Source organism: Mesoplodon bidens (genome assembly GCF_964165515.1).
Source record: "Mesoplodon bidens genome assembly, chromosome: 2".
NCBI classification, from domain to species: domain Eukaryota; kingdom Metazoa; phylum Chordata; class Mammalia; order Artiodactyla; family Ziphiidae; genus Mesoplodon; species Mesoplodon bidens.
In genome coordinates, this window is record NC_138177.1 from 141,452,489 (window position 1) to 141,596,667 (window position 144,179).

Consider the following 144,179-nt stretch of genomic DNA (forward strand, 5'->3'; position numbering starts at 1 on the left):
TTTTATTCATTTTGCTAGGTGTGAAACTGGCATTAAGCTTATCTAAGAAAAGGCTCATATTTTTCAGAGGTGCATTTAGAAGTATGTAGGGTAAAATAACATGGTATTTGGGATTTGCTTTAAAATAGTTGAACATATTTTTTAAAGGAAAAAGTGTTCGTTGAAGTAAATATAACAAATTGTTGGATCCAGGTTATGGATATATGGGGCTTCATTGTACTAGTCTTTCTACTTTAATGTATGCTTGAAATTCTTCATAACAGACAAATAACAATAAATAATACTATGGAGGATATCTCAGTGCATAAATCTTTGCCTACCCCTCAGATGATTTTTTTTTTTTTTGGCCGTGCTGCGGCATGCGGGATCTTAGTTCCCCAACCAGGAATCGAACCCATGCCCCCTGCAATGGAAGCACAGAGCCTTAACCACTGAACCACCAGGGAAGTCCCTCCAATGATTTTTTTAGAAGAGATTCCCAGAAGGGAATTAGACAAAGTTAGGAACAGTTTTAAGGCTTTTGATACTTTCTGATAATTTGCTTAACAAGATTTGTTGCACAAATTTACTTACTCTCAGAAAGGTAAGTTTTAAATAAATGGAGGAGAGTAGAAAAGTTACTTCAAGAGTAACGTTGGTGCCATCAAAGATATGAAGGTGAGTACTCTCATAAAACGTATTTAGGGAGTGATGAATACATACGTCTGACTAGGGCAAAGGAGAAGACTAAAACCAGACACTGCAGCCAGATCAGAAAGACTAATGCTTTCAGATATTTTCCCGTAACGCTGGAGCCATTTAAGGTTTTTGAAAAGGAAGGCGACTTAGAGCAATTGTATTCATGTTCAATAAAATCAAACACTGAGGATTTTCCTTTCGCCCTTCCTAAACTGGAATGTCAGTAATTCTTTGTTTAAGAAACACTGTGTTAATTTGTATGGAAACACAAAAGACCACGAATAGCCAAAGCAATCTTGAGAAAGGAAAACGGTGCTGGAGGAATCAGGCTCCTGGACTTCAGACTATACTACAAAGCTACAGTAATCAAGACAGTATGGTACTTGCACAAAAACAGAAGTATAGATCAATAGAAGAGGATAGAAAGCCCAGAGATAAATCCACGCACATATGGTCACCTTATCTTTGATAAAGGAGGCAAGAATATACAGTGGAGAAAGGACAGCCTCTTCAATAAGTGGTGCTGGGAAAACTGGACAGCTACAGATAAAAGAATGAAATTAGAGCAATCCCTAACACCATACACAAAAATAAACTCAAAATGGATTAAAGACCTAAATGTAAGGCCAGACACTATAAAACTCTTAGAGGAAAACATAGGCAGAACACTCTGTGACATAAATCACAGCAAGATCCTTTTTGACCCAGCTCCTAGAGAAATGGAAATAACAAAAAATAAACAAATAGGACCTAATGAAACTTAAAAGCTTTTGCACAGCAAAGGAAAACATAAATAAGACAAAAAGACAACGCTCAGAATGGGAGAAAATACTTGCAAATGAAGCAACTGATAAAGAATTAATCTCCAAAATTTACAAGCACCTCATGAAGCTCAATATCAAAAAAACGAACAACCCAATCCAAAAATGGGTGGAAGACCTAAATAGACATTTCTCCAAAGAAGATATCCAGATTGCCAACAAACACATGAAAGAATGCTCAACATCACTAATCATTAGAGAAATGCAGATCAAAACTATAGTGAGGCATCACCTCACACCAGTCAGAATGTCCATATCAAAAAATGTACAAATAATAAATGATGGAGAGGGTGTGGAGAAAAGGGAACCCTCTTGCACTGTTGGTGGGAATGTAAATTGATACAGCCACTGTGGAGAACAGTATGGAGGTTTCTTAAAAAACTAAACATAGAACTACCATATGACCCAGCAATCCCACTACTAGGCATATACCCTGAGAAAACCATAATTCAGAAAGAGTCGTGTACATGTACATGTACCTGTACACAATGTTCATTGCAGCTCTATTTACAATAGCCAGGACATAGAAGCAATCTAAGTGTCCATCGACAGATGAATGGATAAAGAAGATGTGGCACATATATACAATGGAATATTAGCCGTAAAAAACAAAATTGAGTGATTTGTAGTGAAGTGGATGGACCTAGAGCCTGTCATACAGAGTGAAGTAAGTGAAGTCAGAAAGAGAAAAACAAATACCGTATACTAACACATACATATGGAATCTAAAAAAAAAAAAATGGTTATGAAGAACCTAGGGGCAGGACAGGAATAAAGATGCAGACATAGAGAGTGGACTTGAGGACACGGGGAGGGGGAAGGGTAAGCTGGGACGAAGTAAGAGAGTGGCATGGACTTATATATACTTCCAAATGTAAAATAGATAACTAGTGGGAAGCAACCGCACAGCACAGGGAGATCAGCTCAGTGCTCTGTGACCACCTAGAGTGGTGAGATAGGGAGGAGATATGGGGAATATAGATAGATAGATAGATAGATAGATAGATGTGTGTGTGTGTGTATAGCTGATTCAGTTTGTTATAAAGCAGAAACTAACACACCACTGTAAAGCAATTATACTCCAATAAAGATGTTAAAAAATAGATAACAACAAAAAAAAGAAACACTGTGTTAAACTGTGTTAGGCTTAAAGATTGCTGGAAGGGATTTCCAGAGGTTATCTGATTGATCTCTTTGGCACAAGCCTAGTAAATTATCTTTAAGTCTTTTTCTCTGTCTCTCTCTTCTGTGAATGCAGAGAAGAAGTTCTCAGTGCAGTGCTTGTAATACCACATTATGATATTTGAAAACAGCATCCTTTCACCTTCATTTTCCTAGGCTTTAAAAACTCATTTTCACTTGATAAAACCACTCTAAGTCTCAAGCAATAGATACAATAATATGTGGCTTTACCTTTTGTTTTTCACTGCTGAACCCATCATCTTTTTAAAGTCTCATTTGTCCCCAGTTGGCTGGCTTCTATCCCCCTCATTTGGCCTTGTCTCCACCTTCCCACCAACTCCTGACTGCCATTCAGACCTTTGTGTTTTGCAGGGGTTTTTTTATTATTTTTTTTGGCTGAGTCAGGTCTTAGTTGTGGCATGCGGGATCATTGTTGCGGCGCGCGGGCTTCTCTCTAGTTTTGACATGTGGGTTTTCTCTCTCTAGTTGTGGCGCACAGGCTCCAGAGCTAGTGGGCTCTGTAGTTTGAGGCGTGGGGCTCTCTGGCTGAGGCGCGCAAGCTCAGTAGTTGTGGCGCACGGGCTTAGTTGCCCCACAGCATGTGGGATCTTAGTTCCCTGACCAGGGATCGAACCTGCTTCCCCTGCATTGGAAGGCGGATTCTTTACCACTGGACCATCAGGGAACTCCTGATTCAGGCCTTTGAATTTGCTGTTTCCTCTGCCTGGAAAGCTCTTTCCTTAGGTATCTATACAGTTAGCTTCCTCATTTATTTCAGATCCTTACTCAAAATCTTCTCAGTGAGGCCTTCCTCACAAATTACGGAGCCTCCCTACCCTCACCACCAGACTCCCACCCCCAACCCTGCCCCCCTGCCCATGGGTTTAGGCAGCTGAGGTAGCCAGCCTGTGTCCTGTGCTTCAAGGGTTCTTGTACCTTATTCCTCTTTCTCACTACCTCTAAAATTCAACTTAGATTCTTTTTCCTTTAATGATATCCCAAGCATACTATGAAAAAGGGCAGTGCAGCCTCCTTTCAAGTGTGAATATCTTGGGTCGGGGGCTCAACTGAATGAATTGCCCTTGGCTTCCATACCCTTTTAGAGACAGCCCTGCTCGTCACTATCTATTTTGTCTTACTTATCCTGTATATCATGTTTATTGTCTCTCTACTTCACTAAAATGTAAGTTCCACAGGGCAGGGAGTTTTGTTGCTTTTGATCATGACTGTATCCTCAGGATGTAGAAAAGTGCCTGGCACATAGCAGATTTTCAATAAATATTTGTTGACTAAATGAACATTGTTCATTTGTTTGCATGTCTATATCTCTCTCTTTTTTTTTTTTTTTTTGCGGTACGCGGGCCTCTCACTGCTGTGGCCTCTCCCATTGCGGAGCACAGGCTCCGGATGCGCAGGCTCAGCAGCCATGGCCCACGGGCCCAGCCGCTCTGCGGCACGTGGGATCCTCCCGGACCAGGGCACGAACCCGTGTCCCCTGCATTGGCAGGTGGACTCTCAACCACTGCGCCACCAGGGAAGCCCTCTATATCTCTTTATACTTTAAAATCCTTGAGGAGTTTTTAATAAGCTAGCTAATAATATATACATGTTTGGATCACTTACTGTGGGCCAGTGCCTGTCACAATGCCTTGCATAAAGTTAAACAACCAATCAGTATTTATTTAAAGGATTGGATAAAAAAGTAAAAATCTAATAACTTTTTAACCATGTACTCAAGCAAGGCAAAGAAATATTATATAGATGAAAATTGTGTTTATCACTTACTTATACACACTTTAAAAAAGCACTGTGCTGTGAGTTATATCTCAGGAATGCCTCTCTGTGTGAGGCATCTTTTGGGACCTTCCCCTTCTAGGTGATGTTCCAACAGTCCTTTGTAGCTTGACCCTGGTAACAAGCCTTCTAAAAACTAATATGTGGCAGAGTGCATCAAAGTTTTAAACGTGTATAGTCTTTGACACAAATTCCATTTCTAGGAATCTATTCTAATAAAATAATCAGATAAGTGACAAATGGACAAAGATGTCTAGCAATGCTGTTTATAAAATGGGAATCTGGAAACGACTCTGCATCCATACATTAGTAAGTATGATATGTACAGACATCATATATCATACTTTATAATGGGATATAAATCATATATAAATATAGAATGGTTACTTCTGGTTAAAGATGGTAGAGTAAAGGGATTTTTACTCCACTCTCTTCCTCAAAAGTCATTCACAACAAAAAAAGATTATAAAGAGGAAGAAAAAAGTTTTCTTTTCAAGGAAGTAGTTACAACCTCTAACTGGGAAGCATACTCGCTAAGTACTGTGAAATCAGGATTCAGTGAAGGAGGAAGATGAGACTTGACATGCTCTCCCAGAGCTAGACACTTTCTTAAACGTGTCACAATTCTGAAAGGTTTATCCAACAATCCTTTGATTAGATTGAAGTGATCTTGGTCTGTAGGCAGCTTCAGGAGGATGGAGAATGTCCCCACAGGGCTCAGGTTAATCATTCAAAATGGCGGAGGAGGGCTTCCCTGGTGGCGCAGTGGTTGGGAGTCCGCCTGCCGATGCAGGAGACACGGGTTCGTGTCCCGGTCCGGGAAGATCCCACATGGGGCGGAGCGGCTGGGCCCGTGAGCCATGGTCGCTGAGCCTGCGCGTCCGGAGCCTGTGCTCCGCAACGGGAGAAGCCCGCGTACCGCAAAAAAAAAAAAAAAAAAGGCGGAGGAGGTGGAGCTGAAGGAGGAGCCAGGCAAGATACACCAGCGGAGGCTGCTGGAGGTACCGCATGGTGAAAGAAGGCGTCTTAGATAGCTCGTGCTGCCGTAAAAAATACCATAGACTGAGCAGCTTAACACACCTTTATTTTCTCACAGTTCTGGAGTCTGAAAGTCTAAGATCAGGGTGTCAGCATGGTGGATTTCTCGTGAGATGTCTCTTCCTGGCTTGTAGACGGCCACTATCTTGCCGTGTGCTCATATGACCTCTTCTTGGAGCAAATGCAGAGGGAGGGAGGGAGGGAAGGAGGGAGGGAGAGAGAGGGAAAGAGCACTTTCTGGTATCATTTTTTTTTGCATTATGCGGGCCTCTCACTGTTGTGGCCTCTCCCGTTGCGGAGCACGGGCTCCGGACGCACAGGCTCAGCGGCCATGGCTCACGGGCCCAGCCGCTCCGCGGCATGTGGGATCTTCCCAGACCAGGGCACGAACCCGTGTCCCCCGCATCGGCAGGCGGACTCGCAACCCCTGCGCCACCAGGGAAGCCCTCTGGTATCATTTTTAATGTTTATTTTATATTTGGCTGCATCTAGTCTCAGTTGCGGCACGTGGGATCTTTAATTGTGGCATGCGGGCTTCTCTCCTGTTGTGGCGCAGGCTCAGTAGTTGCGGTGCACAGCCTCTCTAGGTGTGACGTGCAGGCTCCAGAGCACGTGGGCTCTGTAGTTTTGGTGCCCAGGCTCCAGAGCATGTGGGCTCCGTAGTTGCAGCACGTGGGTTCTCCAGTTGTGACCCACGTGCTCAGTGGTTGCGGCATGTGGGATCTTAGTTCCCAGACCAGGAATCAAACCTGCGTCCCCTGCATTGGAAGGTGGATTCTCAACTACTAGACCACCAGGGAAGTCCCTCTGGTGTCTCTTCTTATAATGACTAATCCTATCATATCAGCCTCCCCCCACCACCCCATGAACTCATTTAACCTTGAATGAGTCCTGTCTCCAAATACAGTCACATTGGGGCTTAGGGCTTCAACGTATGAATGGGGGTCGGGGGAGGGCACAATTAAGTCCAGAGCAGGTGGTGAGAAGGCAGCTCACCTTGGCTCTATGAGCCCCATTGCAAAGGAAATAACGAGAGTTTTCAAGACAACCAATCTAAATCAAAGTTGCAGATTGCCCTAGCTTACATTTACTCTTTCTATATTATGTTTCAGCAAATAACAAGCCCTATTAAAAAAGAGCAATCAGAAAAGATCCAGAAGAGGATTGGTTTAGCTCAGGGTCTGTAGAAACAGAGCTTTAGAGAGGAATGGTTGTAAGAGTGATTTACTGAGGGAGTGCTCTCCAGAAGCAGAATAGGTCAGGGAAGAAAGTTAATCAAAGATGGCTTCAGCTGAAGTCTGGCCTCAGCCTGATGCCATAGGGAGCTCTGGAACATGAATGACACCAGAGAGGTATGCTCTCCAACTTGGAGGCAAGGGACCAGGCCTTTGTGCTCTCAAATCCATCAGTCATTGGCCATGGGCCACCCTCAGGGGAACATAGCCTCTCAGGCATTGTAGCTCCTGTCACTTAGAGCAATTCTCAGGAGAAAAGACACTTGTGAACCATTAGCGGCCAACACTCACAGCAGCTGGCAGATGGATGCACTGATGTGGAAAAGGGATCTGGGCAGAACACCAACAGCATCAATAGTAACAATAGTTCTCAAAGTGTGGTCCCTGGAACAGCAACCTCCTCCTCATCTGAGAACTTGTTAGAAATGCAAATTCCCTAGCCCAACGCCAGATCTATTGAATCAGAAACTCTAGGGGGGCGTGGGGGGAAACCCATGAATCCGTTTTAACAATCCCTCCAGGTGATTTTGGTGCATGTCAAAGTTTGAGAACCATTGTGCTATAGGGACCTATGACTAGAAACTATAAAACAAAAAGATGGGAGGGGGGCCCAGAAAAATAAGGCAGTTACAGGACACTTGTTGCAACAGAAATTACACAAAGAACACATCAAGAATGGAGACCCAATAGTTATCTCTCAAAAAGTCAAAAAGAGGGACGTCCCTGGTGGTCCAGTGTTAAGAATCCACCTTCCAGTTCAGGGGATGAGAGTTCAATCCCTGGTCAGGGAACTAAGATCCCACATGCTGCAGGGCAACTAAGCCCACGTGCTGCAAGTACTGAACCTGCCCGCTCTGGAGCCCATTCACCACAACTAGAGAGCCTACGTGCCACAACTACTGAGCCCGCATTCTCTAGAGCCCACGTGCCACAACTAGAGAGAAGCCTGCCCGCCACAACAAACAGCCGTGAGCCGCAACGAAAGATCCCGCATGATGCAACTAAGACCCAACACAGCCAAATAAATAAAGTAATTTTTTAAAAAAGACAGAGAGCTCAAAGAGGTGTGAAGATTTAAAGAAAAAGAAGACACAGAAGATGAAAATGGAGCTGGCAGAGCTGAGAAAAGAAATGAAAGAGAAAAATAAACTGTTTCAGAGGTGAAAGCCACATAAGAAGCAAAGGGATGATGATAATTGTAGCAGTCAGCATTGAGTTAGGAAAACTGAAATCAATCTAGATATATAGCTAAAGCTGGGAAGGAAATAATGCAGGCAATTTGTTGCAAAGTGTTGAAAAGGCTGGAAAAACAAACAGAAGATGAGAATGTAACCCAGAGCTGGAGCCCATGGGCCACACTCACTGTTGATCAGTGGAAGCACCATTACTGCCTCTGAACAGAAGCCACTCCACCACCATGGCTGGTGATCCCAAAGCAGCTACCATGCACAGTCTCCTGCAATCCCTACAGCCAGAGGTGGAGAAAATGACTTCTGCCTTCTGCCCACCTTTAATCTCCACCAGTGCTTCCCATTGGCAGAACCTAACCAGAATGCAGTGTTCAGGCTTCTACCTCCTGAAACCCAGAGGAGAGTGTGGAAGAGTAGGCAAGAGTGAGAACCAACAAGCCGTATCTGGAACAATAACAAACCCAACTTAAGAAGAATCGGATCAGAGGAAAAATTTTGAGAAAAATCACAACATGGAATTGAAAAGAACAAAGATTTTAAAAGTTATGGAGAAGATAATAGTTATGGAAGAAGAAAGGATACAACATACCCATAATTATAGTCCATGAGTAAGATAATAGGACAAAAGCAACAGAGGTGTTCAAGGCAACAAAAAATGTCCTTGAAATTAAAAAAAAAAAAGAAATCTTAAGATCAAAAGAGAATATTGTATTTACCTGAGTCCTTTAGGTCTACTATAACAAAAATAACATAGACTGGGTGGCCTATAGATGACAGAAACATTTCCTACAGTTCTGGCAGCTGGAAATCTGAGATCAGGGTGTCAGCAAGGTCAGGTGAGGGCCCTTTTACAGGGTTACAGACTTCTTGTATCCTCAGATGGTGGAAGAGGGCAAGCCAGCTCTAATCCCATTCCTGAAGACTCCAGCCTCATGACCTAATCACCTCCCAAAGGCCCCACCCCCTGACACTATCACATTGGGCTTTAAGATTTAGCATATGAATTCGGAGGGGACACAAACATTCAGACCACAGCAGTAAATTTTCACATAGAACAACCAACACTAGACTACGTCTTGGTGAAGTTACTGAACTTCAAATATGAAGAAAGAATCTGACAAGTTTCCAGGCAGAATAAAAGCAAGTAAGTGCCAGGGGATATAAATTAGGCTGGCCTCAGACTTTTCCTCTCATGACAGCTAAACAACAGTGGAACAATGTCCACAAATCTCTGAGGTAGAGACTGAAACATAAGAATCTGAAACCCAGCCAGATATCCTTCAGGCTTAAGGACAACAGCTGGTCGTTAGAAGCATGTAATACTTCAGGGAATACAGGATCCATGTGCCCTTCTTCAAAAAACTGCATACTTGAGACTTTCAATGATGTAATCTATATGGCCAATTGGATATCCTGGAATCGAACATCTAACAATGCTGGATAAAATATTTTAATACACCTTTTGAAGTTAATGGCTGAACTTAGCAGAAATAAAGTTTTCTGTGGCCAGGAACCAATTGAGAGCCTGACTCTGGGGAGTTGAACAAGCATTAAAGTCACTGGGTCACTCCGAGGGCATCTGCCAATTTCTGAGAGTCAGAGCCTGAGTTTCCTGGGCCTCCTGCCAGACACATAAGGCAATGTCTTGCATCAGCTAGAATGGGGTGTAGGCTCAGAGTCCCACATAAAGCCAGGTACCACAAAGGTCATCACCCTTAGAGAACAAGTGAACTAAAAAGGTAAACGCTCCCACTGAAAGCAGACCGGTATGGTATTTTGAAGAAGATTCTTCAAATCAGTTGAAGTTCTGAATGCAAACTGTACTCAGAGTGGGACAAGACATTTTAACAAGCTTCTTTTACTTCCTCTGGATAACAAGATCATTCTTGTTATCCAGACCCAGAGAGGTCACCTTCAAATAGAAAAGCCCTTTCTTGATCATGGATGAGAACTGAATTCAAACCTCTTGCAGTCTCCTGGGCAGGTTTTTTTCCCACCTTTGCCCATGTTGTTTAGCCCACTTGAATGCTCTTCTCCCTTCCCATACTCTTCAGGCTCCCATCCCAGATTATAGAAGTCCTAGGGATCCTTGAAGGCCAAGCCCAGAGGCTCCCACCCCCAAAAAGCTTTCCTAGACGCACCCAGCTCAGAGGGGTTGCTCTCTCCTCTGTGCTCTCTGAGCTTTAGTCTTCACTCTAACCCATCATAGTCCACCTTGAATTATGGTTATTGCAATGCATGTCCACTCCCATCCCCCCTGCCCTAGGAGGTTAAGCTGCTGGAGGACCAAAGCTGGACTTTGTCATCTTTGCATCATCACTCAGCACCCAGAAAAGAATCCGTGCTCAATTAATGTCTGAAGCATTACATTGAAGAGAATTGAATTGGAATGTTTGGGATCTATTTTAGCTTTCTGAAAACTTCTCAGTTCCAGCTACTATTATTTGTTTAAAACTGGGATATTTCTATGCACTTATAGACATGTATTGAAGGGGGCCCAAGGAGGCAGTTGTGGAACAATAATGATGGTGTTTTCTCCAAGTCAGGCACAGTTCTGAGTGCTTTACTTATGAATCCTCTGTGGGGTAGGCCCTATTGATACCCTGTTTTGTAACAGTTCAAGATACAAAAGCAGCTTAACCAAAGTCACACAGCCAGCAGGGAGCACAGCTAGGACTCTGGTTTGAAGTTAGAGATGGGGTTTGAATCTCAGCTTGTTACTTACTGGTTCTGAGACCTTCCACAAGTTACTTAACTCTGAGCCTTGGTTTCCTTATCTGTAAAACGGGGCTAATAATCTCCTCTTTGCAATATATAGAGATTAAATAAGACTACATATCTGAAAGTGCCTGTGCCTGATAGATGATTAACAACTATTTTTTAAGAAGTAAAATAATGACATTAATAATAACATGTAGCAACTAAGGCAGAGCCAAGGAGAATGTGTTTTCATGTTAGAAAAAATGCTTCCCAAGTCCATTCTATTATGTCATGTTGTGAACGTAATGTGACTCCAATATGGACATTCTCTGGCAAGGAGTTCACAAGACAAAACCATGTTAGACAGGTAACACATAGAGACTGAGTGTTCTTCCCTCCAAAGGAGGGCCTTCCAACATATGTTATTTTTGCTGATCAGATTACATTGGTCTATAATAAAAGCTAGAACAAGCTGACACACATTAGGAAAGACAGTGTAAAGATCACACTGAAGCCATCTAAAATAGCCTGATATTTTTTAATCATTCTGTATTAGCCTGCTGCATCTTAAAACATTTTCTTTCAAATCAAGTCACAGCTGTGTGTACTTTAGGCTGTGGCCATCATAAACAAATATGAGAAGAGGCAGAGTTAAAACAGATCAATATCAATGGTTCTCCATTAGTCTGATGTAATCGAACACAAATGACCATTAGGAGACTTGTGAAGAAATCAGAGAAGCAGAATTTCAGATACGAGCTTCTGCATAACTGAATGACAGCTCTGTAGTGCCTATGGTCTAGTTTGGTCAAGGTTATAATGTTTTCAGGAAGTCAGTCCTCCCCACAAGGGGCTCTTGGTAAGTGAAGATAGTAGAAGATTCCCGGGTATGGAGAGCCAGACTTCTATGAAATATATTCAAAGATGGTAAAGTGAGTACCCGCCTCTGCTACAGTAGAATTAAAGACATATTACCAGGGAAACTCACCTCTCATCACCCCCACCACTTTCTGGTTTAAATCTTTTGGCAAGGGAAGGGTTACCTTTTTTACTGTCTGCTCCCATTCCTACTCCTTTCTCTTTAAATTCCTCATCTCTCTCTAAACACCTGGAGTTATCCCCATGCTTAGTTCTAAAAACCAATTTAGTTATTAAATTACCAATTCCATAAATGGCAAATTTGGTAAAATGAAGTTACTTCATTTAAGGAATGCCATAGTGGAGTGGCTGGATGTTCAGAAGGAAGCCCAGGGAGCGCGCCTGCTCTCACGCTGAGACGTTGTGCAATGAACAAGGTCTCCACGGTGGGGGCAGTGTGGAGTTGTACCTTCTTTAACACTCAGCTCGCTTGCAGCTTCATTTTCTCATTGTAACCGTTGTTTGCTTGGATAAGAAAAATCTGGGCTAGTGATTCAGTTGGGGACACAGGTCAAGAGGTAAATGTCAGCTGGGATGGGGGGCAAGCCAAGCCTTGAGAAGACCTCTTGTTGAGCACCTAGAACTGGGGGATCTGTCCAGATTAACTGTGGAGCTTTTCCAGAACAGCACGAACTTCTTCTGGATGGTAGTTCCAAGGGCCAGGTTTACCCTGCAAGAAAAATGAGTCAGCATTTTCAGATTTCCACCTTGCAGGAATATGTAGGTCTGGAGCTTAACTGAGAAATCTGGGCCGGTGATATACATGTGGGAGTCGTCAGGATGGTGTAGTCAAGGCAGGCACCCATGAGGTGGTTGAGATCACCCATGTGGAGTGGCACCAACACTTAGTGGGAAGACTGGACAGAGAAGCAGGAGGAAAACCAGAGCAGGTAAAGTGAATAGTTTTAAAAGGAGAAAGGGGTCAATACAAATAAGCTTCTCTTCCACAGTCAGACCTTCAGACCAGCCTTATCTTCTTCTCCACCTCTCACATCAAGTTCTGCCCACTCTACATCAAACTACCTCTGCCTCTCCAGTCCCACAGCCCCAGTTCAGCCCTCTTCATCTTCTGTTTGGGCAGCTGCCACACCTCCCCCCACCCCCAGTCCTCAGCCCCTGCTCTCTCCAGTCCATTCTTCACCCAATAGGCCATGACCTTTCTAAAGTACGGATCTGATTGTGCCTCTCCCCTGCTCAAAACTCTTCAGTGGCTCTCTTTTGCCCTAAGATGTAGGCCAAACTCCTTGGTCCAGAATGAACCCTTTGTAACAGAAGTGCCCCCGATTCTCCATTCACACCCTTCCCTAACGTGTCTCAGTGCCTCTCCCCACCCTCTCCCCTATATTTGCAATGGTTTTCACTCACCATGTTCACGTGGCTGGCTTCAGTTGTCATCTCCTCTGAAAGGCCTACCTTTCCCCGACATTCAGAAAATTCATAGTCTGAGAGCCAAATCTGTCCTGATGTCTCACACCCTTTCATTTACATATTGTCTGTGCTGATTTTGTGCTATAACAGCAGAACTGAATCATTTCGACAGGGATTATTTGGCCCACAAAGTTGAAAATATTTACTATCTGATCCTTTACAGAAAAGCTTTGCTGATCCCTGTTCTGGAGTCTCACAGCGCTCGGGCCAAGTTAACGTTCTATTTGTGTCTTCCTTATCACCTCAACTGTGAGCAACTTGAAGTAAGATGTGGGCTATTTTAAATTTGTGTTAGTGTTTCCAGCGCTTTCCAGGGTAGGGACTTGGTACCTAGCTTGCCTCAATCGTGCCACTTTACTACCATGTCACAGGAGAGAGGAAAGGAAGGACCTGAATCCTCGTGCTGTGACCCTTAGCACCCTGAGGATTCATCTGCAGGTTGTTGCTTGTTTCACCTGTGTGAGTAGGGCCTGCCTGACCACGTGAACATGGTGAGTGAAAACAGTTGCACTGCGGCACGTTAGCGAAGCATGTGAATGGAGAATCGGGGGCGCTTCCATGACAAAGGGCAGAGGAGCATCCACATGGCTGGGCTTCATGTGCTTGCCAAGGCTTGAATCCCTTCAGCAGCTATAAAACTTAATTTCCATCCTCTCAGGGGAGGCTACCAGTGCCCACAGGGTTGGAGGCTGTGCTTACTCCGCTCACCCTCGCCAGGCTGGAAACATTGAAGGGTGGTGACACGATCACCAGAAAAGAAGCCTGGACGTAATGCCTGTCTAATTCCTGCTTCAGCATTTCCAGCTCCGAACTGCAGAGCTGGTTCTCTTCTGGCCTCTACACCCCCTTCCATATTCAGGCCTGTCTCAGGGATTAGCAGCTTCAAACCCCGCCACTCCTATCCCATCCCAGAGGATTTGGAATTGAAATCAGAGCCTGGGCAGTGTGGCCTTGGGCAAGGCAGTTTCCTTCTCTGAGCCCTGTCTTTGTCCTCGCCCTCCCTGGCGCCCTGCCCCAGGTCACCACCTTGTACAGGACCCTGCCGTCCTGGAGCACGTACAGCCTCTCAGGCAGCGCTGCGTAGAGCTGACTGCTCTGGTTTTTCATTGTGTCCACCACCACGGGGCACTGGGGGCTCCTGTCCAGCAGCAGGCGGGCTGCCCGCAGGCGGTCCTGGAGATGCTGGTGATTCTTGATGTCCACGTTGTTCTTAAAAGCCCAGCCATCTGTAAGAGAAAGGCCGGATAGCAGCCCCACAGGCATGGCAACTACTTCCTGCCGGCCAAATACACCCCCGCCACACACACTTTTAACTGAGGGTTGCAGATGGAGGACTTCTCGACTTTGGCACTATTGACAACTTGGGCTAGATAATTCTTTGATACGGGGGCTGTCCTGTGTGTTGTAAGGCATTGAGCATCATCTCTGGCCTCTACTCACTAGATGTCAGTAGCGTCCCCCTGCCTTCAATTGGTGACAACCAAAAATGTCTCATACATTACCAAATATCCCCTGCGGGATAAATATTACCCTCAGTTGAGAACCACTGCTGTAACACCACCTCCTCCAGGAAGCCTTCCCTGACACACCCAGCTGTGTGATATTGGGCAAGCTCTTTAAATTCTCAGTTTTCCCATCTGTTAATGGGATTAACAGAACCTACATTGCAGATGGCTGTGAGGCTTACATGAGAGAACAGTAAAGAATTCCCAGTACTCTGCCTGGTTCATAGTAGATGCTTGAAAGATATTGGTTTGTTTTGCCTGACTGCCCCCAAATAGCAGACAGGTGGGAAAGAAGCCAGTTTTCTTTTCTTTTCTTTTCTTTTTTTTTTTGCAGTTTTCATTCTATACTGCAGGTATTCTACTACTTTGCTCTGGAGATGCCCCATCCCCACCCCAAAACCAAACCCATTTAAGCTGCTTCACTTTAAATGGAAGGGGATTTTCAATTGGCCTAGTTTGCCGAGGTGCCCATCTGCCTACTTAAAGAGATGGTACTCATTAGCTAATGGGCCCACAGGTTGAAAAAATAACCATAAACTGCTACTGGCCTTGCCCTTCTACTTGGGTAGAAGGTTCTTTCAGAAGCCACGTGGCTTGCATTTATACTAATAGTTGCCTCCCAGGGTAATATAGGTTGCTGAAGTCCATCAGCAGAACTGGGCCCACCTGCTCCATGCTTCAGAGTCCTCTCTGCTCAGTACCCTTCCCCTAGGAAGCCCAGCTTTCAGGAGAAATTTCTCAGTGGCTTGAGGTAGACAGCCCTGGGTCCAGGAAAGGGTTAAACCTCCTCAGTCTGATTCCAGGACAATGGGGGAGGAGACAGATATCAGGACCAGAAACAATTTCTGGGAGAATCCAACCCCTTTTGTTGCAGTGGGCAATGTGTACTTTTAGAGATCAAAGCGGGATCCTCTACCATCTTATTACTCCAAGTGTGGTCCCTGGGCTAGCAGCCTCAGCACCACCTGGGGAGCTGAGTAAAAATGTCAAGTCTCAGGCCCCTCCGCAGCCCCACTGAGCCAGAATCTGCATCTTTATAAGATCACCAGGTGACTTAAGTGCACTTTAAAGACTGAGCAGTTCTGAGCCCACAGGTAAATCAGCTTTGGCAGCGCTTTGGCTATCAGCTATGAGAACATCAAGGCATCTCCTCTTCTCAACTGTGGAGACCACAGACACCTGTAGGTGCCCAAGTTCTCTTTCTTTAATTGATGGCAGCTGCTCTCCCAAAGGGTATTTAACAAAGAGACACATTGTGCTTGCCTTTGCTCTCCTGATACCTATGCTGTTTGTTTCGAATTTTATTTTGGAAATGTTCCAATATACATAAAAGTAGAGAGAACAGTTTAATGAACCTCCATGTACCTGTTACCCTATGCTAATATTTTAAGTTGCCCCAAAGCCTTACATGAGGATAGAAACGGCCAGCTAAATGAACACAGTATTAGGTTGAAAGCAGTTCTCCAACCTCTGGGTGCATATGAATTAAGATGCAGTGGGCCTAGGGTGGGGCCCTGCAATATGCATTTTCAACAAGCAACCCAGATGGATCAGACATGAGGGATGTAAGGACCACACAGGGGAAAGGGCTGCTGGACCAGCTTTGCTGAAAACTAATCAATAGCAATCTCTACACTTACAACACATGGATAAGCCAGCAAGGCTAATACTGGCCTAAATGCTCACTTATTCACCAACTTTTACTGAGCACTGACTCTGTGACTTTTACTGTGCCAGGTGCTGGGTGACAGATGATCAAAACAGCCTCTGATCTGGTGGGGAGATGGGTGAGTAAATGACTCGTCCCACTCAGCCACATGAGCCTTCTTGCCTTCTCCCATCTCTGGGTTTGAGACTTGGGCCAAACTCATGTGTTCAGTCCCCATGAAAATCAGGGAGACAGGGATGTGTCTGACCATCTTATAAAGTTCAAGGGGCTTAGACCAAGCTGTAGAAGTTTCAGGAAGGGACATGTCTGCCCATTGTAAGGAAGGACTTTCTCACAAACAGAGCTGTGCAGCAAAGGAACAAGATTTCCCATGAGGTAATGAAGATGAGTCATCACCTATTAGGGGCTGAAGAAAGGATCCCAGCCCCAGGTAAAAGCTGGCCCAGAGCAGTGGTTCTCAAAGTGAGGTCCCCAATCCACAGCTTCAGTGTCACCCGGAGCTGGTTAGAAATGGAAATTCCCAGGCCCCACCCCAGATCTAACTCAAACTCTGGGGTGGGGTCCAGAAGTCTGCTTTAACAAGCCCTCCAGGTGCTTCTGGTGCTCACTAACACTTGGGAACCACTGTCTGAGATAAACCACAAAGTCTCTTTGAGCTTGGAGAGTCTTGGAATGGATTTCACAGATTGCTATAGAGCCGCCATTTCACTTGTGACATTTCAGGTCTAAATTCCTTGTGATTGTGCTCATAGTAGCTCCTCTCCCTTGATTTCCCTATCTATCCATTCAGAATGTTAGATGCTCTCCCAGCTAGACCTGTCACTCCAGGTTTTCTGCTCTGCGTGCCTAGTTGAGAGCACAGACTGTGGAGTTAGCGAGTGGTGCGTAAACCTAGCAGGGACTGGGAGATGGTAGGTCCTCAACAAATAGCGGCTCTTTCTCTCTCTCCTCCTCTTCTCCCTACCCCCAACCTTGAGCAAAGGGGGGAGAGACAGAGGAAAGAGGTAGAGGCAGGAAATCTTTTTTTTACCTGATGCATGTGCTTCTTCAATGTAAATGATGAGAAAATCTGCTATGGAACTAAAATCTTCAATAAGTCTCTTGAATTGGTCAAACTTGAAAATAAATGAAGGTCAGGTGCAACTTCCAAAATTCAGCACCAATGGCCTGTTGCCTGAAACAAATAGAACCATGATCAACCAATAATCGACACAGCATTTCTTTTGCAAGCACCATCTTCACTCCTGCTTTCATTCTATTCCCTTTATTTCCCCTCTAAGATGGAGCCAGGGCACAGTGCAGGATGGAAGCCTAGGGTGCGTGATTTAGCAGAGGCTGGAGCCAGTTTCCTCCTCTCCAAAATGAGGGGATTCTATCAGGTGGTCTCAGCAGACCACCTGCACTCACTGGGTGGTAATTAAAATAATGACAAGGACAGTCCCCTTCATGCAGTTTATAAGGCAGGCACACATCTATTCTCTCATTGATGTAATTAGTGTACTACAAGGTGGGTGATTTTTTCCCCCTGGTTTGTAGGCTGGCTCCATGTCACACAGCAGGTCAATGATGGAGTTAAAATTAACATTGTGGCTTCTAGATTCTCAATTTGGCGCTCTTTCCATTCAAAGCACCTCAGTTTCCTCACCCACAAATGGATATAATACCAATACTTAACCTTATAGGATTGTTCTAAGGATTAAATAAGTTAAAACAGAAAAGGGCTTAAAATGATGCCTGCCCATAGTAGGTGCTCAATAAATGTAAGCTCTTATGTTCTTAGCTCTCATCTCCTCCCTGTGAAGTGGGGAGCAGTGGAGGAGACTCCACAAAGGGGAGTGAAGCGTGGGGACTGGCCACATTAATTGGCTGGGCCAGGGCAAAATGAAAATGCAGAGTCCCTTATTCAAAAAGTGGGAGAAAGTGCCATTAAATACATTAAAATATAAAGTTTTCTTGTGCAGTATCTTTCTTGCCCTGGCATGCTGCTTTTTAGTTGCTGTTTAATGTCATGCTCCCCTGGACACAGGGATATTCATAGGGCGAATGCAGACTCTCACAGTCACCCAGGTGCCCCCAAACTCTGTGCACATGTGTATGTGTGCTTGTGGCTGCTGGCTACCAGCTTTCCTTTCTCTCCGGCCACCAGACCAATACACCATGCCCCAGCCAGGAGCACAGAAACTGAGCCAGACATATCATCTTCCTACCTGCCATCACCCCAACCCACAGACTATTGCAGCCTCCATGCAGGGACATGCTAGGTACCTTGATGAGGGGAGAGGGGGCAAAAAGCTTCTCCCACCAAGTCACCCCCAGTCACTTGCCAAGTTGCTTCATGGCACTGTCAGCCCAGGCTGGGGATGACCACCTCCACGCCCTAGTATGAGATGTGGTGGGATGCCCACACCTGACCCTAACCTTTCCCATACCTTGGCCCAGGCCCTCTCTGGGGCCAGAAGGTGGTAGCAGTCACTGGGTGGGAGCAGGAATGAGGCCGGATAGGCTGGGGCACTGGGAGTGGAGGAGTGGGCCTTAGAGAACATGTTGGGGGCAGGGAGGCTGTGGGAAGCAGGAACCTGTGTGAGCCAAGGCTCCAAGTCCCCAGGGCGTGTTCCACTGCGGAAAAGTCTTCTCTTACAAAATGCAAATTAAAGATAAAGCTATTGGACTTCCCTGGTGGCGCAGTCGTTAAGAATCCGCCTGCCAATGCAGGGGACACGGGTTTGAGCCCTGGTCCGGGAAGATCCCACATGCTGCGGAGCAACTAAGCCCGTGCGCCACAACTACTGAGCCCGTGGGCCACAACTACTGAGCCCATGAGCCACAACTACTGAAGCCTGCGCACCTAGATCCCCTGCTCCGCAACGAGAGAAGCCACCGCAATGAGAAGCCTGTGTACCGCAACGAAGAGCAGCCCCCACTCGCCGCAACTAGAGAAAGCCCGCACACAGCAACAAAGACCCCACACAGCCAAAAATAAATGAATAATAAATACATACATACATACATACATACATACATTAAAAAAAAAAAAAGAAAAGATAAAGCTATTAAGAATTTCGAGCCAGCTACCGCAGAGCATTCAGCCCAAGCTCAGGGCCCTTCTGAACATGGCACCTTGTATGATTCACTGGTCCCGCGCCCATGACGTCAGCCCTGGCGGGAGTCTTCTGTAACTCCCCCAGCCTAGACTGGGGGTGACTCTAGGGAGCTGGTAGCACCCTGTGGCTCCTTACGGCCAGAGCTGACATCGCTGAGCCCTTACCGTGCACCTGTTAGATAGAGCATGGCAGGGCCCGCACTGTGACACGGCCGGTTTGTGTCTGTGTCCCCCAGGCTACTCACTGCACCTGAGGGTAGGGCCTGTTCCTCATCTTCCTCCTATCCCCAACATCAAGCACACTCTCGTTCCATTACAAGCATTTATTCAGGGCCCATAATGTGCAAGGTTCTCTGCCACACACCGGGGATTCAGCAGAGAGCAAGAGCAGCAGGTCTCTGCCTGCATGCAGCTGGAGTTCTGTTTAATGGGGAGACAGGCAGGAAGCAAGCAAATGCGTCAATGAAGTAATTTCAAGTTGTGACAAGTGTCACAAAACAGACTATAAAGGAGTGACCTCCTTGAAGACAGGTGGGTCGGGGGAGGCCTCTGAGGAGATGCCATTTATCCTGAGAAACAGGAAAGAGCCAGCTACACATGGGCAAAGGGAGGAGAAGAGCATTCCAGGCAAAGGGGCTCCACGTCCAAAGGCCCAAAGAGGGACAGAGCTTGGTGTGTTCAAGGGCCTGCGAGGCCACTGTGACTGGAACCAGGCCAGGGGCGATGAGAGACAAGACTGGAGAGGTAGGTATGGGCCAAAGCAGGCAGGCTCTCCTATGCCTTGTATAGAATCTGGATTTTCTTCCAGGTACAAGGGGACATCATGGAGATAAAGCAAGGATGGTGGATATTTGTTGCAATTTTGGCTGCTCAGTCTCTAGCCCTCCTTCCTCCTTGGAATTCCCTATTTTGTGTACTATTGTTGGGGGAGTGTGCCCAGCCTTGCTCTGTAGAAGGCAGGGGGGCCAGGTCCATTCTCGCTCCCAGCAGTCACGGCACAGGCAGTGACCCAGGCTGATTGGACTCTCTCACATAGCTCTTTGATTCTGGAGTTATTGAGGTGGTAGAATTCATCCACGGCCCAGTGGTAGTGCCCTGTCAGGGATGGCGCAGTCCTATAGTGGTGACGAATTCCCATGGCAATCACAGTGACAGCAGGTTCCAGGCCCGACTGTTGATGCTAAAGGATGGTCCAGGCCCAGTGCTCCAGCTGTGGTTGATTCTGGGGAGCCTGCAACGTCTTTCTAATACACTTTGTACGTGTGTAAACGTGTATGGCTAAGAAAATCAGAGTGAGCTTCTGTTGCTTGCAAGGCAGAACTCTGACTGCTACAGTAGGCTGTGAGATGAAAAATGATCAGCTTACACTTGAAGATCACTCTGGTTGCTCAGTGGCAAAAGGACTGAGGGTGAGAATGGAGGCAGTTAAGGGGAGTTGGTGGAATCCACATGAGAAATAATGGGAGTCTGGGCTAGTTTGTGTGCAGTGGGGAAGGGGAAAAGGTAGAAGTGACAGGACTTGTTGATGGATGGGGAGTAGAGGGCATCTTAACTTACTTGTGGTTTATTGGGTTAGTTATTCCCTCACCTCGTTCTGCAAAGGATTTGAAGCAGCTTATACATATAATAAATAAAATTAGTTATTTATACATATGATAATAAAATATCAAATAAAAATTTTAAAAAACCATGGCCCCCTGGGAGGCACAGAACAGGTCTCATGCATTCATTATAACTGAGCTAATATTTGACTCTGAGTTTCCAGGTGGCCAAGGAAAAGGAGAAACATGATTGCTTATATATTCCTCATTTTTCAGTACCTGAGGAGGAAGCAGGCCAGTTTCTCTGGAGATACAAAGTTCTCCTTGTCCTTGTCTCACAGATTTCCTCATAGGAGGCCCTAGGAGGCATTGAGAGGGCCTCAGTTGGTTGCATCCTCACCCATGTGAAGGGTTTGCCCAGGTCACAGCAGGAGAGGCTCAGAGGCCAGTCATGGCCAAGTGGCTGGCCACTGGCCTCCAGTGACCCCAGGGAGTCACCCTTCAGATAAGAACAGAGGAGATTTAAGGTCAGGACCAGTGCAAAATATGAGCTGTCTGGAATTTTGTTCTTAATTGGATAAAAAAATTTCAACATCCACTGGTTAGGACACTGGAAGAAACAGAGCCATTTGTTTAATTATTTATAGTGTGTCTGGGTGCAGTGACCAGTATTGAGGGCAAAGTTTAAACTTAGTTCCCTGCTTTCCTGGTAGCAGAGAGAGGAAGGATGGGCACAAGTGGGTGGCTGTACAGGGGGCTGGCACCCTGCCCATGTCCACAGGCCACAGTGCAGAGGACACCAGTTCAAGAACATCAGGCAAGACTGTCAAGTCCAGCTTGTTTGTATAAGTGGGACAACAGCTCTGTGGTAGCACTAGACTCGAACCCACCATTGGTTAACTTACTGGTTGACCCCCAAACCAGTAAATCAACTCTCTACGCCAGGCTCTCTCAGCAGAGAAAGCTAGTTTATAGTTGACCCCTCATAAGTATACCTGGAGAGATTTTAGAAGATTTTAAATGGGGGCTGAAATAAGTCCTGTCTTGGAACTGCTAGGTTCCAAGAAAAGGAATCATCCGGACTTGCCTTCTACCCCAACATGCCAGTTAATCAATGTTTTGCGGTACATGTGTGTCTGAGAGTGTGTGTATATCTTGTGTGTGCACGTACATGCAGAGGATAAGAGGTGGCTGGGAGTTTCTCTGAGCCTCTGTTGGTTTATCCAACCACAGAACGTACACTAGCTGAGAGTCATAAGGTTCAAGTCTGGTTCTCACTCTACAAGAACTCTCTGTGTGACTCTGAGCAAGTCCTTTACCTTCCTGGGCCTTTGCATCTGAAAAATGTAAAGGTTGCTTTAGATTATCTGTAAAGAGTTTTCCAGACTTTCCAGTCTGTGGCTCTAAAATGAGTTCATATTCATACCTAAAGCATACAACAGAGCTTTTTAGTGAACTGGTGGGTTTCCAAAACACTTACAGAATGTCTTTCTAATAAGCAGAACTGATCATGTTAACTTCCTGCTTGAAAATCTTTCTAGAACTCACCAATACAGGATAAAGGATACCCTCTCTGCTAAGACACATGAGGTCCCACAAGCTCTGATCCCTGATGATGTCTCCAGCTTCATTCTTCACCCCTTCATACCTCACACACCCCACTTCTGCCAAACTGACTGAAGCCCCTCCACATGTCAGACCTCTGCTGCTCCTCCCCTCTGTGCTGCTCTGGTCACCACTCTCCTCTTCCTCACCCACCTCAAGGCTTCGGTCCCTAGACCATCAGCTCACCATCCTCTTCTCCAGGAAAACTTCCCCTGGCCACCTTCCTACCCCACCCGACTCCTCCCAGAACTGCTGGGTTCCCTCTCCCACTCCATCATCTCCCTCTGTGAGTTATGAGATCTTCCAGTTGTGTTGATTTCTGTGTCGTCAGTATCTATTATTTCAGGGGACTCTGGGCCAATGTGCTGAAAGCCAACTCTATTTTATAAATAGAGTTTTCTTTTGTCTCTCAGACTCCTTCTCTCTCCATCTTCAGTTTCATGTGTAGCAGCAGGGAGCAGAGACAAATAGAACAGTCTTTAAAACGTACACTGGCTCACTGGAAAGTAAACAGTTAAAATAAGCAAGTGACTGCTGTGAATTGGCCGTGAGGCAAGTTGGCTTTCAAGGAACTGACCACTAGACCATCAAAAGTCAGCAAATCGGCCTGGTTCTATCACAGTGCTTGGCACGAGGTAGACGCACAGTAAAGATTAGCTATGATTCTCATTGCTCTTATTATCAGCGGTCACTTAGTGGATGTTTATTGAATAAATAGAGGTCATTTCAGCACAATGGTTTAAAGTCATGAGCAAAAAACTCTTCCCCTTCCGTCTGATGGAAACACTCTTTTCAAGCTATAAAAATCGTACTCATTCTTCAAGGCCTAACTCCAAAGCCACTTCCTCCAGGAAATCTTCCAAGCCCTGTAGGCAAAGATCATACCTTTGTCTGCCCGCCTCATGGAACTGTACGGATTTGTTTATTACATCTGTCTGTTCCATGGAACTATACATTCCTCAAGCAAATCAGCAAGCTCTTTCCTAGCTCTGAGTCCCTGGCATCTAGCTAAGGGTCTGGCTCATAGGGAGTACTCACAAATGTCTGTTGAGGTGTATTGAAAAAACAGGGTGAAGAAGCCCTGATTCTGGGTCTGACTTGGTCTCTCACTGGCCCTGCTTTGCTCTCAGTTTCCTCCATTTCCGTTTTAAAATGAAAACATTGGATCAGATCAGCATTTCCCAGAGGTTGTTCTCTGGAACCAATAGGATGATGATAAGATTTTCCTCTGGTGGAGAGTGGGGAGTTGTATGTGTATGTTAGGAAATTTAGTCAGTGCTGTGTTAAAGTTTTTTCAAGTTTTGTTTGTTTTTAAGCTTCAGGGTGCCTTGGAGCCTTTTATATGTTCATGTGCACGATGAACTTCCAGGAGGAGAGTATAGTATGCATTGTTTCCCAAACTGTTTTGACCAGGGAACTCTATGTAGTAAAGCACATGTGTGGGATTTGGGTTCCAAAACACACGCTTTGAAAATCACTAGATTAGCCAGCTGCCTCAGGGACCTTCTCTACTCTGCTGTGTCTATACCCTGGGAATTCAGAGATGAATCAGACACAGCCCTGTCCCAAGCCTCCCCACTGGGCAGAAGGATGACACTTGAGCTTCGGTAGCCAGGTGCTGGGTAGGAAGGATCGATGTCCAGGAGAGGTGCAGGCAGAGATCCATGAGTTCAGAAGGGAGGGAGAGCGGGCCTCAGTGTAGGGATCTGAGCTGGCTTCACAGAGGGAGGCACGAGAGCAGGACCCTGATGATGAGGAATGTTGGTGACAGAGGGGAAGGGCCAACAACATCAGCAAAGGCAAAGAGAAGGGAAACACGAGGGATGTACAAGAACCAGCAGTTCATCTGGAGGCAGTGGGCCTGAGGGGAAGCCTGCAGGTGAAGTTGGGAAGAAAAACTGGAGTCAGATCAGGGAGGACCTTCAGCACAGGGCTGAGCCTGGGTTTCATCCCAAATGCAGATTGGGTTGGTGAGCTGGGGTACCAGTCATCCAGGGATGCGCTTGTGGAAGGGGAATCTGGCAGCCATCCACATGTTCGGCGGGAAGAGAGGGCAAGACGGGGAGGAGGAAGGACAAAAAGAGAAAACTGACCAGAGAGGCCTTTAAGAACCCAAATAGAGCTGGTTTGCCTGGAAGAGAGAGAGAGAGAGAGAGAGAGAGAGAGAGAGAATCTTCAACAAATATTTACTGAGCGACTACCATGAGCCAGCAGCAGCCAGGGGGACCCAATAGTGAGTGAGAGGCATGATCTCCACCTGCACAGAGCTTGCAGGCTAGTGAAGGGGACAGACATTAATCAGATACCCACACATAATTACAAACCACAATGAGTGTGATAAAGAAAAGTTTAGAATGTTAAACATAGAAGAGGGAGTAACCTAGTCCAGGGGACCGGGGTTTGGCTTGTCTCAGGAAGTGTCACTGAGCAAGAGTAGGAAGGATGAACAGGAGTGGACCAGGTGTGGGGGTGGGGGTAGGGTGGGGCGGCAGTGAAGAGCATCCCAGGCAGAGTGACTGTGCAGTAAGAGAGGTGCTGAAGGAGCTGACAGCCAGTGTGGCTGGTTTGCGGTTTGATTGCCTGGGAAGGGGACGATGCCACTTAGAAGAACAGAACCCAGGAGAGGTGCTAGTTTCAGGAAGTGGGAAGAGGACAAGAAGCCAAAAAAGGAGCAGCTGGATTAGTAGCATTCAGACTTTCCAACCCACCTGCCCACCCCCATCAAGCACCCCCATCCAAGCACCTCTCAAGCTTGGACCAGCCTCCTGACCTTGCATGAAGTCCCAGATGTTGCACCTCTGTCCTGACAGGCGGACCACGGGGCAGTTTGGGGCTAGACCCCCTTGCTCTGTCATGTCCTCCAGTCGCTGCCAACGGACCTTCAGGATGAACCAGAAATACTGGGCACTGAAGAAAGTGGGGATCCAGTTTTCATAGGAGAAGTGGGGATTCTTGGCCATGCCAGTCTTCTCACTCATGGCCAGGATGTTCTGCTTGACTCTCCCGGGAAACAGTGTCAGCAGCACTTTGCCCATGGCCACGTGCAGGCCCACCTGAAAGAGCACCCAGAGCCTCTTCAGCCACAGCCCTGGCGGGGGCAGCCCCATTATGGCAGAGCCAGAGCCGGCTCTGAGGCCGGTGGGCAGAGTGGAAACCGCCGGGCCACAAGGGGTGGAGCTGAACAAAGGTGCAGGGTAGCAGCAGCCAACCCGGACATGAAGAAGGTGCCAGGACAGAAGGTGTTTGCCTTCCTGTCAGTGGAATGGAAAATTCCTAGCCAGGTGCTAAAGGTCTGTTCTAATGATCATTTCTGATTCTTTGCCTTAGGCTTTGAGAGATACTTGGACTGGGAAACTTCAGATCTTAAATTCTCCCTCTGATAAATTTTAAAAACAAAAACTTTAAAAGGTCACACTTAGAGGGACTTTGTGTTTCTTTAGAAAACTCTGCTGTAAGTAAGTTCTAATGTTAAGTAGTCTTTTAATAACGTAAATTGTTCTTTCCTACTGAAGGATGCTTTTCCCACTCACAGCTTCTAGCTGGTGGTTGAGTGTTTCTGGAGGCATAGGCCTTCCCAGAGGATCTGGGTCTGGAAGCTCTCCAGGTGGACAGAACTGGGAAATCTGGAACTGCGCCTCCACTTAGCACTGGGGGTAGAGTAATAAATACAACACTCTGTTCTCGGCAGGGTGCAGTATAGAGCAGGGAAGGGTCAAGTAGACAGAAAATTACCATTTAGTGTATTAAGTACAGAGAGGGAGGTTGAGTGGGGGCTATGGGAGCATGGGGAAGGGGCAGCTTATTCTGTTTAGAGAGGTCAAGAGGAATTCCCCAAGGAAGTGATGTCTATGCTGAAACCAGAAAGACAGAAGAGCAAGCAGTAAACCAGGCAAGTGGGGTCAGTGGTCCTGGTGGAAGGAGCCACACGTCCAAAGAACTACAAGCTAGAGAGAGCCTGGCTCATTGGAGAAACTGAGAGAAGAATCACAGAAGCTCAGAGAGGGAAAGTGTCTTAGAAAACATCGAAAACCACTTCCTTTTTTAAGCAGGGAAACTGAGGCCCAGAGAGGGGAAGTGGCCTCAGGCCAGTTCTGCCATTAATAATTTCTAAGGAGTTAATTCACAAAGCTTAAGTTTACCCCTCCTGAGACATTTACATACCTGTGTGTTAGGGCAGAAGGAAGAATGACAGGAAAGTGGCTGTCACCTCTAAAAAGTGTCAACCTTGGCCTCTAGCACACAAACTTTATTTAGAGAAAGAAAAACCAGCTCCAAAAGATGTTCTCTTTCTGAGCATATCAATGCAAATGCCACATGCTGTGCCCACAAAGCGCAGGTACCTGCCTCTTCAAGCCATAATAACCCTTATGTGTATGTAGCATTTTGCCAGGTACAAAGCAATCTTATATCCCTGGTGTCACTTGTTTTTTCCTGTTTTTGTTTGTTTTTAAATAGGCTATTTTTTGAGCAGTTTTAGATTCACAGCAAATTAAACAGAAAGTTCAGTGAGTTCCCATATACCTCGTGCCCCCGCACATGCACAGCCTCCCGCACTATCCATATCCCACCAGAGTATTACATCTGCTACAACTGATGAACCTACGTTAACAAATCATTATCATCCAAAGTCCATAGCTTACATTAGAGTTCACTCTTGGTGGTGTACAACCTATGGGTTTTGGCAAATATGTGATATATACGTATCCACCATTACGGTATCATAAAAAATAGTTTTGCTGCCCTGAAATCCTCTATGCTCCACCTGTTCATCCCTCCCTCTCCCCTGGCAACCATTCATCTTTTCAGTGTTCCCATAGTTTTACCTTTTCTGGAATGTCATATTGTTGGAATCATACAGTATGTAGCCTTTTCAGACTGGTTTCTTACACTTAGTAATATGCATTTAAGAAACCTCCATGTTTTTTCATGACTTGACAGCTCATTTCTTTTTATCATTGAATAATATTCCATTGTCTGGATGTACCACAGTTCATCTATTCACCTAATAAAGGACATCTTGGTTGTTTCCAAATTTGGGCAATTATGAATAAAGCTGCTGCTATAGCCTGAATGTTTGTATCTCCCCAAAATTCATATGTTGAAACCTAATCCCTAAAGATGGTATTTGGAGGTGGGGTCTTTGTGAGGTGACTAGGTAATTAGAGTAGAGCCCTAGTGAATGGCATTAGTGCCCTTATAAGAGAGACCCCAGAGAGCTCCCTTGCCCCTTCACCATGTGAGGATGCAACAAGAAGGTGGCTGTCTAGGAACCAGGAAGTGGACACTCACTAGATACCAAATCTACTGATCCCTTGATTTTGGACTTCCCAGCCTCCAAAGCTGTGAGAAATAAATTTCTGTTGTTTATAATCTAAGCTGGACTAAGACAGCTGCCATAAATATCTGTGTGAGGTTTTTTCGTGGACATAAGTTTTCAACTCATGTGGGTAAATAGCAAGGAACGCAACTGCTGGATCTTATGGTAAGAGTATGGTTAGTTTTGTAAGAAATTGCCAAACTGTCTTCTGAAGTGGATGCACCATTCTATATTCCCACCATCAATGAATGAGAGTTCCTGTTGTTCCACATCCTCACCAGCATTTGATGGTGTCTGTGTTCTGAAATTTGGCCATTCTAAGAGGTACGTAATGGTATCTCACTTGTTTTAATTTGCAATTCCCTAATGGCATATGATGTTAAGCATCTTTTTATTTATTTATTTGCCATCTGTATATCTTCTTTGGTGAAGTGTCTGTTCCAATCTTTTGCTCATTTTTAAATCAGATTGTTCTTTTTTTAATCATTGAGGTTTTTTTTGTTTTGTTTTGTTTGTTTTTTTCTTTGCAGTATGCGGCCCTGTCACTGTTGTGGCCTCTCCCGTTGCAGAGCACAGGCTCCGGACGCGCAGGCTCAGCGGCCACGGCTCACGGGCCTAGGCGCTCCGCGGCATGTGGGATCTTCGCAGATCGGGGCACGAACCTGTGTCCCCTGCATCGGCAGGCAGACTCTCAACCACTGTGCCACCAGGGAAGCCCAATCTTTGAGTTTTAAGAGTTCTTCGTTTACTTTAGATAACAGTCCTTTATCAGCTATGTCTTTTGCAAATATTTTCTCTCAGTCTGTAGCTTGTCTTCTCAGTCTCTTGACAGTGTCTTTTTCAGAGCAGATGTTTTTAATTTTAATGAAGTCCAACTTATCAATTCTTTTTGCATGAATTGTGACTTTGGTGTTGTATCTAAAAGTCATCACGAAACTCAAGGTCATCTAGTTTTTCTCCTATGTTATCTGCAAATTTTATGGTTTTGTGTTTTATCTTTAGGTCTAAGATCCATTTCAAGTTAATATTTGTGAAAGGTGTAAGGTCTGTGCCTAGATTCATTTTTCTTGCATGTGGCTGTCTGGTTGTTCCAGAACCATTTGTCAAAGAGACTTTCTTTCTCCTTTGTATTGCCTTTGTTCCTTTGTCAAAGATTACATGGCTATATTTGTGTGGGTCTGTTTCTGGACTCTCTCTTCTTTCCATTGATCTATTTGTCTATTCTTTTGCCAATATCATACTCTCTTGATTACTATACCTTTAAATTAAGTCTTGAAGTCAAGTAGTGTCAGTCTTTCAGCTTTGTTCTTCTCCTTCAATGTTGTGCTAGCTATTCTGGGTCTTTTGTCTCTTTGTATAAACTTTGAAATCAGTTTGTCAATATCCACAAAATAACTTGCTCGGATTTCGGTCGGTATTGTGTTGACTCTATAGATTAAGTTAGGAAGAACTGGCACCTTGACAATATTGAGTCTTCCTATTCATGAACATGGAATACCTCTCCATTTATTTAGCTCTTCCTAGATTTCTTTTATCAGAGTTTTATAGGTGTCCTTGTATAGATCTTCTACATATTTTGTTAGATTTATACCTAAGTATTTCATTTTGGGGGGTGCTAATGTAAATGGTATTATGATTTTTAATTTCGGTTTCCAATTGTTCATTGCTGGTATATAGGAAAGCAATTGACTTTTGTGCATTAGCCTTGTATCATGCAAACTTGCTATAATCACTTATTAGTTCCAGTAGTTTTTTGGTCAATTCATTCAGATTTTCTTTTTTCTTTTTCTAAAATTTATTTATTTTATTTATTTATTTTTGGCTGTGTTGGGTCTTCGTTGCTGCGCGTGGGCTTTCTCTAATTGTGGCGAGTGGGGGCTACTCTTCGTTGCGGTGCGCAGGCTTTTCATTGTGGTGGTTTCTCTTGTTGCAGAGCACGGGTTCTAGGCACGCCGGCTTCAGTAGTTGCAGCATGCAGGCACAGTAGTTGTGGCTCGCCAGTTCTAGAGCACAGGCTCAGTAGTTGTGGCGCAGGGGGTTAGTTGCTCCGCGGCATGTGGGATCTTCCTGGACCAGGGCTCAAACTTGTGTCCCCTGCATTGGCAGGTGGATTCTCAACCACTGCGCCACCAGGGAAACCCCATTCAGATTTTCTACATAAACAATTGTGTAATCTATGAGCAAAGAAAGCTTTATTTATTTCTTCCTGATCTGTATACACTTATTTCCTTTTCTTTTATTGCATTAGCTAGGACTTCCAGTATGATGTTGAGAGAGTGGTGAGAGAAGACATTGGAAGAGATTACTGAGAGGACATGACCACTGGTTAACCTGTAAGCTGGACTTGGGCAATCAGAAGCTCCTCACCTCCTCCCCTGTCTTTGGAATGTATGTTCTGCTTGCCTTCCCCATGCTAGAAGCTACCCAAGTATGCAGCCTGAGATAGTAATGTGATGTTGAGACCATCTGGATGGTTTATATGACTGAACCCAGTTAAGTCCTCTGTATAAACTTTTAAGATAATGGTGGGTGTGTTCAGAGATCTACTTGTCTTGTGGCTGCCGAAGACAAGCCTCGTAAGTCCCCTTGCTTATTTAAAATGCCATCCTGCCACCTACCAATCTGGAGTGATCTGCCTCTTTCTTTGGTCTCTCCCTGCCTTCCATGTAAGGGGGCCAGTTTCCAAACCATCAGGGTATATTCTTGCCTTATTCCTGATCTTAGCAGGAGAGCTTCTAGTTGTAACATCATTAAGTATGATGTTAGCTGTAGGTTTTTTGTAGACGTTCTTTATCAACTTGAGGAAGTTCCCCCTTTATTCCTAGTTTGCTGAGAATTTTTATAATTAAGGGGTGTTGAATTTTGTCAAATGCTTTTTCTGCATGTATTGATATGATCATGTGATTCTTATTCTTTAGGCTTTTTATGTAATGGATTACAGTAATTGATTTTTTAATGTTGAACCAGCTTTATATATCTGGAATAAATCTCACTTGGTCATGATGTATAATTTTTTTATCATTGTTGGATTCAATTTGCTAATATTTTGTTGAGGATGTTTGCATCTATATTCATGAAAGTTATTGGCCTCTAATTTTCTTTTCTTGTAATGTCTTTGTCTGGTTTTGGTATTAGGGTAATGCTGGCTTCATAGAATGAGTTAGGAAGTATTCCCTCTCCTTCTAATTTCTGGATGAGATTGTAGAAAATTGGTATAATTTCTTCCTTAATTGTTTGGTAGAATTCACCAGTGAACCTATCTGAGCCTGTACTTTTTCTGTTTTGGAAGGTTATTAATTATTTATTCAAATTCTTTAATAAGATACAGGCTTATTCAGATTGTTTATTTCTTCTGGTGTAAGTTTACACAGATTGTGTCTTTCAAAGAATTGGTCCATTTTACTATGTTATCACATGTGTGGGTATAGAATTATTAGTATCCCTTTATTATCCTTTTAATATCCATGGGATCGGTAGTGATGTCCCTTCTTTCATTTCTGACACTAGAAACTTGCATCTTCTTTCTTTTTTTCTTACTTAGCCTGGTTTATCAATTTTATTGATCTTTTCAAAGAACCAGCTTTTGGTTCATGGATCTTCCCTATTGATTTCCTGTTTTCAGTTTCATTGATTTCTGCTCTAATTTTAATTTATTTTCTTCTGACTACTTTGAATTTAATTTTCTCTTCTTTTTCCAAATTGCTAAGGTGGAAGCTTAGATTATTGATTTTAGATTTCTCTCCCTTTCTTCTTTTTCTTTTTTTTTTTTTTTTTTTTTTGGTCCCACTGCACTGTTCGTGGGATCTCAGTTCCCCGAACAGGGATTGAACCCAGGCCTTTCTTTTCTAATATATGCTTTCAATGCTATTAATTTCCTTGTAGGTACTACTTCTGCTGCATCTCACAAATGTTGTTAAGTTGTATTTTCATTTTCACTTAGTTCAAAATATTTCTTAATTTCTCTTGAGGTTTCTTATTTGGCCCTGTGTTATTTAGAAGTGTTTTGTTTAATCTACAAGTATTCTGGAGTTTTCCAAGTATTTTTCTGTTATTGATTTCTAGTTTGATTCCACTGTGGTCTGACAGCATATATTGTATGATTTCTGTTTTTTGTTTGTTTTGTTAAGGTATGTTTTATGGCTTCAAATGTTGTCTATCTTGGTGAATGTTCCATGTAAGCTCGAGAAGAATGTGTATTCCACTGTTGTTGGGTGAAGTGGTCTATAGATGTTAATTACATCCAGTTGACCAATGGTGCTGTTGAATTCTCCTATGTCCTTTCTGATTTTCTGCCTGCTAGATCCATCCATTTCTGACAGAGGGGTATTAAAGTCTCCAACTATAAGAGTGGATTTGTCTATTTCTCCTTTCAGTTCTATCACTTTTTGCCTCATGTATTTTGATGCTCTGTTGTTAGGCACATACACATTAAAGCTTATGCCTTCTTGGAGAATTGACCCCTTTATCATTATAAAATGTCTTTATCCCTGATAATTTTCCTTGCTCTGAAGTTTGCTCTGACTGAAAGTAATATAGTCATTCCAGCTCTCTTTTGATTAGTGTTATCATAGTGTATCTTTTTCTATTCCCTTACCTTTTTTTTTGGAAAGAGTTGTTATGTAAAGTTATTAGAACTATATGATCTACATCTACAATCACTGGCCCTATTACTTTTTTATTTTTGTTTTTTTTATTGTGATAAAATACACATAACATAAAATTTACCATTATAACCATTTTTAAGTGTATAGTTCAGTGGCATTAAGAGCATCCACATTGTTGTTCAGCCATCACCATAACTCTTTTCATCTTGTAAAACTGAAATGATACTCATTAAACAATAATCCTCCATTCCCTCCTCCTGCTAGCTCCTAGAAACCACCATTACATTTTCTGTCTTTATGATTTTTGACTATTGTAAATACTTAATATAAGTGGAATTATACAGTACTTGTCTGTTTATGACTGTCTTATTTCACTTAGCATAGTCCTCAAGTTTCTTCCATGTGGTAGCATACTGTGAAATTTCCTTCTTTCTTAAGGATGAATAATATTCCATTGTATGTATATAAAACATTTTGCTATCCCTTCATCTGTTGATGGACATTTGGGTTCCTTTCACATTTTAGCTACTGTGAAAACCTGCTTTCCTTCTGGGAATTTGGAATTTAGGTACATGCTAGATAGAGGATGACTATGTGACTAGCCCCCAGTAGAAACCTTGGGCATTGTCCTCTGATGAGATTCCCTGGTAGACGATATTTCACCTATGTTGTCACAGCTTGTTGCTGGAAGAGTTAAGTGTATCCTATGTGACTCCATTGGGAGAGAACTCTTGGAAGCTTATGCCAGGTTTTCCCTGGACTTTGGCCCCATGTGCCTTTTCCCTTTGCTGATTTTCTCTTGTATCCTTTCACTGTTAAAGCATAGCTATGAGTATGACTATATGATAAGTTCTCTAAGACCTCCTACAAATCATTGGACCTTGGGGTGGACCTCTGATACACCATGTTACATAGGCTGCCCATAAATATTTCAAAACTCCAGTAATTCTGTTATTTGCAGCAGTACATCAACCAGCACTTTGGAAACTGACAATTGTTTAGAATACAAAGTAGTTATAAATATGTATAACTGAAATCTAAAAAGTGGTTAAATATGTTTTGCCCTTCCTTTCCAATTGCAGATATGTGTTGGGAGTTGGGATTCTTGGTGCTATAACATCAAAACCAAAAGACAGAATCATTGTATTATTCTAGAAACTAATCCTTATTTTAAATGAAGAGGCAATGAGTTTAATATACATATCTTCATTACTGATTGATCATAAGTTATTCCTTTATTTTCACTGAAAAACTTTTCAGGTATATATTTGTATAAATCAATTCATTATTACTTTTATATCTTATTGTTTATTTTCTTAATTTTTAATAACTTTGATTTTCATTTTATTTATTATTATGGTTACATTCTATTACTGGCAAGAGATCATGGTTTTCCATTTCATGGAGTCAATAGAAGTTTCTCTTCAAAACAAATGTGTTTAAGTTTTAAAAGTGACCTCACAAAACCATAAAAAGAAAGAAGGAAAAGGGGAGTCAATAGCAAAATTGCAATAAGTAAATATAGATGATGGTATACGGGATTTCATTATATTGTTCGTTACTTTTTTGTGCATGTTTGGAATTCTGAGTAACAGAAAGATTAGTTGAGAATTTCATTTCTGGCAGTACGTCAAACTTTTGCTCACGAAACAGTTAGCTTTTTCATGAAATAACTATTTAATGTACTACTTTCATAAGAGTTAAGGGAATACCTCCAAGCATTCACACATATGTATATACATAAACATAAATAATATCATTGGGTAAAACCAAAATAGGGAACTGGGCAAAATAGTCCTGGGCAAATAGAAGAGTTAGAGCAGCCCTGAGAAGCGCCAATATCAGCTCTGTGGTTGTGAAACTAAGCCCTGAATCAGCTGTAGAATAGGAGAGCTGACTCTGAGATTCCTGTATTAAGATGGAAACTCCTCAAAGGATATGGAAGTGGTCCCCTATCAGCAGTGACTCCTGGCTTCTGGAAGATGCAATAGCAACTCCTCTCTGAAGAGGTATCGCCTGTATCTTGGTGTCAAAAATGACCATGTACTTTTGATAAAAGAGCCAAATAGGACTTTTTAGAAAAGACAAAATATTTAGATATTGAGGATTCACATAGATTAGGATGAAACTAATATGAACTCACAAAGATTATCAACACACAAAGAAACAAACCACCACGAGTGAGAATCAGCAGAAACAACAACATTTAGATCCTCAAGAATTTCAGACATTGGAATTATCAATAAGACTATTTAAATAGCTATAACTATGTATTAAAGGTTTAAAGCACTCATAGGCGCCAGGGCACCCTGACAGCAAAGATCAGCTTCCACCAGTAAGCTATTAAATCATTTGCCTTCCTGGATTAAAAAAAAAAAAGCATTAATAGGCTACCCAAAATGATTTTTAAAAGAGTCAAATAGAAGTTTTAGGAAACAAATACACAATTGTTGAATTAAGGACTGGGGGGAGCGCGTCCCTGGTGGCACAGTGGTTAAGAATCCGCCTGCCAATGCAGGGGACACAGGTTCGAGTCCTGGTCCGGGAAGATCCCACATGCCACCGGGCAGCTGAGCCCATGTGCCACAACTACTGAGCCTGCGCTCTAGAGCCTGCAAGCCACAACTACTGAGCCTGCGTGCCACAACTACTGAAACCTGCATGCCTAGAGCCTGTGCTCCACAACAAGAGGAGCCACAGCAATGAGAAGCCCGCACACCACAATGAAAAGTAGCTCACTGCAACTAGAGAAAGCCCGCGTGCAGCAACGAAGACCCAACGCAGCCAAAAATAAATTTTAAAAATTAAAAAAAAATAAAATAGGGGCTTCCCTGGTGGCGCAGTGGTTGAGCGTCTGTTTGCTGATGCAGAGGACACAGGTTCGCGCCCCGGTCCGGGAAGATCCCACATGCTGCGGAATGGCTGGGCTCCTGAGCTATGGCCGCTGAGCCTGCGTGTCCGGCGCCTGTGCTCCGCAACAAGAGAGGCCACAGCAGTGAGAGGCCCGCATACCGCAAAAAAATAAAAAATAAAAAAAATAAATAAAATAAAATAAAATAAAATAAAATAAATAAAGACTGGGGGAATGTGTTAAATAACAGATTAGGAGCCACTTGTTCAATAGAGTAATTTTTTTTTTTTTTTTTTTTGCGGTACACGGGCCTCTCACCGTTGTGGCCTCTCCCGTTGCGGAGCACAGGCTCCGGACGCGCAGGCTCAGCGGCCATGGCTCACGGGCCCAGCTGCTCTGCAGCATGTGGGATCTTCCCGGACCGGGGCACGAACCCGTGTCCCCTGCATCGGCAGGCGGACTCTCAACGACTGCGCCATCAGGGAAGCCCCAATAGGGTATTTTATATATATATATATATATATGCTTAAAAAGCAGACAGGAAAAAATAAATAAAATGAGTTAAAAGCAACAACCAAAATAAAATAAAATGGATGTATAACTTTGAGCTAGCAAGAAAAAAATAGATAGTGAAAGAAGGGAAAGAACATGAAAAGATGCTCAACATCACTAATCATTAGAGAAATGCAAATCAAAACCACAATGAGATATCACCTCACACCAGTCAGAATGGCCATCATCCAAAAATCTAGAAACAATAAATGCTGGAGAGGGTGTGGAGAAAAGGGAATCCTCTTGCACTGTTGGTGGGAATGTAAATTGATACAGCCACTATGGAGAACAGTATGGAGGTTCCTTAAAAAACTAAAAATAGAACTACCATATGACCCAGCAATCCCACTACTGGGCATATACCCTGAGAAAACCATAATTCAAAAAGATACATGTACCACAATGTTCATTGCAGCACTATTTACAATAGCCAGGACATGGAAGCAACCTAAATGTCCATTGACAGATGAATGGATAAAGAAGATGTGGCACATATATACAATGGAATATTACTCAGCCATAAAAAGAAACAAAATTGAGTTATTTGTAGTGAGGTAGATGGACCTACAGTCTGTCATACAGAGTGAAGTAAGTCAGAAAGAAAAACAAATACCATATGCTAACACATATATATGGATTCTAAAAAAGTAGTACTGGTGAACCTAGTGGCGGCGCAGGAATAAAGACGCAGACGTAGAGAATGGACTTGAGGATGGGTGTGGGGGGAGAAGGGAAGCTGGGACGAAGTGAGAGAGTAGCACTGATATATATACGCTTCCAAGTGTAAAATGGATGGCTAGTGGGAAGCTGCTGCATAGCACAAGGAGATCAGCTCAGTGCTTTGTGACAACCTAGAGGGGTGGGATAAAGGAGGCTCAAGAGGGAGGGGATATGGGGATATATGTATACATATAGTTGATTCACTTTGTTGTACAGCAGAAACTAACACAACAATGTAAAGCAATTATACTCCAATAAAGATACACAAAAAAGGTAAAGAAGATATAAAGAAGTAATAGAAGTAATTAATGTGAAAAAGATGACTGAAATATCTACATATAAAAATAAATGCATTTAATGTAAATGAATTAGCAGCACTTCTGGAATGGAAGAATAAGAATCTCTGAAAACCCACTCCTTCATAAAAGCATGAGAACACTGGCAAAAATTGTCAAAATCGACTTCTTTCAGTATTCTGTAAATTAATCAGAGAAAGCTTTGTGATCATCAGAGAAGTGTCTATTCAGTAAAAACAGCTGAATCTTAGTAAGAACAGTGAGCTTTGTGGTGTTTTAACTTGCTCTAGCCCCATTCCCCTCTCCCCGCTCCAAGGTAGCCTTGAAAAACAACAGCTTCACAACCATGTTTGTTGCGAAAATTAGCAATTTAGTAACCACTGGAAGGGGAAGAATAGGTTTGGAGCTCTTCAAAAAGTCCCATCCACAGACAATTGTCATTATGTAACTTGTCTGACATCTCCTTTGGAAAGCTCCATTCTCAGGTCTTGGTTTTATTTGACCTGACTCAGAGCTCACGCTATAAAAACAGGGCATTTGCCAAAATAATCAGTGGTAGTTCTCTAACATTGCACCCGAGACGATGATGCAAAGGCCAGCAGCCTTCTCCCTGGGATGGGTAACACTCAGCAGGTGTTGGAGACACTTTCTGGAGCATGGCTCAGCTGTGGGGTCACCAGCTTTCCCCTGCGGAAAGCCAGGGGGCTCTGTCAGGATCACATGCAGCATCTAACAAGGCTCATACTTTTCAGACCGTCCCCTCCACCCCCATCCCTGTCCATCAAAGTAAGGCTTGCTCCTCTGCTTCTCTTCCTCCCGCATTCTTCCCCCCATTCTGTCTAGGTGAGGGTGGGGTGGGTTCTCTCTCACTGGTTCATTTCCCTCGGAGAGCAGTTAGAGCTCTAATTAGTATCATCAGCTGGGCTCACCTTCCTTACCATAGTTGGACAGATGAGTTAAAGAAATATGAACATTTTGAGCTCAGAGTTTTTCAACCTTGACACCATCGACATTTTGAACTAGATAATTCTTTGTTGAGAAGGGCTATCCTGTGCATTGTAGGACGTTTAGAAGCACCCTGGCCAGTAGCACCTCACAAGTCATGACAATCAAAAATGCCTTCATAAGTCAGGCAGAGGAAGACAAATATCATGATCACTCATCTGTGGACTCTAAAAAAATGGTATAAACAAACTTATTTACAAAACAGAAACAGACTCACAGATTTTGAAAACAACCTTATGGTTACCAAAGGGGAAATGTGCAGGGGAGGGATAAATTAGGAGCTTGGGATTAACATACACACACTACTATATATAAAATAGATAACCAACAAGGACCTACTGTATAGCACAGGGAACTCTACTCAATGTTCTGTAATAACCTATATGGGAAAAGAATCTGAAAAAGATGAATATATATATATATATATATATATATATATATATATATATATATGTAGCTGAATCACTTTGCTGTACACCTGAAACTAACACAACATTGTAAATCAACTATACGCCAATAAAATTATTTTTTTAGAGTGAATGATGGTTTTTATTTTTTAATTTTTTTTGCTGCTTTGGGTCTTCACTGATGCGCGCGGGCCTTCTCTAGTTGCCTCGAGCGGGGGCTACTCGTCGCTGCAGTGCGTGGGCTTCTCATCCTGCAGAGCGTGGGCCCTAGAGGGTACAGGCATCAGCAGTTGCGGCGTGTGGGCTCTAGAGCGCAGGCTCAGTAGTTGTGGCGTACGGGCTTAGTTGCTCCACAGTATGTGGGATCTTCCCCGACCAGGGATCGAACCCGTGTCCCCTGCATTGGCAGGCGGATTCCTAACCACTGCGCCACCAGAGAAATCCCAATAAAATTCTTTAAAAAAAAAAAAAAATGTCTTCACATATTGCCAAATATCCCTGGGAGCAAAAGAGTCCCCAGTTGAGAATTGCTGTTCTAGTTAAACTGGTATAGTGATCTTTGATTCTTGTCTTGTTTGGGGCCAAAACTTACATATCATTATAATTAATATATCAATAAAACTTTTACTTCTGTTTCCAAGAGAAGAAATATGTAGTCTAGGTGTTATCACTGCCCCCCCGCCCGACACACACACACTTATCACTAGCAATGGGGTTGTTGTTGCCATCTGACTGGTGAGCAGTCCAGTTCCAAAATTCCATCCTGAGGGCTGCTTTCTGGGGCCACTCTTGGTACCAACATGCCTTAGCGTGGGTTCCTCATCTCATGTGAGTACTTTATTGGCAAGTGTGAGTCCAAGGATCAGGAGTGAAGGACAGGAGTTGTAAAACAGAGGAGAAAGGAGAGCCATTGCAAGGGTGAATTGCAATGCAATGGCGGAGGGGAGGAAGGAGAGCCAGTGCAAGGGTGGAATTCTTTGTTGAGGGTGCTCTACAAAGAATTATCTAGTCAAATTGGCCACTTCCAAAGGCATCTGATTGTTTGATCCTGCAAGACAGTTTGAAAGCTGTATGAAATATCTGAAGAGAGTCTGAGGGGAAAAAGAGAGAAGCATGTATTCATCAGTTACTGACTCCATCGGTCAAAGATTTGTCCCATAAGGCACTGACCACTCCCCACTCCCCCACTTCTGGCTTGCACCTGTCCCAGTGCTGAACGGTTCAAGCAGTCCCATAATCCCAAGGTATCAAGACACAAGCCCTGATGCAGAAAGCGAGAAGCCTGAGTTATGGACTTGAGGTGAAGCTCACTTAGGTTATAGCTGCTGAAGCTGGAATAAGATCAGTGGTGGTGAAATAAGCAGTTGATGAAGCCAAGAGGATCTGCCTTGGGGCATGAGAAGTGTTTGATACATTTGCACACCGAATTTGTGCATTGCAATTCATTCTTGGTACACAATCAACCAAAGTACCCTGCACATACATACGCTAACCTCAGCTTTCTTTTTATAAAATGAGGATAATCACCTCAAGCTTGCTGGATTGTTCTGAGAATTACGGATCTGCATGTATAAACTGATCACAATGTCAGTTCAATAAATACGCTCCATATGTGTGTAACTATTTTATTAGTCAGATGTAATAAGCCATTCCCATTGACCATAAGGGCCCAGTGTAGTGAGGCCAAAGTCAAAGGTTCCACCTTGTGTAGGCAGTGAATTTGGCTTATGCTGCTCAGACAGCCAGAACTTGATCGCTCTACAATTAACCTTCAGTGAACAACTATCGTGTCCCTGGTTCTGGGCTGCCTTGAGGACCTGGAGGCCAGAGTCATTCCTGATCCTTCCCCCCAAAGCACTCCCACGCCGGCAAAGATGGGCAAACAATAACAACTGCCACGGTTTAAGCAAGCACAGGGGACTATGGGCGCAAAAGAAGTCCTGGGAGGCGAAGGCAGGCTTTCCCTAGGAGGAGGAAAGGGTACCGACATCTGGAGGGATGTGTAGGTGATAACCAAGCAAAGACTGGCGGCGGGGCAAAATGTTTCTCACCGGCTCACTCAGTGCAACTTCACCGTCGTTTACTGGGCCCCTGCTGTAGTCAAGGTGGTGGTCAGATGCTGAGGCGGGGACAGAGCGGGGAGTGAGGCCAATCTCCAGTCACCCCTCACTGCCCCAAGAACATAAGGTAGACCGTCGCAGGAGCGAAGGAACAAATTACCACACTTACGGGGGTGTCCCTAGGAACAGACATCATCCTTCCCTAGATCACTGATTCAACACTCAAAAACTAATTGACTCGTTCTCCTTCACTGGTTAATTAAATTTTTATGGCCAAAAAAGAATGGGGGGATTGATGACATTTTTTCCTTTTCACAATCGTCTTCCGTTACGCTACTTTATATTTCAATAAGAAAAGAGGTATAACCAAACATAAAGTAAACCCCACTCTCCAGAGAATTCTCTGCGCCCCTCGTCCCCGGAGCGAGGTGAGCCGAGGCGGACGCTCTCCACGTCCCCACCGGTCCGCCCGACGCCACCTGCCTCTTTAAGAGCCGAAGCCTCGCCCTTCGAGGGGCCGCGGAGGGAGCGAGCTTTGGTGCAGTTGCCCGCTGAGGTCTCGGGAAGCGGCGTCTCCGGGAGCTGCTGTCTTTTTAAGGAGGCGGGGCTCTGCCCGGAGGAGGTGGAGAAGGTCTGCCCCCCGGATCTCCGGTTTCCGGCAACTCGGCGGGACCAGAGCCTGCGCGCAGAATCTGAGGCCCGAGGATTCCTGGCACCAGCTGGACGCCGAGCCCCGCGAGGTGAGGTGGCGGGGTCTGTGGGACCGGCCCGGGACTGAGGGAGCTCGGGATCTCCTGCTCACCCGGGCCGCTGCGGCCCAGCTTCTCCTCCTAAAACACTGTCAGTGCTTCTTGGGCAGCGCTTTCCCAGACCGTCCTGGACTCACGGTGCCCCAGGCTGTAGGGTCCCCATCACTCCAGCGCCTACTAATTGCTTCGCTGTGCACTAAGCGCCTTACACTTACTTGCCTCAGTTAATGGCACCCAACAATGTGTGAGTAGGTACAATTATGAACCCATTTTACAGATGAGGAAATTGAGGCCCCCAGGAGCCCACAGTCTTACGGCCAGAAGCAGCAGAATCGGGAATCAAACCCAGGTCTGTGACTCCAGAGCCTGTGCCCTTAACCACTGGCTAGGCTGACTTCCTTTGCTCTCCACTGCCCTCATAGCCACCTCTCTCAAACCCCAGCCTCCCCTTCCTCATCCTTCCATCTCCAGACTGCACCTGGCCCTTAAAAACCCACACAGTGAGATTGCATGGAACCAATGGAGCCCCCCACCATTAGTTTTTTTATAACCGTTTTAATAGTATCTGATGCTAAATGGTTATCTTTATATAAACCTATCGGATCCCACTAAAAAAGGACGCAAGGAAAAGCAATACCATTTCTAATGCTGAAATAAGATTCGTTTGTAGATTTTTTTTTATGTTATCGTATGAAATTTATTTATTTTTCCTTTTTAGACCTCTGTAAATTATCTTCCTAATAATTGGGAGAAGACCCTTGGCTGAATGGCAGCTGTAGATGACTTGCAGTTTGAAGGTACATCCGTTGGGTGCCCACCTTTTATGATCAGTATTTCTGCAGTCACAGCAGAATTTCCGTTGCTATGCTGGTGCATATATTAAAGAAGATTACTTCAGATATCTTGGTAAAAGAATGTTTGCCACACTCAGGTTATTCTGTTTGTTCACACCAGCTGTTCTTTTTTGCCAAACGGCCCTTCAGATTGGTAATATAAATTTAGTGCAGTGATTACAGAAAATGGTTATAGAGTTCTTGCTTTAGTTCAACACGCATTTATTGAGCACCTATTTTGTGCTTAGAATTCTACTAGATACAGGAGATCAAAAGATAAAGGAGAAGTTTTTTTACACTGGTAGAGTAGATAAAAGTGTAAAAAGATAATTATAATGAAATGTGATCAGGTCATTCCTTCACTGACTCAGTAAATCTCTCATGAGTGTGACCATGAACCAGGCAATTGTTCTAGTTACCAGGGTAGAAGAGTGAACAGTTTCTTCCCTTATGAAGCTCTCAGTCTAGTGAGGGAGACATTTATTTGTTAAATGATCATTTAAATATATATCTATAAACTATGAAAGTGCTGGAGGAAAAGTTCATAACTCATAACCCAGAGCCTGACTTAAGCTGGGGATTGACGAATGCTCATTTGCCTTGTAAACACTTGTATAGTATTTCCTAAATGGCAGGCAGTGTTCTAAGTGCTTTACAAGTATTTACTCATTTACTCCTTATGTCAACTTTATGAAATAGCTTTTATGTTTTTTGTTTTTTGGGTTTTTTTTTGCGGTATGTGGGCCTCTCACTGTTGTGGCCTCTCCCGTTGCGGAGCACAGGCTCCGGACGCGCAGGCTCAGCGGCCATGGCTCACGGGCCCAGCTGCTCCGCAGCATGTGGGATCTTCCCGGACCGGGGCTCGAACCTGTGTCCCCTGTATTGGCAGGCGGACTCTCAATCACTGCGCCACCAGGGAAGCCCTGAAATAGTTATTTTATTCTCCCTATTTTACCAATGAGGAAACTGAAACACAGGAAAATTAAGTCATTTGCTTAAAGGTTATAGTAAGTGGTAAAGCAGGGTTTGAACCCAGGCATCACCACCTACGCTATCTTACTACTATCTAAGGAAGCGATACGATGTTTAAAGAGATATCCACTTCATCAGCCAATTCTATCAGTTTCATCTGCAAAATACAACCAATATCTGACCACTTCTCGCCACCTCGTCCACTATCCCACCGTGCTCAAGGTCACCATCACCTCATGTCTGGATTATAGCCCTTACCTTCCTTCAGGTCTTCCTGCATCCTCCCTTACCCCCTACAGTCTGTATTTTGCAGCCAGAGTAGACCTTTAAAACCAAGTCAGATTATGTCATTCCTTCTGAACCTTCCAGTGGCTCCCATCTCACTAGGAGTGGAAGACAGAGCCCTTTCTGTGCTTAGGAGGCCCTACATGATCCAGGCCTCCGCTGCCTCTGATTTCATCTCCTGCTACTCTAGCCCTTTCTGTCTGCCTACCCACATGGGCCTCATCACTGTCCCTCCTAGACGCCAGGTACACTAACAGCTTAGGGCTTTTGAGCCATCCTTCTGTTTGGGACATTTTTAGTCCAGATAGCCACATGGCTTGTTCCCTTGCTCTGCTCAAATCTCACTTCATTCCAGAGGCCTTCCTTGGTCATCCTATCTGGGAGTACAGTGCAAGAAAGTTCAAGGGTAAAGAACAGCACGTGCGGAGTACTTGAGAAGGGAGGAAGTCTGTTTCATTTTCTTTCCCAAGGAATTAAAAGAAGGCCAGTGTACCAGAGCACAGATGGTGGGGGAGGCCTGTCACAAGGTGAGGTTTGAGAGGAAGCAGGAGCCAAGTCACACAGGACTTTATACACCATGTTAAAGACTTGGCTCTTTAGAAAAGAAGAACACAGGATGCTGTGGGGGTCATGGAAAGCTTCTCCGAGGAAAAATGGTAGTGTTAAATGAAAAAGTGAAGGTCAGGGCCCTGCAGGTGGGAGACATTATGTCAGGAAAGGAATAGAGGCAAAACATAGCATAGGATGTAGAAGCAGATAATGTTGGTGGCAGAAATAAGAAGCATACCAATCTTGCCCTCAAGGCACTGAGATGGACAAGAATAACTAATACAGAGCAGAACATGTGAATAGTCATCATGTGTGAGGTACACACATCCTACATCAAAATCAGACTTTCCATCTGCTGTTCTTCACACACGGAACACATTTTCTGTCTTCTGGGTCTTGCTCATCCCATACCCTTTGCCTGAGATGCCATCCCTACTGCTTCTGGCCATCCTTCTCATACGGCAGCTTCTTCAAGTAGCCTTTCCTAATCCCATCAACTAGATGAGTTATCATCTCTTGAACCTCTTTGGACTTGGTACGTCTAAAGTGACACTCTCTGTTCCTCCTTCTGGCATGTCCTTTCCCCTGGTAAACTACTGTTTTAAAAATATGAAACTTAAATATGTCTTCCTTGGACTGATTCCTTCAGGCAAAGTTATAACCATCTTTTTAAATGTCAGTGCCTTGTCCAGTCAGTAAATGATAGCGATAACAGTATTTATTATTATCTCATATCATCCTCAGAATCTCTCTGCGAGATAAGTATTTTCTACTTTTTAGAGAAACAGAGACTCAGAGGTATGGGGTGATTTGCCCAAGGTCATGGAGTGCTAGAGTCTTATCTTAAACAGAGGACCCTCTCATTCCAGAGCCTCATGCTGCCAAAACATGGGAGACTGAAGCTTGAGTAGTTGTTACGGATCAGCCACCTTATTAATTTCAGTCACTTTAATTATCTCCATAAAACTATTTGCGTAGCTGAAAGGCAGTAAGATTGGGCTCGATTATCCAAGAGCCCCATCCTACTGCCATGATTGTAGTGTCACAGTGGTGCCCTGCTGGCATCCTTGCTGAGTCCTGCCAAATTCCACAGCTGCCCTAAATTTTATCTAAGAGTGGCTAAATAAAGTTTGTTAGGATGCCCAGAGACAGGAAGTCACAATCATTGCTGGTGGACATGAATAGGTGAGGTTCTTTTGGAGAACAGTTTAGCAGTATGGCTCAAGAGCCTTAAAAATGGTCTGTGCCCTTTGACCTGGTGATCGCACTGATAGTGCTCATACTAAGGCAATAACCCCAAGAGCTTTCTCCTCAAAGATGCTCCCTGCAGTGTTATCTGTACTAATGAAAAACGAGAAGCACCCAAACATCCAATAACAGTGGAATAATTGTGTTAACTTGTGGTGTCTCTCTCCCACTGTTCCCACCTCCAGCTGATGAACTGTTATGTAGCCACGTAACTGATCTTTTTTTTTTTTTTTTTTTGCGGTACGCGGGCCTCTCTCACTGTTGTGGCCTCTCCGTTGCGGAGCACAGGCTCCGGACGCGCAGGCTCAGCGGCCATGGCTCACGGGCCCAGCCGCTCCGCGGCATGTGGGATCTTCCCGGACCGGGGCACGAACCCGTGTCCCCTGCATCGGCAGGTGGACTCTCAACCACTGTGCCACCGGGGAAGCCCAACTGATCATTTTAAAGACTGATATAATATGAAACAAATAATTTCTTCTATAATCCCTGGCCGATGGAGCAGGGTACAGCATTGTTTACATAGTACCGTCACACCCTAATTCAGCACTTGGTACACTGTAGGCACGCAGGAAATATTTGTTGAGTGAATGGTCATCCCTAGCATGAATCTACTCTATAGAGAAAAGGAAAGATACCAGAAGTTAATAGTGTTTGCTTTTATGTGGATGGGACTAAGAGTGATTTTTATTCTGTTGTTTCTACTTTCATTTTTGTCCTCGTGTGTTCTGTAGTGATTACATAGGACTTATTGGAAAAAATAACTTCCATTAAGTTGTTTTGAACTTGAATCAAAGAAGAGAGGGTTAGATTGGTTACTTGCTACGGGCCAGGCACTCTGCTAAGGGCTTTACTTAAGTAATATTCCTAACTTTCCCAAAATTCCTGAAAACAAATATTATTCTCCCCATTGTATAGATGAGAACACTGAAGCTTATAGAGGTTAAGTTACTTACTCAGGCTTGAATACTTAGTAAGTAACTGAGCCAGGACTAAAATTCTGGTCTGACTTCAAATTCTGTTGTTTTCATAATCATTTTTCTTTGTCAGCTTGATTTCTAGATGAGATTTTTTTCAGAGCCTTTTGCCACTTGTCTCAGATAGGGTCTGTAGCAAAGCTGAGGTTGTAACAGCTTGTCTTTAAATTAAAAGTATGGCATTTCCAGTGTGGGTAAGGTCACTGATACCCTTGTACTCTAATGGATTTCAGAATTTGGTGATGCAGCCACTCCTCTAGCAGCAAACCCAGATGCCACCACAATAAGCATTGAGGATCCTGGTGAAACCCCAAAACACCAGCCAGGAGCCCCAGGAGGCTCAGGGAGAGAAGAGGATGATGAGTTACTAGGAAATGATGACTCTGACAAAACTGAGGTTTGAACTTGTCTTTTAAATTGTTTTTTCTTTTAATTTTTTTAACATCTTTATTGGAGTATAATTGCTTTACAATGGTGTGTTCATTTCTGCTTTATAACAAAGTGAATCAGCTCTACACATACATATATCCCCATATCTCCTCCCTCTTGCGTCTCCCTCCCACCCGCCCTATCCCATCCCTCTAGGCAGTCACAAAGCACCGAGCTGATCTCCCTGTGCTATGCAGCTGCTTCCCACTAGCTATCGATTTTACCTTTGGTAGTGTATATAAGTCTATGCCACTATCTCACTTTGTCCCAGCTTACTCTTTTAACTTTTAAAAACCTCACTCATGCATTTATCTGTCTCCTGTGTGCCAGGTAGAATGCCAAGCAGTGGCGACACGAAGGTAAATCATGTAAATCAAGGTAAATCTGCCTTGGGGGAGAAACAGACAAGCAAACAGACCATTGTTACCCATGGGAAACACGCTGGGGTTGTGGGAGCAGACAGAAGGGGGTTACAGAAGGCTTCCTGGAGGCAGTGACACTTAAACTGAATCTTGTTGAAAGAATAGGCGAACCCGGGAAGAAGGTGTGGAAGGGTGATCTGGGCAAAGGGAACAGTTTTGGTGAAGTCACAGAGGCATGAAAGAACATGGTACAGAAAGCACATCTTCCATCTTCATGTACGTTGGGAGCAAAATATAAGTGAAGACAGGAGATGAGGCTCACAGATAGGCAAGGACTCAACCCTCTGAGTATGAATTGTATTCTGAAAACCATTGGGAGCCATTGAAAGATTTTAAACAATATGACCAGATACGTTTAAAGATATTTAAGATACAGGGCCCTGTGGAGTATGAATTGGTGGGAGACGGACCAGAGGCCAGAAAACCGGGTAGGAGACTGGTGAAGTGGCCTGAGCTAGAACTGGATACAGATGTTTAGCAGATGGGCTCACTAGGACTTGGTGGAAAAGGGGTGAGGAAGAGAGGGAGGATTCTATTGAGAGTTCTAGGTTTCTGCATCTGGTTGAATTTTGAATATCAGAGCTGTTTTTGATCACAAAAATTTACTTCCATGTACACTGTTGGTGCATTCCAGAAAAACAGTATTTCTAGTAATATTTTATAAATAGATCATGATTGTGATTCACTAGAGGAGTACTCAGTTTATAGCAGTGTGTTCACAGGCTCATGAAATAGTGGAGGGGCAAGTGCTCTTCGTGGAACTCCATGAAATATCAAAATAAGTACCAAAGTGTATGTCAAATTAAATAGCATTGTATACTAGATATTGTGGCAAGAGCTCAGACTTAGGAGCCTGAGTTTGAATCCAGGTCTGGCCAGTAGTAGTAGCTCTGTGGTCTTGGATAAGGTACTTTAATTTCCCTAAACCTGGATTTCCTCATTGGAAATATAAGAAAATAGTATACTGACTATTGTCATCATTATCATCACAACAGCTAATATTTACTCAGTTTTTAATAGCTGCCAGGTACCGTTTAAAGTTCCTTACTTGGATCATCTCATTTAATCCTTAAAACAACCCTATATGCAAGGAACTATTCTTAGCTTCATTTTGTAAATGAGAAACCTGAGGCACAGATTTTAAGTGACTTGCCCCAGGACACACAGCTGGCAGGTGCAGATGGAACTTTAAACCAAGGTACTCTGAGTCCCTCTGTATTAGAGTAGTGTATGTTAAGTGCTTATCAAAGTTGTTGGCACCCTCAGGATATAGGAATGATTTTTAGTATAACTGAGTGTATTAATTAGTTACGGTTCTCCAGAGAAATAGATCAATAGGATATGTATATGTAGAGAAAGAGATTTACTTTTTTTTGAATTGGTTCACATGATTGTGGATGCTTGGTGAGTCCAAAATCTGATGGAGGATGCTGGCAGGCTGGAGACTCAGGAAAGAGAATTTGAATCCAAAGGCATTGTGCTGGAGAAGTAGGAAGAGCTGATATTGCAGATGAAGTCTGAGGGCATCTGCTGGAGGAGTCCCTCTTGCTCAGGGGGTCAGCCGTTGGTTCTATTCAGGCCTTCACCTGATTGGCTGTGGTTCACCCACATTATGGAGGGCAATCTGCTTTATTCAAAAAGTCCACCAATTTAAATGTAAAGCTCATCCAAAAACACCCTTACAGAAACATCCAGAACAATGTTTGATCAACTATCTGGGCATCATGGCCCAGCCAAGTTGACACATAAAATTTACCATCACACTGAACAACAGCAGCCATCAAAAGTTTAAGAAGCATTGTATAGGGGAAAAAAATCTTAAAACTGAAAACATTTTATTCGTTATCTTAATTTCGTCAGGGAATCGGGGAGAGGTTACCAATATTCTATGATAGTGACAGAATTTCTTGACCTAGCTTATGGAACATGGGTCTCTGGTGTTCAGTATCTTGCAATATTAGAGTTGGAAAGAATCTACAGTTTCCTCTACAGTAAGTCCCCTACATATGAACCTTCAAGTTGCGAACTTTCAAAGATTCGAACGTGTGTCCGCATGTCCAGTCATGTAAGTTCATGTGTCTGGCGTACATTGTCACATGCGTGCATCCTCTACAAGTGTTTGTGCTTTTGTGAACTTTACTGTACAGTACTGTATAGAGTACAGTATCTTTATTTCAAGCCCAGGATGTCCAGAAGCAAGCGTAAAAGCAGCGGTGATATAGCTGGTACAGTACTACCCAGACATCACTGGATCATTTTTTTAAGAGGGTAGATAGAATTGAATCCAGCAAGGAACCAGAACCTGTGCCATCAGTGGCAGGAGTGAGTGAAATTGCACCTTGCCCTCCGTGTCCTATTGCTGAAGATCCTTCAGCTCTACCATCTCCCACCTCCTCTCCCTCCTCCAGTCAGTAACTCTTCTTGCCTGTTCACTCGATGCCAGCCCCTGTATGCCAGCTGTTATACTGTACTACTGTACTTTTCAAGGTATTGTACTGTAAGATTAAAAATGTTTTCTTGGGCTTCCCTGGTGGTGCAGTGGTTGAGAGTCCGCCTGCCGATGCAGGGGACACAGGTTCGTGCCCCGGTCTGCGAAGATCCCACATGCTGCAGAGCGGCTGGGCCCGTGAGCCATGGCTGCTGAGCCTGTGCGTCCGTCCAGAGCCTGTGCTCCACAACAGTGAGAGGCCCGCGTACTGCAAAAAAAATGTTTTCTTTATTTTTTGTGTTTGTTTTTCGTGTATTATTTGTGTGAAAAGTATTATAAACCTACTACAGTGCAGTACTATATAGCTGATTGTGTTTGTTGGGCACCTAGGCTAACTTTGTTGGACTTAGGAACAAATTGGATTTCCAAACGCACTCTCGGCATGGAACTTGTTCGTATATAGGGGACTTACTGTATTTCAGCTTCCCTCTCAAGATATTAATGCTGTCCGTGGTATGTCAGAAAGACAGCACTTGAATACCTCTAGGAGCAGGCTGCTCATGACCATGTAAAGCAGCCCCTACCACTTTTGGAAAACTTTAATGGGGAAAATTTTCCTTTATAGTGAACAAAAAATATCTGCCTATAGTACCTTCCCTCATCTTGCAAAGGTCCTTAGAGTGCATCTGTACTTTTTGCTGTATGAATCCTCTTCAGATATCTGAGGATGGCAGTCACACTTCCTGGCATGGGGCGTGCATTCTTCTGTAGACAGCTGTGCTCTTGGTGCAGGCATGGCCTTCCTAGTGCCCCTCTTCTAAATAGGAATTTTGGTTTTCTGTTAGAGCAGTATATTTTAAGTTTTTAATTCTTTAGAGTGAGTCAGTATATCAGATTTTTGAGAATTCAGGTGGTGATAGTAGTGAGGATGTTGAAGTGGAGGAAGGGGAAAAGATATTTACACTGACTGCCTTCTGTAGGTACATGTTTGTGTGTGTGTATATACATATGTATGTTGTTTTGCATAGTAATTAAGCTAATCCTTCCTATTATCCTATAAGGTAGATCTTGTTACCTGCACTTTTTTTTTTTAATTTTTTTCTTTTTTTTTTTGCGGTACACGGGCCTCTCACTGTTGTGGCCTCTCCCGTTGCAGAGCACAGGCTCTGGACGCGCAGGCTCAGCGGCCATGGCTCACGGGTCCAGCCGCTCCGCGGCATGTGGGATCTTCCCGGACCGGGGCACGAACCCGCGTCCCCTGCATCGGCAGGCGGACTCTCAACCACTGCGCCACCAGGGAAGCCCACCTGTACTTTTTAGATAAGGAAGACTGAGATGAGTCTAGTGATTTGACGAAGCCATCCCCTGGTGGAGGGACCAGGATTTGAAACCTTTTGGTGTGTCTTCAGAGCTGATGCTTTTATGTCAGGCTGAGAATTGGGCATGGCTGTGGTAAAATTGATTGATGAATGCAGAAGAGTTTGGTCTTTCGTACATCTTGATTTTCCATTAGACCCTCTCTCTTTCTCTTTCTCTGGGTAGCTAGAATAAGGAAATTGCTTCTGTGTTCATTACGTTTTTTATTTTACCTCTGACAGTTACTTGCTGGACAGAAGAAAAGCTCCCCCTTCTGGACATTTGAATACTATCAAACATTCTTTGATGTAGACACTTACCAGGTTTGTAAACCAGATTTACCTTTCTTTTGTCATATAATGCAGACTTGTTTCTTCTATGGTTAAACAATCGAGTAATGTGAAAGGTTTTATATACTGGATATGGTCTTCAAAAGTAAAAGGTCAATTAGCATTTGAAAATACTAAATGAAATAATAAAAAAATACTAAATAAATAATAAAAGCTATAATCACTGAGTTTCAATTTTGCAGGGCAAACTTATTAAACTTTAAGAAAAAAATCTTCAGTAGACTTAACTGCTGTGCTGTTTTGCAGGTCTTTGACAGAATAAAGGGGTCTCTTTTGCCAATACCAGGAAAAAACTTTGTGAGGTTGTATATCCGCAGCAACCCAGATCTCTATGGTATGTGTAGTGCTGTTTTGATTCTTTTCCATGTCCCAGCTAAGCTCAGGTGAGTGTGCGGGTTGCCTGGAAAGTCGCAGAAGCGCACTGTTGGTGGGGCATCTGGTGTTTTATTTGACTCTTCTGAGCTTTGATAGCAACTGTTGCAGAGAATTTGGAGAAAATGCAATTGTATGTTCTATTAATGCGCTGATGACAAGTAATAGTATGTCCTTTGAAAGTCTTCAAATGACATTACAAATTCAAGACAAGTTAAGTCACTTGTGTTAGAGGAGATTGTTGATTTTAATTTTAGAGGATTTCCTGGTGGGGGTGAGTGTGGAGGAGCTTCTCTCATGCTTATTCATGATGTGCTGAGTTCCAGCTCTGCACAGGCTGGCTTCCCCTTGAAAGTCTGTAAGAGGATGGGCCAGGGGATAATGTCATTCCGACCTCCCTGCTATCCGAGAAGGGAGCAGAGGTCCATCCAGTGATCCTGAAGGAAAGCGTTCCAACAACGGTGGCCTGTGTTTGAGGGGAGAAGAGAGCCGGCGGCTCTGAGTGCTTCTGTTTGCAGGTGCTGTACGAAAGACTTGGTGCACATGGGCACACTTAATTCTTGCATCAACCTTTGGGTAGGTATTATTATCACCGTTTTTCAAAAGAGGAAGCTGGTGCTCAGTGGGGTTCAGTAATATATATGCTCAATCCTAAACATTAAGTTTTAGAGTGATTATACTTGTTGATTATAAGAGGAAAAGGAATTCAGGAGAATCTATTGTGTGCCAGTCACTACATACACTCTTTAATCCTTTTCAACAAGGCTATGTATTAAGTACTCTTTTCCCTGTTTTCCATGTGAGAAAACTAAAACTGAGATTTGCAACATCATGGATGAACTCGGAGGGTGTTAATGCTTAGTGAAATATGTCAGACAGAGAAAGACAGATGCTTATGGTATCACTTATATGTGGAATCTAAACACTAAAACAAACTAGTGAATCTAACAAAAAAGATACAGACTCACAGATATAGAGAACAAGCTAGTAGTCACCAGTGGGTAGAGGGAAGGGAGGAGGGGCAAGATAAGGGGTAGGGGATTAAGAGGTACAAACTAGTTAAGTATAAAATAAATAAGCTATAAGGATATACTATGCAGCACAGGGAATATAGCAAATATTTTATAATAACTATAAATGGAATGTAACCTTTAAAAATTGTGACTCACTGTGTTGTACACTTGAAACTTATGTAATATTATAAATCAACTATACATCAGTTAAAAAGTAAAAGTAGGGAATTCCCTGGTGGCCCAGTGGTTAGGACTCTGAGCTTCCACTGCAGGGGCCACGGGTTCAGTTCCTGGAACTAAGATCCCACAAGTCGCACAGCATGCCCCCCCCCAAAAAAGTAGAACTAGCTCATAGTTTAGTTTTATGTAAAAGCCCCCATTTATTCTATTAGACTGGTGTTGGTTTGTTTTTTTTTTTTTTTTTTTTTGTGGTATGCGGGCCTCTCACTGTTGTGGCCTCTCCCGTTGCGGAGCACAGGCTCCGGACGCACAGGCTCAGCGGCCATGGCTCACGGGCCTAGCTGCTCCGTGACATGTGGGATCTTACTGGACCGGGGCACGAACCCGCGTCCCCTGCATCGGCAGGCGGACTCTCAACCACTGCGCCACCAGGGAAGCCCTAGACTGGTGTTTTTAAGCTACAGAACCTTTTCATCAAATGGCATGGATGTCCAATATTTAAAACCAGTCAAAGTGGAGCAGCTCTGATGGAGGTTGAGGGAAGTCTCCCTTCCACTCAGCTTCCTCCCTCAGGGACACACACAGAAGTTCCATCCAGATGTCCATGGAATTCCTGGAGCTCCGGTGAGCATAGTGTGAAAACCATTGCCTTGGCCCAGGCCTCTCAGCTAAAGGTTGCCAAGGTGGCATTTCTTTCTAGCTCTCATTCTTCCTTACTTCTAGCCTGAGAACTTCTTGAGAAGCAGACTCTGTGTCTGAGAAATCCACGTCATCAGCACCAGGCAGAGGGCTTGGTGCAGAGTAGGTACTCAAACAGTTTTTGAGCACTTTATTTTGTGCTAGAGACTGAGGATTCAAAGATAAAGTCATGATCTCCATCCCCAAGGAGAAAGAAGAGAGGGACCCAGCATTCGTTGAGCACCTAACAGGTGCCAAGCATGGAGTTCAGCACTGTTTTACTGTGTTACACTGTTTTATTTCCCACGCTCCGAGGTAGCCTTATCTTACAAAAGAGAAAAATTGAGGTTTGGGGAGGACAGCCTGCCTACAGTCTCAGAGATAGCAACAACATCAACAACAACAACAATAATAGCAAACACACATAGAATGCTTGATATATGCCAGACACTGTTATTAGGGAACAACCTGAATTAACTCATGTAATCTTCATAATAACCCCAACTTTACGAGGTAGGTACTATTATTATGCCCATTGTGTAGATGAGGACACTGTGTCGCATAGAAGTCTAGCAACTGGCCTAAGATCACGCAGCTAGTAAGTGGCGGAGGATTCACATCAGCACTGTAGCTCCTAATCCATATTCTTCATCACTGTGTTTGGCTGTCTTTCGTGACAAGGCCAGGATACGAACCCAAAGCATCCTTCTTCCCACAACACTACTAATCTCATGAGCCCATAGACATGGTTAAAAAAAGAAGGTACAATATTGGTAAAGTGTTTTCTAGCAGAGAGGGCTGGGCCTCGTGGGGTGGGTTGGAGGAAAGTGGTCAGGAACAAGATGACAGAAGAGCCAGTCTGTAGAATCTGAGGGAAAGACTGATGAATTTGACTACATTTAAACTAAAATTTAAAATTTCTGGGCTTCCCTGGTAGTGCAGTGGTTAAGAATCTGCCTGCCAATGCAAGGGACACGGGTTCGAGCCCTGGCCCGGGAAGACCCCACATGCTGTGGAGCAGCTAAGCCCGTGCACCACAGCTACTGAGCCTGAGCTCTAGAGCCCGCAAGCCACAACTACTGAGCCCACCTGCCACAACTACTGAAGCCTGCACACCTAGAGCCCGTGCTCCGCAACAAGAGAAGCCACCACAATGAGAAGCCCGCGCACCACATCGAAGAGTAGCCCCCGCTCACCACAACTAGAGAAAGCCCGTGCATGGCAACGAAGATCTAACACAGCCAAAAAAATAAATAAAAATTTCTACACCACAAAATAAACCATAAGCAAGGTAATAAATAAATAAACCACAGACCAGAGATAATATTTCAATGCATATAACCCACAAAGGATGCAAAGCAAGTGTACATGTAGGATGCCTCCCGATTATGAGAATAAAACCAAGTATAAGTTCTGGGGGAAAATGAGCAATTCACAGAAAAGGAAACCCAAATGGCCAATAAATATATGAAAAGATAGTTATCCCTACCTGAAATAAAAATTTAAACAGGATATTATTTATGTCCATTATTTTAGCAAGCATACAAATTGGCTTGTCTTCATTCATTCATTCAATTAATTCAACAGATATGGAACACTTACTCTTCTAGGCACTGGAGGTACAGTAGTAAATAAAACAGACAAAAATCCCTGCCCTGAGGGAGTTTATAATCTAAGTTTAACAATAGACAAAGAAAATAGGTAAAATATCAGTACATAGTGTGCTAGTGATAAATGCTAAGGTGAAAATTTAAAAGCAGAGAAGAAAGACAGTAAATGTTTGTGTAGGTGGGTGGATTTGAAATTTAAAAAAATTTTAAATGTATTTGAGTAAATGCCTGAAGGAATTGGGAGCAATACATATAGGTATCTCAGGGAAGAGCATTTGAAACAGAGCTCAGCACGTGCAAAGGCCCTGGGGCAGGAACTTGCCTCATGTGCTCAAAGAACAGTGAAGAGTCTAGTGTGACTGGGCCAAAGTGAACAAGGGTGTCTAGTGGCTGAGGTCAGAGGGACAGTGTGGAGGGGCACATCATGTAGGGTCTTGTAAGCAAGTGAAGACTTTGGCTTTTGCTTGAGTGAGATGCCATCAAAGGGTCTGAACAGAGGAATGACCTACTCTAAGTCAGCTTTTCATAAACACTGATACCACCTGTTGCCAAGAATGGGAGCAAGGGGAACTTTTGTATAATGTGGGTGGGTATGTAACTGGTGCCACAAATTGGAGCAGTTTGAAGATGTTCATACCCTACAACTTAGCAGTTCTACTCCTAGATAAATAGTCTTAGAGAAACTCACGTATATACAAGAAGGCAAGTAGAAGAATATTATTATTCATTGCCTCAGCATTGCTTGTAATAGCAAATATTTAGACATGACCAAAATATTCATCAGCAGGAGAATGGATCAGTAAATTATGGTGTGTTCATATACGGAATTCTGTAGGTTTTAGAAATGAATGTGATCTATAAGCATCAACATGGATACATCTCAGAACGATAGTCAATTAAAAAAAAAGCATGTTGTAGAAGGATATAAGTAGTATGACGGCATTAGAAAGATTTGAAGAAGAGGCATGAGGGCTATACCAGTGTTTGTTTTATCATTTTGGGGCTTTTCTGTATGTTAGAAATATTTTATAACATAAAATGCACAATACAAACTAAATTAACGCTCCCTCCCACCCCACCCCGTAATTAGAGTAGGAATTTGGCAGGAACGAGGAAGAAAGAAGACAGAATGAAGCATTGTGGCAGGCCTGGTGGTTGTGTTTCTCTAGAGGCCAAGCAGGTGGTTGTGTTTCTCTAGAGGCCAAGCTTCCTGTGTGCCTGAGTGCACCAGAGGCAGCAACTGTGTCTGTCACACATCATTGTGTCCCCAGCACCAGCCCAGGGCCCAGAGGATAGTAGGTATTTAGTAAATAATGGCTGACAGGATCCGGTAGTCTCTGCTTTCCAGGTATGGGTACTATAATATTTTGACCACTTGTGGTCGCATGCTTTGATGGTCTCAGCCCATCAAAAACACGTCAGTTTTGTTCATTTGTTCAATAAAGCTTTTGGGGATTTTTAAATTATTGTTGTTGGTTGTAGGGGTTTTTTTGGTTGTTGTTGTTAAATATTTTATGTGTTAGTCACTCAGAATAATACGGTGAACAGAATCTAATCCTTGGCTATATCAGGGCGCCTGCAGGCTAGTGAGTAAATGGCACTCCTTGGGAAGCTGATGTTGGTGGCTCTTTGGAGCCTCCCAGTCAAGTGCTTGTGCTCCCTTTCCCACCTTAAGGAAGCAACTTGACTTCGAAAAGTGCTCATGCATTTCTGCTAGCCGTCTCCCCCAACACAATAATTTTCTTAATTTTATATGTCAAGGTGCCTGCAGTTACCCCCAAAGATATTGCAGAATATTAGTGAAATTGAAAAAATGAAATTCATAAAATTTATTGAAGTCTCTAAATTTAAAAATTGTATTTGTTCTAATAGTCCTTTTTCTAGATGGGGAGAAACAAGGATGGTGTTCATGAAATGAAGCGAAATGATGAAAGGGATTTACAAAGCATGGTGCACTCATCCACTTAGTGGAATTTTTTATAATCACTAAAAAAGAATTAGCTGATTTTTATGAATAGCTATAGTAGAATCTCCAGAGCATAATAAGGTGGAAATACATATGCCTGTTAGAGTTTGTATAAAGTGCGTGCACACACACACACACACACACACAAATATGCATTTGCTTATATGTGTATAGGAATCTCTGGCAGGATTCACCAGAAACTGGTTACAATGGTGAGCTCTGTGGAAGCAAAATGCATAGCTAGGGAACAGAGAGGAAAGGAATTTTACTTTTCTCTATATTCCCTTTTTGTGCCTTTTGAACACTGAACTATGTGCATGTATTACTTTTTGATTAAAAAAAGAAAGAAATAGATAAAGACACACATACACGGTGATTTGTTAGATTAAACGAACCCTTTCCTAAAGTGTTCTGCTTGCCCTACTCTTCCATTTAGACAACAAAGGACCTATTTGATTTAAAATATTTTTCTCTGGCATTAACATTTGGTACTTATGTAAAGGAAGTAACCTTTGCTTCCTGTTTCCTGATGGTGAAGGTTTAACAAAATGTCCATAAATTTTTTTTGATGATCCTCCAATAAAAGAAACTATAAGCAAATCAGTGTCTTTATTCATCTAATCATGGAAGGTGTTTTGGTCTGTGCATTTCAATCCCCCTTGTCTTTAAGGCAGCTAATTACTGAGTTGCATGTTTGACCTTTTAAAAAAGAAAATCCCCACTAAACGAGTACTGATTCCATCTAAAATTCCTTTTCTCTTCCCTTTAGATTCCATCTAAAATTCAGATTCACCTCACATGAATAGGGTGAGGGAGATAAGAAATTATTTTGTGAGAGCCTAAAAGCTGGTTCTTCATTTTCTTGTCTGAATTTTCTGGTTTGCTTTGCAGGCCCCTTTTGGATATGTGCCACGTTGGTCTTTGCCATAGCAATTAGTGGGAATCTTTCCAACTTCTTAATCCATCTGGGAAGGAAGACATACCATTATGTGCCCGAATTCCGAAAAGGTTGGTGAATAGCTTGACTCATTTGGAATGCTGTTAGTTGGTAACCGTGAGTTCTTTTTACCCACTGAGCTCTTAGACCCCTGTCTGTCGGTCCTGCAGCCCTTTTTTAAGGGCTCAAAATTAATCATCCGTCTATATAAATCCACATAGTCTTTTTATTTTCTATTGTGGTAAAATATATATAACCTACAATGTACCATTTTAACCATTTTTAAGTGTACAGTTCAGTGGCATTAAGTATATTCAATATTTTGAATCCATATACTCTTTTGGAAAACTGTAAGGCAAGACCCCATAGCAATCGGAATTTATCCAAAGAAAAATGTACAAGATAAGTAAAAAGCAGTGTGCATGAAAGTCTCCATTGTAGCATTATTTGTATTATCCAAATGTTGGAAACAATAGGGGCATTGTTATTTAAGGCATGATGACTCAACTAGCTGGGGCTGTAGCCATTAATTATGAAGCACTTAGAGCAACATGGAAAACTCATAATCCAAACTTAGGCCAGGGGCTTCCCTGGTGACGCAGTGGTTGAGAGTCCGCCTGCTGGTGCAGGGGACACGGGTCCATGCCCCGGTCCGGGAAGATCCCACATGCTGCGGAGCGGCTGGGCCCGTGAGCCATGGCCGCCAAGCCTGCGTGTCCGGAGCCTGTGCTCCGCAACGGGAGAGGCCACAACAGTGAGAGGCCCGGGTACCACAAAAAACAAACAAACAAACAAACTTAGGCCAGTGCTGTTAGCAACTTTGTTAAAGAGAAATTTACAAATGGTCAGGGCCTAGAAGGGAAAATGCAGAAGTGAACGTGTCCTAGTGATGGGCTTGTGGATGACATTCTTATTTTAAAACGTCCTTTCTTGTGGCAGTATTGGGTAGCTGGGGGAAAAAAACCAAACAGCTTTGAGGGATTTGCAGATGTCAGCCACCCCAAGTTGGAGGTGTTTGGCTCTGCAGGAGATTGGCCTGAGCCACTTTCTCCATTCTCTCCTTCCCTCCCTCCGTCCCTTCTGTCCTGATCTCCTGTTGAAAGGCTGTATAAGAGCATGGGCTCGGGAACCAGGCCGTCAGCTTCAGGTTCCAGCTTCACCATTCACTAGCTTCTACCTTGCTGGGCAAATTATTTCATCTCTCTTGGCCTCAGATTCCTTATCAGTGAAATGGGAATAAGAATACCTATATTATAGGGCTATTGTAAGAATAAAGAAGTGATGTATGTAAAGAGGTTAGAATAGTGCCTTGTACAAAAAGAGTTCAGTAAAATTAACTATTGCTATATATGTATGTACACATATCTGTGTGTCTGTAGAGAAATGTATTTACCTGTGTGTATGTCCATGTAGCCTTCCTTTCCTCCCCTCTACCCTCCATGCCCATTTTCCCTTCTTCTCGCCTCCATTATGGAGTCAGACCTGGATTCAGTCCCAACTCCATTTGTCAAGTAACCTTGGTCTAAGTTTAACTCAATAAATGTTATCCATGAGCTCTCAGTATGCCTTCAAGTAGCTCAGTGGTTAAGTAAAGAAAAACAGGTAAATGGATATTGCTGTAATAAATAATATGTGTTAATTTCTATATCAGAAGTCTGTAGAGGTATACTGACAGAAAAGAGGAGTGAATCACCCTGCCTGAGGGTGTGGAAGCTGTGGGGGGAGGGGGGAGGGCAGGGGTCGGGGTCCTTGTTTGTTCTTATACTGTTTGGCTGGGCATCCCAGTATCAGGGAGTCATGGGATGTATGTGCCAGTAAGATGGTCGTTGACTCGATCAATAAATATTTTTCCATTTTATGTAAAGATTATAAGTCACACATCCAAGGTCATGTCCCGCTTCTACCACTTATTAATTATTTGACCCTAATCAAACCACTTAGCTCTCTGATCCTGTTTCCTCATTTCTAAAATAAAGATAGATTATATGAAATAATGTGTTTATATACAAGTTAACAATATAAAAAGCTTATTCTTGATCGGGCATTTATTATTTATCAATCAGTGTTCTAAATATACGTGTTTTTACTCATTGAATTCTCCTAATAATCTTATAAGGCAGTGTACTATTATTATTCCCATTTTACAGATGAGAGGCAGGAAGGTTAAGTAAACTCACCACCCAGGTCTACTCAGCTGTAAGTGGCAGAGCTAGGATTAGAGTCTGCATATACAGTCTGTAGCTCTGACTGTTGAACAACGTTACCTCTCAGTAAAGCACTCAGTGTAACGCCTGACACCCAGTGGACAGCTGTAGTCACTGTAGCAATTCCCTTCCCCTCCCTTTAGTTATTCAAGAAGAAGGCAGTATATCAGCAAAATTACATTTGGCTTAATGCTGGAGTTCCCCATGTGAAAAAAACTGCTCTGGGAGCTGAAAATGTTTTGGACAATCACATATCTTACCCAGAGCCTGACTGTAGTTGCTAGGAGTGCCTTTGTTCTTGCCAAGAGCGTTCAGTGGATTACCTGGTGACTTTCATCTGGGAAGGGCTGGTGTTGCAGACTGAGCCGTTTATGATCCTCCACTCCAGAAGAGGGAGGACGAATCCTCTAGGGCGTGCTGCTAGAGGACGGGGAGGGAGGGACAGTAAGTAATACACTGAGCGTTGCTCCTCTGAGGAGCCGCTAAGTAGCATTTCCACCACAGAGACCGAATTATGTAAAGAAGAAAGTGGAACTGGAGACTATTCCAAGCAATTCATCGGTGAGCTGGGACTCCCTATTTCAGAGACAGAAGGAACTCTAAGTAGCACGTAGAACAAGTTAGTCTGAACCCAGGTCATTTTCATAAATTTGCTAAAGAAATCAGTGTCAGCTCTTGTTATGTTAGGAAGGAAGATGTGTCCTTCCAAGGGGATAGTTGACTTGTATTTGATTGAAATGTTCTGTGTATTTACACACTTGCAGCGTGGCCCTCGGAAGTATTTCAGTTGCATGATTCAGTTGTTTAATACTATTAGTTGTTAGTTATTAAGTGAATTATAGAAACCATAGGAAAGACTACTGGTCATCACCACAAACACAAATGCTAAAGGGGCATGGATTCAGCACATTTATAGAGCACCTACTGCTTGTTGGGTACTGTGCCAGGCTCAGGGGTTGAGACCAGTAAGACACGATCCCCTGATCCAGTGAGGCAGGTGGACACTCCTGCAGGAAGTAAGTCCAGCAGGTACCGGAAGTGCCGTGGCAGTGCATTAAAGGCTTGGTGGAATTAAAACTTGTGTCCTCTCGCCCTCAGTGTCCATCGCAGCCACAATCATCTATGCCTATGCCTGGCTGGTTCCTCTTGCACTCTGGGGTTTCCTTGTGTGGAGAAACAGTAAAGTTATGAACATCGTTTCCTATTCATTTTTGGAGATTGTGTGCGTCTATGGATATTCACTCTTCATTTTTATCCCCACGGCGGTAAGTACCACACTGATTCTGAGTGAGGCCCTATTCTTAGTGGGAAATTCAACCAGCATCATCATTTCTAGCCTAACACTGATGTGCATCTGAAAAATACCCCTTGAATTTAGAAGTTTAGTGGGAATGCAGGCTGGAGAGCCAAGTGCTTTCCCTGGATCTTGAGCCCTTTGTTAGGAAAGCGTTCCCCTCAGTCTGCACGCTGGTGGCGTTTCTCTGGGCTGTTCTGGGAAACCCGAGTGGCAGTGAAGGCCCAGCTGCTGACAGGCTCCTGGGCCTTTATGAACACGTGTGCCTGGAACGAGCAAATGCCTCGCTGAATGCCTCCCCCAAGCCCTCCCCACCCTCCTTTTCTTTCAGATACTGTGGATCATCCCCCAGAAAGTGGTCCGCTGGATTCTAGTTATGATTGCCCTGGGCATCTCAGGCTCTGTCTTGGCAATGACATTTTGGCCAGCAGTTCGTGAGGACAACCGGCGCATCGCATTGGCCACAATTGTGACGATTGTGTTGCTTCACATGCTGCTTTCTGTGGGCTCCCTGGTATGGTCTCATTCCGATGCTCTTCCGGTGCGCTTTAGATGCAAATGCTAAGACCTCAAACTGTTAGGCACCACGGTTCTTTAAAAATTGGCTCCATGAAATAAATATCGTTTTAAATAGACTGTCCTAGATGAGAAATAATAGTCATGAGAATTTGATTATAATCTCTAACTTCACCTAACTTCTGACGTTTGGTTGAGATTTGGTGTCTGGCCAGAGGAAGTAGGGGTGGATGAGTGTCTACATATAGAGCTGGGGAGCGGAGGGTCCGGGGGGCGGGTGTTCTACCTGTGGATGCTTTTACTGGTTTTCTGCACAGACTCAGAAAGAGTTTTGAAATTCAGCTTTTCGTAGGTAGAAAGCTCGAGAATGAAGTCAAAATAGGAAAAAGTTATCTTTAAGATGAACAACATTTAAAACAATGTTTGAATTAATGTGTTTAGGTATCTTTTTAGAGAAACCATGTGCTTTTGAGTCAGACAGGCCCAGATTGAAGACCAGCTGTGTCACTCACTGGCTGTATGAGCTTGGGCAGGGAACCTAACTTCTCTGAATCTGAATTTCTTAATCTGTAACATTGGTATAATAGTTCTTGCCACAGAGGGTTGTTCTGAGATAAAATAAAATAATACATATAAAGCGCTTAACATGGAATTTGTCCCATAAATGCCCATAAATTAGATCCCTTTCCTCTGATCCTAAGGAGACATGTTCTTTGTAATTTCTGTACACATTGTGTGTAAAAATTGCTGCCCATGGCCTTAACAAGGCCTGGTATAGGTTTTTAAAAAAATCCAAATCCAAGAATGTTAAGGTCATGGCTGCCCACAGGAAGATGTTCACATAGCACATGGCCAGACCCTTGGTCAGGCTTTGCAGTTACAGGAGTAAAGATTTCTTTGGCACTGTTTGATCTTGAATATTTTCTGTAGACAACCATGGTCTCATTAAGTGCTTTAATAAGATCCCAATACTTTATCATTGAACAAGTCTCATAAAAAGTGCCAAGTTCTTGGTTGACATACATTTTACATATGCCTAAGCTTTAACCCCTTGAGATAGCAGAGTGACACTATTAATGTCTGGCACTTGGAACCTCTGGGCTGATGCCTAGAAATGCTGCTGTGACCTTCCTGTGACCCTCCCGTCTGCTGAGGAAGAATGTGCTTTGCACTGTGACTAACTCTCGTGCTATAATGCCTCTCACTGGCGTCTTCCCATCTCTCTTTTGAATTTTGAGTGTGTGTGTGTGTGTGTGTGTGTGTGTGTGTGTGTATTATGTACCTTGTTAAGAAGTTGGTGAGGGGAAGGAGGCAGGAGAAAGGCATTGCTGTGTTCGGTTCTGTAAAGAGTAGAGAGGAACAAGGCAGATGGGGCTATGGAGCAGGGAGGTGGTGTTGTTATTAACACGTTTAATTTGGTACCTGTGGCCAGGATCTTTTACCTCCTATGCCTACTCCTCCCTTTTGGGGTAAATGACACTGAAGTTAGGGTTTACCTGCCCATCTTGCTACTCAGGAACTTTCTAAAAGAGCATCAGAATGAAGTAGAAAGAGCACTGGGCTGGGAGCTGCTTAGCATTGAAAGCCTAGGCTCTCAGAACTCAGAACCTGGGTTTCCTCATCTGCCAGGGAGATTCATAGTTCGTGGGCTTTTGTGAGACTCAGTGAAGTGGCTGTGAAAGCCCTTCGTATGCTGTGATAGTTCCTTCGGATGTAAAGAAGTTACTAAATGCGCCCTGTGTCATCAGAGACTGCCAGGGCCACTCTGCTGCCTGTGCCTCCGAGTGCCCCAGTAAGAGCGGCCCCAGGCCACAACTCTGGGGACAGTGCCCTTTCATTGGTGCCCCTCCCTGGCATCTTCCCATCTCTCTCCTGAACTTCTTACACATGCACACACGGTTGAGAAGTTGGAGGAGAGAAGGAGGCAGGAGAAAAGACATTGCCCTGTTCAGTTTTTTTTTTTTTTTTCTTTTTTTTGCGGTATGCGGGCCTCTCACTGTTGTGGCCTCTCCCGTTGCGGAGCACAGGCTCCGGATGCGCAGGCCCAGCGGCCATGGCTCACGGGCCCAGCCGCTCCGCGGCATATGGGATCCTCCCAGACCGGGGCACGAACCCGTGTCCCCTGCATCGGCAGGCGGACTCCCAACCACTGCGCCACCAGGGAGGCCCTGCCCTGTTCAGTTTTAAGGGACTCAGGGGAGCGGGGCAGCTTGGATGGTGGAGCAGGTAGTTAATCGCAGGTGTAGGACCGCTTCTTGGATGGGAGGCACAGTTTTCTTTCCTCGAGGAAGGGAACCATTTGTTTAGCCAGGGGCCCACTGGGTCTGGGGTTTTGTTGTCCACACTGGAGATGGCCTCCTCCTTTCTCTTACAGAGGAGATGCACAATGCAAGAGGGCAGAAACAGACATTAGGAGATGGGTTTTAGTCTCAGCTCCATCACTCCCTGCTTTTTTGCTTATTAGTTCACCCCTCTGGACCCCCACCTCCTCACTTAGAAAAAGAGGTAAAAATGTTACCACAAGGATGAATGATATGTACAATTATTATCACTGCAAAGGCAGGGAGAGGAAACGACAGGGGAGTTACTTGAGCTGAGGGGCACTGGCTGAACCAGACAGCTTGGCCTTCTCACTGTCCCCTGGGGAACACGAATTGGTGTTTTTGCCTTAGTGCAGTGAAGCATAGGACAGCCCAGCACCTGCTGTGGGTCCCTCGGTGCTTGTATACGATCTCTAAGTTGGTCCTGGAACACACCTGGCAGGGAAGCTAAGGAGGCACTAGAGGTTGCATCCTTGGCTGGTATGTTTGGAGATGCACAAACCTATGTTTGAGGTGGTACTGCTCCGAGTAGAGGGTCTGTGTCCTAGTGTTTGTGGAATTATTTTTATTTTCGTGGATCATTTTTTCCAATCCTTTCATTTAACAGATAAGACTTGTCCAAAGTCATAGTGCGAGTTCCTAGCAGAGCCAGGTTTAGAAGCTGGGCTTCCTGGCTTACTCCATCTGGTGAGGGTTTCCTCCAGGAACCTGGAAGATAGTCGTTGTTCTTGCATCCTGGGGGCTTCTTGGCTCAGTGCAGCTGCAAGATAACTGGAGGGGCCCAACGCTAGTAGCATGGCCCCTGCCCCTGCTCGGGTTAGGGACCATTCTTCTCCTTCCTTGGAAAACAGCCCCTGGAAGGGGCCTTGGGGAGGAAGGCTTTTAAAACTACTAGAATTGCCCAGGGGATGTGACAAACCAGAGGGAGTCTGCAGCTAGGAACTTTTTGAAATGGTTTGTTGAAGACTTAACTCGAAATAGGAATTATACTGGGGGAAACTCCAGCGTGTTGTGTTGGCGCCCCCTTCTGGCTGATAGCAGAGCTGGTGAGATGGCTCTTGACTTGGTGGCTTTTTATCTTTTTTACCTTCCTGAGGCCCCGGCTCCAGGGGCCAGTCATGCGCAGGCAGTGGTCCCTGATTTACTAACAGGTTCACCTGTCCTTCGAACAACCCAAGTTCAAGGCTAGTGAGATTGGTATTTTCCTGGGCTCACGTTAGGCTTCTCAGACCCCGAAACAGGTGGGAAGATCCTCCCTGATGTTTTTCCGTTTTCTACCTCCTTCTGAATTTTGATAGTTAAATTGTAGATGGTGAGTGGAAGCACTTATCAAACCTTTCATTTCCAAGTTGAAGAATTAAGAGGTAAAGCCTGCCTAGCACTTTCTTTGAAAGGTCTTTACGGGGAGCCGACTGGTTTTGCAGCAGTCTACCTTGGTTCAGTTCATTAAGTACTGATTGTTTACACAGTGTGCCCGGCCCTGTGTGAGGGGCTGGTGATGCAGAGACAAGAAGGACACGGTCTTTGGAGGAGAGACTGTGGTGATTAACAGCTTGAGCTTTGCAGTCGGAAAGACCAAGCCTTGAGTCCTGGCTGCACCACTTGCTGCCACGTGCACCTAATCGAATGGCAGCCTCTCTCAGCCTCAGTTTCTTCATCTGTCAGATGAGGGTAGTGATAACAACCTCACCGAGTTGTTATGAGATTAAGTCATAGGTAGCAAGTGCTTAATAAATGGTAGCAAAATTTAAAAAGGCAGTATCAGTCGAGTAAGAGACAGAAACAGAGACAGTTCAGTGATGACCAGTGCAGTGGGGGAAGTGTAGGGGCCACGAGAGCCCAGAGATACTGTCGGCATGGAGTCTAGGACACGCACCTGGACCGTTATTTATTAACCACCCTCATGGGTCTCCTTTTCCTGTAGGCCTACTTTTTTGATGCACCAGAGATGGACCATCTCCCAACAAGCACAGCTGCTCCAAACCAAACAGTTGCAGCAGCCAAGTCCAGCTAAAGGGGAAAGTGAGAGATTATCTTTTCATCTTCTCGCTATGAGGTACAGTAAAAATGGGCAGGGGCATCAGTCCTGTTGCTGTTAGCATCAAGCGCTGAGAGGGCCAGGCCCTTCTATCTGTCTGCATGATTCAGCGTGGTGTGCGTGCACACGCATGTCCCTGTGTGTGTCCCTCTTGCTGAGGCTTCCGTTGGGAAGTAGACTCATCTGGCTTTATACATTTGGGAAACACGAGCTCTCAGATTCTTCTGTAAGAGGAGTTCCTGCCTTTTGGCTCCAGCATCCCCTCTCCCCTACTCCCTGTCCCCTTCCCAGCAGCACAGCCTGGGTTTGTTCCATTTGATTACAGTCTAGTGGTTTCCTGTCCAGTTTCTCTGTGACTTCTCAGGCTGGCCTCAGACCCTGAGTGTGACTGCTCTTGAATTACTCATGCAGTTCTCCGAAGCTTACCAGTTCTCATGCCCAGTTTGTTCTTGGGCCTCTTTGATGATTCCACTGTTGGCGGTTAGCTCAGAGGGTCAGAGTACAGGAAAAAGACCCTGTTCCTCCATGGCTGGTCTCTCGCCTCCCTGTTCCACCTCCTCTGTGTTCTGAGCCTGCAGCCATGCTGAGCTGCTTGCCGTCTCCAGAGCACATCCTGCCTTTGCACTTGCTGATCCAGTTGTCTGAAATGTTCCTTCCCTTCCAGCAGTCATCACTGACCTGTGAACCCATTACACCCTATATTATGCATCACTTTATTAGTGGTGCTCGAAACACCAGTCACTCACTCTCAGTGTGTCCATCTGCTTATCCATTTGTTCACGCATTTATTCATCCATTTGTCCTCCATGTACTAGGGTGTCTCCCCATAAGAACAAGGAATGGGTATTTCTCTGTTTCTCCATTGCCCACCACATGACGTGGTATACAGTGGGTGCTTAGTAAATGTTTGTGGAATGAATGAATGAAGCCACACTCTGCACATGGTCTCACTGTGGGCCAAGAACCTTTACTCTATACTGTAATCATGGGCTGACCTTTCTGCCCAAGCTGCTATCTCCCAGAGCAACAGGGTGTGGTGCAATGACCAGGGCCTTTAGAGTCAAACAGAATGAAAATCCCTGCCCTACCATGTACTAGCAGTGTGCCTGGGGCAAGGGGCTGACTCTCTCTGAGCCTCAGCTAACTTACTATGAAATGAAGATGATACAGTCTACAGGCATACCTCGGAGATATTGTGGGTTCGGTTTCAGACCACCACAGTAAAGTGAGTATTGCAGTAAAGCAAGTCACATGAATTTTCTGGTTTCCTAGTGCATATACAAGTTTTATTTACACTATGCTGTAGCCTATTAAGTATGCAACAGCATTATGTCTAGAAAAGCAATGCACATACCTTAATTAAAGTATCAATACTTCATTGCTTAAAAAATTGCTAACCATCATCTGAGCCTTCAGTGAGTCCTAGGAGTAGTAACATCAGAGATCACTGATCAGAGATCACCATAACAAATAGGAGAAAAATGAAAAAGTTTGAAATATTTCAAGAATTACCAAAATGTGACACAGAGATGAATGCTTTTGGGAAACTGGTGCCAATAAACTCGCTCAATGTGGAGTTGCCACAAACCTTCAATTTGTAAAAAACAACAATATCTGCAAAGTGCAATAAAGTGAAGAACAATGAAGTGAGGTATGTGTGTGTATTATATTATAAGATTGTAGTAAAAGTAGAGATCACGTTTATAAAAGCTCCTGGCACATAGTTGGTGCTCAGTAATAGAATCAAGCTGCTGCTCCTCTGAAAGGGGTTAGCAATCTGTGCTGAAATTTGGTGGTTCTTACTGACTTTACTGTCACCCTTTATTTCCTTTTTGTAAAACAAATGGAGATTTTCCCTCTTAGTTGAGGAATTTAGGTTGCCGACCCTGCAAGGTGACAAGATGTGATTGGTCAAACAGAGGCCTCTCCGGTTGCCTTGTTGGCGCAACAGTCAGCCTGGCCAATGGCGTGACTAGGAAACCACTCTAAATGTCAGAGCCTGATTTCTCCGCTTCCTCTCTTCACATTATGGGTGATACTAGAATCAAAGAAGGTCAGAGCCCTTGGAGATGGGATGTGTTTCCCTCCTCTTTTTAAAATAAGGAAGCTGAGGCCAAGAGAGGACAGTGCCCTGCCCAAGGCCAGATTTGGTGGCAAACTAACGTGTATATCACATTCTATGTTACAAAACACTGTCCAGGTCACTCTCATTGGCCGCTCTTACCAGCCTTGTTGTCCCCATTATATGGATGAGGGAAGCTGGGCTTTAGTAAGTCTGAATTGACTAAGATCACCCCTCTCTTAGAGGCAGAGCTGGGAATCAAACCCAGGTCTTAGGGAACCAATTCCTGAGGTTTTTTCCACTTTCCCACATTTTAGGCTGATGTTCTTTTTTTTTTTTTTTTTTTTTTTTTGCGGTACGCGGGCCTCTCACCGTTGTGGCCTCTCCCATTGCGGAGCACAGGCTCCGGACGCGCAGGCTCAGCGGCCATGGCTCACAGGCCCAGCCGCTCCGCGGCACGTGGGATCTTCCCGGACCAGGGCACGAACCCGTGTCCCCTGCATCAGCAGGCGGACTCTCAACCACTGCGCCACCAGGGAAGCCCCTGATGTTCTTTTTACCACAAAAACTTGCAGGTTCCCCTGCTGACCTTTGGCTCTTTTGGGGGTGGGGAACGCCTACTTTGCTAATCTAGATGTTTCCACACTACTTTGATTGCACAACCTGTCAGTTAAGAATTTGAGGACTGTATTATCTATTTCTGCCTAACAATATTGCCACAAACCTAGCAGCTCAAAAAACACACATTCATTATCTCACTGTCTCTGTGAGTCAGGAATCCGGGCATAGCTTTGCTTAGTTCTCTCCTCCTTCTCCTTGCTTAGTACTCTCACAAGGCTGCACTCAAAGTGTTGCCTGCGCCGGGGTCTCGGCTGAAAACTGGGCTGGGGAAGGATCTTCTTCCGAGCTCACATAGTTCTTGGCAGGATTCAGTTCCTTGTGGCCTGCCAGACCAATGGCCTCCTTGCTGATGGTCAGCTGGAGGCTGCCCTCAGTTCCTTGCCACATAGGCCCCTCCATATGAGGACTTTTACTTCATCAAAGCCACAAATGGAGATAATCAACAGAGACTGTTAGGAAGATGCAAGTTACCGTCTATGTAATGTAATCACAGAAATGACATCCATCACCTTTGCCATATTCTTTGGATTAGAGGCAAGTCACAAGTCTTGCCCACACTCCAGGGGACAGGACACATCAGAGCATAATAAATACCTGGAGGAAAGGATCATTAGAGGCCATTTTTATTTCTTAATTTAATTTAATTTAATTTTTCAGCTTTATTGAGGATGAACTGACAAAATTGTAAGATATTTAAAGTGCACATTGTGATGATTTGCTATACATATACATCATATGGAGGCCATTTTAGAGTCTCTCTGCCACAAGCACACACCTTTAGTGACACGTTTATATTTGAAGCATTTACAAAGACTGTTGTCAATCCATATAGTAACTATTAAAGCTTAATTCCTTATTTTTTGATGAAAAATAAATATTGATAGAAGTTCTAATATTTTGCTTCCATTACCTCAGTGGGTTGTTTTTGGAGCCCACTGCCTTAGAATGAGCACGTGGTAGGTTGTTTGCGTTACTGTTTTTTTTTTTCCTTCAGCTAAGACAGCAAAAGAGATGATTTATTGTAACATGTTACATTCAGCCACAACTGAGAATAGAACTAGTCCAGTATGTCAAAGGTCCAGGGCAAAGGACCAAAAGGGACCGTTTTGATACGAGCAAGGTGGGTCTCTCAAAGGCGGTTGAGGCGATCAGAATGGCCATCGATGTTCAGATCCACTGAGACAAGTTCTAGACAGTAGGCAAGCAGTCCAACAATTTGTACCAGCGTCCCTGGCCTCTGGCTTCCCTTGTTTCTGCTCCTGTGGCTTCCATGGGCGTACAGGTTTACTTGGACCTCCGCGTCATCTTTCTTCTCTTGCGCTTCAGCCTGCGCATTCGCTTCTTCCTCCACTTTGCTCTTATGGCGCGGAGGTTTCTCTGAAGATGGCGCTAAGGCCAAGAGACTGCATTACTGTTGAATTGTCTGCACACTTGTCCAGCTCATCCTGCAAATGGACTCCATTGAGCAGAGAAGGCCCCAGAGCAGGATGGATCTTCATCTGAGGTCCATGGGGAAGGGACTCTTATTTCACTTGGACTCCCCGGTCTTGGCCTAATACCCTACCTGCCTAGCATAGACAGGGCGAGTGCCTCGTTAATTGAGTGGGTGGAGGTGACTTTGTAAGATTCAGGCAAGAGTCAGGATATGGGCTTTTACCAGAAGTGCCTTGGCTCACCGAGTCCTGGATCATAATTTACTTAAATTACATAAATTACATAATTTACTTCCTCACTCAATGTTTATTTGAGGCCACTTTGTGGCCTCTGTGAGCTGGGCACTGGGGACCTGCAAAATCAGATAGAGTCTGCCTCAAGGCGCCTTGGTCCATGGGTAAAACAGCTCACCAGATAAGGACCAGGCGGTGGGCCAGGCTGTGTGAGAAGTGCCATGGCCAAGTTGTGAGTTGATGGGCACTGTGGGAGCACAGAAACACTGACTCATTTGGCCTGGGGGAAGGCTTCACAGAGGGGGTCTTGCGTGAGCAGAAAGCAATTAGTTACCCGTTTTTCTGAAAAGAGTAGTCAACTTCCCGTGGCTTTTGGGAAAGTGAAGACGTAGGCTGTTCATTGAGACACAGTGATGCACTGTGGGCTCACATCACCTAGACCAAGAAAACCTGAGCTCAGCTGCAGAGGGACAGAGGTGGGGGACACAGTGGCCACAGCTGCCTCGCTCTCTGCCTTGCCTCAGAATACCTGACATCAACCTGGAGAGGGGCTCTCTCAGCCTGCTCCTGGGCTGAGACTTCATACATACAGTTCCTTCCATACATTTTGGTTACGAAGTCTCCAGACCAAGTGTCCCAGGTGCTGTACACCTTCAGAGAGTCAGAAGCTGGCATCTTGGAAGATCCTGGCCCTTAGGGCCCTTGTAGACCTCCCATCCCGATTTACACAGATTTGGTACCTATGGGATTTGCTCAGATCTATAAACTTGGGTGTCAGTGTCTCCATTTGGGCATCAAGTCTCTAAATGAGATAGCGACGAACAGTTTCTTCGGAGCCTCCCTGGCAGAAGCATCCATCGCTTTGCCAATGAGAGGGCTGTCCAGAGCCCTGAGCGCTGCAGATTTATGAGCTGGCTGTGCCTCCCACTGTAAGCTGTGGAGTCCCAGCTTTCACTGGAAAAGAATGACTTCTAATCTCACAGATAACTTTCCTCATGTAAATCTGTGCAGTGGAAGGCTTAGCCTGGAAGGGATTACTGGGAAAGCATTAACCCCTTCTTTCCCTAGAACCTCAGGATCACGAGGGAGCCTCCAATTACTTGTAATCAGGGAAGCTACCTCTACATAAGTCATTGAGACATTATAAAGAACATCTGGCTTCTTTCCTTCCTTCCTTCCTTCCTTCTTTCTTTCTGTTTTATATTAACTTATCACCTGAGGTCCAATGCCATTTCTTCTCTGAGCCAGGACCCTGGTGAACCTAGGGAGTCTTACTTTGGCTTGAGGGACGGAGTATCTGAAGGACTGTATTCAGATTGGGGCTACCTTCCCAGGGGCAATGACAAGTGGCTCTGTCCAGAGAAGGATGGCCAGCAGGTAAATATACTGCAGTGTGATAAGGGCTTTAATAAGGGATGAGCAGAGGGCTTCAGGAGACTCCTTTGTAATTAAAACCCTCCTGATTCGATACACAGGGTTTATATGCAATTATCCTTTCGCTCACGTCAAGAGTTCATTTTATAAGCCAAAGCTTCAAATGTTCTTACTAGGTTTATACACATCAGTTCTTTTATTCTGAAATCAGCTTTAACTCAATGAATGCTGTAATCCCCTTTATCACAGTGTCCAAACCGCATGATCTCACACCATAGCTAACACTGTTTTCTACAGCCCCTTATTCTGTTCCACACCATGTCGGGAAATGTCCCTTCCCAGAGAATCCATTTTCAGTTCCTGGGCTATTTCTTTTTCAGTTTTCTTTGTTCCCTTTCTTTGAGGAAAATTGGGAGAACCTGGGATGGTAAGTGGGTCAACACAATAACTTTATTCTTTTATTTGACTTATTTAGTGGAAACTTTTAAACATAGACAAAAGTAGAGTAAATAGTATAATGAATCCCTATGTACCCCTCCCCTCTTTCACTTTCAGCAGTTGTCAACTCATGGCCAGTCTTGTCTCATCCATATACCCATATATTCCCCACCTCTTTCCCCTGTATTATTTGGAAACAAATATAGAACATCCTATTATTTCATCCATAAACACTTAAATTCTGTATCTATAAAAGATATTCTTTTCAGGGACTTCCCTGATAGTCCAGTGGTTAGGACTCTGCACTTTCACTGCCATGGGTCCGGGTTCAATCCCCAGTCGGGAAATAAGATCCCACAAGACGGGGGCTTCCCTGGTGGCGCAGTGGTTGAGAGTCCGCCTGCCAGTGCAGGGGACACGGGTTCGTGCCCCGGTCCGGGAAGATCCCACATGCCGCGGAGCGGCTAGGCCCGTGAGCCATGGCCTCTGAGCCTGTGTGTCCGGAGCCTGTGCTCCGTAATGGGAGAGGCCACAACAGTGAAAGGCCTGCATATTGCAAAAAAAAAAAAAAAAAAAAAAAAAAAAAAAAAGATCCCAAAAGCCATGAGGAATAGCCAAAAATAAATAAATATTCAAAATAAGAGGCTAAAACAACCTTTAAAAAAAAAGATACTCTTCAAAACCTAACCATAGTACCATAATCACATCTTAAGAAATAATAACTCTTGGGGCTTCCCTGGTGGTCCAGTGGGTAAGACTCCATGCTCCCAATTCAGGAGGCCCAGATTCGATCCCTGGTCGGGGAACTAGATCCCGCATACATGCTGCAACTAAGAGTTCACATGCTGCAACTAAGAGTTTGCATGGCGCAGCTAAGAGTTTGCATGCCACAACTAAGGGTCCACATGCTGCAACTAAGAGTCCACATGCTGCAGCTAAAAGATCCCATGTGCCGCAACTAAGACCCAGTGCAGCCAAAATAAAAAATAAAAAATAAATATTTTTTAAAAAGAAATAACTCTAATATCAAATACATTTCAGTGTTTGAGTTTCATATTGCAATTGGGTGTTGTACCTCTTAAATGCCTTTTAAATTATAGAGTCCTACTCCATCTTTCTCTTTCTCTTTGCCACTTATTTGTTGAAAAATCATTTATCCTATAGTTTTTCACTGTCTGGATTTTGCTGATTGTTTCTCTATGGTATCATTTAACATACAGCTCTGTCCTCTGTTTTCTGTTAATTGGTGGTTGTATCTAAAGGTTTGATCAGATTCAGATTGATTTTTTGGGGGGGCAAGATTACTTGATATGTGCTGTAAAACCCTTCCATCCATAAACTCATAATGTCTAATTATCTCTCTGTCTTTTTGATATTAGTAGCCATTAATAAGCAATGCCTAGACCCATTAATTCAGTAGGGGTTTCAAAATGGTGATATTTCAGTTCTATCTTTCCTTCTTTATTTATTTACTAGAATACTTCTTTAATAAAAATTTCCCTTCATCTGTGTGGTTCCGGGGATACAGTTTATATTAGAAAAGCAAGATAAATGATTTTTTTCTCTTTATTTACCTGCTTTCAAAATAGTAGTTGGCTCACTAGGATCTGCAGCAATGACCAATTAGTTTCAGTCCATTGCAAATACTATGCTTATTGATGCTCAAATTGTTCTGTATTTGGCCACTGGGGACCTCTTCAGGTTGACCCCCAAGTCCTGTCGGCATGACCCTAGGAGTCTCTGATAACTGCCTTGTTATCTGTTATGACCAAATGTTCTAGGCTCATTTTGAACTTTTCCTGTCCCAGACCCAGACTGAACCATTTCTCTAAGGAGTCCTGGTTCCATTCAGGGAAATAGTATTTCCAGCTCACAATTTGGACGCTAGTGGTGCTCACTGCAACTGGCTTCGTCAATGTTTTCAGGCCTTTTCAATGTTCAGAGCTAGGAAATATGATTGTTGTTTGCTTGATAGAACATATGTTGTGAGTTCATACTGATACTTCCAATTCCTGTTTAGTACAGTACTAAACTGCTTGTACCTTATATTCATATCTCCTTTCTCCTGTACTGAGGATCTCATTTCTCACTGACCCCATCAATGATAGAATTGGGCTATCTCATAAGTACTTACTTGTTTTATCCCACTGTGCGCTTACAGGGATCTAGTAGTAAAAGTACCAAACTACCTCTAACTACTGGAAGTGTTACTTTAAAATCTTTGAAGGGAATTCCCTAGTGGTCCAGTAGTTAGGACTTTGCACTTTCACTGCCATGGCCCAGGTTCAATCCCTAGTCGGGGAGCTAAGATCCCGCAAGCCATGAGGCACAGCATAAAAAATAAATAAATACTAAAAAATAAATAAAATCTTTCAAGATTTTTTTTTAAGTTCTGGAATATGCTTTTCCTTCCCTTGTCTGCTTGGAAACTTCCTATTTATTCTTCAGGGCCTACTTCAGATACTCTGTCCTTGGTGAAGTTTTGCTTTACTTCTCCAGGTAATATTACTTACTTATTTCTCTGGGCTCTGCTACAGTTCTTTGTATGTTTCTCTATTGTGGCCATTTTCTTATTAACCATAACTTCATAGACTGAGAGTTCCTTGAGGTCAGAGATTTATTTACCAATATAGCCCCAGCACTCAGCAGGCATTTGGGGAAAGCTTGATTTTGAACAAGCAAGGGTTATATACATACCATGTGGCACTCAAAACTTTCCTGGGATCATTTGCCAAGCTATTTAGAAACTCTTGTTCATTCATTGAGGACCTACTCTCTGCTAGGTGCTGGGCTACTGGTGAACAATGGAGATAGGTTCTTACCTTCCCAGATTTTACAGCCCAACTTTATATCTCCTGCATCACACAGACTAGCAGACCTTGCTGAGTTAAAAAGAGAATCATGACTTTGGGAACTTCTGATTGGAACACCCCAGATCAGGCAATGGTGATACTGTCCAGACTTGGTTGCAGGGATGGGGCCAGGAAGGGAGTAGGGCATGCCCCAGGGGGCCACCATGGTGGGGAGCCAGAAGTGGCCAAGGAGGCCTTACCCAGGTCTTAGGCCTGGAAGTGGCGAGGGAGCCCTGGCTGATGGTGACATTGTGGGCCAAATCTTTCCATATTTATGAAAATAAATCTTTAGTGCCTGCCCTGTGGGCTGGTTTGTCCCTACCTTTACTTAGCATTTCAGAAACCAGAGCTGATGTTTACCAGAAGGCCAGTCAGGACTTTAGGTTCTTTCACTCCAGCAAATTACAGCATCCACCCTTCTGCAACCACTTTTCACAGCTATTTTGTTGGCAACTTTTCCCTTTTCTAGAGCCAGTGGATTTAGGCATATCTCCCCTGCCTCAGCCTCACCTTCATGGTATGCTTAAATGCTGACACTGGTTGTGATATTTCCCCTAATGAGGTCGCCAGAGAGGCCTGGCTTATTCTCTTAGGAGGAAGGCCATGCATTAGGAACTCCTCTCTGCCACATTCCTTAATCTCCCCTGGATTTGACCGTATCTCTAGGCTCTTTTTCCAAGTTCCCGTCTCTTGCAAGTCCTCAACTAGGTGTACCAACAGTTGCATCAAATTCATTATGTTCAAAACTAAACTCATCCCCCCAACAACCAGATCCTCTTTCATTTTCCTGTCTCAGTGAATGGCACTACCATCCACACCGCCCCTGATTTCAGACTAGGTTAGATTCTTTATCATACCCTCTCATGGTACCTTATAATCGTAATTACATAAATAATGTTGTATGTATTTGTTTACTCTGTAGTTTCCCTTGCCTGACTGTAAGTTTCTTGAGAGTTAGAACCATGTTTGCCTTATTCATCGTATCTGGTGCCTGGCATGTGAGTCCTCCATCAATATTTGTTGGATAAATTAAGAAATCTACCTGGTCACCCAAGCTAGAAACCTCAGCATCAGTGTAGATTCCTCCCTCTTATCTTCCACATCTTATCTGTCAGCAAGACTTGTCTATGCTACCTCTGAAATATTTCTCAGATCTGTCCTATCAGTACCATACCCAGCGTTCATGACCCGGTCATCTCACATTTAGACTATGGTAAGAGCTTGATGGGTTTCTCTGTCTCTTTGCTTCTCCTCCTTCTGATCCATCCTATATGTAGCCATAGGGGTCTTTGAAAATCTATAAATCTGATTGTGCCTTTGACTGCGTCACTCTTCTACTTAAAAACTTTTTTTTGGCCTCCTGTTGTCTAAAGAAAACCCAAACTCCCTGGATTGCCATGATCCGTCCCTAATCTGTTTGTCCTGCCTCATATCCTGCCATTGTCCCGTGTATAACCATATGTTTCAGCAACCACAAACAGCTCTCACTTTCCAAATCTTTTTATGTCTTTTATGTAAAAAGAGATTTACTTTTATCTTTCCTCCTCTAGCGCCAAACACAGATCAGTCACAAAGAAGAGAGAAAGGAGGATGGCTGAAGGTAGCTTTGGGATGTGTATCAGAGAAACTCATTGGGTTTCCAAAGAAATAGAGGAAAACTTTTAAAAATGTCATTTCCTCTCCAGCAGGAAGTCTTCCGTGGAGCCTATAAATCAGGGCTCAAGGCTCTAGGTTTAGGGAGCTGGTGGAGGCAGACTGCTCTGGTGTTGAAGTTATATCTCTAAATCCTTAATGTATGGGGGCATCTTGATCTTGAAAGTGACTCTTTTTGTTTTTCAGTTCTCTTCAGTGGGTTTTGGAGTATGGTTCTTTTGGACATGGCATCCACTGCAGGAAAGCAGAACGACCAAAGCGCAGGAAAACGGATGGAATGGCCCCAACCCCCAACCTCTGGGGGGTGCCACACTGAAGCCTAATCACCTATTTAACAAACAAAAATTAAATGTTGTTGAGTTGAGATGTATCATTCAGCTCTTCTCTCTCACTGTCATTTGTCATTGTGACTATGCACTGGTTTGGAGAGAAATACGAGGGGATGGGTGAGGCGGCTCAAGTGCCCTGCGTTTGCCTCTCATGGTCACGTGGTGTGCTTCCCATGAGGTACACCCTTAATCCCTGAAATGGATCCATCCTAACTTGGGTGTCTTTTCTCTGGATCGTGTACAGATTACCTAGGTGAGCCTCTGCTCCCCTTGCCATCCTAAAGTGGCCAAACAGCATGAACTTTGGTTGGGATTCATTGGGAGGCTGAAAATTTGTCTTTGGTGACCTGACTCTGGGCAACTGAACCTAATGGTTGCAAAATAAATACAAAATACAAAAATAATAATAATAATAATAATGTCTGTGTCTGCACTTTGTGACTTTGACCTCAGGTTCTTCCTTGATGTTTTATCTTCAGCCTTCCGGAGGTTGCTGGGAGTCTGATTTAATGTGCTAGCTGTTGGAGTGCGGGGGTTAAAATGGACATCCGAATTTTTCTTCCTCTAAGCATGGAACAGTGTGTTTAAAGAACATGCTTACCTATAACCTATTTTGACATACAGATTTTAGAAAATTCTTTTAGTGCCCTTTGAGTGCCTCTTCAAGGTGGTGTTACTTCCTGGCTAGAGACCATGAAAGGGAGAAACCAGTGACACCTCAAAGATACTTGTTTATACTTTGTGTTCAAAATATACACCATCTGGGGCTTCCCTGGTGGCGCAGTGGTTGAGAGTCCGCCTACCGATGCAGGGGACACGGGTTCGTGCCCCGGTCCGGGAAGATCCCACATGCTGCGGTGCGGCTAGGCCCGTGAGCCGTGGCCGCTGAGCCTGCGCGTCCAGAGCCTGTGCTCTGCAACGGGAGAGGCCACAACAATGAGAGGCCCGTGTACCGCAAAAAAAAAAAAAAAAAAAATACACCATCTGGGAGGCTTAGCTTCTTCAAGGTTAGGATTGCTGATTTCCCACTGTTTCTGTTGTCCTCTTCAGGACAGGAGTTCCCCGTGTATTTCTGAGACAACTACAAAGACACATTGGACTTAAAAGGATGGTCATGCAGATAAAGGAAGCGGCACACAAATTCAGGCTACAGTGAGCTTAAGGTCACCATGGCAAACTTCCCATCGAATGCTGACTGTCACCCCCATTACCTTATGCAACAAATATATATTGTGCACCTACTATGTGCTGATCACCTTTCTAGGTACTGGGGCAGCGAACAAAACAGACAAGGTCCCTGTTCCCGTGGATCTGACAGTCCAGTGATCCCTGCTAAGGGATCACCAGCCTCAGCCTCAGCAAGGCAGCCATTCCTCCTGAACCGCTCCTGCTGTTAGAAGCGCCTCTCCGGTGTTCACTGATTGGTCCGAGCTCCAACCCTGGGCTCTCAGATCAAAGTCTGAGCTTCTTTCCCTTTGTTAACTTCTGATGTTTGAAAGCAACTGTTCTGTGCCCCCTGAGTCCTCTCCAGCTAAATATTTCTTTGTCTTCAAGGACTCTTCAAAGAACTTGGTGTTCATACTTTCCAGTCACCATCTGAACTGATGCCCTGGCTCGCTCTTTCTTTAATACTTAACTCCTGCTGCCCAAGGCAGTGATTCTTATACATGTGCATCTGTGCATTCCCCTGTACAAGCCATCTGCAACCTCCCATTCCTATCTCTTACCAAAAGTGACAGGATTTTTCTCCTATTGAAGAATAGAAGCATATTGTGAAATTTTATATATATATATGTATCTCAATATATAAGGTTTCTGCCCCAGTTCAGTTCCTGACACAAAGCCCCTAAAGCCCTTGTAAATAAGGGTGCTAGGAGAATCTTTTGTTCTAATATTTGGTCTTTGACCCCAGTTCCTGACAGAGAGCCCTTAAGACCCTGAGTGATAGAAGTGACTGACAGAGCTCCTAAATCCCTTGGAATTTCCTGGATAGTGGAGCATTTTTGGTTCTAATTAGGAGACTCTTGGGGGCACCTGGATGGGGCTGGTCACCCGAAAGACCAAGCCATGATTAGAAGCTTGGAACTTTCACCCCACCCCCTATTCTCCAGAGAGAGGAGATGGAATGGAGTTACTAATCAGTCATGCCTATGTGATCAATTCTCCATAAAAATCCCAAAAGAATGGGGTTTGAAGAGTTTCTGGTTTGGTAAATACATCCATGTGCTGGGAGGGTGGTACACCCCCAACTCCAGATGGACACAAGCTCCTGCAATTGGGACCCTCCTAGACCTCACCCTATGTATCTCTTCATCTCGCTGTTCATTTGTATCCTTTAAAATGTCTTTTGTAATTAACCAGCAGTAGTAAGTTAACTATTTTCCTGGGTTCTGTGAGCAAATTATCAAACCCAAGGGGGTGGGGTCGTGGGAACCTCCAATTTATAAGCCAAGTCAGACAGAAGTCATGGGTAACCTGGGGACCCACTGCTTGCAATTAGCATTAAGACCCCTTAACCTGTGGGTGTGCACTAACTCCAGGCAGTTAGTGTCAAAATTGTTTAGGGTGGAAAAACCCACATATCTGGTCTCAGAAATGTTGTTAAGTGTTCAAGTAAAGAAAAACAGGTTTTTTTCCAGGCACATATAAATATCTGATTTTGAGGTGGAAATTAGTTACTACTAAGTATTTTTAAGTTTGACATGACTTGTACATTTCCCCAAAATTATGTTTAGAGATTCTATGATACAGTGGTCAGAATTTAATTTTTTTAATTAATTAATTTGTTTATTATTTATTTTTGGCTGTGTTGTGTTTCCGTTGCTGTGCGCGGGCTTTCTCTATTTGCGGCAAGCGGGGGCTATTCTTCATTGTGATGCACGGGCTTCTCATTGCAGTGGCTTCTCTTGTTGTGGAGCATGGGCTCTAGGTGAGTGGGCTCAGTAGTTGTGGCTCACGGGCTCTAGAGCGCAGGCTCAGTAGTTGGGGCACACGGGCTTAGTTGCTCCGTGGCGTGTGGGATCTTCCCGGACCAGGGCTCGAACCCATGTCCCCTGCATTGGCAGGCAGATTCTTAACCTCTGCGCCACCAGGGAAGTCCCAGAACGTAATTTTTAAGTAAAGATTTTAGACACAACCAGCATCATAAATTACCACCTTCATCTCGTGAAAGAGAGGACATTATAATGTCAAATAGTCTGGAAGGGCATAATCTCAGTACTAAAAGTTTGAATAAATTTAGTTTATGAAAAACCGACTACATTGTTCATTCTTTCTCACCAACCAAGTACCAGTGAAAACTTCATGAACAAACAAGCATCACCCTTTTGGAAGCCACTGCCCTAAGGAACCCCATGTAGCCCTTAAGAATTGCATTCAGCTGTAAAAGAACCCAGAAAGCAGTGGCTTAAACAAATTAGTAGTTTTATTTTTCTCATGTAAGTAGAACTTTGGAGATAGTCCCAGGATAACGTGGCTGCTCCATGAGGCCATCAGGGACTCTGCCTTCTATCTTTCTGTTTTTCTTTTGTTCAGCAGTCTTGAGCATGAATTTGTCATCATCTGATCCCAAGATTCCGGCTTCCTTCTCCAGCAAAGTGTAGGCAGTGAGGAGTCCGCCTCTAAGCCAAAAACCTTTGTCATATTTCAGACCCAACCATAGGCAGTTACAAAGCTTTGCCCACACGCCTCCCGGGAAGGTACATAGCCTGTGCACTGCACTCTCTGATGGGATTTGCAGTCAAGGGCTCTGGCCCCATCCTACCATCACCCCAGTCTTAGCCCAGGCTCCTTATGCGGAGAAGGGGGAGCCTAGCCATGGCCTCTCTTAGGTGTCTCTGCAGAGACCAACTTACTGGCTGTTGGCGGGGGGAGGGGGAGAAGGGGGCGAGAGTGGGGCCTTGAAATGTTTCTTCCACTCTGACTCAGTATGCAGTACTTTTCCACTCCTAGCCCTTCCCCCCTCCCTTCTCCCTGCTTCCCTGGTCTGCAAAAAGGCAGGAGCCTTTTGTTCAGGGATCCTTCAGCAGTGAGACAATCCCGGCATCTGTACTAATCCACCTGACTCTTGCCTGGCATTGTTCCAGGGAGAAAAATGGAACACTAGGGGAGCCAGCACTTTCTCCTGTTTAGTCTCTTGCTTATACTGTCACAGTAGATGATTAAATCCTTGACCGTTAGTTTCATTTTTACTACTCTACACAGATGCCTAGCAGCTCAGCTCTCTGCAGCTCAGCTCAGCTTTTGGCAGGAAGAAAGAAGGGAAAGGGCAAAAGGGGTTGGTTGGCCAGCTGAGTTGATCTGCCTTTTGGTGAGCTTTCTCCAATGCCCCACTAATATCTTATGCTTATATCTTATTGATCAGAACTGGATCACATAGTCATCCCTAGCTGCAAGGGAGGCTGGGAAATACTTTTTAGCTGGGCACACTGCCACCCTGAGTGAAACCAGAATGGGTTTTATTTATTTTTATTTTTAAATTTATTTATTTTGGTTGTGCTGGGTCTTTGTTGTGGCAGGTGGGCTCCTTTGTTGTGGCTCACTGGCTCCTTTAGTTGTGGCACGTGTGCTCCTTAGTTGTAGCAGATGGGCTCCTTAGTTGCGGCTCGCGGGCTCCTTAGTTTGCAGCTCACTGGCTCCTTAGTTGCGGCACATGTGCTCCTTAGTTGCAGCTGGCAGGCTCCTTAGTTGTGGAATGCAAACTCTTAGTTGCGGCATGCATGTGGGATCTCGTTCCCTGACCAGGGATTAAACCTGCGTCCCCTGCATTGGGAGGTCGATTCTTAACCACTGTGGCACCAGGGAAGTCCCCAGAATGGGTTTTAGATAGATAACTATTACATCTTGGAATCCCCTACTTTTAGAAAAGTTAGTGGGTGGTGGTTTTTCCATTGTCTGTTTGATTTCACTGGTTGGCATTATATAAAGAATTGAGAGAAAAGCATTCTGGGAAGATAGCAGTGGCATTTTTAAATCTCCCTGAATTCCCCCATTAAAAAAAAAAAAAAACCAGAAGAAGCAAACAACAACAACAAAAAAGCCACAGAGCAATTGGGATAGCAAAACCAAAAACCTATGGACATCTATAACAAAAACTGGGATACAAGACAGCACCACAAACCCCAACATTCATGTAGGTGGATGCCACTGGTGGCTCGAAGACTTGCAGGGTATCAGCATTTTTGTGGAAAGAAGCAGGGGGAAGCAAAGAGTGTCTGAGAAATCTGAAAATAAGAGAACCCCAAAATAGGTACTCCCTGGAAAGTACAGTGGGCCAATAGGAGAACAGCAGCTGGAATTGCGGGGGGCAGGGGGTTGTACAACCCTGTTTGCAGCTGATGAGGGCAAGGGGTCCAAAGTAAGGACTGAAGAAGCTGGAGCAGCCCGGGTCCTGTGAACCCTCAAAACCAGACAAAGTGTCTTTGCAGGACACTTTGGAAAGCCTCAGGGAATATACCACAAATAGGGTAGGCCAGGGATATTTTGGACAAAGGAAGGGGAAGCCCAAATGAGAGTTGGGGAGAGGAACAGAGCCAGAAGATCTCGGAAAGTGTGAAGCCATTCTTCTGAACACTTTATGGAAACATAGACAAGGAAGCTGTAGAGCCTTGAATTTAGCAAAGCTATCCTAACTCACTCCTCCCCACTAAATGTGCAGGAAAACTAATTTCATCTGAAAATGAGCAACAGCAAGGACTGGAGTGAAATCTCATAATGAAGTTATTATAAGAAAAATGAGAATAAGGAGCAGAAAAACATCCTTAATGAAATAAAGCATTCCAGAAAGATATGCCCACAAAACCAGGTAAAAGCTGTAATAATATTTCAAAATGAGCTAAAGTAAATTAAGGAACTATTACAAGATATGAAAGAAAAGTACAAGTCAGAATTAGAAAGCAAAAATTAGGTAATCAAACTTAGGAAAGAATTGGAAAGAAAAGGGAAAACTCATCTTACAAGTGAAGACTGAACTAGAAGGAATATAAGAGTAACATGGTTTTTGCACAACAGATAATGCCTTAAGGGAATAAAAAGTGAAAAGAAGGAAAAAATTTAAATTCCAGAATGAATAAAGAGAAATCTGAGAATTCAAGAGGAAATGACAAATATAGAAGATAGGCAAAAATATCTAAAACTGTACTACACAAGTCCCTGAAGGAGAAAACAATAATTGGGCAATGAAGGAGAAATAATATATTAAAGAAAAAATATTTGGGGCATCCAGGCTAAAAGACAAATTCACTTATAAGGGAAAGAAAATCAGACTGTGATCAGACTTGGCAACAGCACTTTATGTTAGGTGACTATAGTGTAACAATATATCTAAGATACCCAAAGAAAGGAAACCAAACCGACCAACTTTCAGGTGTGAAGGCCACAGACAAAATATTATCAACATGGAAGAACACAGGGACTATTCTCATGAGACCTTTCTGAGGCATCTTCTAGGGAACATACCTCAGACAACCAGACTAGTGAGACATTGACATAACAGGTGGTGAGCACTAAATATATTTACTTGTATAACTAAAAATAAGTGATGGTTATAAGGGAACAAATATAGTTTTTAATGGTTATGTGCCCTTAAAATAAATATACAGTATAACTTACAAAATAGAAAGAGAATGGGGAGAACATTTATAAGATGCAGACAAAGCTTGCTGATTGCCTTATAGTTATTAACCAAAACATTTCTTCCAACCCGGGGCTGGAGAAGAAGGGGAGGAGGAAGAAGTTACTAGATAATGTCAATATTGTTCATAAGAGGAAAAAATAGACAACAGTTGCCTTCCCCAAACAGAGGGGATTAAAGATGTAACACAGAGGAAATGCTTAGAACAAAAGTACAAACTTTTGTAAATATTAAAACCAAAAAAGGAGTGAGCAAGCAAATAAACAGACCACAGAGTGAAAAATTATTTATATAAAAGAATTGAGGGCTTCCCTGGTGGCGCAGTGGTTGAGAGTCCACCTGCCGATGCAGGGGACACGGGTTCGTGCCCCGGTCTGGGAAGATCCCACATGCCGCGGAGCGGCTGGGCCCGTGAGCCATGGCCGCTGAGCCTGCATGTCCGGAGCCTGTGCTCTGCAACGGGAGAGGCCACAACAGTGAGAGGACCGTGTACCGCAAAAAAAAAAAAAAAAAAAAAAGAGTTGAAATTTTCACATAGATGTGGGTGTGAATCCCTGCTTCACTTTACCTCTCTCTGCTTGGCTTCCTCTGTAAAAGTCTATATATATGTATGTAGACTTAAGTGCCTGGGAGCACATCTTACTTATAGGTGTGTGTATATATATATATATATATACACACACACACACACACACACACACATACACATAATATATATAATTGATCTTGAAGGGCAAGTGTGAGAATTAAATTTATATGATTTTCAGTACCCAGTATATAATAAGCGTTCAACCAAAGCAAGATCTGTAGCCTTTTCAGCAAGGGAGGGGCAAAGCTAGGACTTGAAAGTAGGATTGTCCGGCTATGAAGTTTGCTGTTTCTCTACTGTGCTACTCAAGGCAGCACGTACCCACTGAATGGTGGAATTACAGGATTTTTCAGAAGGAGAGATTCCATGCTTCATGGAAGACATGTCATTCAAAGACATAAGAGTCCAGCTTAAGTAGAGGCATGAAAGAGAAAACAAGATGTGTTGGTGAGGAGGTGAGGGGTCTGTAAAAGATTAGTTTTAGTGTCTTAGACCTGTCCTCATCCTTTTTCCAAGGACAACTTATAAACGAAAAACTGATAGTCAGTTCTACCAGACGTATTAGTTGAGAGTATGGTTTAGGAGAATGAGTGTCTAAAGATAGGACCTTGCATACTAACTAGACAGGAAGGTCCTGACAGCAGTGACTCTGCTCTGATGTACACCCCCGGGGCCCAGCACAGTGCGTGGCCCACACTCAACCTATACTCATTGCTGAGTAAATGCTGGTGGGGTGCATTAATAAGGTAATACCTAAAAGATAAACCAAGTTTTTCAAGGAGTTTTCAAGTCCTCATCAGGTAACTGTATTTATCGACTCACTATTTGTATCATTTGGGATAAGTTAGACTATTCTACAGTAATAACTCCAAAATTTCAGCAGTTTAAAATAAAAAGTTTCATTTCTTGCTCATGTTACAAGTTCACCACAGACTGGCAGGGAAACTCTGTTCTTCGTAGTCACTCAGGCCCTTGGGTTGTTGGAATGAGCACCATCTCATATATTGTTGGTCACTGTGCCAGAGGAAAAGAGAGCCCTGGAGGGTCTCTCAGTGGCAATTAAATCTTCCACCTGTAAGTGACATGTGTCTCTTCTGCTCACAATTCATTGGCCAGAAGTGTCACATGGCCATACCTAACTTTAAAGAAGGCCATGAAGTGCAATCCTATTATATGCCTAGAAAACAAGAGACCTGAATGCTTGGTGAACAGTATTAATGACCATCACATTATCTGAAGGTGAGTAATGGGACTCCATTTAGATAGGTAGATAGAAAGAAAGGACAGTGTACACTAGTATCCCCCCTTTTTACAGTTGAGGACACTTGTGCACTAAGAGGTTGCTACTTGCTCACACTAACCTGCTATTAGCAGGGAGCTAGGATTCATATCTGCATCTGTCTGACTCTAAAACCTTTACCTGCCTTTGATCCTGCCTTAGATCCTGCCTCTTCCTCAGATACTTGGAGATGAGGCACCAAGTAGCCTCACCTTCACCCATGGATTTCATTTTACTGTCTCTGTGTCACTGGCAGAAGGTTAAATCAGACTTTGCAAACAACCCAGGCCAGTTTCAAAGGAAGAAAAAGTCATTTCTGAAGCCTGGATTACATACTTTGTTTGTACTGTGTGGATTTTCCCTCAAGGTTCTCCCTCTCTCTTCGTTGCACTTTCCTTTGAAATCTAATCCACCAAACAGCCATCAAGAGGTGAAGCCTGGCTCCAGAGATTGGGTATCAAAGGAAGGAGGAGGAGTTTGAGTCTCATTTTCAATTTTCTAAACCTTTCAAATTCTTCCCCAAGGCTTCAGTTTGGTAAAGGAAAAATAGTAATGACTTATGTTTATCCTGGGGAATATGTGTTTTCCATGCCCCCTTAGGAAATGTCATCAATGTGTTTTGAATTTATTTTTTGCTTGATTCATCAAAATATTGTTGCACAAGAGACTTTGGATGTCCAAAGAGCTGTCTTTTAAAATAAATGTCTTTTATTTTGCCTTTGGAAACAGCTAATCACATTTTATCAAGAGTCAGCAGCCTTCTTTCTTCAAAGGACTGAATTTAACACTAAAAAGGTTACAGATGGGGAGAAAGAGGGGTCATGTGCGACAACCACCCCCTAACATTAACAGGCTATAAGATGCCCAGGACTATACAGTGTGAAGTTTCTGTAGTGAAAACTTTAGGAAAATGATGGCTCATTTAAAAATATTAGGACAATTTGAGCAAAAAGTAATTTCCATATTCCTTACCTCGTTGGGAGAGAGTGGTGGTTAAAAATGACAGTCCAGATTCTTCAGGGACTCCCATTATTCATATGTTAGATCATCTTTGCCTATCTTCTTTATTTATTGCTTTTTAAAAATCCTTTTTGTTTCTTTCCTTTTTCATTTTTGTTTGAAAAATGTCCTTCCCTTTTTTATGGCATTAATCTTCTGTTTCTTTGCTCTTGAGTTCCTCCTAGTTCAACCTTCATTTCTATAGTGATTTTTCCTATATTTCTATTCTTATATTCCTATATATCTATTTATATAGATACTCTTTTTTTACAGCTATTCATAATATTTTATTTTCAGTAAGACTAGACTCATAAGGTATTCATTTTTTCATATGTGATTTTGGTAATGTGTATTTACTTTTTCTTTCATCTATCTCTTCAATAAACAAAATTGGCTTTGCTTATTGTCTCTATTATGGGTCTATTTTCTTTCTTTCTTTCTTTCTTTTTAACATCTTTATTGGAGTATAATTGCTTTACAGTGGTGTGTTAGTTTCTGTTTTATAACGAAGTAAATCAGTTATACATATACATATATCCCCATATCTCCTCCCTCTTGTGTCTCCCTCCCACCCTCCCTATCCCACCCCTCTAGGTGGTCACAAAGCACTGAGCTGATCTTCCTGTGCTATGCGGTTGCTTCCCACTAGCTATCTATTTTACATCTGGTAGTGTATATATGTCCATGCCACTCTCTCACTTCATCCCAGCTTACACTTCCCCCTCCCTGTGCCCTCAAGTCCATTCTCTACAACTGCATCTTTATTCCTGTCCTGCCCCTAGGTTCTTTAGAACCTTTTTTTTTTTTTAGATTCCATATATCTGTGTTAGCATACAGTATTTGTTTTTCTCTTTCTGACTTACTTCACTCTGTATGACAGACTCTAGTTCCATCCACCTCACTACAAATAACTCAATTTCAATTCTTTTTATGTCTGAGTAATATTCCATTGTATATATGTGCCACATCTTCTTTATCCATTCATCTGTCAATGGACACTTAGGTTGCTTCCATGTCCTGGCTATTATAAATAGAGCTGCAGTGAACATTGTGGTACATGACTCTTTGAATTATGGTTTTCTCAGGGTATATGCCCAGTAGTGGGATTGCTGGGTCATATGGTAGTTCTATTTTTAGTTTTTTAAGGAACCTCCATACTGTTCTCCATAGTGGCTGTATCAATTTACATTCCCACCGACAGTGCAAGAGGGTTCCCTTTTCTTCACACCCTCTCCAGCATTTATTGTTTGTAGATTTTTTGATGATGGCCATTCTGACCGGTGTGAGGTGATACCTCATTGTAGTTTTGAGTTGCATTTCTCTGGTGATTAGTGATGTTGAGCACCCTTTCATGTGTTTGTTATATAGATATTCTATTGCTATATATTTCCTATATTTCTATTCCTATATATCTATTTCTTCCTGGTGTTCTATATCACAATCCTGAGTTTTTCTAGTACTAATTAGTGTTGTTCTTTCATCTTTTGTATCATTTTCTTAATTAATTTTATTCCATTTTGGAGGATTAGGTTATAGTTTCATCTATTTAGTGCATGTGTCTTTCTAGTATGCTTTTGGTGTCCATAGGGATGCTTTTAAATCTTCATTTCATATAAGCCAAGAAAGATAAAGTGACTTTCCCAAGATCAAATAGCTACTAAGTGGCAGAGCAGGTATTCACACATATGTTTATCTGACTCCAAAGCCTGTTAATCTTCTTACTAATCATATTTATCATATATTGAAAATCTACTGTGTGGCAGACAATTTACAAACAAAATCTAATTTAATACAGCATCTTGCAACATCTTTTTATTATTGATGAAGAAACCAAAGCTTGGAGAGCAACTGCAGATGGTTGTGGGCACTTGTGGTGGTTTCAACAGCTCTAGGGTACTAGCTCCTTAGTTCCTGCTCAACAGAAATGGTGTGGTTTTAACAGCAGTAATGGAACTACCTCAGCAGCTGAGCACTGCATGTGGGCTGATGAGCTCTAATGCAGAGGGATTAGCATCTTCCTAATATTTGGGTAATAATTCCTTTCTTCCTTTTGCTACTACAACCCTGTTCTTTCTCCCCTATGCTCTTTTAGCCCTTCCAATACTTTTGTTATCAATTCTCTGAATTAAATCCCCCTTTGATTTAAATAACAAAATTTGTTTTCCTGAATCAGACACTATCTGATGCACTTACTTGTTTCCATTCATTATTTTGTTCATTTAACAAACGTTTATTGACTACCTACTAATGTTATGGGTATTTTGGAAGCAATGATTAACAAGATAGACAAAGTCCCTGCCCTCATGAAGCTTGTAGACTAGTGGGAAGAAAGATAATAACTAAGGAGTTACACAATATGATTTCAGATTGTAGTAAGTGCTGTAAAAATAGAAGTCGGTTAAACAATAAATAATTGTCTCTCTTGTATAAATTAAGTCAGAAGGTAAAGGCAGGTAGCCCAAAATAGTATGATTGCTCCAAGTAATCAAGTCTCCTTTTAGCTCAGTACCTAATTTGCCTAGAGTGTGACCCTCTTACTGTGGTTCAATATGGCAGGCAATACATCCAAGTTCCATGCAGCTGGATGGAGGAAGGGATTAAGAAAGGGGCAAAGACAATGAGCTAGCTCTCTTTTAAGGGGAGGTTTCTGGGAAGCTACCATGCAATACTTTGATTATATTTTACTGGCCTGAACTCAGCCGCCTGGCTCCACTTAGCTGCAAGAGAATCTGAGAAATGTAGCCACATGCCCAGTTAAAAGTGGGAGGGGGGGTGGTCTACTACTAAGAAAGAAGGGGAGAATAGACACTGGTGTAGACAACTACTAGTCTTTTGGTACCAAAGGAACTAAACAAAGGGATCTGATTGCAAGTGACCTGAGGTCTGTTTATGGACACTCATTTAGAATGATTCTTCTTTTTTTTCATTATTTTATTTTATTTTTAATTAATTTATTATTTTTTTTAAAATTTTTGGCTGCATTGGGTCTTTGCTGCTGCACGTGGGCTTTCTCTAGTTGCGGTGAGAAGGGTCTATTCTTCATTGCAGTGTGTGGGTTTCTCATTGCAGTGGCTTCTCTTGTTGCAGAGCACAGGCTCTAGGCACGTGGGCTTCAGTAGTTGTGGCTTGTGGGTTCAGTAGTTGTGGCTCACGGGCTCTGGAGCACAGGCTCCATAGTTGTGGCATACAGGCTTAGTTGCTCAGCGGCATGTGGGATCTTCCTGGACCAGGGCTCAAACCCGTGTCCCCTGCATTGGCAGGCGGATTCTCAACCACTGCGCCACCAGGGAAGTCCCTAGAATGATTCTTTATAATCTCTCTCCACCACCAAATAGAAGGTTTCTTCATGGCAGAGACTTGATCTACCTTTCTATTTCCAGTTTGTCCTGCAATACTTCATGTTTTTGGAAGTGAATATGATATACAACCTTAAAACAACTCAAGAAACCACTTTTAGCAAACATTGCAGAGCAATATGTGTGATCTCAATTACTCTCACCAGACTATGAGCTTCTTCAGAGTCAGTAAATCACTGAATCTGTGTTTTTAGAGTACTGAATATTGTCTGTGGTATGTAACTGGGTGTTAAAATGTGTTAGCAATATGCCTCTGGGGATCTCACTGAGGCCTAATGCAATCAGAGAAGGATTCATTAAGTGGGACTTAGGCTGGTGAAAAGCCTTTTTCCTCAATGGCAGGAAATTAATGACAATATTTGTATAGCATTTTAGTACATCTTTACAACATCATCCGATGCCATCTTTATTTTTATCCTATTTTATAGGTGAAGAAACAGAGGCTCAGGGAGGGTCAAGATATTGCACTTAGCAAGTGGCAGAGCTGGAGCTAGAAACCAGATCTTAGGAAACCAAATGCACCTCTAGGGAAAGAGAGTTTTTCATTTCAGTAAAATTAGTACCTTTGTGGAGAGGGCCACAGCATTCTTTGATTTCACTTTCAGGAGATCGATAAAGTAAGATGGGAAGAAATGAAGGCAAATCATTTTGCCAGGTCTTTCTAATTATAGAATTCTGATAATCAGCACTGTGACTACAAGCTGCTTTATAAAAGACTACGATTCCCAGCATGGCACAAAGGACCGCTGGGAAGACTTCGACTCCCAGCATGCTGTACTTTGGAACTCCCAGTCCCAGATGCAACGCTCCTCCTTACTCAGACGGCCGTAGAGACTACAGTTCCCAGCATGCAGCGCCGCCCCCAGTTTCGGCGCCCCGCCGGACCCTGCTTCGGAGAGACGTTTTGGACTCCAGAGGGCGGGCCCTGGGGTCCCAGCCCCCTTTGGGGGACGTGTCTGCGGGGCGGTTCTGGCCCGTTGGGCCCATCCAGACGGAACCTCGAAGGGATGGGTTGGGGCCTGGGCCGGGCTTCGCCCAGGCAGCGTCTGAGACAGCCCCAATGGGGCCCTCGGGGGGCCTTCCTCTCTTTGAACTGCGGTGGCGGGTGGGCTCACTGTATCCTGCACCTTTCAGAGTAGGGGCCGCCATCACCATGGACACTGCTGCGAGTCGGCCGTGCGCCGGCGGGCCGCGGGACATCGTGTGGCGCGTGAGTGCTGCGCGCGCTGTGACAGGCCCTCGGCAGCTGCGGGGGTCGGGCTGGGCGTGCGGGCGCTGGTCGCGCGTGCGCGCTGGACGGGGGCGGGGCTGACTCGAGTGTAGTGTGGGGAGCGCGTGGGGTGGGGGCGACCCGAACGACTTATTTCAGGGTTGTGGGGGGCGTCCTGAGTGGAAGCTTGTTACAGAGGGGACGGGCGTGCTAGGGAAAGTTGGTTACAAGTTGTGTGCATGCGGGGCGTCCTGAGTGCAAACTCGTTAACGGCGTGAGAGAGGGGTCCTGAGTGGAAGCTGGTCATAGTGGGAAGGATGTCCTGCATGGGAGTTGGCAGAGAACGGGGAAGAGTTGTATGCAACTCTGCTGGGTGCACAATTAATAATTTGTTGATTACTTGGGACAAGAAGCGGGAAGGAGTATCCGGAATCAGAAAGAATGTGGTATGACCTTAGCAGAGGCTGGTCTTGGGGACTAGGTGAGCAGGACAGGTATTTTGTCGAATTAGAGAAATGTGTGCACTGTGGGCCCGAGAAGAGGAGGTACTTCCTTGTTGAAGTCCAGTCAACAGTTCTGCCTCCATTCTGTGGAGGGCACAGAGATACAGGAGTAAGATCCCTTTTAGGACAGTGCTTCTACCCCAGCGGCACTGCCATCTACTTTGTATCCCAAGTTACTGAGTCTTACCTGTTCTTTACCACCTGTATTACCAGTCATGTCCTGTAGATTGTATGTCAGAAACGTGCCTGCAGTTTTTGTGTTTTTTTTTTTAACTTTCTCTTTGCTACTGCCTTCCTTCAGATGCTGACTATAATCTTTGGCTTGGGCAATTGGGCTGGACTGCCTCCTGTTTGTCTCCTGTCTGTGTCTTGTCCCCTCTGATCCATCTTCATTATAGCCACCTTACAGACACAAGGGTGTTTTACCTTCCAAAATATAAATCTGATCGTCACTTGTGTGCTTAAAATGCCTCAGTATCTCTTCTTGTATTCAAGCAGTAAATCTTGTGTCTCATGTGGTAGGCACTGGTGAGTCAGACATGAATACAATGCAGTAGTTGCCCAGTAAGGAGCTCATGTCTAATAAACACAATTACAATATACAGTTGGTTCCTGGAAAATGAATACACTTTCAGATATTGACATATCTATCAAACCTAGAGAGACAAGTGTAAGTTGCTGTAAATTACAGTTGTAAACTAATTGAGACCTCCCTAACCCCCCAAAGTGTGATATTTAATGTGACATCTGACTCTGGACTAAAACAAGCATCAGTTCACTGTTATTACAAGTTTCTGGAGTGGTGTGTAGTGTTACTAATAGTAGTAACCATTAGAGTTTATGTATAGCTGCATGGACTGTGATCTGGGTGTAAATATTAGTGATTAACATCCTGTATGAAAAGATAGGATTTGCATAACTGAAATAACTGAAATAGTTTAACTGATTTCATGATTGAGGGATTTTTGTTTGTTTAATTATAGGTTTTGGGCTGGAGGATAGTTACAAGTATTGTCTGGTCAGTGCTGCTTCTGCCCATCTGTACCACAGTATTTGTCATCTTCAGCAGCATTGATTTATTTCATCCTATACAGTGGCTGTCTGGTAAGTGATACTCAGTTTGGGGAAAACAAATTTACAGGACCCACTTCTCAACATAAAAATCTCGTTATGTTTTAAATAATTTATTTTAATTGCTTTATTGACAATGACAGAACATTCACTTTGAGGTATTCTTAAGGCATTCCCTTCCTAACATAGGCCTTTTCACTATATAATAAGATTAGTAGACACATCAGAGACTGTGTAGTATTATCACATGAACAGAAAGATCATTAGAAGACCACATAAATAAAAACCTAATTTTGTTTATTTGTCTCTTCTATTTGGCAGCTTTATTGATGTTGTCTTTTTAAGGAAGTGAACTATTCCTTTTATATATTTAAAAATTGTAGGTAGAAAATATGACATACCTTTTTAAAAAGTCTGTCTAAAATTAAGAATACTTTGGGACTTCCCTGGTGTTGCAGTGATTAAGAATCCGCCTTCCAGTGCAGGGAACACAGGTTCGATCACTGGTGCAGGAAGATCCCACGTGCCACGGGGCAGCTACCCATGTGCCACAACTACTGAGCCGTGTGCCTAGAGCCCGTGGTCCGCAACAAAGAGAAGCCACCACAATGAGAAACCCGCACACCGCTACAAGAGTAGCCCCTGCGCGCCACAACTAGAGAAAGCCCGTGGGCAGCAGTGAAGACCCAGTGCAACCAAAAATAAATTAAATTAATTAATTAATTAAAAAAAGAATGATACCCTGGAATCTGATACATGAAATATATTTTAAAAATGTCTATATTGTGGCTGATAAGAAAGATGAGAAGAGAGAAAAGGAGGAAAGACTAAGGAACATAGAGTTAAACTGAAAGATTGATGAGGAGGAAAAGATTGGAGCAGTCTAATGTTTCTCCAAATCGTTGGAGATAATAAGTTCATTAAACTAAACTATTTTATGTTAATAATAGCTACCAATTATTGCTGCCTACTGTGTGCCAGGCACCATGCTAAGTACCTTAAGTATAATACTTCTTATCCTTCCTACAACCTTGTATAATAATGACGTAGTATCCCTACTTAAATGAGGGAACTGAGACTCAGGTTATAAGTCTGTGCAGAGACACAGCTAGTGAATAACTGAACTAGGATTTGAATATTGGTCTCTGACTTCAAACCTATGTTTTTCCACTCTGCCACACTAGAATTAAAAAAATAAAAAGAGAGAAATGTTCCCAGAGTAGGTTTTGAAGTCTTTAAAGTCTTGCCTAAGGCCTAGAAGCACAAATACTCTTGAAATTCTTTTTTTCCCTCCCTCTCAGAAACAGTAACAATAAATTTCTTTTGCTTTGAAAAGTGGGAAGTATGTTGTTAATTTAATTTTTCTGAAGAAATGCCAGTTTTCAAAGAGTTAAAAGCTTTACCTTGTGACCTTTGAAGAGATATTGCTGCTAAAGAATTAAAGTCATTTTAAGTTTTTTGTTGAAACATATCAATCACTTCTTGGGTGAGTCTCACAGGTCAAAGGAAATTAAGCCATAAGCCAGCACAAGAATGGCAAGTATTTCTGTAACCACCTTGCTGCGTCTGCATCACTCATGAGCTGGGTTGTCTAGTTGCAACCTCAGAATATTTCAATATTGTAATCTAGAGCCATTACCAATTGTTCAGTATTGGCACTTGAGATAAACACTTTCTGCCATTTCATGGCCCAAGGGTATCCTAGTATCACTTTCTCTTCTGATTGGATTTGATTTATGCCATTTTTCTCATCAAATATTACTTGTATTCTTCAACTTTTGCTTCACAGTCTTTACAGAGAAACTGTAGTCCTTCCTTATTTCCAGTCACATGAATCAGTTCTTTCACTCTTTTAGCTCAGTATAATGCTTGAGGAGTTTAATTGTGGATACTGAATAAATATTTTTCAATAATTTTGGTCACTGAATTAAAATTTTAAAAATAATTGGTTTCATTATTAAGTCTTAGTCTATTTAACAAACATATGTCCTTATTTTTATATCTCTTGTTCATGTTTTTAGGCATAATATATATGTATTTTAAACTTTACCACATTTTTTAAATGGAATATTGATTGTTGAACTACTCTAAAATGTGAATGTATTAGTATTTCATAGGGACATCATGACTTTTTTTTAATTCGGCTCATTTGGATGATTTATGGATTATGCTATTTCTAGAAATGTTACTTTTTTCTAGATGTAGGGACTAATTGCATTTATTAAGAGATCTGAAAAATATTATTTACATTTTAAAAAGAAACTTTGTTGGTATATTTCTAAATGTGGTACTTCTCTGTTTCACGTGATAAAATGTTTGCATATGGTATTATTTTGTCTGATGTTAACATCTGGGTCATCTAAAAGAAATTCTAGTATAATTTTTAAGGACCTAGAACTTGGTCCAAATAACTCGTGCTATATGTAGTTCTTGAGTTGATGTCCTAGAGGACCCATTAGCAGTGTATGAGTAAATTTTTAAATAAAAGATAACTTTTAAAATTAAAATTATTGTTGTGGTTCAAGCCCCTTTTCTAGTGCAGTATACTAAACATGACTATATAACTGAATGAACTTACTAATTCATCTCTCTTGTGTTTTAGATTCTTTCAGTGATCTGTATAGTTCCTATATAATCTTTTACCTTCTGCTGCTGTCAGTGGTAATAGTAATAATAAGTATTTTCAATGTGGAGTTCTATACAGGTGAGTTTTCAAATATTAACCATCTTTAAAATATCTGAGTTTATTTTACTAAGGGCAGACTCAATGCATTTTGTATGTGGATGTGTACATCAGAGGCTGTGTTTTATGTCAGAGTTTAAAAAATGTGTACAGAATTATTATATATGCTTTGAATGTCTTACCATAAAATTTATTTGACCAATACATTCTCTGTTTTTAAAAAAATAATTAGAACTCTTAGGACAAATTTTGGATGATTCCACTTATATATATGAGGTATATCTAGAGTAGTCAAATTGATAGAGACACAAAGTAGGATGGTGCTTGCCAGGGGCTGGAGGGAGGAGGGAATGGGCAATTGTTTAATGGGTATAGAGTTAATGGGTACAGGGGAGGATGGAAAAGTCTGGAGATGGATGGTGGTGATTGTTGCACAACAATGTAAGTGTACTTATGCCAGAAAACTATACACTTAAAAATGGTTAAGGGACTTCCCTGGTGGCCGAGCTTCCAGTGCAGGGGGCGTGGGTTCAATTCCTGGTCGAGGAACTAGGATCCCACGTGCCATGCAGTGCGGCAAAAAACAAAAAAAGGTTAAAATGGTACCTTTTTTTAATGTGTACTTTATGACATACAAAAATTGAGACCTTTTAATAATTCACAGCAGGTGTTAAAGTTGTAATTCAGCAGATACATTATAAAAATAACTCCTTTATAGAGTAAGAGATCAAGACCAGATGATTTCTAAGGTCCTTTTCAAATATTGAAGTCTATAATTCTGTGGTTTTCCAACAAAATTTAAATATCATATGTTTTGCCTTGGGAGAATCACCTGTTAGATTTCAGAGCTTTTTAGTTTTTCTCAATTTCTCTCCTTGCTCTTCCTGCCGTTTCAGATTCCTTAAATCTGTCTTGAGGTAAAATGAGAAGCTTTTTCTGATACTTCTTTTTTTCACTGTAATGTCCTTCTTCTTTTTAGCTCTTTAGTACTTCCTTGTTAGATATGGTATAAAATTTCACATTGTTCTCTGGATTTTATAGCACACCCTTTTCCTTTGCTTTTCTAATCCCTCACTACTGGCTGATGGATCCCTTTTTCTATTCAAGCTGTCTACAGAACCCCTTGGTTTACAGCATGTGTTCTTTCACACCGTCCCATGTACATGGGTCATCTAGATTTAGTTGCCAGACAAGGGCTCTCCAGCTAGTCATTCTTTTTTTTTTGGCCTCACCATGCGGCATGCGGGATCTTAGTTCCCCAACCAGAGATTGAACCCGTGCCCCCTGCATTGGAAGTGAGGAGTCTTAACCACTGAATCACCAGGGAAGTCCCCATCTAGTCATTCTTAAAGCCTGACTAGTCACTTTGGCTCATTCCTTCAGCATTCCTTATGTATTACTTTATGCCATGCATTGTGTGGGGATAAGAGATGTAGGGTCCCAGTTTTCCCCAGGGGATCACAATTAATGCTGAGAAAGACAGTAATACATGAATAGTATGGATGTATATAGAAGCACCATTTACCCAGCATGGGGAGCTTCCTGGAGGAGGTGATGCTTGAACCAAACCTTAAAGAATGAGCTGTATTAAGTAGACACGGAAGAAAAATGATGTTTTAGGGAAAAGGCGTATCGTATAAAAAGGCTTAATGACTTGAGAAGGTTTGGTATGTTCAGAGTATGAGTCAGAATATAAGTCAGTTACACAGTCAGTAGGCCTTGTGGGCATTTCTGGTGGGGAGGGGAAGGTGATAGCAGCCTCTTCCCCAAATTGTAAAGCACCTAAGCCCTCTCCCTTTATACTTGATTTTGCACCTCCCCACAATCTCTTTACTTGGTATGTATCAAAAGAAGAATGTGTACAAAGATAGGCCAGGGAACCCTGTGCCAACTGTTTTCAAAAGTCAGCACCCCTCACCTCCCACCCACACTTGGTTCCCCCAGCTCACTTCTGAAAACCTTTTAGGATTATCAGAGCGGTATTAGAAATTCCCATGCAAGCATTTATTTTAGTATTCAGTGTTATTTACCTGGTTTGTGGTTTATTTTTCACAGATGGACTATATATTGACAATTTAAAACGCTGAAATAAGGATAACTTGCTGGAGGGCAAGCACTATCTTAAAATTATTGTTGTTTATTCCTTTATGGCAGTGAGGGGAGTGCCAGTGTAGGCACTATTTGAGCTATCAGGAAATCTTAATTAAAAAGAATTGAAAAATGTTAATCATACTATACTTAGGTTTCACCTCTTTAGATCCTTTGGTTTTTCTTTTTCTTTGTGCATCTGTTTGTATTCAGTCTTTTTTCAAATTATTTTAACTAAGAATTTTTAACTTGGTATTTTTCTGTACTATATTTTACATTGACTCTGGGTTTCTTCCTGCCCTTTGGCGTATTTGTGCAAAGATGAGAGGGAATAGTTTAAGTCCTCTAATTTCATATGCTGCAGATTATAACGCCACAGTCACGTGTTTTGTTTGCAGTTGTGCCTTCCATTCCTTGCTCGAGACTGGCACTGATAGGGAAGATCATTCATCCTCAGCAGCTCATGCACTCCTTTATTCATGCTGCAATGGGAATGATGATGGCTTGGTGTGCTGCGGTGATAACCAAGGGTCAATACAGTTTTCTTGTGGTTCCCTGCACTGCTACGGAGAGGTAATATTACATATATTTTTTTTCTAAGGGTGCTTGTTTAGTTACTAAGGCCAAAGTGACCTATATACGTTAATAGTTTATGGACGTTCTTTACTTTCCGGACTTCAGTAAAAAGTGCTTTTTTATGTACATCGAATGTTTTTGATGTTTTATGTTTGTTGAATTCAACAATTTTTTAAAACCATTTATTTTGTACTGTTGGACTGTAAGCTCCTTGAGAGTTGAGAACAGTAGGGGATTTAAGACCTGGACGCAAATGGATATAATAGGAGAGAAATAGGAATGTATGAGAAATAGTACTTAGTAGGAAGAAAGTGAAATGTGCAGATAAAACCTCTGGGGGTTCAGAAGACAGGGAGGGATCCACACATGGCTTCTTGGAGGAGGTGGTATTTCGGTTGGGGTTTGAAGGAAGGACAGTATGAGAAGAATGAAGAAAAAAATTTTTAATAATTAAAAATACCTTCTTCAGTAGAGTACTTTTATAATTTTGAAACTTATACAGTTCTTGAACAGATGGCATTGATATAAATTTCAAGTTTATATTCTGACTTTAAAAGTCAAAAAAGTAATCTTAAGTTCTCTGTTATCCAGTGACTTTAAGACAGTGTTCATGACTGCTACTGAATACTTGATTTCCTTTTGTCCCCCAGTTACATTATGTAAGGCAAGTTTTTTTCCTAATGCAATAAATTTTCTTTAGTGAAAAGGGTCCCCGTGAGGGATTGCCTAGTTATAAGAGCAACACAGAGAGAAGCCCAAAGTTACAGCATCTCTATCAGGTTATGGCCTTTATTTAGAATTCTTCAGTCCAGATGCAATTTACCAACTCATAAGCACCATTGCTTACTGTCATAGGGGACCTTCTTACTCTTACCAGATTTCTGGAGGAGCAGAGCTAGAGCATTTACTAAAGGTCAAGTACTCATGCATCAGGGAAAAGGGTTTGGTTAATCTTTTGCCCACACTTAACCCCTTTGTTAGAATCTGGGGCATTTCTTAAGTAATTAAGTCAAAGCTTTGCCTTCAGTAAATAATGAGCCTAAAATAGTAATATGTGTCCCTGACTGTTGAATTAATAACCTAACTTTTCCCCTTCAGCTTAGATAGCCCTGCTGCACAAACCTGCTTAAATGAGTATCACCTTTTTTTTCTGCTGGCTGGAGCATTTATGGGCTATAGCTATAGCCTCCTGTATTTTATTAACAACATGAACTATCTTCCATTTCCCATCATACAGGTAAGCTATGACTTGAGCATTACTTTATGTCAGAATTTGGCAGAGTTAAAATTGCCTTGGTGTTTGTATATATAACTGGCATCATCTGATTAATTCAAGATTTGATCAGCAAAACTTAGGACTGAGATCCTCAAAATGCCATTTGGAGAGGAGATCCTTGTCTTCCTGAGACTTGAGTGTCTGTTTGAGAGCTGCAGTTGCCCTTCCTGCTGCCACTCTCAGAATACCTCTTTGCTCCACTCTTTCCCTCCCTGCTAGGTAGTGGCAGTTGCTGTGACCTAGCAGGGCTGGGGGAGGATGATGATGACATTCATGCAAAGTACCTCTGTGCAGCTGCCAGCTTCTTTTTGAAACTAAGAAGCTCATAAGCTTGAGGATGTACAACTAAGTATAGAATATGTCAGTTACTGTCTCAAATCCTTTTCAGAACAAGGCTTGATGTGCATAAATAAAACAGTTTTGACTGGTTTGAGTGGGATAGGTTTTAAAAATTCTACTAGTTTGGTAGGAGCTATGTCTTCCTCTGGCAGGAGAGAGAAAGTGGGGTTGAGATTTTTCCGGTGCCATCAAGGCTTTCCCCAGCCTGTTGCTGCTATTCTTGACTGTGCTATTATTCGCTTCATTCCTGCTCTAGGGCATGCTGAGTACTGGGCTTTGGAGCAAAACTGTTAGAACCAGCCCCTTCCCACTAGGACCCAGTCCGGTAGGGAGAGAGGGGTATGTAAATAAATGATATTCCACAAGAGTGTAAGTGTGAGAGTGTGACGGATTAGGATTCTCCTGGTTTAACTAAAATTTTCACATGCCTGTTGCATCCCTGAGAACAATCTGACGAAAATACACCTACTGCAAGGAGACAGTGCTCACAGGATCTGGCCCTTATCTGGATCTGGCCCTTATCTCCCTGCAGTCTGTGAGTGTATGAACAAAGAGTCCTATTTACAAATTCTTCACATCTTATGATGATGAATTAAAGCAGAGTGTCAGCTTTGCCACCTCAGAATTTCAAAAGGAGAAAACCCCCCAAAATCCTGTATAGAAATATCCGTGGTGAATCAGCTTTGATCCAAACATAGTTAAGAATATAGGAAATGAAGAAAAAAAATTAGAGAAAAATGAGATTACCCCCAAATATCTTGCTCCTCCATGGACTTGTGTTGAAAGTAACTACCTATTTAATTAACATCACGGATGTGTAAGAGTGAACAAGGGGAGTCCAGGATTGACAGTACTGATAAATTATTGTTTCTACCATGTACTGTCACATTTGTAAAATTTGACTACTAAATTTTTTGTAATAGCTTTTGATAAAATCTTAGATTCATTCTTGTGTATTCTTCCAGACCCTTTACTGTACATTTATATATATAGTAGCTATAATACTACATATTTTGTGGGGTGAGGTTTTCATAAATAGTTTTATATTGTACATATTATTCAGTAACTACTTTTTTCATGTAACAGTATGAAAAATTAGATGTTTTTAAAAATCTAGTAATTTTAACCATTTACCATTAGTCCATTAGGTTTTTTTCCTATAAACTTGCCTATGCTACAAAAACCAGTTCTATTGCCCTTATTAAATTCTTAATGAGAGACTGATAGGGAAAAGCAGAACGTTGGCATGGAGTAGGGGACAAAGAAATGGATTAATGCCAAGACAGGCTTGGCAAGTTATATGCCAACAAGACTATTTGAAAGTATTAAATGAGATAAGATTTACAGAGCCTGGCACATAGTAAATATTTGAATAGGTACAGGGTAGCTCATAGCCAGATCACAGAAGAACCCAACAGGGAATTGAAAAACACTTCAGCTTGGGAGCAAGAAGAGGGTTTATTAGCTGTTCTCTGCATATCTACTGAAATGTCTACCTGCTTCCTTGGCCTCTCTGGACCCTTGTGAGTGATGATAGAGGTGAGAGCTGCGGTAGGAATAGTTTAGGGACTATATGCCCTTTTTATTAGGGGGTTGAGGTGAGATGGTGGTAGCACCCAGTAACTGCATCCAATAGTGTAATTCCATGTCTTGGACTTTGAAAATATCTGAATAAATCAGGATACTTCAAGCTGTATGGTTGGTGATCAAGCATTCATTTCACCTGGGCTGCTTTTTGTAAGATGCTATGGGAATCTGCAGACGTGGTTTGAAGACATAACCTCTACCTAAGGACTATAATTCTTTGCTGCCCTTTAGCTTCTGAAATCCTTAGAGAAGGATCAGCCTTAATATAAACACAAAAGAAGACCAGAATTTGGGAAGTCCATCTTTGTTTCTTTGGGTTTCCTTAGATTCTTTCCAATAATTTAAAAAATATTTTTTCCATTGGCATTTTTAGGGCCGACAACCCTTGTTTCACAAGAAGTGTAATTTTTTCAGGAAAAACGTTTCATATTTTTTCATATTTGATTATTTTCTCTTAGATTGTTAACATTGGAAGGTACCCACTAAGAAGGAACTGTTTAGCTGGTTCAGCCTTCTTATCTCACAGATAATTAGATAGGAGACAAGGCTGATTTAGTGTTATACAGAAAGAGGAAGCACTAGAACTCGGGTCTCCCAATTCTTAGTCTCATGTCTTCTTCACTACCTCCTATTTTTCTGCAAACAGCATGTGAAAAATTTCAGTGTAGAGGCAGCATACATTATCTTTAAGGTTGCAGGCTCTGAAGTCAGCCTGCCTGCATTAAAATCGCAGCTTTTTCTTTTGCCAGCTGGTAACACTGGTTAAGTTACCCTCTCTGTGCCTTGGTTTTCTCATCTGTAAGATGGGGATAATAATAGAACCTCCTTCGTGGGGTTGTTTTGAGGTTTAAATGGATTAATGCATTTAAAGTGCTTGGAACACTACCTGGTATGTGGTAAGCATCCAAAGAATGTTAGCTGCTATTGTTGTAATTATTATGTTTTTTGTACTTAACTCCATCTCTGTAATCCTTACTATAAGTATAGATTGATATTGTTAATTTTCTCATTTCTGATCTCATATCAATGAGATGTTGTAAAATGTAAATATTAAATACTTTAACATCTGAAATGGATGATTTTTTTACCTCTGGAATAAACTTTGTCTTTTTATGCAGTGATTATGTTTTATGTGTGGACTGTTATAGTTATGTGCTTGCTTTGGAATAAAAAAGAACCTTTGTTTGAATGTCATTTGATTCTGGTTTTCTTTTCTTCCACAGCAATACAAGTTCTTGCGCTTCAGGAGGTCTCTGCTTTTGCTAGTTAAGCATAGTTGTGTGGAATCGCTGTTCCTGCTTAGAAATTTCTGCATTGTGTATTATTTTCTTGGTAAGAATTTCTGCTTTTTGATACAGTATATGTATTAGCTGATAGCTCAGAAAATATCAAAGTCATTCTTGATTGTATTTGTATATTTCCTACAATTGTAGGTATGTGATTAGCCCAGCTGATTGCTTGTTTCAATTAAATGTTTAGATTTAGATTCAAACGTTCAAAGACTAGTTAAGAGAGAATATTGTTACAGAAAATGTGGTATATACATACAATGGAATAATAGTCAACCTTAAAAAATAAGGAAAGCCTGTCACATGCTACAACGTGGATGAACCTTAAAGACATTATACTAAGTGAAATAAGCCAGGCGCAAAATGACAAATACTACATGATTCCACTTATACGAGGTGTCTAAAACAGTCAAGGGACTTCCCTGGTGGTCCAGTGGGTAAGACTCCAGACTCCCAATGCTGGGGGCCCAGGTTTGATCCTAGTTGGGGAACTAGATCCCACATGCATGCCACAACTAGGAGTCTGCATGCCGCAACTGTGAGCCTGCGTGCCGCAATGAAGATCCTGTGTGCCACAACTAAGACCTGGCACAGCCAAAATAAATAAATAAATAAATATTTAAAAATATATAAATAAATAAAGTAGTCAAACTCTCAGAAAGTAGAATAGTGGTTGCCAGGGACTAGAGGGAGGGGAGAAGGGGGAGTTGTTCAATGGACATGGAGTTTCAGTTTTACAAGGTGAAAAAGTTCTGGAGAGCTGTTGTATGACAAGGTGCCATACAGTGTATATACACTTAAAAGTGGTCAAGATGGTAAATTTTATAATGTATTTTTTACCACATAAAAAAATGTATCCTTTAAAAAAAAAGAGAAAATATTGTATATCATTTAGTCATTACTCTATAAATAACATATTCCTTTTTATAACTTTTTGTAACTTGCTAACTAATACAACAGAAATACCCTGTTGCTAAGGGGACATTGTAGAATTTATTAACATGAATTTTAAGCACAAAGATGCAGCTTATTTAATATAATGAACAGTACAAGTTGAATGGAAAACCTTAATCTCAATAGCAACACATTAATATAAACAAAATCCAGCATTCTAAAATACTGTTTTCAGACTATAACATTTTCTGGTCCTACTTTTTTCTGTGAAATAATTTTACAAAATTGTTCTATTTGTGCATAGGCCATTCTGTTGTCTACTTTAAAAAATTTTTAGTTTATATAATCCATTTTTCTACATAACTTTTATAATTGTCGTTTTAATGTTAACACTTTGTTGTTTTTTATTAACCTACTGCAATCAGCCTGGATGTTCCCCTGTTGTTGTGTCAATACATTTGGGCTGACATAGCAGCTGTGTCAACATATCCATGTCAACTATTTCTTCTATAATTCCAGTTATGTTTCATTCAGATTTCATTTCCATGAAATGTTACCAATTTTCATTTCTTTGTTGCACTTTGGTCTTTTTGGCCAGTTTCCTCTTTCAGTTTTTCATTTTGGTAAAATGTCATGGAGATTTATCATGGCAGATAAGGAGGCAACACTACATGCTTTGCTGTCTGTGCCAGAACTGAATAACAGACGTGAGTGACTAATCACTAACAGACTTTGAAAGAAAGGATGTCCATCTGTTATCTATATACTGATTTGTGTACTACTGAAAAGCTAGAATTGCTATATTCAGTTATGCACAGCTAAGGCCACAGTAACTGAAATTTGAATTGTGTTGTTGCGGGCTGGTGTTATTAAACCACAGTAACTGAAATATGTACATGTTGGACCTGTGCAAAGCAAGGACTGCCTGTATTTAGAAATTACTCTCTTGGGAGGGTGGGAGGGAGGGAGATGCAAGAGGGAAGGGATATGGGAACAGATGTATATGTATAACTGATTCACTTTGTTATAAAGCAGAAACTAATAATAAAAAAAAAATAATGGCCAGAAAAAAAAAAAAAGAAATTACTCTCTTTTTCTGCCCATTCCTAATCAAAGTCTAGCATTTTGACTGAGGTCTTGGTGTCTACTTGGTCATCTCATCCACCTCATGTTCCAAAGCATGATTAAGATTTGTTTCATTAACTTTTTATGATTATAGCATGGTATTTTTTCATTTCAGGCCACATTCCCAAAGCTTGGATTAGCACTGCTATGGACCTTCAGTTAGATGAGTAAGTGATCCTGAAAAGTCTAATCTTAATGCTTTTAATTCTCTCCATCCTTTTAGATGTTTGCTACTTTCCAGATGTTTTATTTAGATTTAGCCTTTAAATTTTTTAAAAAATTGCATTCATTTTTGAATACACATAGTTCACATAATTTAAAATTCCAATGGTATATAAAAGGGTATACTGTGAATCTGTTGGCCCCTGTCTCTAGTCACCCAGTTCCTTTCCCCAAAAATAAGCAATGATAATTCCTTTTTTGTTAGATACAGCTTTTATATAAGTGGATTTCTTGAGTTGCATGGACATACCTCTCTTTTGTTTTTCTCCTCAATAATCATTCTTTGCTATGTTGTGGTAGATAAGCACCATACTATGGTTTTACTCTAATTTTACCTGTGAGGAAACCAGATTTGAGTCAGGTCACGTGACCAGTTGAAGGTCATAAGTAGCAATGGAGTGACAGCATTGGGGTTTATTGTTCTAGTTATTCCCTATGCACTTTGCACATAGGCAAAGCTTTAATCTTTATTTAGCGAATAAATGTAAACTCTATTAGTATTTGTTCTTTTAATTATTGGTTATTCCACTGTGATACTTTTTTTTTTTTTTTTTTGCGGTACGCGGGCCTCTCACTGTTGTGGCCTCTCCCGTTGCGGAGCACAGGCTCCGGATGCGCAGGCTCAGAGGCCATGGCTCATGGGCCCAGCCGCTCCGCGGCATATGGGATCCTCCCGGACTGGGGCACGAACCCGTGTCCCCTGCATCGGCAGGCGGACTCTCAACCACTGCGCCACCAGGGAGGCCCCACTGTGATACTTTTGTATGATCTTAACTACTACCACTTTTGAGGAGTGGGAATATCGACATTTATGGATGTTTGAGGCATTATGGTTTCTCCAGTGTAGATTTCAAAAAATTCCTAACTTTTAAAAGTTGCTAGGTAAAATTTAGTTTTGTCTCCTGCTTAATCACTATATATGAAACCAAACGTGTGGGTCATTTATTATGTTAGCCCAGGTTTTATACTTGGTCAAATGGAAAGAGAAAAATAATAATGGTATTGATAGAAATTTAATATAATACTTTTTTCCTCCTTTCACCTAAAAAATGTTTTGTTTGTATGGCAGTGCCTGATATTCTGGACTTAATGTATGCTAGGCCCTCAGTAATGCTTATTTAAAAGCAGAAAAAAAACTTTATCATCCCCACCGCCACCCCAACCCCAAGGAATGTCAAGTACTATGCTGGGCACTCCTAACATAAACTGTTTAAATCTCATAAAAGCCCTAAGAGGTAGAATGAAGAGATTATGCCACCATATGGATGAGGAAACTGAGGGTAGGTTAGGTCAAGTGATTAACAAAATCACAACATTTACAAATAGCAGAATCAGAGGTTCTAGTCCTGTCTTCACAATTGCTAAGTGTGATTGTAGGATTATGATGACTTTGCAAATTGAGCTATTCAAGGTTTTGGTAACATTGCTTGCATTCCCTTTATTTAGCATTCTAACAGAGTTTCTTAAATTATTTTAAAAGTAAAGTTTGTTATTTTTAGATAGTACTTTGTGTTCTTAACTGCTATGAAACTGTTTATACAAATACAGATAGAGCTGAAACCTGGTCCAGGAGAGGTGCTAGTCATGCTGAATGCTTTTTAAGTATCAAGCTACAAAACAACAATAATAAAATTTTACCCAGTCTCTAGGGGAGACTTCTTCCGTCATAGAAAGTGACAGTGAAGATTTGGAATGCAAGAAACTGAGAGCTAGTTTAGGTCTACTCTGCCCTTAAGGCTCCCTTGTGTACTTTATAAGAAGGTATTAGTGAAAGAACTGTACAGGGTACAAAAGGAGAGGAATCTATCACCATTATTATTTAGAAATAGGATTTGTTTGTTTCTCAGTGTAGGGCCTCAGGTCTCTTAAATGCTTAGACTGTATTTTTCCTACAGGATTAAATAGTAATTTCTGCTTTCACAGGCAGTTTCATAGGCCTCTTGACACTGTGAGTGGCCTCTTGAATCTCTCATTACTCTACCATGTCTGGCTCTGTGGTGTCTTTGTCCTGATGACTTGGTACATCTCGTGGATCCTCTTCAAAATCTATGCCACAGAGGTTAGTATTGAGTTTTTTGTCAGTACTTTTCTGTTTTGAAGTGCAGAGGTTTATTTTTAGTAGAGCACTGATCAGCATGTTGTTGTGCCCAAAGCCATTTTGAAAACTTGGGTTTTGGTTTTTCTTCTGAGATTTCATAAGGCATATATCTTTTATAACCATCAATTATTTGTATTTTTTTCTGAGGAACAGTGTTAGTGTTCTTTATGTTTGAAAACTAAACTGAATGAACTGTTAGTGGTACTTACTATGTTTTATCTATAGTGTAATTCTCTTCTGAAAGTTTCCATTTCTCTATTGAGCATATACTAGATCGGCCTGAATTTTTAATTAATTTTACATGCTATTGATATAGATACTGTTGATCAGTATTAAAATATTTAAAAATAAGGAAGGCAATAAAATACTTGTTCTTTTTTTTTTTCTCTTTTTGCGGTACGTGGGCCTTTCACTGTTGTGGCCTCTCCTGTTGCGGAGCACAGGCTCCGAACGCGCAGGCTCAGTGGCCATGGCTAATGGGCCCAGCCGCTCCACGGCATGTGGGGTCTTCCTGGACCGGGGCATGAACTCGTGTCCCCCGCATCGGCAGGCGGACTCTCAACCACTGCGCCACCCGGGAAGCCCAAAATACTTGTTCTTTGAAGGAACTTTTTAAAATTTATATTGAAGAAATGATTTTAAATGAGTAGGAATTGCATTGTCTTCATCATCCAAATGTTTGTCTTAGAAAATAAGTGTTTCTGTTTTATTTTACCATCTCTGTAGGTTTGTACCCTTCAGTGACTTCAGAGAATTTTTGTTTCTTAAATTTGTTTCTATTATTGGAAGCCAGAGATCTAGTAAAACTGGGAAAGTAACATGTTAGAACGTAGTGTATTTGGGTTTATGTAATTTTAACGCAATCTGTTTTTGCAAGGAACACTAAAGATGTTAGTTTGGTTGTATTGTCTCCTTTATAATAAATTTCAAATAGTGCTAATTTACTGAATGTAATTAAGTCATGAAAATAATCATTCCATAGTTTTTATATTTGATTATATTTGATAGGCTCATCTGTTCCCTGTTCAACCACCATTTTCTGAAGAGTCAGATGAATGCCTCCCGAAAGTTTTAAACAGCAATCCTCCCCTCATCATAAAGGTAGCGGAACTATGCATTTTGTGTCTTTACACAGTCATCTCTAACTTATCTTATGGAATAGACTTAATATTTGCATAATTAAGTATTTCGATATATTTTTTGAGGGCCTAGAATATTCTAATACTGTAAAAAGTATTGTAAAAATCACCTACATGCTACATTAAATGCTGTTTACTTTTTCAGTTTTCATTCCAAGTGACTAAGATGCAGGTATATATTGCAACGTATGTGTATAAGCTAGACTAATTCTATATTTAGGAGAGATATAAAAATATTTCAAGCATGAAATATAATGATATACAACCATATACATTAGCTTTTCACAAATTCCTCATGGTAGCAAAACAAAACACTGATTTTTTTTTTTAATCATTGGTTTAAGGTATATTTTCACTCATATAGAATTGTTGGCTGTTATGATCAAAGGAAGTACTTGATAGTGTGTACATATTCAAGGAACTCTCTTAAAATTTGAATAATGATAATAATCCTAAAACAAATTTTAATCAAAAGAGTCTAAAGAAGTTGCAGTAAGTTTATAAATAAACCTAAGTGAGAATAAATTGTTTGGATTTAAATTTCATTTTGAAATTTTAAAAAGTAGAACTACAATATATATGATCTTGTTAAGAGGTCATAGTACTTAAAAAAGAATTAAAATAAAACCTAGGGTTTGGATTACACTCTAGAAAAGTTGTAAACTAATAAGAAAATGACCCACTAAGGTTCTGATTACCTTTAAATATCAATTATGACTAATTTATTAGATAAACAAAAATATCAGTTACTCATTTGGTTATTTAAAAGATCTTTATTTACTGGGCAGATGTTAGTCACTGCTAGTTGCTTAGGGTGTAATGATGAATAAGACAAAGCACAGCCTAATGGAAAAGGCAGATACACAAAATAATGAAAATTTACTGTGGTAAGTGCAGTGGGAACCATTTACTCTGCTTGGGACCAAAGCAGGAAACCTTCGCAGAAGGGATGGTGTCTTGAATGTTGAGTGAAGTGGTTTGCCAGGGAACAAAATGAAGATTTTGAGTAGAAAAGTACAGCGTATGTTGTGTATCCACTGTGTGCTGGGCACTGCTTTTGGACGTGGCAGCGAGCAAGACGTTGTCCCTGCCTCACAGTTTAGTGGGTGGAACCAGGTGAGACAAGTAAGCAGGCAGTTTCAATAAATTATGGTAAGTACCACGGTTGAGAGCTGTGTGAGTATGTGTTTTTGCCGGGGAGGCCAGGGAAGTTCCAGGAGGAAGTGGTGTTTTAAGTTTCCCACTATAAGGTGGGAAGGAACACAGAGAGTTCCGTAGTTCCTAGGTAGCTGGAGCCCACAGTGACTAGGGTAGCCTACAGAGGGTAGAGGCAAGAAAGTTCTGGAAGTCTAGAAAGGAAGGTTATGGTTCTGAAAAGTATTTCCTTCATGAAAAATTTCAACTGATTTCCCCTTAGATATGTAGTATTGAGCCCCATTCATAAATAAGATTTTATATAGAGGTTAAAAAAATTAAATAGTGTGTATTTTTTTCCCTTTCAGTATTTGGCCTTGCAGGACCTGATGTTGCTTTCTCAATATTCTCCTTCACGAAGACAAGAAGTTTTTAGCCTTAGCCAGCCAGGTATTGCTAAAAATAATAGACCTAATAGGAACTGAGTATGTGTGTGCAGAAAGTGTTCCACTTAAAGTTTTTGGTGAGCTAGATGTATTTATTAAAATATCACACATCATTAAATATCACATATTTAATAATACTTCCATTAAATGAAGTATTGATTTAAACATTATACAACTGTTTGCATTGCTGTGGTTAGAAATTATATTTCCAGGAAAAGTATTTTTAAATTTTTATATTATTTCCTTCTGCCCCCTCATTCCCTTCACCTGAAGAAATTATGAGGTAGGTTGACAGTTTTAGAGCAGAAGAGTACAGTTTAAGAATCCCAGAAGTTTTAATGCTATAAGGGGTCTTAAAAATCAGATGGTTTCATCCTTATGGAGGACCTAAGTCTCAGAGAGATTAAAATGGCTTAATAAAGTTAATGTCAGAGTTGGAATAAGAAATTCTGTCATTTGACTCTTAAGTGCAGAGCTTCCTCTTCCTGCCATGCAACTTTGCCTTCCTTTTTAAAAAAAAAAAGTAAAAAGAAACTGTCAATAGACTTGATGGTGATAGGCCCAAGGACACTCTTGGCAACTCTGAAACACTTCTTCATTGTTACTTGCCGAGCTCCTCCAGACTGCAGCTGGGCCAGTAGTGTTCTGCCTTGTTCCTAGAGGGAAAGCCTTCCAGCCCAGCACCAGTAGGGACAGAACCTGGGTAGCTTTACATCTCTCTAATAAGCTCTTCCTTATTTTGCCAAACTCGCCAATTCCCACATTATAAAATAAACCTATAGTTACATGTTACATGGAAATAAAATCCAGTTATATAAAAATATAGATGATTGGAGCCACTCTCCTTTTGGTAGTATGAAAAATCCAGTGCTGATGCTGTGGAAAATTAACTGTAGCAATACTTTTCTAGCAGACTGAGGTTTACTTAAGAATTCTCTATACACTAAATGTTTTCACAAGATATTCAAGTAAGCCGTACCAGGGTGGCATGTTCTCTGCCGGAGAACATATTATTAAAATGTAACTGGTCATAGAAATAGAGATGAAATTTGTGGTTACCAGCGGCAAGGGGTGGGGGCGGGGGAACTAGATGAGGGCAGTCAAAAGGTACAAACTCCCAGTTATAAGATAAGTAAGTACTAAGGATGTAATGTACAACATAATAAATATAATTAACACTGCTGTAATATATGAAAATTGTTAAGAGAGTAAATCCTAAGGGTTCTCATCACAGGGAATAATTTTTTTTTCTATTTCTTTAATTTTGTATCTATAAGAGTTGATGGATGTTCACTAAACTTACTGTGATAACCATTTCATGATGTATGTAAGTCAAATCATTATGCTGTATACCTTAAACCTAATACAGTGCTGTATGTCAATTATATCTGGAAACTGGAAGGAAAAAAAATGTAACTGGACCATTACATAGTTCCTTACTGGTCCTGCGATACAGCGGTAAAAAACGTCCTGGGGGGCTTTCCTGGTGGCTCAGTGGTTAAGAACCCGCCTGCCAATGCAGGGGACACAGGTTCGAGCCCTGGTCCGGGAAGATCCCACATGCCATGGACAGCTAAGCCCGTGTCCCACAACTACTGAGCCTACACTCTAGAGCCCGCGAGCCACAACTACTCAAGCTGCGCACCTAGAGCCCGTGCTCTGCAGCAAGAGAAGCCACTGCAATGATAAGCCCGCGCACCTCAACGAAGAGTAGCCCCCGCTCACTGCAACTAGAGAAAGCCCATGTGCAGCAACAAAGACCCAACGCAGCCAAAAATAAATAAAGAAAGAAATTAAAAAAAAATAATTTAGGAAAAAAAAATGTCCTGGGGCCTATTGATGGAGTATTTTGTTTGTTTTCAGGTTAAGTGGTATTCCTCTTAAGTTGGGAAGAAAGATTTAAGGAGGGACCTAAGTGAAGAGAGAATGATTGTTTAATGCCCAGGATGGAGAAACCAGTTTTCAGTGGACTCCCCTGCTATTCTCAACGCACAGTTGATTTTTGCATGACAGCTATTGGAGATAAAGGTTTTAGAAAATCAAAAGATAATGAAAATTAAGGGAATTTTTAAGAGTGTGGATCACAGTAGTTTAAGTTAAATAATAAGATAGCAGATACATAAACACTCAGTATAAAGTATGATCACTGTCAAATAGTGTGTCACTTCTATAGATGTAATAGCAAATAGGGGCTCTTTTGCAAATGAAAATGTAAGGAAGCACAGTGGGTGAGCCACAGCAATTTAGAGGTCACTGGGGGCCATGGGGTGCCTCTCATTAGACATGTTCATTGTCTTAAGTCTTCAGTCTGTTCAGTACTGCTAGTGAAGTAACCTGGGTCTTTTTCACTCAAACCGTGCAACAGTGTTTGGCTTTATTTTGGCAACCAATTTGAGAGTGGTTTTTTTTAATGGTAAAATAGCAAATTTTTGCTTGTAGACTTTTAGGAAAATTATTTCATCCAAATATTTATTGAACTCCTGCTGTGTATTAGATGGCTTGAGTGTAAATGGTAGCTTGACTGAGAAAAGTGGGCCCTGATGCGAAGTGAAATACAGCATTTCTTGTTGATTTTTCTCCCCATTTTGAGAGGAGACTATAAGATTATCTACATTTTAAAAGCTGGTATTTGGACCTCCTAGGTGGACATCCCCACAGTTGGACAGCCATTTCAAGAGAGTGTTTGAATCTTTTAAATGATATGACTCAGAAACTTGTACTCTATCAAGAAGCTGCTGCTACAAATGGGAGAGTGATGTCTTCATCCTACCCAGCGGAACCTAAGAAATTAAATTCTCCAGGTAACTCCTTATACTACTAAGAGAGGGGAAAGCACTTACATTTTATTTCCTAAGGAAGGTAACAGTAGTTAATCTAAGGATATGTATATAGTGTGAAGTATATATTTTTAGGGAAAATTGATCCAATATATGGGATATTGTACTGAATCAAGAAAAAGGCCCGGGTACCATTGTAGATTGAAAAAACTAAGTCCAGTGTGGTGGTGGTGGTGTTAAAAAGGCTAACAAAATGTTGATCATCAAATAGAGGACTTCAGCTTACTCTAGTAGAGAGCCAGGTGAATCTTTACAGGTAATACTGGATGCTGCTGTGATTGCAGTATCCCAGAGATAAAAAGTTCCTGGGCAGTGCCCAGAGAGGAGCAACTGCAATGACTCGGTGATTTGGGGATGGGGGCATCACTTTCATTGTTTTAAGATAGCTTGATATAATGTTTGAAAGATGAAAGCTGAGAGGAAAAAGTACAGGTGGAGGAACCTATGCTGTTTCATAAAACACCTTAAGTAGACAATACCTAGGAATGTAAGACTGATAAAAAGACTTAATGTTCCAGTGCCTTTTGGAGCCAGGCATTTAATGAAAATGGGCAGAACTGGCTGGGTGAGGACTGTGGTAAACTTGAGAGCACAGTCTTCATCTGAAATGGGAAGCTGTGGGTTAGCTTCAGTCCATTGTTCCCATGTGGGAATTTGGACCCAGTATCTGAACTTCTGGGCTTTTTTTTTCTTTTAAAGAGAAGCCTGAAGAAGTTTTAGGGAAAATCTACCACTTTTAAACATTGGCACCTAATCTTGTTATTTAAAAACTCACTATATGGGCCAAAGCAAACACACCTCTGTCTTTGACTTCATTACTCTGCTGGGGTCATAGACCAAAAACAAAGAGGTTACAAAAGAAACGTGATTTAGATAAGTTCATGAATGTCAGATTTTAGAAGATTTTAGAGTGTTTCAGATGTTCTTAGCATTCAGATGAGCATTTATTTATTCAACAAGTATTTATTGAATGCCTACCATGTACCAAGCACTGTGCTAGAAGCCAAAGAGTGGAAGATGAAGAAACATTCTTGGAACCGACCTTTTCGTGGGAGGCACACAAATAATGACAAGACAATGTAACTGCTAAAAGGAAGTCTGTCAAAAAGGAGTCTGAATGGGTAGGATGATGTTTGATAATGAAAGGAGGAGTTTAAATTTTTTTTTTTTTTTTTTGCTGTACACGGGCCTCTCACTGTTGTGGCCTCTCCTGTTGCGGAGCACAGGCTCCGGACACGCAGGCTCAGCGGCCACGGCTCACGGGCCCAGCCGCTCCGCGGCATGTGGGATCTTCCCAGACCGGGGCACGAACCCGTGTCCCCTGCATCGGCAGGCGGACTCTCAACCACTGCGCCACCAGGGAAGCCCAGGAGTTTAAATTTTATCCTTTAGATGTGGCACTGTTAGAGAATTTTGAGTAGCTATAGTTACATCAAATTAGCACGTTAGAAAGATCATTGTAATTCTGAGTTGGGGGAGATCCTGGGCCAGAGACCAAATATGGATTATTGATTATTTTAAATTGTTGTCATATCCCATCACTCAGTCAAAATTTGCCTCTAATTTTGAGGAATAACTGCAAAACTTAAAAACCCCAATCTTAATTTGTAAATTGATTCTCCAAATATTTGTTATTGCCATTAACCCTTAAAGAGTCATGTAATGAAAAGTTGGTACTTTAAATGTTTGATGTCTTATGCCAGTTTTATTAAAAAGATAGAATACTAGTATAATTTATTTGTCTTTGTGCCTTGTACTGGAGTGGCAGAAAGATGTTCTTCTGTTTTTGTACAAGAGACTCTATAAATTGGTATGAGTTATGAGATAATTTTTGAAGAAGCTGTTTACAGGTCAGATTTGTAGGCAAATTAGTCTCTGGTGTGACTTCTGTTAACTTGAAAGAACTCTGGGGAAAATGGGATAAGGTTAGCACTCGCTCTTTCTTTACATTTTCACACTGTAGATTTGATTCAGCCAATAGTTACAATAAGATCATGCAGTAACCCTGGGCATATTCTAATGCAATAAGGTTGTTGCCGTTTGAAAAAAAAGTATAAGTTGATAGGTTCACTCAAAGCAGCTTAGAGTTAGAAAAATTGACCTTGAAGATGAAGATACCTGTTTAGAGTAAAAAAACAGGGGCTGTACCAACCTGACAGAGAAAGATGTATAAAGCTCCTTGAGTGGTCACCAAGTTGCAGTAGTAAAATCTGGATGTTGAGAATGTAAACCTAAATGGAAACAATCTACTGAGCCTTGGTTAAATGAGTTAAACAAAGAATTGAGATGTGTAAAATTTGAGAACCTCCACAGTGGCCTGCTTTGATCAGGTTGCCTCTTCAGCACTGGATCTGTTCTTTTACAGAAGAAACTACTTTTCAAACCCCGAAATCTAGCCAGATGCCTCGGCCTTCAATGCCATCATTAATTAAGACATCGCTGTTCTCCTCAAAATTGTCTACACCTGATGTTGCAAGTCCCTTGGCGACCCCATTTGGCTCTAGTGTAGTGAATCGGATGGCTGGGATTTTTGATGTAAACACGTGCTATGGGTCACCTCAAAGTCCTCAGCTTACAAGAAGAGGGCCAAGATTATGGACTTCGGCTTCTGGTGAGGACATTTATTTTCTAAAATTTGGAATGTCATAGTTGCAGAGAATCAGGCTAAGTTTTCACCTTCTTGGGTTTTTTTTTTTTTTTTTTGTAGGTCAGCAAATGACTGAATATTCTAATCCTTCTCCATCTACCTCTGTTAGTGCTGAGGGTAAGACAGTGAGACAGCCCAATGCGATTTATTCATGGATTCAGAATAAACGTGAACAGGTAGGATGATACGGGTATAGGATTTATAGTTGCATGTAACATTGAGAGAATCAAGGATCTCACTTAAGTAAGCCATTAGGAATAAATTGGACTTTGGGGATGCTTAATGTATTAAGTTGACCCATATAAAATTGCCAGTATTTGACTGGTTTTGAGTTATAGAAATTGCAATTTCATTTGGCTTAATCTAATGCAGTGCCTTTGATCTGTGAATTCTTTCATTTAAGAGATATTTATTGAGTTCTTCATATATATAGGGTGTGATTTTAGGTATTGGGAAAACAGCAAACAAAAGTCCCTGACCATATGTTTACATTCTAGTGAGGGGAAAGAGGTGAGCAAGCAAGTGTATTATATTTCTTTGAATATAAAAAATACAGTTTGTGCTTGAACAACTCGTGTTTGAACTGTGTGTTCACTCATATGTGGATTTTTTTTCAGTAGTAAATACTACAATACTACTCGATTGCAGTTAGTTGAATCCACTGATGTGGAACTGTGGATACAGAGGACGGACTGTAAGTTATAGGTGGATTTTCAACTGCAGGAGGGTCAATGTCCCTAACAACCGAGTTTTTCCAAGGGTCAACTGTACTATTAATTGTAAGGCTTACTTTACGTACCATTAAGAAAAAAAGTTGCCAGTTAAACTGTGACATGCTGTTGACTGTAAGGTGCATCCTGTTATGTCATGTGCAAAATATAAAAAACATATGTCTTAAAAGGGAAGAAATTTGATGTCTTACATGCTATATAGAAAAATAGAGCAGGTAAAGGAGACCAGTGCCTAGGGGAAGAGAGTACTATTTTATATGGGGTGATCAGGGGACATTTCATTGATAAGGTGACTCTTGATCAGAGGCCTGAAGGGAGGGCAGGGAACAGCAAAATGCAAAGGCCCTCAGGTGGGAGTAGGATTGGCTTGCGTGAGGAACGGTATGGGCACTAGTGTGTCCAGAATAGAGTGAGGAGAGAGTGGTAGGTGGGTGGTGAGTTAAGACAGGTAGCAGGCACCCAGAGCTCGTCAGGCCCATTAGCTGTTGTAAAGACTGACATTTTCTCTGAATGTGATGGATAGCCACTGCATGGTTTTACCCACAAGAATGACATGATGTAACTTTACATTTTGAAAAGTGCTGCTGTGTTGAGACTAGATCCTCAGAGGGCAGGAGTGGAAGCAGAGGGACAGTAGTAAAGCTGTTAAAGTAATCCAGGGGGAGATGATGGTATCTGTGACCAGAGTGGTTGTGGTGGAGACTAAAATGTGATCAAGGTCTGGATATATTTTGAAGGTAGATGTAATAGGACTTGCTTATGGTTTGGTTGTGGTGTGAAAGAGTCAGTGTTGATTCTAAAGTTTTTGGCCTGAGGCTCTGAAATAATGTAGTTGCAGTTTATTGGGTTGCAATTTACTGATGATTCTGGAAGAAGAGATTTGATAGAGGTAAGGTAGGGAAATCATGAGTTTGAGTTTAGACATGTCAATTTTGAGATACTTACTAGACAACCAAGTGAAAATACTGAATAAGATATTAGACATACATCTGGAGTCTAGGGGAAAGTCCAGGTTAGAAATGAAATTTTGGAAGTCATCAGAGTATAAAAGCCGTGAGACTCCGTGAAAATTCTTGGGGAATATAGATATAGAAGAAGAGAGATGCAAGAACTGGGACCCTCTAATGACGAGGTCTGGGAGATGAGAAGGAATAGCAAAGGAGCACCGTTGAGGTGAGAAAGAACCAAGAAGAGGGTGTTTCAGACAGAAGTGAGTGTCAGAGATGATGCTGATAGGTAGCATGAGACTCAAACTAAGAATGAACTGTTGCGCTAGAAATGTGGAGGTCATTGAGTACTTGACAAGAGCTACTGGGTGGACTAGAGGGGATGAACACCTGATTGGCGTGGGTTCAGGAGAGACTGGGAGAGGAATTGGAAACCACGAGAAAAGCTAGATCTTTCAAGGAGTTTTGCTCTAAGGGGAACAGAGAAATGGGGTAGTAGCTGGGAGGAGTTGAGGGGTGAAAGAAGGGTTTTATTTTTTAGGATGGGAGAAATAATATCGTGTTCATTGATAGAATGATCAGTTAATAGAGAGGGCAGAACTGAAGGCATTTTACAAAACTTCAGGACCCCATATGGCTCTATATGCCATAAGTACTGCTATGTCATGAATTTACTTTCAAGTCAGTTGGGGTATGTAGCTTTTAGCTTAATATTAAGAAAATTGTTTTCCCTGTAAATGTCAACTAGTAGAAAACCACTTCATGTCTTAAGATCTTTTTTTTTTTTTTTTTGGTAGGGGAAACATGCTCTTTTTTGGTATTAAGAGGTAACGGGTAAGACAGTTATAGAGAATTGAGAAAGAATATGGTCTTAGAAAATATCACCAGAACCACGTAGAGTTCCTTTTTTATTATGACACGGCTTTAATTTGAGGGCTAGACATGTGTACATGGGAATGCAATTTAGGTTAGATGGCCTATCTTGGTTATCCAGTTTATAGTACAGAGGTATTTACTTATGTGGTTTACCTTAAATACTGTTCTTTCTTTGTAAGATGTGAAGTGTTTCATTTAAGTTCGTGTCAGGAAGAACCTGGAAATGTGTAATATTATATTTGAGTAGAATTGCAAAATGTGTGTGTGTTAATTCTTCCCTTTTTCCAACTCAGATTAAGAATTTCTTATCAAAACGGGTGCTGATAATGTATTTTTTCAGTAAGGTAAGAATATGTAGTTATAGCATTGGGAATGGGGGGAGAGCAAACAAAATAAGAATGAAGTAGCAGGTAGGATTTGACTTCTAAATATTTAGCTTGATCCTAGCAAACCAAACAGCTTTGCATCATGCTTCACTAAACCTCCCTTCTAACAGTAGCTGCCCTAGACACACATCTCACCTTAGTGGCTTCCTGAGGCTTGGCTCTAGTTGGCCTTCTCAGTTTCTTGGCCGCAGGCAGCTTTGTGCTGATATGTAGCTCCTTGCTGCAAAATGAGTAAATCCATGGTGATGCTTCATGGCTCATTGTCCTGCTAACATCTTTATGGCCAATTTGGTGTTCAGAAGAGAGATGACTGGGTTAGATTGCAGATGTTAAACTTGGGTTGGATAAAAGTTGAAATTCAGACCACAAACTAAATGACTTTCCAACTTGTCTGTCAGCTGCCCCAGCTGCTGTAGGGGAGTAAATCTCAATGGTAGAAGCTAAAAATTCACTCCTGTTTTCACTGCTACAGCTGTTGTGTGTCAGTTAATCCTTTGATGAGGAAAACCTTGCCCATTTGTAGGGGAAAGAATTTTTGTTTTAATTATTTTAATCTAGCTTCTCTCTTTCTCCAGATATTGTAGTATTAACTAATAGTGCACTCAATTAATGCCTTCAAGTGAAAGTCTGCATTGGCGTACATTCCTCATTTTTATTCTTTGGGAGTCATACTCTGGTGGGGAGAGAGAACTCAGTAACTCTGATAGCATGTAGATACACATAGCAAAGAATCCTTTCAAGTTCTTGAAACTGTTGTTTCACTGTGGTGGCAGGGAGGATCCACCCAACTAGCAATAAGGCTATCCATTAGAGCCCTGGTTAAACTATCAGATGCCTGAGGAAGGTGTCTCGTCTTCCACCAAGAGGAAGAGGAGTTGTCTGAAGTTTTACTTCAGAGCTTTGTTTCAGAAGGATGGGAAGAAAACTTACCCTTTTGTCTTCTGTATGCCATGCTCTTTTCACTAAAGTTCCCTCATTTAATTCTAACAGCATTCCTGTGAGTTGTCTTTTTGCCCTCATTTTACAGATAAGGAAACCTGAGGCTCAGAGGGGTCAAGTAGCTAGCCTAAGGGCACATAGCCAGTAAGTGGCAGAGCAGAGGCTGAACAAGATAAGATCTCCTTTTTCCTTGGAAGTGAACGGCTGCTTTTGATTCTAATTTTGCAAGTGGATCTATTGTATGATAAGGAGTTGTAGACACTGCTACTTAATGTTGGGACATGTAACATGCTGTTGTACTTAGTAGGCTTCATTGGGTGCATTATGAAATCCACCGTTTACACGGGCCAATTATTGCTCCATACCACAATACCTTGCTGTATTAAAGAAGGTTGGGTGGTTTTTCTTTGCAGTGGGATTGAGGGCAGACAATTTAAGAGAGGCAATATGTATTTAGGCAGTTCTTTTGTTTAAAAAAAAAAGAGCATTCTTAACCCTTCTCTTAAGTGATCTCTATGCTAATCCCCTGAGGTGGGTTGAGTTGAATATATTTATTATTTATTCAACTCTTATTGTAAATGAGAAACTGAGGCCCATCGAGATTTAGAGACTTGGCAAGGGTCACACAATGAGTTGGTAGCAGAATGCTTTATTGCAGTTAAATCATACTGTGTAAGAATTTCAGGTTTTAATTCTTCAGAGGCAGCTGTGAAATATTTATTGTTATAGTCTACATAACTGATTAGATGAAATTATCATTTCAGGGGAACTTACTTAAACGTCTTTATTGTATTTGTAGCACCCAGAGGCCTCCATTCAGGCTGTTTTTTCAGATGCCCAAATGCATATTTGGGCATTAGAAGGTAAGCAATCTCAGTGAACTGCAACTATGATTTATTTATTAGTTAAACATTGAAGTATAATCCGTGAAAGATCAGTTCTGGACTTTGATCTCAATCTTTGAATATTCAGATACATTGTTATTTCTTTGTTTTATATAGATCATTTTTCTTAGATATTTAGGTGTATTTTAATTTAGGCAGAAATTTTCCTTGTATATAAGTGGATAAACTGAGCCTGGGGTTCTTGCCTCTCTTTCTCTATTTCAAAAAAACTGTAATTAATAGATTTTTAACCGTCAACTTACGTTGACATAACATGTTTAAGCATATTTAGCTTAGGTTAAATATGAAAATCTAGTTCCTAAAGAACTATTTCTTTTCATCTTACAGATACTGCCTTCTCAATGCTTAAATGATACTTCCTCAGAGAGGCCTTTCCTGACCACCCTATGAAAAGTATCCTCACAGCTGTCACCCTTATCAGGCTTTGTTTTCTTAACACTTATCACTACCAAACACAATATTATTTTAAAAAATTCTTTTTCCTACTAGAACGTAAGGTAGAGACTGTCATCTTATTCAAGACTATTGCAGTTGAGCACTTTTTCCATGCCTTTTCCAGTCTTTTGCCTATTTTTCTATTGTATTACTCCCTCTTTTTTATTTAGAAGTTTTCTTATGCATTCAGAATATTAATCCTTTCTCAAATAGATGTATTGCAAGTAGATTTGCCTGATTTTGACTCGCTTTTAACTTTTTTCTTCTTTTCCATTTGAGGTCTGTCTCACTTAGTAGCAGCATCATTTACAGAAGATAGATTTGGAGTTGTCCAGACTACACTACCAGCTATTCTTAATACTTTGTTGACGCTACAAGAGGTAGGCAATATGTGGGTTGGGTGGAGGTAGAGGTCCTGTCCCCTCCCCCTGCCCAGCCTTTTCAGTTTGTTTCTTACATATCACATTGAGCAACAAACATATGTTGGAAGTCATTATAATGGTACTATTCTCACCCTCAGGCACTTACAATCTAAGAGAAACTAGGAAGATAAACTTTTAATTCATTTATAAGTAATAATTGTATTGTAACAAAGAAGGAAAGTATACTAAACCTGTAGGATATACCTCTGATATTAATCAGATTATTTAGGATATTGGAATTCTGTTCTGTGCTATAAGATTGCTTCCTTACATAATTTGTAGCTACTGAAAGTGACTTGTAGTTAAATTACCCTGCAGATAAAAAGTTACCTATTGGCCAGAGGCTTAAGAAGATAGAGCTGGGGCCAGCGGATTCCTGTTATCAGGCTGGGTGCATAGTTTTAAACTACCAGGTTTTTTTAGTACTAGACTTAAAGGAAGAAAAGTAAAATGTATGCTTCTTGTTTTCCATTAGGCTGCCTTTCCTAACTTCATGTTGAGGGATATGTTTTACACTGCCTTATATTATTAGTTGTATGTCAGATGAGGAATATAAACACTGAGGGCTAGGGGCATTTAGAGGTAGGGGCTTGGCTGTTGTATAGGTTTTCTGGAGGAGTGTTACTGAACTAGGCTTGAAGGATAATAAACTGGTGCATCTTTGGGTCTTGGGAAACAATTTAAGATATGAAGAGAAAACAGGCTTCACTGTTCCTTTCTTCAAATCTCAATTCATTTTACCTCTTAGAAAGTCTTACCCATCAAAACCAGTGATTTTTTTTTTTCTTCACTTTGAATCCTCTTTTTTTTTTTTTTTTTTTTTTTTGCGGTACACTGGCCTCTCACAGTTGTGGCCTCTCCTGCTGCAGAGCAGAGGCTCCGGACGCGCAGGCTCAGTGGCCATGGCTCACGGGCCCAGCCGCTCCACGGCATGTGGGATCCTTCCAGACCGGGGCACGAACCTGTGTCCCCTGCATCGGCAGGCGGACTCTCAACCACTGCGCCACCAGGGAAGCCCTTGAGTCCTCTTTGTGCCCACTTTTTCATGTACGTTATTTGAGACATGTTTATACACATGGGTAGTTTTATTATTTGGGTTCTTTTCCCAGCTGCCTTTCTCTAAAGAAAGAATTTCCTACTGTTTCTCCACGACTTCTAATATTTGGCTTGTCTAACCACACAATAGGGTAACCATGATTTGAGCATATCTTTGGTACATAGCATAGTTTTTTTTTTTTTCTTAATCACTCTTGCTATGTAGTTTAAAATAAAACTACAGTAGAAAGTTCCATAGTCTACAGAGTGATTTCATATCATTATTTATTTTGAACCTCAGATCTATCTTGTGAAGTGAGATGGAGGTGTTTTGGCCCTGTTTTGCACATGAGAGGGGCTCGGTAGTGCAGTGACTTAGCTCAGGTCTCACACACAAGTCTTGTTAGTGGCAGAGCTGGGACTTGAATGTGAGATGATTGCAGGGCATTAGCAGTGTAGTAGACCCCAGGGAAAGCTGCAGATCCACATCCCGTATTCTCTCTGAACTTGTCTATCATCTTCTCCTGGGCTTTTATTTTTACATAAGGTTCTCTTTAGAGAGAATGGCTCTACCCTTAGAACCATGGCTTTCAAACTTTTTAGACCATGATCTAGTACATTTACATTAGACTCAGAATATAGAGGTGTGTGGGTGTAACAAGAAACAAAAGATTCTTAGAAGAGTGCTTACCTTTTATTATGTGCTCTGCATTCTAATGCTTTCCATTCTATTTCATTTAAAAAAAATGCTGGTTGAAACGGAATTGATTTCACAAGGATCACACTGCCCTCAAGGTATTCTGCACCAAAGTTACTTTCTTTTCACCTCCCCACCATCAGAATTCCTAATTCTTCATAGTTGGTTATGGGTAGGTATGACAAGGAAAGCAATTTGTTTATTTGGTTATAGTCATTCCTACCTTTGATTGGGAAGGTAAGAATTACAGATTTGTCGAAGGGTCAGGCCCTATTTACTTTGAAACAGAGGAGTTGAATGGAGGATACTGTTGAGGGGCAGAGTAGAAAGAGGCAGAGGCATGTTTTTGAGAGTTGAGATAAATGGAACAAAGAACAGGACCAGTGATTTGATACTTTGCTTCTGAGTATAAAAACGCTTCCTAGTGTGAGGCTTGTGGCATCTGTTCTCCCCTAGACCACATCACAGTCGGCCTTTTGGTCATGCTCTGCAGGCATCAGATTTTGCAAACTGCCTTGCAGTCTTTCCCACCCCATATCCTGACGTTGACTGTAGTGAGTGATTCAGTGTCCACGTGGATATTTGTCCCACACTTTGACCTCCTCACCAGTCTTTTACATACCCGTCAGTGTCAGCCTTTGACCATCATCCAGGCCTCATCATCCCCTGAATTCTCCACCTCCAAAGCTTAAAATTCCAGGATTCTACCCTCTAAGTCAGAGTCCTTAAATGTTTTTGTGCCAAAGGTCCCTTTAGCAGTCTGATGGAGCCCATGGACTTTTCCTCAGAATAATGTTCTTAAATACATAAAATAAAGTCCTTAGGATTAGAAAGGAAATCAAGTATATTAGAATACAATTAAGAAAGTATTAGGGCTTCCCTGGTGGCGCAGCGGTTGGGAGTCTGCCTGCCGATGCGGGGGACGCGGGTTCGTGCCCCGGTCCAGGAGGATCCCACGTGCCGCGGAGCGGCTGGGCCCGTGAGCCATGGCCGCTGAGCCTGTGCGTCCGGAGCCTGTGCTCCGCAGCGGGAGAGGCCACAGCAGTGAGAGGCCCGCGTACCGCAAAAAAAAAAAAAAAAAAAAAAAAAGAAAGTATTAAATTTGTGGTACAGTAATGTGTGCTTTTTAATTAATGCATTAAATAACAAGATCTATCAGTGAGTCTAATAACTCATCACTTTGAAGCAGTGATATGATGAATGGTATTTCAAATAATTGCAAGAGTAATGTGATATGAAGATATTGATAATATCTGTTGGTGGCAAAGTCACAGGAATTGCTAATGCTATTGTGATTTACTGTTTCATAATTGAAAGAAATGTTAACTTTTAATTAGAGCTTAGTAAAGATAAACATGTAATTTTTATCCCAAAGTTCATGCCCCCTGAATTCTATCCATAGATCTGTGGGCCCGTGTAAGAGGGCCTCCAAGCACAGCCTCATATGCCCTTGCTTCTTCTGTACACTTTGTCTTTGCCAATATTTTCACTTCCTTTGTTTTTCGGCTCCCTCCTAGCTACATATATGTCTTTCCTCATCCAGCTTAGACCTTATAGTCTGTCACTTCAACCATCTTGTTACCAATTCTTTTTTTTTTAACATCTTTATTAGAGTATAATTGCTTTACAGTGGTGTGTCAGTTTCTGCTTTATAACAAAGTGAATCAGTTATACATATACATATGTCCCCGTATCTCTTCCCTCTTGCGTCTCCCTCCACCCCAACCTCCCTATCCCACCCCTCTAGGTGGTCACAAAGCACCGAGCTGATCTTCCTGTGCTATGCGGCTGCTTCCCACTAGCTATCTATTTTACACTTGGTAGTGTATATAGGAACATGCCACTCTCACTTTGTCCCAGCTTACCCTTCCCCTCCCCATAACCTCAAGTCCATTCTCTAGTAGGTCTGTGTCTTTATTCCAATCTTGCCTCTAGGTTCTTCATGACCTTTTTTTTTTTTTTTAGATTCCACATATATGTGTTAGCATACAGTATTTGTTTTTCTCTTTCTGACTTACTTCACTCTGTATGACAGTCTCTAGGTCCATCCACCTCACTACAGATAACTCGGTTTCGTTCCTTTATATGGCTGAGTAATATTCCATTGTATGTATGTGCCACATCTTCTTTATCCATTCATCTGTTGATGGACACTTAGGTTGCTTCCATGTCCTGGCTATTGTAAATAGAGCTGCAATGAACATTGTGGTACGTGACTCTTCTTGAATTATGGTTTTCTCAGGGTGTATGCCCAGTAGTGGGATTGCTGGGTCATATGGTAGTTCTATTTTTAGTTTTTTAAGGGACCTCCATACTGTTCTCCATAGTGGCTATATCAATTTACATTCCCACCAACAGTGCAGGAGGGTTCCCTTTTCTCCACACCCTTTCCAGCATTTATTGTTTCTAGATTTTTTGATGATGGCCATTCTGACTGGTGTGAGGTGATACCTCATTGTGGTTTTGATTTGAACTTCTCTAATGATTAGTGATGTTGAGCATTCTTTCATGTGTTTGTTGGCAATCTATATATCTGCTATGGAGAAATGTCTATTTAGGTCTTCTGCCCATTTTTGGCTTGGGTTGTTTGTTTTTTTGATATTGAACTGCATGAGTTGCTTGTATGGTTTGGAGATTAATCCTTTGTCAGTTGCTTCATTTGCAAATATTTTCTCCCATTCTGAGGGTTGTCTTTTCGTCTTGTTTATGGTTTCCTTTGCTGTGCAAAAGCTTTGAAGTTTCATTAGGTCCTTGTTACCTGTTCTTCAACTCCTTGTTGCCGTGTCCTTCAGTTGAACCCATGTGGCAAAACTCTAAGGGATCAATCCCATATCAACCACCCACCCTTTCTCTTGCCCATCCCTCCTGCTTCAGCCTCACTTCAGCCCTTGGCATTTCTGACCTGAATTATTACTATGGCCTTTTGCTCCTCTTATTAACAGGGATCCTTCATTCTGACTTTAGTCACTATCCTGTTCTTCCTGTGAGCCCTCTGCTCTAATAACCACCTTGGACTATTCCGTTTGCCCCCCAAATATATTTTATCTTCTTAACCAGACTCTAACTCTGTATATGATGCTTCTTCTTTCCTTCTTTGCCTAGAACACATTTTTCTTTTCTCTGTCTCTGCCCTGTAATCCCCATTTCATCACTTTATTATACTTCATTTTAATTGTCTGTTTACTTTTTTTTTTTTTTGCGGTACGCGGCCCTCTCACTGTTGACTGTCAACCACTGCGCCACCAGGGAAGCCCTGTCTGTTTACTTTTATTGTCTCTAGTCAGAGCAGAGGCAGGGACCTTGTCTTATTTCTGTATTCCTAGCATCTGACCTGGTACCTGGCAAATGACAGGCACTTATTAAATGCTTGTTAGATGACTGCTGGATAGCTTCATGGTTGGTTTGGTGGGCAAAAGCTTCTGTTCTGGGGCCTGATTTAAGTGACAGTTCTGATGTAATGGGTTAATTATAATAGTCCCAAGCCCCTTCATTTTGAGAGGCAGGGATGTCATGTGACTCATACGAGCCTTGTTACATGTTTTTGGTTTTATGTTCTGTGATGTAGGAGGGATACTTGCTCTTAATAACGAGAGTAAGTTCTAAGTATCTCTGTAATTTAAGGCAAGTTATAAAATACAGGCTTCTGGATGTTATTAAGGAAAATTGTATGGAACTGTTCTGTTCTTTTGTTTTATTTTTCACTATCAATAAAAAAGCCATATCACTGTGAATCATTAAAGAGAAAATATGAAAGGAAAGGGGAAGGCTTTCATTCTTCAAATCATTCAGAGGGCAAGCAGTGGAGGGATGGATATCCTAGGACAGTTGTTCCTAATAGTGGGCCAGGCCCTCCTGGGAGATTCCAAGTATCACAACAGGTTCATGAATCCACACATACATTGCTGTCATCTGAGTAATTAATGTTTGTCTGACATATTTATAGCTATTTTTCAGAGGTTTTTACATGCTGTTTTGGTTAATTAAAATAGAAATTCATTTAAAAGCATTATTTCCTACATTAGTGGATGGAGAACAACTACTATCCTGTGGAATTCCACTACGTATACATATATGTGTGTATATATCTACATATATATATAGTCTTTAAAAAGGGTCCTTATAAAGATTGGGGACCAAAATGGTAGAGTGGTTTTTTGTTTTGTTTTTTTTTTGTGGTACGTGGGCCTCTCACTGTTGTGGCCTTTCCCATTGCGGAGCACAGGCTCCGGACATGCAGGCTCAGCGGCCATGGCTCACGGGCCCAGCCGCTCTGTGGCATGTGGAATCTTCCCAGACCGGGGCACGAACCCATGTCCCCTGCATCGGCAGGCAGACTCTCAACCATTGCGCCACCAGGGAAGCCTGGTAGAGTGGTTTTTTAATCAAAAAATTTTTTTCTTAAATTGTGTTAAAATACACATAACGTAACATTTACCATTTTAACTATCTTTAAGTGTACATTTCTGTGTCGTTAAGTACAGTCACATTGTTGTTTAACCATCAACCATTATCTAGCTGCAGAACTTTTTCATCTTTAAAAGTACATTTTAAAGTTTTCAGAAAGCCTTCAAGTCTTTGAAAAGTCATTGTCACCTTGATGGTAGGATATCAGCTCTGTCTATTATATTTTCTGCCTTATCATCTGAAGGTCAAATTTTGATATACTTGGAATATTGAAGTTGACCTTTATGCTATTCACATATCCATTCATCCAATAAATGTTAATTATCAAATGGTTTACCATGTGTTAGGATATAGAATGAGAAAAGGCATACATGGTTCCTGCCCTCCAGGAGATTACAGACTATAAAATGGAAAATCATACAAATAAGTAACTACAATTGTAATAAGTGCCACAATATGCAAAAATGCAGGATGATCAGAGAACATAAAACTGGGGAGTCTAAGCTAATCTTGTGAATAGGAGATTGAAAGGAAGTGTGAAGTCATTAAAGGCCTCCCTGAGGAAGTGATAACAGAAGTTAGAAGGAAGAATGGGGAAAAGGGGAAAAGGAAAGGAATGTTCTTGAGGGCCAGAACTATGGGTTTGAAGGCCCAGAGACCCTTGACCAAGTCACAGTCCATTCTTTGTTTCTCTAGAATCCTATGCTACTTTACCTAATATCTGTGTAGTACTCCAAAAGAAATGCTCTCTCTTTAATTTTTGAAACAATCCCATAAAGTTAGAATAAGGCTTACTTTGCATGATTTGAGTCTCTCAAAAAGACTATATCTGTTGGTATGACTTAATCAAGATCATGCCAATAAATGGTCGAGTAAATTTGAAAACCAGGCTTTTAGACCTGAAGTCCTTTGCTTTCTGCCATATCAAATTACCTCTGTGAGGGCTTGGCAGGAGCATGCATTTCTTAACCTCCTTTCTTTTATTTATTTATTTACTTACTTACTTACTTACTTATTTATGGCTGCATTGGGTCTTCATTGCAGCATGCGGGCTCTTCTTTGTGGTGCACAGGCTTCTCTCTAGTTGTGGAGCGCAGGCTCAGTAGTTGTGGCACACAGGCTTAGTTGCCCCGTGGCATGTGGGATCTTAGTTCCCCGACAGGGATCGAATCCGTGTCCCCTGTATTGGAAGGCGGATTCCTTTTTTGTTTTGAATTTTATTTTATTTTTATTATACAGCAGGTTCTTATTAGTTATCTGTTGTATACATATTAGTGTATATATGTCAATCGCAATCTCCCAATTCATCCCACCAACACCACCCCCTGACCCCTGCTTTCCCCGCTTGGTGTCCATACGTTTGTTCTCTACATCTCTGTCTCTATTTCTGGTACTGGTTCACCTGTACCATTTTCTAGATTCCACATATATGCATTAATATACGATATTTGTTTTTCTCTTTCTGACTTACTTCACTCTGTATGACAGTCTCTAGGTCCATCCACGTCTCTAAAAATGACCTAGTTTTGTTCCTTTTTATGGCTGAGTAGTATTCCATTGTATATATGTTTCACATGGAAGGTGGATTCTTAACCACTGGACCACCAGGGAAGTCCCAGTGCTTCTTAGATTTCAGTATTTAAGAGAAGACAATTAGAGTGAGAAAAGACAATAATTTTAAGCTCTGGCTACATACTGTTTGCTCAAATCCCTGAACCTGAAGCCTTCTTGTCCTTTGTTATAAAAGGAGATTAGAGAGAATTAGAGATGTGTTAAGGACACATTACCTCCAAACTAAGACTTTCTTCCCCAATGTAACTTTTATACCATTAGGGTCTGCTGGACCCAACTTAATTTTTGTATTTATTTGTGAGCTATTCCAGTTATTTGTAAGGATGACTTTTATTCTTTCTTAGAGGTCTTTCAAAGAACAAAGAGAAAACAGTCAAACAGAATTCACTCTTTTACAGTTATCCTTTGGACCCTTTTAAAATCCAAGATGTATTATGAAATCCTAGTGATTTTACATTTCTAGTATCTTGAAACAACTTGCTATTTGATCATCCCAGGAATTATTTCATCATTACTCATCAGTTATTCCAATTGTGGTAAAAAAGACCAATAAGAAAACAGAAGAATGATGAAATCATATAGTATTGTATCATCTTTGAAGAAAAGGTATATAGTCTGAACACACATCTTTACAGGTTTTTTTTTAAGCTTTCATTGAATGCAGTTGCTAGTTCAGATTTTTAAAATTTACCACCGATGATGGTAAAAGGAAGAAAATTGCCAATATGTTAAATAATTATTTAGATAAATCAGAAGATGAATGTAGAGAGACAGCACTCTAGAAATTTACATGGTTCTTAAGTGGATACATGCTGAAGGTATACAAAGGTGTATTCAAAAGTGATGGGAGGGCTTCCCTGGTGGTGCAGTGGTTAAGAATCCGCTTGCCAATGCAGGGGACATGGGTTCGAGTGCTGGTCTGGGAAGATCCCACATGCGGAGCAACTAAGCCCGTGCACCATAACTACTGAGCCTGCACTCTGGAACCCGCGAGCCACAACTGCTGAAGCCCGTGTGCCTAGAGCCCATGCTCCACAACAAGAGAAGCCACTGCAATGAGAAGCCTGCGCACTGCAATGAAGAGTAGCTGCCGCTCGCAGCAACTAAAGAAAGCCCATGGGCAGCAATGAAGACCCAACGCAGCCAGAAATAAATAAATAAATAAATAAATAAATAAATTAATTAATTAATAAACAAAAAAGTGATTGGAAGGAAATAGGTGATATTGAAATGAAAAAAGTCATGTACAATAAAATATTTTTATATTTGATCATTTCAGTTCATCTTTATAAACCTAAGAATGAAAATGTTTTGCACAATTAGGGTACAAAGAAAATGACTGAACTCTTCAACAATATTATGAGCTGTCAAAAGTTTTAAAAAATATTGTATTTTGATGTGCAGATTCAAGAAAAAGAACCAGAAGTAATGATAAGCTAGAACCTGTTGGATATATATCTTCAGTTTGAAGATGGCTATGTTCCATCTACATCTCTGTCTCTATTTCTGGTACTGGTTCACCTGTACCATTTTCTAGATTCCACATATATGCATTAATATACGATATTTGTTTTTCTCTTTCTGACTTACTTCAGGTTATGTTCCAGGTTTATTCATGATAGCTGATAAGCAGCTAGTTGCATTCAAAAGACATTGCCTATTTCAGATGTATATGTCTTCAAAACCTGGAAGATATGTTTATAATCTTATTTAAACTTCTATAAAGTTATTTTACATTATCCTGTCATTCTTACTTCTGTAAATTTTTTGTAAAAAAATTAAACTATAAAAAGGGTCCACTGGAAAAAAAAAAGGGGGGGCTTCCCGGGTGGCACAGTGGTTAAGAATCCGCCTGCCAATGCAGGGGACACGGGTTCGAGCCCTGTTCTGAAAAGATCCCACATGCCGCGGAGCAACTAAGCCCATGCGCTACAGCCACTGAGCCTGCGCCCTAGAGCCCGCGAGCCACAACTACTGAGCCCACTCGCTACAACTACTGAGCCCACTCGCTACAACTACTGAAGCCCTGCGCCTAGAGCCCATGCTCCACAACAAGAGAAGCCTCTGTAATGAGAAGCCCGCGCACCGCAACAAAAAGTAGCCCCCGCTCGCTGCAATTAGAGAAAGCCCGCGTGCAGCAACGAGGACCTAATGCAGCCAAAAATAAATAAATAAAAATAGATTAAAAAAAAAAAGGGTCCACTGGATCCAGGTGTAAATGATGATGATGATTTTGCTGGTATACTGAATGTTAATTAGAAGGTTTACAAGAAAATTGAAAAGGAAGTAACTTTTCCATTATGATTCAGTGTTATTTAATGTTGCTTAAATATGTCATTGAATACCATCTCCCATACTGCCTAAAATTATCTCAAGTTTGTCCCAGTCTTGGGAATCCCTCTTATAAGTTACTGCTGAGAGAATAAATGTTTAGACTTGCAGTTATCATGGTAGACTGAACACACGCATCAGGTCTTGTTCCTTCCCCCTAAACTCTGCTAAACTACAGTAAAAGGACTTTTAAAAAGACATAAATCCAAGGGCTTCCCTGGTGGCGCAGTGTTTTAGAATCCGCCTGCCAGTGCAGGGGACACGGGTTCAAGCCCTGATCTGGGAAGATCCCACATGCCATAGAGCAACTCAGCCCATGCACCACAGCTACTGAGGCTGTTCTCTAGAACCCGCAAGCCATAACTACTGAGCCCACGTGCCACAGCTACTGAAGCTCGCACGCCTAGAGCCCGTGCTCCGCAACAAGAGAAGCCACCGCAATGAGAAGCCCTCACACTGCAACGAAGAGTAGCTCCCGCTCGCTACAACTAGAGAGAGCCTGCGCACAGCAACAAAGACCCAATGCAGCCAAAAATAAATAACTAAATTTATTAAAAAAAAAACAAACGTAAATCCATAAATAGGAGAGGAGACAACAGCAACAAAATCTTCAAAGCCTGGACAGCAGATGGTTGAGACAACTAACTTAGCAGATTCCAGAGGCAAATCTGAAGTTGGTAGTGGGGCAAGGACCAAGACCCTCTGGAACCAAGGGTGAAGGGACAGGTACCAGAACAGGGAGGTTTGGGTGAGACCTGTTTGAAAACCAGTTAGATCCCTAGATTTTCCCTGGTGGTGCTTCTCCCTCATTCCAGCACAAGTCGAGGTTCATCCTCAGAGAGAGCAGAGCATTGGGTCTCTGGACTGGGAGAGTTCATAGTTGCGGGGACTCTGCTGGAAGCATAGAGGTGTGCTCCATAGCTCTGTTCACCACTTGGCTTCCCTGAGCACTGGGGACCAAGCCCCCCAGACAGGGTACTGGAAGACTTTTCTTTGGGAACTCTGATCAAACCAAGAAGAAAGATCTAAAGTTACTGAGTTGAGCACTTACCCCCCAAAACGTCCACGCAGATCACCTATCGTGAAGCTGTCAGTAATCTCCAGTTGTGTACTCAAAGCTGTGGTCAATAATCTCCAGTACTCAGAGCTTTCGGTCAGCTCTTTAGGAGGCCCCACTCTCAGTCATGAGCCAAGGATCACTAGATTTTGAGGAAAGTATCCAATACAGAAGATAGAGACCAAAAGAAGCAAAGAGAAGAAAAGTAGCTTGGAAGAAACTATAAAACAAACAAAAAACCAAAAATCACCAAAATCCTCAGAAACAAAAGCGGTATTGCAGCCTTGAAACAAAAATAGGATGCTGAACTAAAAAGGATCACTCAAATGACATAAAAGAGCTCTTTTTAAAATTTTTATTTATTTTTTACACAGCAGGTTCTTATTAGTTATCTATTTAATACATAATAGTGTATATATGTCAGTCCCAATCTCCCGATTCATCCCACCCCCACCCCCACCCCTGCTTTCCCCTCTTAAGAGCTCTTGAAATTAAAAACATGATGGCAGAAATCCTTTTAACTATAGTTTTAAGTACTTTTTTGGTGCTTACATCCATAACTATAAATAATAGACTTATATTATTACTTCTTGTCACTTTAGACATTATCTTTGCTTTAGTAGATTGACATGCTTATACTTCTCAGTCTTTTCCCTTCTCTTAATATAGTTTATAGCATTTAAAAATTATAATATTTACCTTTGGCTTTTAAAAGTTATACTTAAGTCTCTTATACTATCAAGTATAAATAAAATCAGTTTCACTTGTGAGTTCTCTTCCCACCTATTCTTGCTCATAGGTACTTTTATCAGCTAGAATTGAAAAGGAAGATAAACCAGTATAGTAAATAACCTTACCCTTGTAAAGTATAAAGTTTGGTCTTTTTTTGGGCTGAGATTTATAATAAAGGTGCTCTTACCCATCTGTCATGCATCATAAGCAGAGTAGGATATCTGTGTTTCACTTCCCCGATTTGCATTTTCAAGGCTGTTGAAGTATAACTGCTTTTTAGAGGACAGATGTGGACTTTTCCCTGGTTAACTGCTGAAGTGGCTGAACCTCTACTCCCTGTTTTTCAAATCGTTTTGACTGTGATCCAAAATAAATACTATGTGTGTGTGTGTGTGTGTGTGTGTGTGTGTGTGTGTGTGTGTGTGTGTATCTCTGTATTTATCTGTCTATCTGAAATGAAATCTCTTTAATCCTTTGGACTAAATTGGCTTTCTTGATAGTCTGAACTAACGTGTTTTCTTTCTTTCTTGATGTAGGCAGTTGACAAGTACTTCAAGCTTCCTCATGCTTCCAGTAAACCACCTCGGATTTCAGGAAGCCTAGTGGACACTTCTTATAAAACATTAAGATTTGCCTTTAGAGCATCACTAAAAACTGCCATCTATAGAATAACTACTACATTTGGTGAACATCTGAAGTAAGTTTACCTGTTTTTGTTCCACGATAATTCACTTTCAGGAGTTCACCTGAGAAACAGGTATGAGAATTATAAAGGCTCATAAGTTGAAAGTATTCTTTTGGGACCTTCATGATTCCTACTGGCAACTAACAGCTTGGATTTAGATTTAATATTTACATTTTAAAATTTGGCCTATCATATAAGCTTTGGGGCCTTCTTTCAAATGGGTAAAAAAGAGGATAGAAAGTTATAAAAGCAGCAAATGTAATTATATATTGTTTTTTTTAAATTACTAAAATATCCTTAAGGTAGAAAAAAGGCAAAATGATATTTTCTTCTCCAGAAAAGCATATTAAAAATAATTCTGGGGCTTCCCTGGTGGTGCAGTGGTTGAGAGTCCGCCTGCCGATGCAGGGGACACAGGTTCGTGCCCTGGTCCGGGAAGATACCACATGCCGCGGAGCGGCTAGGCCCGTGAGCCATGGCCGCTGAGCCTGCGCGTCCGGAGCCTGTGCTCCGCAACGGGAGAGGCCACAACAGTGAGAGGCCCGCATACTGCAAAAAAATAATAATAATAATAATAATTCTGTTATTACGTCTTGGTCAGCAAACTAAGACTTGGGGTGAGGAGAGTATTCCATAAATGAGTCATTGGTGCTTTGTGAATCGTGCTGGAAAAGCAATGATAGATCATACCACCTTAAGAAACGGAACCAGAAAGAAAACCCCAAACCCCAAACCTGTGTATATTTAGTTTCATTGATGTTTACTGCTTTCTTTTCATGAAATAATCTACCTAGGCAGTGTAAGGGATACTATTTTATTAACTAAATTATTTCTTTCATAATTATAAATAAACTTTAAAAGATATAAGAGGTTGCTCTGTTTTTTTCTGTATGCAATCAATAAGTAGTTTAGAACTTCCTCAAACCACTTGCTTTTAGAAGCAGTAGTGTATTTCCTTTTACTTCCATGAGGCACATACATAAAGCATATGACATACATGTCAACACATACATAAGGTAGCAGCAGCAGCAAGTTTTTATGGAACACTTTGGTTCTGTGTGGGAATACAGAAGAGCTGTAGATAATCCGCTCTCCTTAAGAGGTTTATTCATTTGTTTAAAAACAAACCAAAAAAAATCTATTTATTGAGTGCTTCTAGATCTGCACTCTCCAGTATGATAGCCACATATTACTATTTAAATTTAAATTAATTTAAGTTAAATAAAATTGAAAATCCACTTTGTTACTTACATTGGCCACATTTCAGGTCCTCAGTAACTGCACGTAGCTAGTGGCTACCGTATTGGACAGCTTAGGTATAAAACATTTCCATCATTGCAGAAAGTTCTGTTGCACAGTGCTGTTCTAGACAATATACTTCGCATTTTCATTTACTCTTCTCAAAGTGCCTTTGGGGTGTAGAGATTATCATATTGTATAGATATGGAAACAGACTTGGAGGGATTAAGAACTTGCCTAATAGCATAGTCTAGTCAGTGTTAGAACATGAACCAGAAATCAGGTCTTTCTTGCTCTTAAAATTCCACCTTCTTACCCTATACAACACTAGACTCCCTTTAAGATGTAAACTGCCATGTAGGGTACTCTCAGAAAACGTTCAATGAATTTAGGTAATGAAATAGATATGATGTATATTGATGTTACAGCAAAACAGGAAGAAAAGGGGAAAATAAATTTCTTAGATAAAGGGAGATAGATGACTGTTAAAAAAATTATGAGAATGAAACTCTGCCTTAGTTTCTTTCCTCTGAGAAGAGCCATATTTTATACATGTACCAAAATTGATGAGGTCAGTAGAGACAATTTTGTACAAATATAGGACAGAATGGCATAGTAGAAGTTAGATTTGGAATCAAAACATTTGGATATATGCCTGGTTACATTATTGACTATCTGTAGTTGTGGGCAAGTTACCTATTGATTTAAGTAACTTGCCTGAGATTATGCTGGTAGTAAGTTGCAGAACCAGCATTTAGACTCAAATCTTTCTGACCCTCGAATTCTATCTACAAACCTCTGGAAACCATTCTGATACTGTTTACCCTCCCATGAAAAGGGTATGTTATCCATTCCAGTTTGTTTCATTTGCTGTTAAGAGAGATAAAATGGGATCCTACATATGTAAAGCCCACACTACATTATATATTGTTGTGACAATAACTATTATTACTGTATCATACCTGGTTTAATCATTCCCCAAAACTTCACCTCTGAGAACCAGGTATAAATGAAGTAAACGTTTGAGGTGTGAAAATTAACGCAGATCAGTTATGCATTGGAGAAATTCATTTAATACCTATTTACTCTTAATTTAGGCAAATTCGGTTTGCTAGTTTTCCAGCCTATAACATATTAAAATATGAGAGGAAGACTGCTGTTAGAGTCAAGAATACTAACAATAGTAAGAGATAGTACAGTGCCTGCTAGCAGAGGGGAGTCATGAGAAAAGCTGTAGACTTGGTGTTTGAAAAAGTTCAGAGCCATTTAGTGAGAGATGACAGCCTCACTGGCACCTAGAGGGAGTCCGAACAGTAAAATACACTTGAGACAGTGCAGTTAGTCGGAGAGATGTAAATGTATAAGGTGCTTTAGCATGATTTGTAGCAAAATTATTATAATAAGACTTGACACTTTTAAAAGTGACAACCTTCAGTTACCTGGAATTTTATCATTCAGTAATGGTATATTACTATCAACAACTAGAAAACCAGAATCTTTCAGTATATTCAATTTCTGCCCAAAAGTTTAAAAGGAAGTTTTATACTAGTTTCAATATATACATTTGCCCCGCTTTTGTCCAGGTAATGTATTTTTGTGGGGGCAAGGGTGGGGAGAGAACTCAGTTTCCCCCTCTAAGACATAACTTAACGTTCAAAGGGAAAAGTAAATCTAAACCACCAAGCTATTACCTTTGAAAACGATTAGTGGAGTCTATTGTGTTTTAACCAAACATTTTAGTTTAAAGGATTTTATATTAAAGGCAATTCAAATACTCCACAACTCAAAGATAATGTTGGAATCTGGTTTAAATAAAATAATAAAATCCAGAAAATCTACTGCAAGGCCTGGAACTGCACAGCAGGTTCCACAGCAGAGCAGGTTAAAATTGATGCCTTCACTTGTCAGTCTTAATTTGCTTTGGTCTTTTAGAAGGTAGAAGCATGCTGTTACTGAATGCAAGCCCTCCTCCTCATTAGATTAAGGAGGGTTTTCATCCAGCTTTTTCAGAAGTACTAAATACGTGAAGATTTCTATTTGTTTTTAATTGTTTTGAAAAATATTGACTCTGTGCTCTGTGGTTCACTTAATATGCTTAATGTAAAATAAAGCTTATGCTTTGAATTTATGTTTCATTTAGTGCTGTGCAAGCATCTGCAGAACATCAGAAAAGACTTCAACAGTTCTTGGAGTTCAAAGAATAGTTAAGTAATATAAACTGTGTTCATTACACTGCTGATACAACTACAGATGGGACAGTAAATGTTCAGCATTCTTGGATCAGAAGAAAATGGACTAATTAGATGCTTCCTTTGTCGTGGTGGTTGCTTTGAAAACTATACTTTAATGGGAGAAATCATGGGAAGAAATTCTCAACAGAATAACCGAAAACTGCCTTTTCTGTACCGATTACTTTTTGTGTGTGTGGCATAATAAAATCTTTATTCAATTTTACAGAAGCATCTATGGCAGTAGAAATGTTTGTAGCTTATGTAGCTTAATAATAATAACTAGAAAATTTTTAGAGTTTACTTTTGAGAGGAGTAGCGTCAGCTCAGAAGGTACTGATAAAATAGGTTGACTTGATCTGGTCTTCCTTCCTAATCGTCCTGAGAGTTTAGCTCTCTGTAAATTCAAAATACATAAACTTTTTTGGAGTAGTTTCTGTTTGCTAAAGGATAAAAAGGGTAACAGTGGAGAAAATTTCACAGAAAATATTGTCTGAAGGACATATTTTGTTAATCTGTTAGGTTGTGTTTTTGTTTTCAGAGACAAATTAAATTTGCATGATTGTCCAAAAAAAGTCTCAATTTACAGATGCTAACTCTATATAAAGGAATGTGGAAAAATTCAGTTCTTAAGTTACAAGATTAAACATTCACATTTGGTTTTCGAAAGACAATTGACCAACATCTATGAATTTATTTTGTATCATGCTAGTAAACAATAAGCATATGGGTATTTTCTCAACTAGTTTTGCTTTCTTTTTCTGGAACAAAACATTAAGTGATTGCCGAGTTTTTCAAGTGAGAGAAAAAGTTTTGCACGAAACACCAGGAAACTTTCCCTTTTTTTTCCTTCCCTCGTCTTCATTAGATCAAATTATTTTGTAAAGCTTAACTGGCCTCACAGAGGGAGCAACCTTTGCTTTGTTAACTGGCTAATTAAAATATATTAGGAAAATCTTTACAGCCAGAAACAACTTAGTCATCAATCAGCAAGTGAAACCAAAATGTCAGAGGGATTACTCTACTTAGGAGTGTGTTGTATGTCCCACAAGTGAGCAGGTAATTTTATAATTTATTAGAGCAACTTTGGAGGTGAAAGATTGGAAATCCTACTGGTAGATATTCACTGGACTAGCTTTGGACTGAAATGCTCCCTTGTAATTCTTTTCCCATTTTTTCCCTCTAGTGTCCCCCATTGTTTTCTTTAAAGTCAGCACAGAATTGTATATGAATCTTTAATGTGGTATATATGTCTACCATTTGTCTGATTACTTGATGTATTATATCTTGATTTATTTGTTGCCCTTTCAACCAGCACATGCCAAATTATAAATGAATCCTGCTGGCCTTTAAAGTATCTTTATGAGACAGTTTCCCAGTTGTCAAGTGTTTGGAGTATTTAGGCAGTTGCCTTTTTTTTTGCATCTGAAGTGGAGTTAATCTCTTTTCTGAATGTAAAAGTTGAATTTTGAATGTGGAAGTTACTTACAAATGACCAGAAAATTGTGACTAGGTTGACTGAGAACTGTTGAGTTCCATGTTTTAAAGCCATTGAACTTTTTATATTCCATTCTCTGTGCTTTCCCTGGCTGAGGCATTTTGGGAGAAAAGAACTCTTAACCTTATGCTTCCATAAAGAAGAATTTAAACTCTGACTTACTTAGATAAAATGTCTGGCTTTGTTTAGGTTTTTGTCATTTCCCGTATACTTTGGGCAAATGTATATTTGATGAGCAATGTGAAAATTTCTGTTGTGTTCATCCCTATTTTTTCTCAAGAGGACGTGCTGTGTACACAGTATAGTTCACTTTATGTCTGGCTGGTGGAAATTTGGAAACTGCTTCCCCAAATCTGGATTGTATTTAGTAGATAAGGAAGTCAGTTCCTTTTCCTCATTGTGTTGTTAATCTACACACCATCTGTTGGAGTAGGGAATGGCTCAATCACCTGTTATGAAAGAGAGCTCCTTTGCCTGTGTACAGGGAGGAGGATCTTAGGAAGGCCAGCAAGAGGAGAGAACCATTTCCTTTGATGAAGTCACATCCTGCCTATGAACGCACTGATACTATACATTGGCCTGAAAATTAGAGGGTGTTCTTTAAAAGCTTAAAAGCCTTTCTCTGACTGTCAGTACAAAACGTGATTGTATCAGCTCTTGTAATGTTTTCTTGACCCTTATGGAAGGTATAAATCCACGTAACTTCTTTCCTAGAGAACTGGGACACTGTGCTAGAATTTAAAAAAACTTGTATAGTCGAGTGGACGTGGATAAGCAACAATTTGTTACTTTGCTGGGTTTATTCCTTGGTAATTGTTCTGTGTGTCTTCCTATAAATATGGTAATCTGTTTATATCCTTTTGTATATCACTGATACTGAATTGGGTAGAAAAATAAATTGACAGTTTTAAAAATGGGACTATTAATTGAAATATGTATATCTGTGAGGTCAATTATTTAATTTCTGGGGTGTGTGTGTATGTGTTTCCTTAGCCATCTTATTTCAGTCTCAGAGTTGTTGCTTATAAAACCTGAAACACTTCTTGAGAAATGAGCTTTTGCCCCTGGTTGGACTAATCTGGTAGGTGATCTGTGTTTCATGGTACCTCTAAGGAGCCTGAATTCTAAAAGGCTCTTTCTTCGTTGTCTTGGCTGCCTTTTTTTCCGAAACTAAACAAAGGATGCAGGTGCTGAAAGCCATTTCTTAATAGAGGTTTCTTTTCTTGCCAGAATAATGTTTCTAAACGGATCATATTCCACCAGACTAAAAGTTTTGTCTGTCAGCTTTACTTAAATTCGTCTGAACTTCACCTCAAGGTAGTTGAGGTACTATATATTAAGGCCCTCAACTTTCTTGTTTGCTATCCCAATCCATAGTTATGTTTCCTTAGAACCAAATAGCTTAAAGCAAAGATGACTTTAATTCATCAGTTAATAATCCAGCTACTCTTAACAAGCTGCTGACCACCATTTTAAAATAAGCAAAATCGTTATCGTTTTGAGGGGTAAGAAGGGGGGATAGACAGCACGCACCCCCTTAGAGTTCTCAGTCTTGGTCCTAAGCAGCCTTGGCAGTTGCTGGAGTGATAGGCACATTGACGTGGAGCTAGCTAATCATCCAAAAATACTCACTGAATGTCTTTATGACCCAGCTATTAGAAACAAATTGACCTGTGAACAAGAGAGTCCTTGTCCTCCAGGAGTGTATAATCTGATGCAGTGGCATTTGAAACTTGGAATCAGAAGCATCAGACTCACAGGGAGTGCTTATTAAGGTGCAGAGTCTGGGCTCCACTTCAGTACAGATTCTGCTTCAGGAGGTCTGGACTGGTTCCCAAGAGATGTCGTTTGTAACCAATTCCAAGCAGTGGTCTGAGAATTACATTATGAGAAGGGTTTATCTTAGATCAGGAGATCTGATGCATTTAGCATGCATCAGAATCAGTTGGAAGGCTTGTTAAAACACATGACCGGGCCCCCTCTCCAGAGTTTTAGGTTCAGTAGGTCTGAGGTGGGGCCCAAGAATTTGTATTTCTGACAAGTGTCCAGACACTGCGGATGCTGCTAGTCAGGAGACCATACTTTAAGAACTACTGTTCTCGTGGATTTTCTCATATGTGTTGTTCTCTCAGATGAGTGTCTAAAGCATATGAACTATGATTTTCTATAAGGTAGAGTTCTTACATCTGATTCATTTGTTGGAAAGCTTGAAGAATGTGGTTAGATCCCATAGGTAATGCAGGAATGCTGAGAAATATTCAGGTGTTTGGATGATTATCTTGAAACTGCAGCAGGGATCTGACGTGAGTTGCTCTCGCACCTTTACGTGCTCGTGCTTATATTGTTCCCTTTGCCTGAATTTCTGTCTTGGCACACTTCCCATTTTTCACAACGAGCTTAGCTTTCCCTCATGCTCCTGGATAGATTTCAATCTGTTTTTTCAGTGCTTTGTCATTCTTTCTTTTTTGGACCATATCACATTGAACTGTAACTTAACTGATTACAAATCTGCTTCCCCTTGTAGATTATGAGCTGTCTCTCCTTCCAGGATTCCCGTTACACTTTCTCAATGTATCACTTTAATATTTTTGACTTTCCATGCTTTATTCTGGATAGTTTCTTCTGACCTGTCTTACAAGTCATTTTCCTCAACTGTGTCTAATCAGTAAACTTATCACACTAACAATAGTTTCCTGATAACTAAGTGAAAATTAGCAGTCCTTTTTTAGGATTACTTTTAGTTTTCATCTTTAGCAGACCTTATCTACAGTTCTGAAATCCAGAGGTTTTTTTATTGGTAAGTTTGGTGACAAAACATATTTGGCAGCTAAACCCGACCTTAACTGATAGGAGGTTATTTGTAGACTTAATTTATTCCATGTAGTATGACTACGTTTACATTCACTGTAGTGTGATTATAAGGTGCCGTTCCAGACCCCACTAGAGTATTATGTAATATACATCTTTATTACCTTTCTAAAATCTGAAAAATTCTTTATTCGAAACATCTGGCCTCAGGAGTTTAAGACAAAGTGTTGTAGACCTGTTTTTGTAAAATGCTGTTAATTCTTTCATTTACTCATGCAGCATTTACTAACTGCCTGCTGTATACCAGGCCCTGATAGTACAAACTTACCCCCTTAGAGTTCTTCCTTGTGTGGAAGAAGTAAGTGGAGGTAACCCTTGTTTTCAAAGACTTTTTTTCTACTTATTTACAGAATTGATGTGTCTTGCTATGTGCTGTCTCGTTGTTGATTGAGCATCTATTCTGTTCCTAGCCTACCCAGAATGCAGCATCTCTTCAGGTATCCTGGTGCTCTCCCACTTTGTCTCTTACATTATTTTTCAGGAGCTGTGTGGCTCTACCTTGTCTTTAATTGCTCATGTTCTCCCTGCACACACATATCTCTTACCAGATACTGTTGAGTGTGCCCTACAAGTGATTCTGTTGGTAAAGTAGTTCTGATGGTAGTTCTGGAAGACCTATGGGATGTCTCTGGCAGAGAAACATTGGAAGATGACCTCTGAATCACTTGCTTTTACTTGATAGTCTTGAAGATATGTTGACTCTTGATTGATTTATCCTTTTTAATCTCTCAACTTACTAGTAAAGTGGTCTGCAGTCTTGAAAAATTTTTGAACACTAGTCCCTCCCTTGCTATATTATGATTCTTTGTTGCAAGGACACAATCCCCAACTTAGCTTAAGCATAAGAAGGGGAGTTGATCCTAAGGGCACAGGAAAGTCTTGGTGAGCACAAGTATAGATTTGCTTCTGGGCCCCATGAAGAACCTGGAAAGCTCTTAGGACCTCTAAATGGTTCTTCTCTGCTTCTTTGTGCATCAAAGATTTATTCTGTCTCTCTGCCTAGTGGCTTTCTGCTACTCACTCCATCTGCCCTCTAACTCCTGAGTTTACATATAATAGATGTAGACTGACCATCTGTTTCTGAATGCCAACCAAATTCCTGTTTGAAAGAAATTAGCCTAAATGGATTAAGTGTCCAAGGGTCTAATTAGGCTTCAGGGACAAGGTCATGTAGTGCCAGCATGGCTTCTGAGAACTTACCTTTGTTGATCAGGATAAAGTGTCAGGTAGGGGCAGTTTCCAGAGTTTTCCAACATAGGGGACAGAATTTGGGATTCAGGGCCTGCAAAGAGGGGCTGGTAAGTCCCCTTGCTTTGGGTTGGAACCCCAAAGGGCTGCAACCTAGAAGGAAGGGTGAAGAGGAAGTCGATTGCATGAGCTGTAGTTGAGTTAGAATCCTAATTAAATTGAATTGCAGTAGTCTCTATTTGCCAGTGTTTCTAGCTCCTGGGAGAAGCTATCATAAATCATCTCTGGAGGAAAACAACATCCTGGGTCTCAATTATTTCTGCAAATGATTTTTCAGATATAATGTCTGCAGACAATTGAAAATAACCAGGCACAGGAAGAGACAACATGAATGAGAATAAAAAGCAATAGACAATAGAATAGACCCATAGGGACTCCAGGTATTAGAGTTATCAGACAAAGATTTTGAAAGAATTATGATTACTGTGTTCAATAAGATTAAAAAATGAAATTTTAATTCATTAGAGAACTAGAAACTACGTATATATGTAGTAGAAACTACACACACATACACACAGATAATTTGAAAAAGTACCACAGAGAAATTCTAGAACAGAAAAATGGAATAAAACTAAGTCAATGGATAGGTTTACCTGCAGATAGACATAGCTGAAAAAGATTGACTTAGAAGATCGGTCAGAAGAAATTATTCAGAATAAAACATGGAAAGTAAAAAATATCAAAATACAGACGACAGATTAAGACAGAGATAATATAATGAGAAAGTTTGTAAATGTAATTGGAATCCTGGAAAGAGATGGTGATCTGATGGAACAGAAACGATTTTGAAGACTTAATAACAAGGAACTTTCTAAAATTGTTAAAACATCAAGGCACAGATTGAGAAACCTCTGTGACCCCTAAACAGATAAATAGAAAGAGTGCACACTGAGGTACATCAGTGCTAAAAATCAAAGTGTTCAGAGTAGCCAGAAGTGAAAAAAAGACCATGTTTAAATGAGCAACAACTAGACAGCTAACATTTCAACGAAAACAATTGAAGAGAATGGAATGGAAATTTTAAAGTGCTGGAAGAAATTTACTAACCTAGAACTCCATATCCAGCATTAATCTACAAAAATAGTGGGGAAATTCAAAACATTTTCAGACAAAAGCTGAGAAATTTCATCAACGGGTCACACTAAAAGGAACTTAATGTGTAAATATAGGGTTTTTTTGGTTTTTTGTTTTTTCAGGGATAAGAAAGAATAGAGAAGCAGGAAGAAATTAACAACAAAAAGGATAAATACGAATATTGACTTATGAGACATAGTAATGTCTGATGGGGTTTTAAATATAGAGAGAATTAAAGTACACAACATAATGACATATACGTTAGTATTTGGGATGTAAAATATCTTAAGGTCTTTATGTTGTCTGGGAATAGAGAGAAAGTGCCAATAGACTAAAAGTAGACTTTGATATATTAAAGGTGTACATTGTAACTTAAGGATAACCTCTAAAAGAATAGTAAAAGTTTCAAATGAAGACAGGGAAAGAATGAAATAACAAAAAATGAATGAAAGGAGGAGGAAAAAAGAAATCTGAAATAGGCAGGACGAAGAAAATGCACATAATAAGTTGTAGATTTAAACCCAAGATATCAGGACTTCCCTGGCAGTCCAGTGGTTAAGACTGCACGCTCCCAATGCAGGGGGCATGGGTTCGAGCCCTGGTCAGGGAACTAAGATTCCATATGCTGTGTGGCCACCAAAAAATAAATAAATAAACCCAAGATATCAGTAATTACATTAATATAAGTAAACTAATATTCCACTCAAAAAGCAAAGATCATCAAACAAAAAACCAAAATTGAACTGTTAGCTGTCAACAACAGCCACAGTTAAAGAAAGATATATTGAAAATAAAAAAATAGGAAAGAAACATGCAGACACAAAAAGAAAGCCGGTATACTTGCATTAATTTTTGATAATGTATAAGGCAAAAACCCCTACTAGAGATAAAGAGGGGCACTTCAAAATAAAAGATT

The 144,179-nt window shown here is 41.6% G+C and overlaps 3 protein-coding genes across 7 annotated transcripts; 2 read left to right on the top strand and 1 right to left on the bottom strand.

Moving 5' to 3' along the window:
- Positions 1-11,072: 11,072 nt before the first annotated feature.
- On the bottom strand, positions 11,073-25,513 carry DIO1 (iodothyronine deiodinase 1). 2 transcript variants are annotated; one of them, XM_081224884.1, is made up of 4 exons: positions 25,175-25,513; positions 17,189-17,332; positions 14,045-14,210; positions 11,073-12,226 (listed from the first exon to the last, which is right to left on the bottom strand). In XM_081224884.1, exons 1-4 carry the CDS (start codon positions 25,509-25,511, stop codon positions 12,082-12,084), a joined length of 792 nt encoding a protein of 263 aa, XP_081081010.1. In that variant the 5' UTR covers positions 25,512-25,513; the 3' UTR covers positions 11,073-12,081. The 2 variants fall into 2 exon arrangements, with proteins under 2 accessions (XP_081081010.1, XP_081081011.1); XM_081224885.1 differs by having other exon boundaries at positions 14,011-14,210.
- A 15,335-nt stretch (positions 25,514-40,848) lies between these two features.
- On the top strand, positions 40,849-77,341 carry YIPF1 (Yip1 domain family member 1). 3 transcript variants are annotated; one of them, XM_081220234.1, is made up of 10 exons: positions 40,849-40,956; positions 41,684-41,762; positions 46,060-46,223; positions 50,704-50,784; positions 51,058-51,145; positions 57,522-57,638; positions 60,870-61,036; positions 61,397-61,579; positions 65,827-65,958; positions 76,794-76,984. In XM_081220234.1, the coding sequence occupies exons 2-9, from the start codon at positions 41,732-41,734 to the stop codon at positions 65,914-65,916; spliced, it is 921 nt and encodes a 306-aa protein (XP_081076360.1). In that variant the 5' UTR covers positions 40,849-40,956; positions 41,684-41,731; the 3' UTR covers positions 65,917-65,958; positions 76,794-76,984. The 3 variants fall into 3 exon arrangements, with proteins under 3 accessions (XP_081076360.1, XP_081076358.1, XP_081076359.1); XM_081220233.1 differs by lacking the exon at positions 65,827-65,958 and adding an exon at positions 41,243-41,314 and having other exon boundaries at positions 40,855-40,956; positions 76,794-77,341; XM_081220232.1 differs by lacking the exon at positions 65,827-65,958 and having other exon boundaries at positions 76,794-77,341.
- A 13,327-nt stretch (positions 77,342-90,668) lies between these two features.
- Positions 90,669-139,005, top strand: NDC1 (NDC1 transmembrane nucleoporin). 2 transcript variants are annotated; one of them, XM_081224748.1, is made up of 18 exons: positions 90,669-91,000; positions 92,487-92,607; positions 95,177-95,278; positions 97,744-97,918; positions 99,020-99,158; positions 102,347-102,455; positions 104,547-104,598; positions 106,577-106,712; positions 107,760-107,852; positions 109,393-109,474; positions 112,113-112,271; positions 114,673-114,918; positions 115,015-115,130; positions 117,802-117,852; positions 119,633-119,696; positions 120,453-120,553; positions 132,960-133,120; positions 136,488-139,005. In XM_081224748.1, exons 1-18 carry the CDS (start codon positions 90,851-90,853, stop codon positions 136,549-136,551), a joined length of 2,121 nt encoding a protein of 706 aa, XP_081080874.1. In that variant the 5' UTR covers positions 90,669-90,850; the 3' UTR covers positions 136,552-139,005. The 2 variants fall into 2 exon arrangements, with proteins under 2 accessions (XP_081080874.1, XP_081080875.1); XM_081224749.1 differs by lacking the exon at positions 90,669-91,000 and adding an exon at positions 91,206-91,612.
- The last annotated feature ends 5,174 nt before the right edge of the window (positions 139,006-144,179 follow it).

Excerpts from the sequence above, each read along its gene's own strand:
- YIPF1 (XM_081220232.1), top strand. The coding sequence starts at position 41,732 with ATGGCAGCTGTAGATGACTTGCAGTTTGAAG. Across the intron at positions 41,763-46,059 it reads AGATGACTTGCAGTTTGAAG|AATTTGGTGATGCAGCCACT; the intron begins GTACATCCGTTG and ends AATGGATTTCAG. Across the intron at positions 46,224-50,703 it reads ATGACTCTGACAAAACTGAG|TTACTTGCTGGACAGAAGAA; the intron begins GTTTGAACTTGT and ends TACCTCTGACAG.
- NDC1 (XM_081224749.1), top strand. The coding sequence starts at position 91,442 with ATGTGGTATGACCTTAGCAGAGGCTGGTCTTGGGGACTAGGTGAGCAG. Across the intron at positions 102,456-104,546 it reads CATTGTGTATTATTTTCTTG|GCCACATTCCCAAAGCTTGG; the intron begins GTAAGAATTTCT and ends TTTTCATTTCAG. Across the intron at positions 115,131-117,801 it reads TTCAGAATAAACGTGAACAG|ATTAAGAATTTCTTATCAAA; the intron begins GTAGGATGATAC and ends TTTCCAACTCAG.